Raw genomic sequence first — 144,179 nt, 5'->3', positions numbered from 1 at the left:
GAACAGCTTCTATTACCATCAGACTGATGAACAGCTTCTATTACCATCAGACTGTTGAACAGCTTCTATTACCATCAGACTGTTGACCAGCTTCTATTACCATCAGACTGTTGAACAACTTCTATTACCAGACCATCAGACTGTTGAATAGCTTCTATTACCATCAGACTGTTAAACAGCTTCTATTACCATCAGACTGTTGACCAGCTTCTATTACAATCAGACTGTTGAACAGCTTCTATTACCATCAGACTGTTGAACAGCTTCTATTACCATCAGACTGTTAAACCGCTTCTATTACCATCAGACTGTTGAACAGCTTCTATTACCAGACCATCAGACTGTTGAACAGCTTATATTACCATCAGACTGTTGAATAGCTTCTATTACCATCAGACTGTTGAACAGCTTCTATTACCATCAGACTGTTGAACAGCTTCTATTACCATCAGACTGTTGAACAACTTCTATTACCAGACCATCAGACTGTTGAACAGCTTCTATTACCATCAGACTGTTGAACAGCTTCTATTGCCATCAGACTGTTAAACAGCTTCTATTACCATCAGACTGTTGAACAGCTTTTATTACCATCAGACTTTTGAACAGCTTCTATTACCATCAAAACTGTTGAACAACTTCTATTACCAGACCATCAGACTGTTGAATAGCTTCTATTACCATCAGACTGTTGACCAGCTTCTATTACCATCAGACTGTTGAACAGCTTCTATTACCATCAGACTGTTAAACAGCTTCTATTACCATCAGACTTTTGAACAGCTTCTATTACCATCAGACTGTTGAACAACTTCTATTACCAGACCATCAGACTGTTGAATAGCTTCTATTACCATCAGACTGTTGACCAGCTTCTATTACCATCAGACTGTTGAACAGCTTCTATTACCATCAGACTGTTGAACAACTTCTATTACCAGACCATCAGACTGTTGAATAGCTTCTATTACCATCAGACTGTTGACCAGCTTCTATTACCATCAGACTGTTGAACAGCTTCTATTACCATCAGACTGTTAAACAGCTTCTATTACCATCAGACTGTTAAACAGCTTCTATTACCATCAGACTGTTGAACAGCTTCTATTACCAACAGACTGTTAAACAGCTTCTATTACCATCAGACTGTTGAACAGCTTCTATTACCATCAGACTGTTGAACAGCTTCTATTACCATCAGACTGTTGAACAGCTTCTATTACCATCAGACTGTTGAACAGCTTCTATTACCAGACCATCAGACTGTTGAACAGCTTCTATTACCAGACCATCAGACTGTTGAACAGCTTCTATTACCATCAGACTGTTGAATAGCTTCTATTACCATCAGACTGTTGAACTGCTTCTATTACCATCAGACTGTTGAACTGCTTCTATTACCATCAGACTGTTGACCAGCTTCTATTACCATCAGACTGTTGAACAGCTTCTATTACCATCAGACTGTTGAACAGCTTCTACTACCATCAGACTGTTGAACAGCTTATATTACCATCAGACTGTTAAACAGCTTCTATTACCATCAGACTGTTAAACAACTTCTATTACCATCAGACTGTTGACCAGCTTCTATTACCATCAGACTGTTGAACAGCTTCTATTACCATCAGACTGTTGAACAGCTTCTATGACCTTCAGACTGTTAAACAGCTTCTATTACCATCAGACTGTTGAATAACTTCTATTACCATCAGACTGTTGAACAACTTCTATTACCAGACCATCAGACTGTTGAACAGCTTCTATTACCATCAGACTGTTGAACAGCTTCTATTACCAGACCATCAGACTGTTGAACAGCTTCTATTACCATCAGACTGTTGACCAGCTTCTATTACCATCAGACTGTTAAACAGCTTCTATTACCATCAGACTGTTGACAAGCTTCTATTACCATCAGACTGTTGACCAGCTTCTATTACCATCAGACTGTTGACCAGCTTCTATTACCATCAGACTGTTGAACAGCTTCTATTACCATCAGACTGTTGAACAGCTTCTATTACCATCAGACTGTTGAACAGCTTCTATTACCAGACCATCAGACTGTTGACCAGCTTCTATTACCATCAGACTTTTGAACAGCTTCTATTACCATCAGACTGTTGAACAACTTCTATTACCATCAGACTGTTGAATAGCTTCTATTACAATCAGACTGTTGAACAGCTTCTATTACCATCAGACTGTTGAACAGCTTCTATTACCAGACCATCAGACTGTTGAACAGCTTCTATTACCATCAGACTGTTGAATAGCTTCTATTACCATCAGACTGTTGAACAGCTTCTATTACCATCAGACTGTTGAACAACTTCTATTACCAGACCATCAGACTGTTGAACAGCTTCTATTACCATCAGACTGTTGAACAGCTTCTATTACCATCAGACTGTTGAACAACTTCTATTACCAGACCATCAGACTGTTAAACAGCTTCTATTACCATCAGACTGTTGAACAGCTTCTATTACCAGACCATCAGACTGTTGAATAGCTTCTATTACCATCAGACTGTTGAACAGCTTCTATTACCATCAAACTTTTGAACAGCTTCTATTACCATCAGACTGTTGAACAACTTCTATTACCAGACCATCAGACTGTTGAATAGCTTCTATTACCATCAGACTGTTGACCAGCTTCTATTACCATCAGACTGTTGAACAGCTTCTATTACCATCAGACTGTTGAACAACTTCTATTACCAGACCATCAGACTGTTGAATAGCTTCTATTACCATCAGACTGTTGACCAGCTTCTATTACCATCAGACTGTTGAACAGCTTCTATTACCATCAGACTGTTAAACAGCTTCTATTACCATCAGACTGTTAAACAGCTTCTATTACCATCAGACTGTTGAACAGCTTCTATTACCAACAGACTGTTAAACAGCTTCTATTACCATCAGACTGTTGAACAGCTTCTATTACCATCAGACTGTTGAACAGCTTCTATTACCATCAGACTGTTGAACAGCTTCTATTACCATCAGACTGTTGAACAGCTTCTATTACCAGACCATCAGACTGTTGAACAGCTTCTATTACCAGACCATCAGACTGTTGAACAGCTTCTATTACCATCAGACTGTTGAATAGCTTCTATTACCATCAGACTGTTGAACTGCTTCTATTACCATCAGACTGTTGAACTGCTTCTATTACCATCAGACTGTTGACCAGCTTCTATTACCATCAGACTGTTGAACAGCTTCTATTACCATCAGACTGTTGAACAGCTTCTACTACCATCAGACTGTTGAACAGCTTATATTACCATCAGACTGTTAAACAGCTTCTATTACCATCAGACTGTTAAACAACTTCTATTACCATCAGACTGTTGACCAGCTTCTATTACCATCAGACTGTTGAACAGCTTCTATTACCATCAGACTGTTGAACAGCTTCTATGACCTTCAGACTGTTAAACAGCTTCTATTACCATCAGACTGTTGAATAACTTCTATTACCATCAGACTGTTGAACAACTTCTATTACCAGACCATCAGACTGTTGAACAGCTTCTATTACCATCAGACTGTTGAACAGCTTCTATTACCAGACCATCAGACTGTTGAACAGCTTCTATTACCATCAGACTGTTGACCAGCTTCTATTACCATCAGACTGTTAAACAGCTTCTATTACCATCAGACTGTTGACAAGCTTCTATTACCATCAGACTGTTGACCAGCTTCTATTACCATCAGACTGTTGACCAGCTTCTTTTACCATCAGACTGTTGAACAGCTTCTATTACCATCAGACTGTTGAACAGCTTCTATTACCATCAGACTGTTGAACAGCTTCTATTACCAGACCATCAGACTGTTGACCAGCTTCTATTACCATCAGACTTTTGAACAGCTTCTATTACCATCAGACTGTTGAACAACTTCTATTACCATCAGACTGTTGAATAGCTTCTATTACAATCAGACTGTTGAACAGCTTCTATTACCATCAGACTGTTGAACAGCTTCTATTACCAGACCATCAGACTGTTGAACAGCTTCTATTACCATCAGACTGTTGAATAGCTTCTATTACCATCAGACTGTTGAACAGCTTCTATTACCATCAGACTGTTGAACAACTTCTATTACCAGACCATCAGACTGTTGAACAGCTTCTATTACCATCAGACTGTTGAACAGCTTCTATTACCATCAGACTGTTGAACAACTTCTATTACCAGACCATCAGACTGTTAAACAGCTTCTATTACCATCAGACTGTTGAACAGCTTCTATTACCAGACCATCAGACTGTTGAATAGCTTCTATTACCATCAGACTGTTGAACAGCTTCTATTATCATCAGACTGTTGAACAGCTTCTACTACCAGACCATCAGACTGTTGAACAGCTTATATTACCATCAGACTGTTAAACAGCTTCTATTACCATCAGACTGTTAAACAACTTCTATTACCATCAGACTGTTAAACAGCTTATATTACCATCAGACTGTTGAACAGTTTCTATTACCATCAGACTGTTGAACAGCTTCTATTACCATCAGACTGTTGAACAGCTTCTACTACCATCAGACTGTTGAACAACTTCTATTACCATCAGACTGTTGAATAGCTTCTATTACCATCAGACTGTTGAACAGCTTCTATTACCATCAGACTGTTGAACAGCTTATATTACCATCAGACTGTTGAACAGCTTCTATTACCATCAGACTGTTGACCAGCTTCTATTACCATCAGACTGTTGAACAACTTCTATTACCAGACCATCAGACTGTTGAATAGCTTCTATTACCATCAGACTGTTGAACAGCTTCTATGACCTTCAGACTGTTAAACATCTTCTATTACCATCAGACTGTTGAATAACTTCTATTACCATCAGACTGTTGAACAACTTCTATTACCAGACCATCAGACTGTTAAACAGCTTCTATTACCATCAGACTGTTGAACAGCTTCTATTACCAGACCATCAGACTGTTGAACAGCTTCTATTACCATCAGACTGTTGACCAGCTTCTATTACCATCAGACTGTTAAACAGCTTCTATTACCATCAGACTGTTGACAAGCTTCTATTACCATCAGACTGTTGACCAGCTTCTATTACCATCAAACTGTTGACCAGCTTCTATTACCATCAGACTGTTGAACAACTTCTATTACCATCAGACTGTTGAATAGCTTCTATTACCATCAGACTGTTGAACAGCTTCTATTACCATCAGACTGTTGAACAGCTTCTATTACCATCAGACTGTTGAACAACTTCTATTACCAGACCATCAGACTGTTGAACAGCTTCTATTACCATCAGACTGTTGAACAGCTTCTATTACCATCAGACTGTTGACCAGCTTCTATTACCATCAGACTGTTGAACAGCTTCTATTACCATCAGACTGTTGAACAGCTTCTATGACCTTCAGACTGTTAAACAGCTTCTATTACCATCAGACTGTTGAATAACTTCTATTACCATCAGACTGTTGAACAACTTCTATTACCAGACCATCAGACTGTTGAACAGCTTCTATTACCATCAGACTGTTGAACAGCTTCTATTACCAGACCATCAGACTGTTGAACAGCTTCTATTACCATCAGACTGTTGACCAGCTTCTATTACCATCAGACTGTTAAACAGCTTCTATTACCATCAGACTGTTGACAAGCTTCTATTACCATCAGACTGTTGACCAGCTTCTATTACCATCAGACTGTTGACCAGCTTCTATTACCATCAGACTGTTGAACAGCTTCTATTACCATCAGACTGTTGAACAGCTTCTATTACCATCAGACTGTTGAACAGCTTCTATTACCAGACCATCAGACTGTTGACCAGCTTCTATTACCATCAGACTTTTGAACAGCTTCTATTACCATCAGACTGTTGAACAACTTCTATTACCATCAGACTGTTGAATAGCTTCTATTACAATCAGACTGTTGAACAGCTTCTATTACCATCAGACTGTTGAACAGCTTCTATTACCAGACCATCAGACTGTTGAACAGCTTCTATTACCATCAGACTGTTGAATAGCTTCTATTACCATCAGACTGTTGAACAGCTTCTATTACCATCAGACTGTTGAACAACTTCTATTACCAGACCATCAGACTGTTGAACAGCTTCTATTACCATCAGACTGTTGAACAGCTTCTATTACCATCAGACTGTTGAACAACTTCTATTACCAGACCATCAGACTGTTAAACAGCTTCTATTACCATCAGACTGTTGAACAGCTTCTATTACCACACCATCAGACTGTTGAATAGCTTCTATTACCATCAGACTGTTGAACAGCTTCTATTATCATCAGACTGTTGAACAGCTTCTACTACCAGACCATCAGACTGTTGAACAGCTTATATTACCATCAGACTGTTAAACAGCTTCTATTACCATCAGACTGTTAAACAACTTCTATTACCATCAGACTGTTAAACAGCTTATATTACCATCAGACTGTTGAACAGTTTCTATTACCATCAGACTGTTGAACAGCTTCTATTACCATCAGACTGTTGAACAGCTTCTACTACCATCAGACTGTTGAACAACTTCTATTACCATCAGACTGTTGAATAGCTTCTATTACCATCAGACTGTTGAACAGCTTCTATTACCATCAGACTGTTGAACAGCTTATATTACCATCAGACTGTTGAACAGCTTCTATTACCATCAGACTGTTGACCAGCTTCTATTACCATCAGACTGTTGAACAACTTCTATTACCAGACCATCAGACTGTTGAATAGCTTCTATTACCATCAGACTGTTGAACAGCTTCTATGACCTTCAGACTGTTAAACATCTTCTATTACCATCAGACTGTTGAATAACTTCTATTACCATCAGACTGTTGAACAACTTCTATTACCAGACCATCAGACTGTTAAACAGCTTCTATTACCATCAGACTGTTGAACAGCTTCTATTACCAGACCATCAGACTGTTGAACAGCTTCTATTACCATCAGACTGTTGACCAGCTTCTATTACCATCAGACTGTTAAACAGCTTCTATTACCATCAGACTGTTGACAAGCTTCTATTACCATCAGACTGTTGACCAGCTTCTATTACCATCAAACTGTTGACCAGCTTCTATTACCATCATACTGTTGAACAGCTTCTATTACCATCAGACTGTTGAACAGCTTCTATTACCATCAGACTGTTGAACAGCTTCTATTACCAGACCATCAGACTGTTGACCAGCTTCTATTACCATCAGACTTTTGACCAGCTTCTATTACCATCAGACTGTTGAACAACTTCTATTACCATCAGACTGTTGAATAGCTTCTATTACCATCAGACTGTTGAACAGCTTCTATTACCATCAGACTGTTGAACAGCTTCTATTACCATCAGACTGTTGAACAACTTCTATTACCAGACCATCAGACTGTTGAACAGCTTCTATTACCATCAGACTGTTGAACAGCTTCTATTACCAGACCATCAGACTGTTGAACAGCTTCTATTACCATCAGACTGTTGAACAGCTTCTATTACCAGACCATCAGACTGTTGAACAGCTTCTATTACCATCAGACTGTTGAATAGCTTCTATTACCATCAGACTGTTGAACAGCTTCTATTACCATCAGACTGTTGAACAACTTCTATTACCAGACCATCAGACTGTTGAACAGCTTCTATTACCATCAGACTGTTGAACAGCTTCTATTACCATCAGACTGTTGAACAGCTTCTATTACCATCAGACTGTTAAACAGCTTCTATTACCATCAGACTGTTGAACAGCTTCTATTACCAGACCATCAGACTGTTGAATAGCTTCTATTACCATCAGACTGTTGAACAGCTTCTATTACCATCAGACTGTTGAACAGCTTCTACTACCAGACCATCAGACTGTTGAACAGCTTATATTACCATCAGACTGTTAAACAGCTTCTATTACCATCAGACTGTTAAACAACTTCTATTACCATCAGACTGTTAAACAGCTTATATTACCATCAGACTGTTGAACAGCTTCTATTACCATCAGACTGTTGAACAGCTTCTATTACCATCAGACTGTTGAACAGCTTCTACTACCATCAGACTGTTGAACAACTTCTATTACCATCAGACTGTTGAATAGCTTCTATTACCATCAGACTGTTGAACAGCTTCTATTACCATCAGACTGTTGAACAGCTTCTATTACCATCAGACTGTTGAACAGCTTCTATTACCATCAGACTGTTGACCAGCTTCTATTACCATCAGACTGTTGAACAACTTCTATTACCAGACCATCAGACTGTTGAATAGCTTCTATTACCATCAGACTGTTGAACAGCTTCTATGACCTTCAGACTGTTAAACATCTTCTATTACCATCAGACTGTTGAATAACTTCTATTACCATCAGACTGTTGAACAACTTCTATTACCAGACCATCAGACTGTTAAACAGCTTCTATTACCATCAGACTGTTGAACAGCTTCTATTACCAGACCATCAGACTGTTGAACAGCTTCTATTACCATCAGACTGTTGACCAGCTTCTATTACCATCAGACTGTTAAACAGCTTCTATTACCATCAGACTGTTGACAAGCTTCTATTACCATCAGACTGTTGACCAGCTTCTATTACCATCAAACTGTTGACCAGCTTCTATTACCATCAGACTGTTGAACAACTTCTATTACCATCAGACTGTTGAATAGCTTCTATTACCATCAGACTGTTGAACAGCTTCTATTACCATCAGACTGTTGAACAGCTTCTATTACCATCAGACTGTTGAACAACTTCTATTACCAGACCATCAGACTGTTGAACAGCTTCTATTACCATCAGACTGTTGAACAGCTTCTATTACCATCAGACTGTTGACCAGCTTCTATTACCATCAGACTGTTGAACAGCTTCTATTACCATCAGACTGTTGAACAGCTTCTATGACCTTCAGACTGTTAAACAGCTTCTATTACCATCAGACTGTTGAATAACTTCTATTACCATCAGACTGTTGAACAACTTCTATTACCAGACCATCAGACTGTTGAACAGCTTCTATTACCATCAGACTGTTGAACAGCTTCTATTACCAGACCATCAGACTGTTGAACAGCTTCTATTACCATCAGACTGTTGACCAGCTTCTATTACCATCAGACTGTTAAACAGCTTCTATTACCATCAGACTGTTGACAAGCTTCTATTACCATCAGACTGTTGACCAGCTTCTATTACCATCAGACTGTTGACCAGCTTCTATTACCATCAGACTGTTGAACAGCTTCTATTACCATCAGACTGTTGAACAGCTTCTATTACCATCAGACTGTTGAACAGCTTCTATTACCAGACCATCAGACTGTTGACCAGCTTCTATTACCATCAGACTTTTGAACAGCTTCTATTACCATCAGACTGTTGAACAACTTCTATTACCATCAGACTGTTGAATAGCTTCTATTACAATCAGACTGTTGAACAGCTTCTATTACCATCAGACTGTTGAACAGCTTCTATTACCAGACCATCAGACTGTTGAACAGCTTCTATTACCATCAGACTGTTGAATAGCTTCTATTACCATCAGACTGTTGAACAGCTTCTATTACCATCAGACTGTTGAACAACTTCTATTACCAGACCATCAGACTGTTGAACAGCTTCTATTACCATCAGACTGTTGAACAGCTTCTATTACCATCAGACTGTTGAACAACTTCTATTACCAGACCATCAGACTGTTAAACAGCTTCTATTACCATCAGACTGTTGAACAGCTTCTATTACCACACCATCAGACTGTTGAATAGCTTCTATTACCATCAGACTGTTGAACAGCTTCTATTATCATCAGACTGTTGAACAGCTTCTACTACCAGACCATCAGACTGTTGAACAGCTTATATTACCATCAGACTGTTAAACAGCTTCTATTACCATCAGACTGTTAAACAACTTCTATTACCATCAGACTGTTAAACAGCTTATATTACCATCAGACTGTTGAACAGTTTCTATTACCATCAGACTGTTGAACAGCTTCTATTACCATCAGACTGTTGAACAGCTTCTACTACCATCAGACTGTTGAACAACTTCTATTACCATCAGACTGTTGAATAGCTTCTATTACCATCAGACTGTTGAACAGCTTCTATTACCATCAGACTGTTGAACAGCTTATATTACCATCAGACTGTTGAACAGCTTCTATTACCATCAGACTGTTGACCAGCTTCTATTACCATCAGACTGTTGAACAACTTCTATTACCAGACCATCAGACTGTTGAATAGCTTCTATTACCATCAGACTGTTGAACAGCTTCTATGACCTTCAGACTGTTAAACATCTTCTATTACCATCAGACTGTTGAATAACTTCTATTACCATCAGACTGTTGAACAACTTCTATTACCAGACCATCAGACTGTTAAACAGCTTCTATTACCATCAGACTGTTGAACAGCTTCTATTACCAGACCATCAGACTGTTGAACAGCTTCTATTACCATCAGACTGTTGACCAGCTTCTATTACCATCAGACTGTTAAACAGCTTCTATTACCATCAGACTGTTGACAAGCTTCTATTACCATCAGACTGTTGACCAGCTTCTATTACCATCAAACTGTTGACCAGCTTCTATTACCATCATACTGTTGAACAGCTTCTATTACCATCAGACTGTTGAACAGCTTCTATTACCATCAGACTGTTGAACAGCTTCTATTACCAGACCATCAGACTGTTGACCAGCTTCTATTACCATCAGACTTTTGACCAGCTTCTATTACCATCAGACTGTTGAACAACTTCTATTACCATCAGACTGTTGAATAGCTTCTATTACCATCAGACTGTTGAACAGCTTCTATTACCATCAGACTGTTGAACAGCTTCTATTACCATCAGACTGTTGAACAACTTCTATTACCAGACCATCAGACTGTTGAACAGCTTCTATTACCATCAGACTGTTGAACAGCTTCTATTACCAGACCATCAGACTGTTGAACAGCTTCTATTACCATCAGACTGTTGAACAGCTTCTATTACCAGACCATCAGACTGTTGAACAGCTTCTATTACCATCAGACTGTTGAATAGCTTCTATTACCATCAGACTGTTGAACAGCTTCTATTACCATCAGACTGTTGAACAACTTCTATTACCAGACCATCAGACTGTTGAACAGCTTCTATTACCATCAGACTGTTGAACAGCTTCTATTACCATCAGACTGTTGAACAGCTTCTATTACCATCAGACTGTTAAACAGCTTCTATTACCATCAGACTGTTGAACAGCTTCTATTACCAGACCATCAGACTGTTGAATAGCTTCTATTACCATCAGACTGTTGAACAGCTTCTATTACCATCAGACTGTTGAACAGCTTCTACTACCAGACCATCAGACTGTTGAACAGCTTATATTACCATCAGACTGTTAAACAGCTTCTATTACCATCAGACTGTTAAACAACTTCTATTACCATCAGACTGTTAAACAGCTTATATTACCATCAGACTGTTGAACAGCTTCTATTACCATCAGACTGTTGAACAGCTTCTATTACCATCAGACTGTTGAACAGCTTCTACTACCATCAGACTGTTGAACAACTTCTATTACCATCAGACTGTTGAATAGCTTCTATTACCATCAGACTGTTGAACAGCTTCTATTACCATCAGACTGTTGAACAGCTTCTATTACCATCAGACTGTTGAACAGCTTCTATTACCATCAGACTGTTGACCAGCTTCTATTACCATCAGACTGTTGAACAACTTCTATTACCAGACCATCAGACTGTTGAATAGCTTCTATTACCATCAGACTGTTGAACAGCTTCTATTACCATCAGACTGTTGAACAGCTTCTATGACCTTCAGACTGTTAAACAGTTTCTATTACCATCAGACTGTTGAACAACTTCTATTACCATCAGACTGTTGAACAGCTTCTATTACCATCAGACTGTTGAACAGCTTCTATTACCAGACCATCAGACTGTTGAACAGCTTCTATTACCAGACCATCAGACTGTTGAACAGCTTCTATTACCATCAGACTGTTGAATAGCTTCTATTACCATCAGACTGTTGAACTGCTTCTATTACCATCAGACTGTTGAACTGCTTCTATTACCATCAGACTGTTGACCAGCTTCTATTACCATCAGACTGTTGAACAGCTTCTATTACCATCAGACTGTTGAACAGCTTCTACTACCATCAGACTGTTGAACAGCTTATATTACCATCAGACTGTTAAACAGCTTCTATTACCATCAGACTGTTAAACAACTTCTATTACCATCAGACTGTTGACCAGCTTCTATTACCATCAGACTGTTGAACAGCTCCTATTAACATCAGACTGTTGAACAGCTTCTATTACCATCAAACTGTTAAACAGCTTCTATTACCATCAGACTGTTGAACAGCATAATATTACCCTCAGACTGTTAAACAGCTTCTATTACCATCAGACTGTTGAACAGCTTCTATTACCATCAGACTGTTAAACAGCTTCTATTACCATCAGACTGTTGAACAGCTTCTATTACCATCAGACTGTTAAACAGCTTCTATTACCATCAGATTGTTGAACAAATTCTATTACCAGACCATCAGACTGTTGAACAGCTTCTATTACCATCTGACTGTTGAATAGCTTCTATTACCATCAGACTGTTGAACAGCTTCTATTACCATCAGACTGTTGAACAGCTTCTATTACCAGACCATCAGGCTGTTGAACAGCTTCTATTACCATCAGACTGTTGAACAGCTTCTATTACCATCAGACTGTTGAACAGCTTCTATTACCATCAGACTGTTGAATAGCTTCTATTACCATCAGACTGTTGAACAGCTTCTATTACCATCAGACTGTTGAACAACTTCTATTACCAGACCATCAGACTGTTGAACAGCTTCTATTACCATCAGACTGTTGAACAGCTTCTATTACCATCAGACTGTTGAACAGCTTCTATTACCATCAGACTGTTAAACAGCTTCTATTACCATCAGACTGTTGAACAGCTTCTACTACCAGACCATCAGACTGTTGAATAGCTTCTATTACCATCAGAATGTTAAACAGATTCTATTACCATCAGACTGTTGAACAGCTTCTATTACCAGACCATCAGACTGTTGAATAGCTTCTATTACCATCAGACTGTTGAACAGCTTCTATTACCATCAGACTGTTGAACAGCTTCTACTACCAGACCATCAGACTGTTGAACAGCTTATATTACCATCAGACTGTTAAACAGCTTCTATTACCATCAGACTGTTAAACAACTTCTATTACCATCAGACTATTGAATAGCTTCTATTACCATCAGACTGTTGAACAGCTTCTATTACCATCAGACTGTTGAACAGCTTCTATTACCATCAGACTGTTGAACAGCTTCTACTACCATCAGACTGTTGAACAACTTCTATTACCATCAGACTGTTGAATAGCTTCTATTACCATCAGACTGTTGAACAGCTTCTATTACCATCAGACTGTTGAACAGCTTATATTACCATCAGACTGTTGAACAGCTTATATTACCATCAGACTGTTGACCAGCTTCTATTACCATCACACTGTTGAACAACTTCTATTACCAGACCATCAGACTGTTGAATAGCTTCTATTACCATCAGACTGTTGAACAGCTTCTATTACCATCAGACTGTTGAACAGCTTCTATTACCAGACCATCAGACTGTTAAACAGCTTCTATTACCATCAGACTGTTGACCAGCTTCTATTACCATCAGACTGTTAAACAGCTTCTATTACCAGACCATCAGACTGTTGACCAGCTTCTATTACCATCAGACTGTTGACCAGCTTCTATTACCATCAGACTGTTGAACAGCTTCTATTACCATCAGACTGTTGAACAGCTTCTATTACCATCAGACTGTTGAACAGCTTCTATTACCATCAGACTGTTAAACAGCTTCTATTACCATCAGACTTTTGACCAGCTTCTATTACCATCAGACTGTTGAACAGCTTCTATTACCATCAGACTGTTAAACAGCTTCTATTACCATCAGACTGTTGAACAGCTTCTATTACCAGACCATCAGACTGTTGAACAGCTTCTATTACCATCAGACTGTTGAATAGCTTCTATTACCATCAGACTGTTGAATAGCTTCTATTACCATCAGACTGTTGAACAGCTTCTATTACCATCAGACTGATGAACAGCTTCTATTACCATCAGACTGTTGAACAGCTTCTATTACCATCAGACTGTTGACCAGCTTCTATTACCATCAGACTGTTGAACAACTTCTATTACCAGACCATCAGACTGTTGAATAGCTTCTATTACCATCAGACTGTTAAACAGCTTCTATTACCATCAGACTGTTGACCAGCTTCTATTACAATCAGACTGTTGAACAGCTTCTATTACCATCAGACTGTTGAACAGCTTCTATTACCATCAGACTGTTAAACCGCTTCTATTACCATCAGACTGTTGAACAGCTTCTATTACCAGACCATCAGACTGTTGAACAGCGTATATTACCATCAGACTGTTGAATAGCTTCTATTACCATCAGACTGTTGAACAGCTTCTATTACCATCAGACTGTTGAACAGCTTCTATTACCATCAGACTGTTGAACAACTTCTATTACCAGACCATCAGACTGTTGAACAGCTTCTATTACCATCAGACTGTTGAACAGCTTCTATTGCCATCAGACTGTTAAACAGCTTCTATTACCATCAGACTGTTGAACAGCTTTTATTACCATCAGACTTTTGAACAGCTTCTATTACCATCAGACTGTTGAACAACTTCTATTACCAGACCATCAGACTGTTTAATAGCTTCTATTACCATCAGACTGTTGACCAGCTTCTATTACCATCAGACTGTTGAACAGCTTCTATTACCATCAGACTGTTAAACAGCTTCTATTACCATCAGACTTTTGAACAGCTTCTATTACCATCAGACTGTTGAACAACTTCTATTACCAGACCATCAGACTGTTGAATAGCTTCTATTACCATCAGACTGTTGACCAGCTTCTATTACCATCAGACTGTTGAACAGCTTCTATTACCATCAGACTGTTGAACAACTTCTATTACCAGACCATCAGACTGTTGAATAGCTTCTATTACCATCAGACTGTTGACCAGCTTCTATTACCATCAGACTGTTGAACAGCTTCTATTACCATCAGACTGTTAAACAGCTTCTATTACCATCAGACTGTTAAACAGCTTCTATTACCATCAGACTGTTGAACAGCTTCTATTACCAACAGACTGTTAAACAGCTTCTATTACCATCAGACTGTTGAACAGCTTCTATTACCATCAGACTGTTGAACAGCTTCTATTACCATCAGACTGTTTAACAGCTTCTATTACCATCAGACTGTTGAACAGCTTCTATTACCAGACCATCAGACTGTTGAACAGCTTCTATTACCAGACCATCAGACTGTTGAACAGCTTCTATTACCATCAGACTGTTGAATAGCTTCTATTACCATCAGACTGTTGAACTGCTTCTATTACCATCAGACTGTTGAACTGCTTCTATTACCATCAGACTGTTGACCAGCTTCTATTACCATCAGACTGTTGAACAGCTTCTATTACCATCAGACTGTTGAACAGCTTCTACTACCATCAGACTGTTGAACAGCTTATATTACCATCAGACTGTTAAACAGCTTCTATTACCATCAGACTGTTAAACAACTTCTATTACCATCAGACTGTTGACCAGCTTCTATTACCATCAGACTGTTGAACAGCTTCTATTACCATCAGACTGTTGAACAGCTTCTATGACCTTCAGACTGTTAAACAGCTTCTATTACCATCAGACTGTTGAATAACTTCTATTACCATCAGACTGTTGAACAACTTCTATTACCAGACCATCAGACTGTTGAACAGCTTCTATTACCATCAGACTGTTGAACAGCTTCTATTACCAGACCATCAGACTGTTGAACAGCTTCTATTACCATCAGACTGTTGACCAGCTTCTATTACCATCAGACTGTTAAACAGCTTCTATTACCATCAGACTGTTGACAAGCTTCTATTACCATCAGACTGTTGACCAGCTTCTATTACCATCAGACTGTTGACCAGCTTCTATTACCATCAGACTGTTGAACAGCTTCTATTACCATCAGACTGTTGAACAGCTTCTATTACCATCAGACTGTTGAACAGCTTCTATTACCAGACCATCAGACTGTTGACCAGCTTCTATTACCATCAGACTTTTGAACAGCTTCTATTACCATCAGACTGTTGAACAACTTCTATTACCATCAGACTGTTGAATAGCTTCTATTACAATCAGACTGTTGAACAGCTTCTATTACCATCAGACTGTTGAACAGCTTCTATTACCATCAGACTGTTGAACAACTTCTATTACCAGACCATCAGACTGTTGAACAGCTTCTATTACCATCAGACTGTTGAACAGCTTCTATTACCATCAGACTGTTGAACAACTTCTATTACCAGACCATCAGACTGTTAAACAGCTTCTATTACCATCAGACTGTTGAACAGCTTCTATTACCAGACCATCAGACTGTTGAATAGCTTCTATTACCATCAGACTGTTGAACAGCTTCTATTATCATCAGACTGTTGAACAGCTTCTACTACCAGACCATCAGACTGTTGAACAGCTTATATTACCATCAGACTGTTAAACAGCTTCTATTACCATCAGACTGTTAAACAACTTCTATTACCATCAGACTGTTAAACAGCTTATATTACCATCAGACTGTTGAACAGTTTCTATTACCATCAGACTGTTGAACAGCTTCTATTACCATCAGACTGTTGAACAGCTTCTACTACCATCAGACTGTTGAACAACTTCTATTACCATCAGACTGTTGAATAGCTTCTATTACCATCAGACTGTTGAACAGCTTCTATTACCATCAGACTGTTGAACAGCTTATATTACCATCAGACTGTTGAACAGCTTCTATTACCATCAGACTGTTGACCAGCTTCTATTACCATCAGACTGTTGAACAACTTCTATTACCAGACCATCAGACTGTTGAATAGCTTCTATTACCATCAGACTGTTGAACAGCTTCTATGACCTTCAGACTGTTAAACATCTTCTATTACCATCAGACTGTTGAATAACTTCTATTACCATCAGACTGTTGAACAACTTCTATTACCAGACCATCAGACTGTTAAACAGCTTCTATTACCATCAGACTGTTGAACAGCTTCTATTACCAGACCATCAGACTGTTGAACAGCTTCTATTACCATCAGACTGTTGACCAGCTTCTATTACCATCAGACTGTTAAACAGCTTCTATTACCATCAGACTGTTGACAAGCTTCTATTACCATCAGACTGTTGACCAGCTTCTATTACCATCAAACTGTTGACCAGCTTCTATTACCATCATACTGTTGAACAGCTTCTATTACCATCAGACTGTTGAACAGCTTCTATTACCATCAGACTGTTGAACAGCTTCTATTACCAGACCATCAGACTGTTGACCAGCTTCTATTACCATCAGACTTTTGACCAGCTTCTATTACCATCAGACTGTTGAACAACTTCTATTACCATCAGACTGTTGAATAGCTTCTATTACCATCAGACTGTTGAACAGCTTCTATTACCATCAGACTGTTGAACAGCTTCTATTACCATCAGACTGTTGAACAACTTCTATTACCAGACCATCAGACTGTTGAACAGCTTCTATTACCATCAGACTGTTGAACAGCTTCTATTACCAGACCATCAGACTGTTGAACAGCTTCTATTACCATCAGACTGTTGAACAGCTTCTATTACCAGACCATCAGACTGTTGAACAGCTTCTATTACCATCAGACTGTTGAATAGCTTCTATTACCATCAGACTGTTGAACAGCTTCTATTACCATCAGACTGTTGAACAACTTCTATTACCAGACCATCAGACTGTTGAACAGCTTCTATTACCATCAGACTGTTGAACAGCTTCTATTACCATCAGACTGTTGAACAGCTTCTATTACCATCAGACTGTTAAACAGCTTCTATTACCATCAGACTGTTGAACAGCTTCTATTACCAGACCATCAGACTGTTGAATAGCTTCTATTACCATCAGACTGTTGAACAGCTTCTATTACCATCAGACTGTTGAACAGCTTCTACTACCAGACCATCAGACTGTTGAACAGCTTATATTACCATCAGACTGTTAAACAGCTTCTATTACCATCAGACTGTTAAACAACTTCTATTACCATCAGACTGTTAAACAGCTTATATTACCATCAGACTGTTGAACAGCTTCTATTACCATCAGACTGTTGAACAGCTTCTATTACCATCAGACTGTTGAACAGCTTCTACTACCATCAGACTGTTGAACAACTTCTATTACCATCAGACTGTTGAATAGCTTCTATTACCATCAGACTGTTGAACAGCTTCTATTACCATCAGACTGTTGAACAGCTTCTATTACCATCAGACTGTTGAACAGCTTCTATTACCATCAGACTGTTGACCAGCTTCTATTACCATCAGACTGTTGAACAACTTCTATTACCAGACCATCAGACTGTTGAATAGCTTCTATTACCATCAGACTGTTGAACAGCTTCTATTACCATCAGACTGTTGAACAGCTTCTATGACCTTCAGACTGTTAAACAGTTTCTATTACCATCAGACTGTTGAACAACTTCTATTACCATCAGACTGTTGAACAGCTTCTATTACCATCAGACTGTTGAACAGCTTCTATTACCAGACCATCAGACTGTTGAACAGCTTCTATTACCAGACCATCAGACTGTTGAACAGCTTCTATTACCATCAGACTGTTGAATAGCTTCTATTACCATCAGACTGTTGAACTGCTTCTATTACCATCAGACTGTTGAACTGCTTCTATTACCATCAGACTGTTGACCAGCTTCTATTACCATCAGACTGTTGAACAGCTTCTATTACCATCAGACTGTTGAACAGCTTCTACTACCATCAGACTGTTGAACAGCTTATATTACCATCAGACTGTTAAACAGCTTCTATTACCATCAGACTGTTAAACAACTTCTATTACCATCAGACTGTTGACCAGCTTCTATTACCATCAGACTGTTGAACAGCTCCTATTAACATCAGACTGTTGAACAGCTTCTATTACCATCAAACTGTTAAACAGCTTCTATTACCATCAGACTGTTGAACAGCATAATATTACCCTCAGACTGTTAAACAGCTTCTATTACCATCAGACTGTTGAACAGCTTCTATTACCATCAGACTGTTAAACAGCTTCTATTACCATCAGACTGTTGAACAGCTTCTATTACCATCAGACTGTTAAACAGCTTCTATTACCATCAGATTGTTGAACAAATTCTATTACCAGACCATCAGACTGTTGAACAGCTTCTATTACCATCTGACTGTTGAATAGCTTCTATTACCATCAGACTGTTGAACAGCTTCTATTACCATCAGACTGTTGAACAGCTTCTATTACCAGACCATCAGGCTGTTGAACAGCTTCTATTACCATCAGACTGTTGAACAGCTTCTATTACCATCAGACTGTTGAACAGCTTCTATTACCATCAGACTGTTGAATAGCTTCTATTACCATCAGACTGTTGAACAGCTTCTATTACCATCAGACTGTTGAACAACTTCTATTACCAGACCATCAGACTGTTGAACAGCTTCTATTACCATCAGACTGTTGAACAGCTTCTATTACCATCAGACTGTTGAACAGCTTCTATTACCATCAGACTGTTAAACAGCTTCTATTACCATCAGACTGTTGAACAGCTTCTACTACCAGACCATCAGACTGTTGAATAGCTTCTATTACCATCAGAATGTTAAACAGATTCTATTACCATCAGACTGTTGAACAGCTTCTATTACCAGACCATCAGACTGTTGAATAGCTTCTATTACCATCAGACTGTTGAACAGCTTCTATTACCATCAGACTGTTGAACAGCTTCTACTACCAGACCATCAGACTGTTGAACAGCTTATATTACCATCAGACTGTTAAACAGCTTCTATTACCATCAGACTGTTAAACAACTTCTATTACCATCAGACTATTGAATAGCTTCTATTACCATCAGACTGTTGAACAGCTTCTATTACCATCAGACTGTTGAACAGCTTCTATTACCATCAGACTGTTGAACAGCTTCTACTACCATCAGACTGTTGAACAACTTCTATTACCATCAGACTGTTGAATAGCTTCTATTACCATCAGACTGTTGAACAGCTTCTATTACCATCAGACTGTTGAACAGCTTCTATTACCATCAGACTGTTGAACAGCTTATATTACCATCAGACTGTTGACCAGCTTCTATTACCATCACACTGTTGAACAACTTCTATTACCAGACCATCAGACTGTTGAATAGCTTCTATTACCATCAGACTGTTGAACAGCTTCTATTACCATCAGACTGTTGAACAGCTTCTATTACCAGACCATCAGACTGTTAAACAGCTTCTATTACCATCAGACTGTTGACCAGCTTCTATTACCATCAGACTGTTAAACAGCTTCTATTACCAGACCATCAGACTGTTGACCAGCTTCTATTACCATCAGACTGTTGACCAGCTTCTATTACCATCAGACTGTTGAACAGCTTCTATTACCATCAGACTGTTGAACAGCTTCTATTACCATCAGACTGTTGAACAGCTTCTATTACCATCAGACTGTTAAACAGCTTCTATTACCATCAGACTTTTGACCAGCTTCTATTACCATCAGACTGTTGAACAGCTTCTATTACCATCAGACTGTTAAACAGCTTCTATTACCATCAGACTGTTGAACAGCTTCTATTACCAGACCATCAGACTGTTGAACAGCTTCTATTACCATCAGACTGTTGAATAGCTTCTATTACCATCAGACTGTTGAATAGCTTCTATTACCATCAGACTGTTGAACAGCTTCTATTACCATCAGACTGATGAACAGCTTCTATTACCATCAGACTGTTGAACAGCTTCTATTACCATCAGACTGTTGGCCAGCTTCTATTACCATCAGACTGTTGAACAACTTCTATTACCAGACCATCAGACTGTTGAATAGCTTCTATTACCATCAGACTGTTAAACAGCTTCTATTACCATCAGACTGTTGACCAGCTTCTATTACAATCAGACTGTTGAACAGCTTCTATTACCATCAGACTGTTGAACAGCTTCTATTACCATCAGACTGTTAAACCGCTTCTATTACCATCAGACTGTTGAACAGCTTCTATTACCAGACCATCAGACTGTTGAACAGCTTATATTACCATCAGACTGTTGAATAGCTTCTATTACCATCAGACTGTTGAACAGCTTCTATTACCATCAGACTGTTGAACAGCTTCTATTACCATCAGACTGTTGAACAACTTCTATTACCAGACCATCAGACTGTTGAACAGCTTCTATTACCATCAGACTGTTGAACAGCTTCTATTGCCATCAGACTGTTAAACAGCTTCTATTACCATCAGACTGTTGAACAGCTTTTATTACCATCAGACTTTTGAACAGCTTCTATTACCATCAGACTGTTGAACAACTTCTATTACCAGACCATCAGACTGTTGAATAGCTTCTATTACCATCAGACTGTTGACCAGCTTCTATTACCATCAGACTGTTGAACAGCTTCTATTACCATCAGACTGTTAAACAGCTTCTATTACCATCAGACTTTTGAACAGCTTCTATTACCATCAGACTGTTGAACAACTTCTATTACCAGACCATCAGACTGTTGAATAGCTTCTATTACCATCAGACTGTTGACCAGCTTCTATTACCATCAGACTGTTGAACAGCTTCTATTACCATCAGACTGTTGAACAACTTCTATTACCAGACCATCAGACTGTTGAATAGCTTCTATTACCATCAGACTGTTGACCAGCTTCTATTACCATCAGACTGTTGAACAGCTTCTATTACCATCAGACTGTTAAACAGCTTCTATTACCATCAGACTGTTAAACAGCTTCTATTACCATCAGACTGTTGAACAGCTTCTATTACCAACAGACTGTTAAACAGCTTCTATTACCATCAGACTGTTGAACAGCTTCTATTACCATCAGACTGTTGAACAGCTTCTATTACCATCAGACTGTTGAACAGCTTCTATTACCATCAGACTGTTGAACAGCTTCTATTACCAGACCATCAGACTGTTGAACAGCTTCTATTACCAGACCATCAGACTGTTGAACAGCTTCTATTACCATCAGACTGTTGAATAGCTTCTATTACCATCAGACTGTTGAACTGCTTCTATTACCATCAGACTGTTGAACTGCTTCTATTACCATCAGACTGTTGACCAGCTTCTATTACCATCAGACTGTTGAACAGCTTCTATTACCATCAGACTGTTGAACAGCTTCTACTACCATCAGACTGTTGAACAGCTTATATTACCATCAGACTGTTAAACAGCTTCTATTACCATCAGACTGTTAAACAACTTCTATTACCATCAGACTGTTGACCAGCTTCTATTACCATCAGACTGTTGAACAGCTTCTATTACCATCAGACTGTTGAACAACTTCTATTACCAGACCATCAGACTGTTGAACAGCTTCTATTACCATCAGACTGTTGAACAGCTTCTATTACCAGACCATCAGACTGTTGAACAGCTTCTATTACCATCAGACTGTTGACCAGCTTCTATTACCATCAGACTGTTAAACAGCTTCTATTACCATCAGACTGTTGACAAGCTTCTATTACCATCAGACTGTTGACCAGCTTCTATTACCATCAGACTGTTGACCAGCTTCTATTACCATCAGACTGTTGAACAGCTTCTATTACCATCAGACTGTTGAACAGCTTCTATTACCATCAGACTGTTGAACAGCTTCTATTACCAGACCATCAGACTGTTGACCAGCTTCTATTACCATCAGACTTTTGAACAGCTTCTATTACCATCAGACTGTTGAACAACTTCTATTACCATCAGACTGTTGAATAGCTTCTATTACAATCAGACTGTTGAACAGCTTCTATTACCATCAGACTGTTGAACAGCTTCTATTACCATCAGACTGTTGAACAACTTCTATTACCAAACCATCAGACTGTTGAACAGCTTCTATTACCATCAGACTGTTGAACAGCTTCTATTACCAGACCATCAGACTGTTGAACAGCTTCTATTACCATCAGACTGTTGAATAGCTTCTATTACCATCAGACTGTTGAACAGCTTCTATTACCATCAGACTGTTGAACAACTTCTATTACCAGACCATCAGACTGTTGAACAGCTTCTATTACCATCAGACAGTTGAACAGCTTCTATTACCATCAGACTGTTGAACAGCTTCTATTACCATCAGACTGTTAAACAGCTTCTATTACCATCAGACTGTTGAACAGCTTCTATTACCAGACCATCAGACTGTTGAATAGCTTCTATTACCATCAGACTGTTGAACAGCTTCTATTATCATCAGACTGTTGAACAGCTTCTACTACCAGACCATCAGACTGTTGAACAGCTTATATTACCATCAGACTGTTAAACAGCTTCTATTACCATCAGACTGTTAAACAACTTCTATTACCATCAGACTGTTAAACAGCTTATATTACCATCAGACTGTTGAACAGTTTCTATTACCATCAGACTGTTGACCAGCTTCTATTACCATCAGACTGTTGAACAGCTTCTACTACCATCAGACTGTTGAACAACTTCTATTACCATCAGACTGTTGAATAGCTTCTATTACCATCAGACTGTTGAACAGCTTCTATTACCATCAGACTGTTGAACAGCTTATATTACCATCAGACTGTTGAACAGCTTCTATTACCATCAGACTGTTGACCAGCTTCTATTACCATCAGACTGTTGAACAACTTCTATTACCAGACCATCAGACTGTTGAATAGCTTCTATTACCATCAGACTGTTGAACAGCTTCTATGACCTTCAGACTGTTAAACATCTTCTATTACCATCAGACTGTTGAATAACTTCTATTACCATCAGACTGTTGAACAACTTCTATTACCAGACCATCAGACTGTTGAATAGCTTCTATTACCATCAGACTGTTAAACAGCTTCTATTACCATCAGACTGTTGACCAGCTTCTATTACAATCAGACTGTTGAACAGCTTCTATTACCATCAGACTGTTGAACAGCTTCTATTACCATCAGACTGTTAAACCGCTTCTATTACCATCAGACTGTTGAACAGCTTCTATTACCAGACCATCAGACTGTTGAACAGCTTATATTACCATCAGACTGTTGAATAGCTTCTATTACCATCAGACTGTTGAACAGCTTCTATTACCATCAGACTGTTGAACAGCTTCTATTACCATCAGACTGTTGAACAACTTCTATTACCAGACCATCAGACTGTTGAACAGCTTCTATTACCATCAGACTGTTGAACAGCTTCTATTGCCATCAGACTGTTAAACAGCTTCTATTACCATCAGACTGTTGAACAGCTTTTATTACCATCAGACTTTTGAACAGCTTCTATTACCATCAGACTGTTGAACAACTTCTATTACCAGACCATCAGACTGTTGAATAGCTTCTATTACCATCAGACTGTTGACCAGCTTCTATTACCATCAGACTGTTGAACAGCTTCTATTACCATCAGACTGTTAAACAGCTTCTATTACCATCAGACTTTTGAACAGCTTCTATTACCATCAGACTGTTGAACAACTTCTATTACCAGACCATCAGACTGTTGAATAGCTTCTATTACCATCAGACTGTTGACCAGCTTCTATTACCATCAGACTGTTGAACAGCTTCTATTACCATCAGACTGTTGAACAACTTCTATTACCAGACCATCAGACTGTTGAACAGCTTCTATTACCATCAGACTGTTGAACAGCTTCTATTGCCATCAGACTGTTAAACAGCTTCTATTACCATCAGACTGTTGAACAGCTTTTATTACCATCAGACTTTTGAACAGCTTCTATTACCATCAGACTGTTGAACAGCTTCTATTACCAGACCATCAGACTGTTGACCAGCTTCTATTACCATCAGACTTTTGAACAGCTTCTATTACCATCAGACTGTTGAACAACTTCTATTACCATCAGACTGTTGAATAGCTTCTATTACAATCAGACTGTTGAACAGCTTCTATTACCATCAGACTGTTGAACAGCTTCTATTACCATCAGACTGTTGAACAACTTCTATTACCAAACCATCAGACTGTTGAACAGCTTCTATTACCATCAGACTGTTGAACAGCTTCTATTACCAGACCATCAGACTGTTGAACAGCTTCTATTACCATCAGACTGTTGAATAGCTTCTATTACCATCAGACTGTTGAACAGCTTCTATTACCATCAGACTGTTGAACAACTTCTATTACCAGACCATCAGACTGTTGAACAGCTTCTATTACCATCAGACAGTTGAACAGCTTCTATTACCATCAGACTGTTGAACAGCTTCTATTACCATCAGACTGTTAAACAGCTTCTATTACCATCAGACTGTTGAACAGCTTCTATTACCAGACCATCAGACTGTTGAATAGCTTCTATTACCATCAGACTGTTGAACAGCTTCTATTATCATCAGACTGTTGAACAGCTTCTACTACCAGACCATCAGACTGTTGAACAGCTTATATTACCATCAGACTGTTAAACAGCTTCTATTACCATCAGACTGTTAAACAACTTCTATTACCATCAGACTGTTAAACAGCTTATATTACCATCAGACTGTTGAACAGTTTCTATTACCATCAGACTGTTGACCAGCTTCTATTACCATCAGACTGTTGAACAGCTTCTACTACCATCAGACTGTTGAACAACTTCTATTACCATCAGACTGTTGAATAGCTTCTATTACCATCAGACTGTTGAACAGCTTCTATTACCATCAGACTGTTGAACAGCTTATATTACCATCAGACTGTTGAACAGCTTCTATTACCATCAGACTGTTGACCAGCTTCTATTACCATCAGACTGTTGAACAACTTCTATTACCAGACCATCAGACTGTTGAATAGCTTCTATTACCATCAGACTGTTGAACAGCTTCTATGACCTTCAGACTGTTAAACATCTTCTATTACCATCAGACTGTTGAATAACTTCTATTACCATCAGACTGTTGAACAACTTCTATTACCAGACCATCAGACTGTTGAATAGCTTCTATTACCATCAGACTGTTAAACAGCTTCTATTACCATCAGACTGTTGACCAGCTTCTATTACAATCAGACTGTTGAACAGCTTCTATTACCATCAGACTGTTGAACAGCTTATATTACCATCAGACTGTTGAATAGCTTCTATTACCATCAGACTGTTGAACAGCTTCTATTACCATCAGACTGTTGAACAGCTTCTATTACCATCAGACTGTTGAACAACTTCTATTACCAGACCATCAGACTGTTGAACAGCTTCTATTACCATCAGACTGTTGAACAGCTTCTATTGCCATCAGACTGTTAAACAGCTTCTATTACCATCAGACTGTTGAACAGCTTTTATTACCATCAGACTTTTGAACAGCTTCTATTACCATCAGACTGTTGAACAACTTCTATTACCAGACCATCAGACTGTTGAATAGCTTCTATTACCATCAGACTGTTGACCAGCTTCTATTACCATCAGACTGTTGAACAGCTTCTATTACCATCAGACTGTTAAACAGCTTCTATTACCATCAGACTTTTGAACAGCTTCTATTACCATCAGACTGTTGAACAACTTCTATTACCAGACCATCAGACTGTTGAATAGCTTCTATTACCATCAGACTGTTGACCAGCTTCTATTACCATCAGACTGTTGAACAGCTTCTATTACCATCAGACTGTTGAACAACTTCTATTACCAGACCATCAGACTGTTGAATAGCTTCTATTACCATCAGACTGTTGACCAGCTTCTATTACCATCAGACTGTTGAACAGCTTCTATTACCATCAGACTGTTAAACAGCTTCTATTACCATCAGACTGTTAAACAGCTTCTATTACCATCAGACTGTTGAACAGCTTCTATTACCAACAGACTGTTAAACAGCTTCTATTACCATCAGACTGTTGAACAGCTTCTATTACCATCAGACTGTTGAACAGCTTCTATTACCATCAGACTGTTGAACAGCTTCTATTACCATCAGACTGTTGAACAGCTTCTATTACCAGACCATCAGACTGTTGAACAGCTTCTATTACCAGACCATCAGACTGTTGAACAGCTTCTATTACCATCAGACTGTTGAATAGCTTCTATTACCATCAGACTGTTGAACTGCTTCTATTACCATCAGACTGTTGAACTGCTTCTATTACCATCAGACTGTTGACCAGCTTCTATTACCATCAGACTGTTGAACAGCTTCTATTACCATCAGACTGTTGAACAGCTTCTACTACCATCAGACTGTTGAACAGCTTATATTACCATCAGACTGTTAAACAGCTTCTATTACCATCAGACTGTTAAACAACTTCTATTACCATCAGACTGTTGACCAGCTTCTATTACCATCAGACTGTTGAACAGCTTCTATTACCATCAGACTGTTGAACAGCTTCTATGACCTTCAGACTGTTAAACAGCTTCTATTACCATCAGACTGTTGAATAACTTCTATTACCATCAGACTGTTGAACAACTTCTATTACCAGACCATCAGACTGTTGAACAGCTTCTATTACCATCAGACTGTTGAACAGCTTCTATTACCAGACCATCAGACTGTTGAACAGCTTCTATTACCATCAGACTGTTGACCAGCTTCTATTACCATCAGACTGTTAAACAGCTTCTATTACCATCAGACTGTTGACAAGCTTCTATTACCATCAGACTGTTGACCAGCTTATATTACCATCAGACTGTTGACCAGCTTCTATTACCATCAGACTGTTGAACAGCTTCTATTACCATCAGACTGTTGAACAGCTTCTATTACCATCAGACTGTTGAACAGCTTCTATTACCAGACCATCAGACTGTTGACCAGCTTCTATTACCATCAGACTTTTGAACAGCTTCTATTACCATCAGACTGTTGAACAACTTCTATTACCATCAGACTGTTGAATAGCTTCTATTACAATCAGACTGTTGAACAGCTTCTATTACCATCAGACTGTTGAACAGCTTCTATTACCATCAGACTGTTGAACAACTTCTATTACCAAACCATCAGACTGTTGAACAGCTTCTATTACCATCAGACTGTTGAACAGCTTCTATTACCAGACCATCAGACTGTTGAACAGCTTCTATTACCATCAGACTGTTGAATAGCTTCTATTACCATCAGACTGTTGAACAGCTTCTATTACCATCAGACTGTTGAACAACTTCTATTACCAGACCATCAGACTGTTGAACAGCTTCTATTACCATCAGACAGTTGAACAGCTTCTATTACCATCAGACTGTTGAACAGCTTCTATTACCATCAGACTGTTAAACAGCTTCTATTACCATCAGACTGTTGAACAGCTTCTATTACCAGACCATCAGACTGTTGAATAGCTTCTATTACCATCAGACTGTTGAACAGCTTCTATTATCATCAGACTGTTGAACAGCTTCTACTACCAGACCATCAGACTGTTGAACAGCTTATATTACCATCAGACTGTTAAACAGCTTCTATTACCATCAGACTGTTAAACAACTTCTATTACCATCAGACTGTTAAACAGCTTATATTACCATCAGACTGTTGAACAGTTTCTATTACCATCAGACTGTTGACCAGCTTCTATTACCATCAGACTGTTGAACAGCTTCTACTACCATCAGACTGTTGAACAACTTCTATTACCATCAGACTGTTGAATAGCTTCTATTACCATCAGACTGTTGAACAGCTTCTATTACCATCAGACTGTTGAACAGCTTATATTACCATCAGACTGTTGAACAGCTTCTATTACCATCAGACTGTTGACCAGCTTCTATTACCATCAGACTGTTGAACAACTTCTATTACCAGACCATCAGACTGTTGAATAGCTTCTATTACCATCAGACTGTTGAACAGCTTCTATGACCTTCAGACTGTTAAACATCTTCTATTACCATCAGACTGTTGAATAACTTCTATTACCATCAGACTGTTGAACAACTTCTATTACCAGACCATCAGACTGTTAAACAGCTTCTATTACCATCAGACTGTTGAACAGCTTCTATTACCAGACCATCAGACTGTTGAACAGCTTCTATTACCATCAGACTGTTGACCAGCTTCTATTACCATCAGACTGTTAAACAGCTTCTATTACCATCAGACTGTTGACAAGCTTCTATTACCATCAGACTGTTGACCAGCTTCTATTACCATCAAACTGTTGACCAGCTTCTATTACCATCATACTGTTGAACAGCTTCTATTACCATCAGACTGTTGAACAGCTTCTATTACCATCAGACTGTTGAACAGCTTCTATTACCAGACCATCAGACTGTTGACCAGCTTCTATTACCATCAGACTTTTGACCAGCTTCTATTACCATCAGACTGTTGAACAACTTCTATTACCATCAGACTGTTGAATAGCTTCTATTACCATCAGACTGTTGAACAGCTTCTATTACCATCAGACTGTTGAACAGCTTCTATTACCATCAGACTGTTGAACAACTTCTATTACCAGACCATCAGACTGTTGAACAGCTTCTATTACCATCAGACTGTTGAACAGCTTCTATTACCAGACCATCAGACTGTTGAACAGCTTCTATTACCATCAGACTGTTGAACAGCTTCTATTACCAGACCATCAGACTGTTGAACAGCTTCTATTACCATCAGACTGTTGAATAGCTTCTATTACCATCAGACTGTTGAACAGCTTCTATTACCATCAGACTGTTGAACAACTTCTATTACCAGACCATCAGACTGTTGAACAGCTTCTATTACCATCAGACTGTTGAACAGCTTCTATTACCATCAGACTGTTGAACAGCTTCTATTACCATCAGACTGTTAAACAGCTTCTATTACCATCAGACTGTTGAACAGCTTCTATTACCAGACCATCAGACTGTTGAATAGCTTCTATTACCATCAGACTGTTGAACAGCTTCTATTACCATCAGACTGTTGAACAGCTTCTACTACCAGACCATCAGACTGTTGAACAGCTTATATTACCATCAGACTGTTAAACAGCTTCTATTACCATCAGACTGTTAAACAACTTCTATTACCATCAGACTGTTAAACAGCTTATATTACCATCAGACTGTTGAACAGCTTCTATTACCATCAGACTGTTGAACAGCTTCTATTACCATCAGACTGTTGAACAGCTTCTACTACCATCAGACTGTTGAACAACTTCTATTACCATCAGACTGTTGAATAGCTTCTATTACCATCAGACTGTTGAACAGCTTCTATTACCATCAGACTGTTGAACAGCTTCTATTACCATCAGACTGTTGAACAGCTTCTATTACCATCAGACTGTTGACCAGCTTCTATTACCATCAGACTGTTGAACAACTTCTATTACCAGACCATCAGACTGTTGAATAGCTTCTATTACCATCAGACTGTTGAACAGCTTCTATTACCATCAGACTGTTGAACAGCTTCTATGACCTTCAGACTGTTAAACAGTTTCTATTACCATCAGACTGTTGAACAACTTCTATTACCATCAGACTGTTGAACAGCTTCTATTACCATCAGACTGTTGAACAGCTTCTATTACCAGACCATCAGACTGTTGAACAGCTTCTATTACCATCAGACTGTTGACCAGCTTCTATTACCATCAGACTGTTAAACAGCTTTTGATACCATCAGACTGTTGACAAGCTTCTATTACCATCAGACTGTTGACCAGCTTCTATTACCATCAGACTGTTGAACAGCTTCTATTACCATCAGACTGTTGAACAGCTTCTATTACCATCAGACTGTTGAACAGCTTCTATTACCATCAGACTGTTGACCAGCTTCTATTACCATCAGACTGTTGACCAGCTTCTATTACCATCAGACTGTTGAACAGCTTCTATTACCATCAGACTGTTGAACAGCTTCTATTACCATCAGACTGTTGAACAGCTTCTATTACCAGACCATCAGACTGTTGACCAGCTTCTATTACCATCAGACTTTTGACCAGCTTCTATTACCATCAGACAGTTGAACAACTTCTATTACCATCAGACTGTTGAATAGCTTCTATTACCATCAGACTGTTGAACAGCTTCTATTACCATCAGACTGTTGAACAGCTTCTATTACCATCAGACTGTTGAACAGCTTCTATTACCATCAGACTGTTGACCAGCTTCTATTACCATCAGACTGTTGAACAGCTTCTATTACCATCAGACTGTTGAACAGCTTCTATTACCATCAGACTGTTGAACAGCTTCTATTACCAGACCATCAGACTGTTGAACAGCTTCTATTACCATCAGACTGTTGAATAGCTTCTATTACCATCAGACTGTTGAATAGCTTCTATTACCATCAGACTGTTGAACAGCTTCTATTACCATCAGACTGTTGAACAGCTTCTATTACCATCAGACTGTTGAACAGCTTCTATTACCATCAGACTGTTGACCAGCTTCTATTACCATCAGACTGTTGAACAACTTCTATTACCAGACCATCAGACTGTTGAATAGCTTCTATTACCATCAGACTGTTAAACAGCTTCTATTACCATCTGACTGTTGACCAGCTTCTATTACCATCAGACTGTTGAACAGCTTCTATTACCATCAGACTGTTAAACAGCTTCTATTACCATCAGACTGTTGAACAGCTTCTATTACCATCAGACTGTTAAACAGCTTCTATTACCATCAGACTGTTGACCAGCTTCTATTACCATCAGACTGTTGAACAGCTTCTATTACCATCAGACTGTTAAACAGCTTCTATTACCATCAGACTGTTGAACAGCTTCTATTACCATCAGACTGTTAAACAGCTTCTATTACCATCAGACTGTTGAACAGCTTCTATTACCATCAGACTGTTAAACCGCTTCTATTACCATCAGACTGTTAAACAGCTTCTATTACCATCAGACTGTTGAACAGCTTCTATTACCAGACCATCAGACTGTTGAACAGCTTATATTACCATCAGACTGTTGAATAGCTTCTATTACCATCAGACTGTTGAACAGCTTCTATTACCATCAGACTGTTGAACAGCTTCTATTACCATCAGACTGTTGAACAACTTCTATTACCAGACCATCAGACTGTTGAACAGCTTCTATTACCATCAGACTGTTGAACAGCTTCTATTACCATCAGACTGTTGAACAGCTTTTATTACCATCAGAATTTTGAACAGCTTATATTACCATCAGACTGTTGAACAGCTTCTATTACCATCAGACTGTTGAACAACTTCTATTACCAGACCATCAGACTGTTGAACAACTTCTATTACCAGACCATCAGACTGTTGAATAGCTTCTATTACCATCAGACTGTTGACCAGCTTCTATTACCATCAGACTGTTGAACAGCTTCTATTACCATCAGACTGTTAAACAGCTTCTATTACCATCAGACTGTTAAACAGCTTCTATTGCCATCAGACTGTTAAACAACTTCTATTACCATCAGACTGTTGACCAGCTTCTATTACCATCAGACTGTTGAACAGCTTCTATTACCATCAGACTGTTGAACAGCTTCTATGACCTTCAGACTGTTAAACAGCTTCTATTACCATCAGACTGTTGAATAACTTCTATTACCATCAGACTGTTGAACAGCTTCTATTACCATCAGACTGTTGAACAGCTTTTGATACCATCAGACTGTTGACAAGCTTCTATTACCATCAGACTGTTGACCAGCTTCTATTACCATCAGACTGTTGAACAGCTTCTATTACCATCAGACTGTTGAACAGCTTCTATTACCATCAGACTGTTGAACAGCTTCTATTACCATCAGACTGTTGACCAGCTTCTATTACCATCAGACTGTTGACCAGCTTCTATTACCATCAGACTGTTGAACAGCTTCTATTACCATCAGACTGTTGAACAACTTCTATTACCAGACCATCAGACTGTTGAACAACTTCTATTACCAGACCATCAGACTGTTGAATAGCTTCTATTACCATCAGACTGTTGACCAGCTTCTATTACCATCAGACTGTTGAACAGCTTCTATTACCATCAGACTGTTAAACAGCTTCTATTACCATCAGACTGTTAAACAGCTTCTATTGCCATCAGACTGTTAAACAACTTCTATTACCATCAGACTGTTGACCAGCTTCTATTACCATCAGACTGTTGAACAGCTTCTATTACCATCAGACTGTTGAACAGCTTCTATGACCTTCAGACTGTTAAACAGCTTCTATTACCATCAGACTGTTGAATAACTTCTATTACCATCAGACTGTTGAACAGCTTCTATTACCATCAGACTGTTGAACAGCTTTTGATACCATCAGACTGTTGACAAGCTTCTATTACCATCAGACTGTTGACCAGCTTCTATTACCATCAGACTGTTGAACAGCTTCTATTACCATCAGACTGTTGAACAGCTTTTATTACCATCAGAATTTTGAACAGCTTATATTACCATCAGACTGTTGAACAGCTTCTATTACCATCAGACTGTTGAACAACTTCTATTACCAGACCATCAGACTGTTGAACAACTTCTATTACCAGACCATCAGACTGTTGAATAGCTTCTATTACCATCAGACTGTTGACCAGCTTCTATTACCATCAGACTGTTGAACAGCTTCTATTACCATCAGACTGTTAAACAGCTTCTATTACCATCAGACTGTTAAACAGCTTCTATTGCCATCAGACTGTTAAACAACTTCTATTACCATCAGACTGTTGACCAGCTTCTATTACCATCAGACTGTTGAACAGCTTCTATTACCATCAGACTGTTGAACAGCTTCTATGACCTTCAGACTGTTAAACAGCTTCTATTACCATCAGACTGTTGAATAACTTCTATTACCATCAGACTGTTGAACAGCTTCTATTACCATCAGACTGTTGAACAGCTTTTGATACCATCAGACTGTTGACAAGCTTCTATTACCATCAGACTGTTGACCAGCTTCTATTACCATCAGACTGTTGAACAGCTTCTATTACCATCAGACTGTTGAACAGCTTCTATTACCATCAGACTGTTGAACAGCTTCTATTACCATCAGACTGTTGACCAGCTTCTATTACCATCAGACTGTTGACCAGCTTCTATTACCATCAGACTGTTGAACAGCTTCTATTACCATCAGACTGTTGAACAACTTCTATTACCAGACCATCAGACTGTTGAACAACTTCTATTACCAGACCATCAGACTGTTGAATAGCTTCTATTACCATCAGACTGTTGACCAGCTTCTATTACCATCAGACTGTTGAACAGCTTCTATTACCATCAGACTGTTAAACAGCTTCTATTACCATCAGACTGTTAAACAGCTTCTATTGCCATCAGACTGTTAAACAACTTCTATTACCATCAGACTGTTGACCAGCTTCTATTACCATCAGACTGTTGAACAGCTTCTATTACCATCAGACTGTTGAACAGCTTCTATGACCTTCAGACTGTTAAACAGCTTCTATTACCATCAGACTGTTGAATAACTTCTATTACCATCAGACTGTTGAACAGCTTCTATTACCATCAGACTGTTGAACAGCTTTTGATACCATCAGACTGTTGACAAGCTTCTATTACCATCAGACTGTTGACCAGCTTCTATTACCATCAGACTGTTGAACAGCTTCTATTACCATCAGACTGTTGAACAGCTTCTATTACCATCAGACTGTTGAACAGCTTCTATTACCATCAGACTGTTGACCAGCTTCTATTACCATCAGACTGTTGACCAGCTTCTATTACCATCAGACTGTTGAACAGCTTCTATTACCATCAGACTGTTGAACAGCTTCTATTACCATCAGACTGTTGAACAGCTTCTATTACCAGACCATCAGACTGTTGACCAGCTTCTATTACCATCAGACTTTTGACCAGCTTCTATTACCATCAGACAGTTGAACAACTTCTATTACCATCAGACTGTTGAATAGCTTCTATTACCATCAGACTGTTGAACAGCTTCTATTACCATCAGACTGTTGAACAGCTTCTATTACCATCAGACTGTTGAACAGCTTCTATTACCATCAGACTGTTGACCAGCTTCTATTACCATCAGACTGTTGAACAACTTCTATTACCAGACCATCAGACTGTTGAATAGCTTCTATTACCATCAGACTGTTAAACAGCTTCTATTACCATCAGACTGTTGACCAGCTTCTATTACCATCAGACTGTTGAACAGCTTCTATTACCATCAGACTGTTAAACAGCTTCTATTACCATCAGACTGTTAAACAGCTTCTATTACCATCAGACTGTTGAACAGCTTCTATTACCATCAGACTGTTGAACAGCTTCTATTACCATCAGACTGTTGAACAGCTTCTATTACCATCAGACTGTTGAACAGCTTCAATTACCATCAGACTGTTAAACAGCTTCTATTACCATCAGACTGTTGAACAGCTTCTATTACCATCAGACTGTTGAACAGCTTCTATTACCATCAGACTGTTGAACAGCTTCTATTACCAGACCATCAGACTGTTGAACAGCTTCTATTACCATCAGACTGTTGAATAGCTTCTATTACCATCAGTCTGTTGAATAGCTTCTATTACCATCAGACTGTTGAACAGCTTCTATTACCATCAGACTGTTGAACAGCTTCTATTACCATCAGACTGTTGAACAGCTTCTATTACCATCAGACTGTTGACCAGCTTCTATTACCATCAGACTGTTGAACAACTTCTATTACCAGACCATCAGACTGTTGAATAGCTTCTATTACCATCAGACTGTTAAACAGCTTCTATTACCATCTGACTGTTGACCAGCTTCTATTACCATCAGACTGTTGAACAGCTTCTATTACCATCAGACTGTTAAACAGCTTCTATTACCATCAGACTGTTGAACAGCTTCTATTACCATCAGACTGTTAAACAGCTTCTATTACCATCAGACTGTTGACCAGCTTCTATTACCATCAGACTGTTGAACAGCTTCTATTACCATCAGACTGTTAAACAGCTTCTATTACCATCAGACTGTTGAACAGCTTCTATTACCATCAGACTGTTAAACAGCTTCTATTACCATCAGACTGTTGAACAGCTTCTATTACCAGACCATCAGACTGTTGAACAGCTTATATTACCATCAGACTGTTGAATAGCTTCTATTACCATCAGACTGTTGAACAGCTTCTATTACCATCAGACTGTTGAACAGCTTCTATTACCATCAGACTGTTGAACAACTTCTATTACCAGACCATCAGACTGTTGAACAGCTTCTATTACCATCAGACTGTTGAACAGCTTCTATTACCATCAGACTGTTGAACAGCTTTTTTTACCATCAGAATTTTGAACAGCTTATATTACCATCAGACTGTTGAACAGCTTCTATTACCATCAGACTGTTGAACAACTTCTATTACAGACCATCAGACTGTTGAACAACTTCTATTACCAGACCATCAGACTGTTGAATAGCTTCTATTACCATCAGACTGTTGACCAGCTTCTATTACCATCAGACTGTTGAACAGCTTCTATTACCAGACCATCAGACTGTTGACCAGCTTCTATTACCATCAGACTTTTGACCAGCTTCTATTACCATCAGACTGTTGAACAACTTCTATTACCATCAGACTGTTGAATAGCTTCTATTACCATCAGACTGTTGAACAGCTTCTATTACCATCAGACTGTTGAACAGCTTCTATTACAATCAGACTGTTGAACAGCTTCTATTACCATCAGACTGTTGAACAGCTTCTATGACCTTCAGACTGTTAAACAGCTTCTATTACCATCAGACTGTTGAATAACTTCTATTACCATCAGACTGTTGAACAGCTTCTATTACCATCAGACTGTTGAACAGCTTCTATTACCAGACCATCAGACTGTTGAACAGCTTCTATTACCATCAGACTGTTGACCAGCTTCTATTACCATCAGACTGTTGACCAGCTTCTATTACCATCAGACTGTTGACCAGCTTCTATTACCATCAGACTGTTGAACAGCTTCTATTACCATCAGACTGTTGAACAGCTTCTATTACCATCAGACTGTTGAACAGCTTCTATTACCAGACCATCAGACTGTTGACCAGCTTCTATTACCATCAGACTTTTGACCAGCTTCTATTACCATCAGACTGTTGAACAACTTCTATTACCATCAGACTGTTGAATAGCTTCTATTACCATCAGACTGTTGAACAGCTTCTATTACCATCAGACTGTTGAACAGCTTCTATTACCATCAGACTGTTGAACAGCTTCTATTACCATCAGACTGTTGAACAACTTCTATTACCAGACCATCAGACTGTTGAATAGCTTCTATTACCATCAGACTGTTAAACAGCTTCTATTACCATCAGACTGTTGACCAGCTTCTATTACCATCAGACTGTTGAACAGCTTCTATTACCATCAGACTGTTAAACCGCTTCTATTACCATCAGACTGTTGAACAGCTTCTATTACCATCAGACTGTTGAACAGCTTCTATTACCATCAGACTGTTGAACAGCTTCTATTACCATCAGACTGTTAAACAGCTTCTATTACCATCAGACTGTTAAACAGCTTCTATTACCATCAGACTGTTGAACAACTTCTATTACCATCAGACTGTTAAACAACTTCTATTACCATCAGACTGTTAAACAGCTTCTATTACCATCAGACTGTTAAACAGCTTCTATTACCATCAGACTGTTGAACAGCTTCTATTACCATCAGACTGTTGACCAGCTTCTATTACCATCAGACTGTTGACCAGCTTCTATTACCATCAGACTGTTGAACAGCTTCTATTACCATCAGACTGTTGAACAGCTTCTATTACCATCAGACTGTTGAACAGCTTCTATTACCAGACCATCAGACTGTTGACCAGCTTCTATTACCATCAGACTTTTGACCAGCTTCTATTACCATCAGACTGTTGAACAACTTCTATTACCATCAGACTGTTGAATAGCTTCTATTACCATCAGACTGTTGAACAGCTTCTATTACCATCAGACTGTTGAACAGCTTCTATTACCATCAGACTGTTGAACAGCTTCTATTACCAGACCATCAGACTGTTGACCAGCTTCTATTACCATCAGACTTTTGACCAGCTTCTATTACCATCAGACTGTTGAACAACTTCTATTACCATCAGACTGTTGAATAGCTTCTATTACCATCAGACTGTTGAACAGCTTCTATTACCATCAGACTGTTGAACAGCTTCTATTACCATCAGACTGTTGAACAGCTTCTATTACCATCAGACTGTTGAACAACTTCTATTACCAGACCATCAGACTGTTGAATAGCTTCTATTACCATCAGACTGTTAAACAGCTTCTATTACCATCAGACTGTTGACCAGCTTCTATTACCATCAGACTGTTGAACAGCTTCTATTACCATCAGACTGTTAAACCGCTTCTATTACCATCAGACTGTTGAACAGCTTCTATTACCATCAGACTGTTGAACAGCTTCTATTACCATCAGACTGTTGAACAGCTTCTATTACCATCAGACTGTTAAACAGCTTCTATTACCATCAGACTGTTAAACAGCTTCTATTACCATCAGACTGTTGAACAACTTCTATTACCATCAGACTGTTAAACAACTTCTATTACCATCAGACTGTTAAACAGCTTCTATTACCATCAGACTGTTAAACAGCTTCTATTACCATCAGACTGTTGAACAGCTTCTATTACCATCAGACTGTTGACCAGCTTCTATTACCATCAGACTGTTGACCAGCTTCTATTACCATCAGACTGTTGAACAGCTTCTATTACCATCAGACTGTTGAACAGCTTCTATTACCATCAGACTGTTGAACAGCTTCTATTACCAGACCATCAGACTGTTGACCAGCTTCTATTACCATCAGACTTTTGACCAGCTTCTATTACCATCAGACTGTTGAACAACTTCTATTACCATCAGACTGTTGAATAGCTTCTATTACCATCAGACTGTTGAACAGCTTCTATTACCATCAGACTGTTAAACAGATTCTATTACCATCAGACTGTTGAACAGCTTCTATTACCATCAGACTGTTAAACAGCTTCTATTACCATCAGACTGTTGAACAGCTTCTATTACCATCAGACTGTTGAATAGCTTCTATTACCATCAGACTGTTGAACAGCTTCTATTACCATCAGACTGTTGAACAGCTTCTATTACCATCAGACTGTTGACCAGCTTCTATTACCATCAGACTGTTGAACAACTTCTATTACCAGACCATCAGACTGTTGAATAGCTTCTATTAACATCAGACTGTTAAACAGCTTCTATTACCATCTGACTGTTGACCAGCTTCTATTACCATCAGACTGTTGAACAGCTTCTATTACCATCAGACTGTTAAACAGCTTCTATTACCATCAGACTGTTGAACAGCTTCTATTACCATCAGACTGTTAAACAGCTTCTATTACCATCAGACTGTTGAACAGCTTCTATTACCATCAGACTGTTAAACCGCTTCTATTACCATCAGACTGTTAAACAGCTTCTATTACCATCAGACTGTTGAACAGCTTCTATTACCAGACCATCAGACTGTTGAACAGCTTATATTACCATCAGACTGTTGAATAGCTTCTATTACCATCAGACTGTTGAACAGCTTCTATTACCATCAGACTGTTGAACAGCTTCTATTACCATCAGACTGTTGAACAACTTCTATTACCAGACCATCAGACTGTTGAACAGCTTCTATTACCATCAGACTGTTGAACAGCTTTTATTACCATCAGAATTTTGAACAGCTTATATTACCATCAGACTGTTGAATAGCTTCTATTACCATCAGACTGTTGAACAGCTTCTATTACCATCAGACTGTTGAACAGCTTCTATTACCATCAGACTGTTGAAAAGCTTCTATTACCATCAGACTGTTGACCAGCTTCTATTACCATCAGACTGTTGAACAACTTCTATTACCAGACCATCAGACTGTTGAATAGCTTCTATTACCATCAGACTGTTAAACAGCTTCTATTACCATATGACTGTTGACCAGCTTCTATTACCATCAGACTGTTGAACAGCTTCTATTACCATCAGACTGTTAAACAGCTTCTATTACCATCAGACTGTTGAACAGCTTCTATTACCATCAGACTGTTAAACAGCTTCTATTACCATCAGACTGTTGAACAGCTTCTATAACCATCAGACTGTTAAACCGTTTCTATTACCATCAGACTGTTAAACAGCTTCTATTACCATCAGACTGTTGAACAGCTTCTATTACCAGACCATCAGACTGTTGAACAGCTTATATTACCATCAGACTGTTGAATAGCTTCTATTACCATCAGACTGTTGAACAGCTTCTATTACCATCAGACTGTTGAACAGCTTCTATTACCATCAGACTGTTGAACAACTTCTATTACCAGACCATCAGACTGTTGAACAGCTTCTATTACCATCAGACTGTTGAACAGCTTCTATTACCATCAGACTGTTGAACAGCTTTTATTACCATCAGAATTTTGAACAGCTTATATTACCATCAGACTTTTGAACAGCTTCTATTACCATCAGACTGTTGAACAACTTCTATTACCAGACCATCAGACTGTTGAACAACTTCTATTACCAGACCATCAGACTGTTGAATAGCTTCTATTACCATCAGACTGTTGACCAGCTTCTATTACCATCAGACTGTTGAACAGCTTCTATTACCATCAGACTGTTAAACAGCTTCTATTACCATCAGACTGTTAAACAGCTTCTATTACCATCAGACTGTTAAACAACTTCTATTACCATCAGACTGTTGACCAGCTTCTATTACCATCAGACTGTTGAACAGCTTCTATTACCATCAGACTGTTGAACAGCTTCTATGACCTTCAGACTGTTAAACAGCTTCTATTACCATCAGACTGTTGAATAACTTCTATTACCATCAGACTGTTGAACAGCTTCTATTACCATCAGACTGTTGAACAGCTTCTATTACCAGACCATCAGACTGTTGAACAGCTTCTATTACCATCAGACTGTTGACCAGCTTCTATTACCATCAGACTGTTGACCAGCTTCTATTACCATCAGACTGTTGAACAGCTTCTATTACCATCAGACTGTTGAACAGCTTCTATTACCATCAGACTGTTGAACAGCTTCTATTACCAGACCATCAGACTGTTGACCAGCTTCTATTACCATCAGACTTTTGACCAGCTTCTATTACCATCAGACTGTTGAACAACTTCTATTACCATCAGACTGTTGAATAGCTTCTATTACCATCAGACTGTTGAACAGCTTCTATTACCATCAGACTGTTGAACAGCTTCTATTACCATCAGACTGTTGAACAGCTTCTATTACCATCAGACTGTTGAACAGCTTTTATTACCATCAGAATTTTGAACAGCTTATATTACCATCAGACTGTTGAATAGCTTCTATTACCATCAGACTGTTGAACAGCTTCTATTACCATCAGACTGTTGAACAGCTTCTATTACCATCAGACTGTTGAACAGCTTCTATTACCATCAGACTGTTGACCAGCTTCTATTACCATCAGACTGTTGAACAACTTCTATTACCAGACCATCAGACTGTTGAATAGCTTCTATTACCATCAGACTGTTAAACAGCTTCTATTACCATCTGACTGTTGACCAGCTTCTATTACCATCAGACTGTTGAACAGCTTCTATTACCATCAGACTGTTGAACAGCTTCTATGACCTTCAGACTGTTAAACAGCTTCTATTACCATCAGACTGTTGAATAACTTCTATTACCATCAGACTGTTGAACAGCTTCTATTACCATCAGACTGTTGAACAGCTTCTATTACCAGACCATCAGACTGTTGAACAGCTTCTATTACCATCAGACTGTTGACCAGCTTCTATTACCATCAGACTGTTGACCAGCTTCTATTACCATCAGACTGTTGAACAGCTTCTATTACCATCAGACTGTTGAACAGCTTCTATTACCATCAGACTGTTGAACAGCTTCTATTACCAGACCATCAGACTGTTGACCAGCTTCTATTACCATCAGACTTTTGACCAGCTTCTATTACCATCAGACTGTTGAACAACTTCTATTACCATCAGACTGTTGAATAGCTTCTATTACCATCAGACTGTTGAACAGCTTCTATTACCATCAGACTGTTGAACAGCTTCTATTACCATCAGACTGTTGAACAGCTTCTATTACCATCAGACTGTTGAACAGCTTTTATTACCATCAGAATTTTGAACAGCTTATATTACCATCAGACTGTTGAATAGCTTCTATTACCATCAGACTGTTGAACAGCTTCTATTACCATCAGACTGTTGAACAGCTTCTATTACCATCAGACTGTTGAACAGCTTCTATTACCATCAGACTGTTGACCAGCTTCTATTACCATCAGACTGTTGAACAACTTCTATTAGCAGACCATCAGACTGTTGAATAGCTTCTATTACCATCAGACTGTTAAACAGCTTCTATTACCATCTGACTGTTGACCAGCTTCTATTACCATCAGACTGTTGAACAGCTTCTATTACCATCAGACTGTTAAACAGCTTCTATTACCATCAGACTGTTGAACAGCTTCTATTACCATCAGACTGTTAAACAGCTTCTATTACCATCAGACTGTTGAACAGCTTCTATTACCATCAGACTGTTGAACAGCTTCTATTACCATCAGACTGTTGAACAACTTCTATTACCAGACCATCAGACTGTTGAACAGCTTCTATTACCATCAGACTGTTGAACAGCTTCTATTACCATCAGACTGTTGAACAGCTTTTATTACCATCAGAATTTTGAACAGCTTATATTACCATCAGACTGTTGAACAGCTTCTATTACCATCAGACTGTTGAACAACTTCTATTACCAGACCATCAGACTGTTGAACAACTTCTATTACCAGACCATCAGACTGTTGAATAGCTTCTATTACCATCAGACTGTTGACCAGCTTCTATTACCATCAGACTGTTGAACAGCTTCTATTACCATCAGACTGTTAAACAGCTTCTATTACCATCAGACTGTTAAACAGCTTCTATTACCATCAGACTGTTAAACAACTTCTATTACCATCAGACTGTTGACCAGCTTCTATTACCATCAGACTGTTGAACAGCTTCTATTACCATCAGACTGTTGAACAGCTTCTATGACCTTCAGACTGTTAAACAGCTTCTATTACCATCAGACTGTTGAACAGCTTCTATTACCATCAGACTCTTGAACAGCTTCTATTACCAGACCATCAGACTGTTGAACAGCTTCTATTACCATCAGACTGTTGACCAGCTTCTATTACCATCAGACTGTTGACCAGCTTCTATTACCATCAGACTGTTGAACAGCTTCTATTACCATCAGACTGTTGAACAGCTTCTATTACCATCAGACTGTTGAACAGCTTCTATTACCAGACCATCAGACTGTTGACCAGCTTCTATTACCATCAGACTTTTGACCAGCTTCTATTACCATCAGACTGTTGAACAACTTCTATTACCATCAGACTGTTGAATAGCTTCTATTACCATCAGACTGTTGAACAGCTTCTATTACCATCAGACTGTTGAACAACTTCTATTACCATCAGACTGTTGAATAGCTTCTATTACCATCAGACTGTTGAACAGCTTCTATTACCATCAGACTGTTGAACAGCTTCTATTACCATCAGACTGTTGAACAGCTTCTATTACCATCAGACTGTTGAACAGCTTTTATTACCATCAGAATTTTGAACAGCTTATATTACCATCAGACTGTTGAATAGCTTCTATTACCATCAGACTGTTGAACAGCTTCTATTACCATCAGACTGTTGAACAGCTTCTATTACCATCAGACTGTTGAACAGCTTCTATTACCATCAGACTGTTGACCAGCTTCTATTACCATCAGACTGTTGAACAACTTCTATTACCAGACCATCAGACTGTTGAATAGCTTCTATTACCATCAGACTGTTAAACAGCTTCTATTACCATCTGACTGTTGACCAGCTTCTATTACCATCAGACTGTTGAACAGCTTCTATTACCATCAGACTGTTAAACAGCTTCTATTACCATCAGACTGTTGAACAGCTTCTATTACCATCAGACTGTTAAACAGCTTCTATTACCATCAGACTGTTGAACAGCTTCTATTACCATCAGACTGTTAAACCGCTTCTATTACCATCAGACTGTTAAACAGCTTCTATTACCATCAGACTGTTGAACAGCTTCTATTACCAGACCATCAGACTGTTGAACAGCTTATATTACCATCAGACTGTTGAATAGCTTCTATTACCATCAGACTGTTGAACAGCTTCTATTACCATCAGACTGTTGAACAGCTTCTATTACCATGAGACTGTTGAACAACTTCTATTACCAGACCATCAGACTGTTGAACAGCTTCTATTACCATCAGACTGTTGAACAGCTTCTATTACCATCAGACTGTTGAACAGCTTTTATTACCATCAGAATTTTGAACAGCTTCTATTACCATCAGACTGTTGAACAACTTCTATTACCAGACCATCAGACTGTTGAACAACTTCTATTACCAGACCATCAGACTGTTGAATAGCTTCTATTACCATCAGACTGTTGACCAGCTTCTATTACCATCAGACTGTTGAACAGCTTCTATTACCATCAGACTGTTAAACAGCTTCTATTACCATCAGACTGTTAAACAGCTTCTATTACCATCAGACTGTTAAACAACTTCTATTACCATCAGACTGTTGACCAGCTTCTATTACCATCAGACTGTTGAACAGCTTCTATTACCATCAGACTGTTGAACAGTTTCTATGACCTTCAGACTGTTAAACAGCTTCTATTACCATCAGACTGTTGAATAACTTCTATTACCATCAGACTGTTGAACAGCTTCTATTACCATCAGACTGTTGAACAGCTTCTATTACCAGACCATCAGACTGTTGAACAGCTTCTATTACCATCAGACTGTTGACCAGCTTCTATTACCATCAGACTGTTGACCAGCTTCTATTACCATCAGACTGTTGAACAGCTTCTATTACCATCAGACTGTTGAACAGCTTCTATTACCATCAGACTGTTGAACAGCTTCTATTACCAGACCATCAGACTGTTGACCAGCTTCTATTACCATCAGACTTTTGACCAGCTTCTATTACCATCAGACTGTTGAACAACTTCTATTACCATCAGACTGTTGAATAGCTTCTATTACCATCAGACTGTTGAACAGCTTCTATTACCATCAGACTGTTGAACAGCTTCTATTACCATCAGACTGTTGAACAGCTTCTATTACCATCAGACTGTTGAACAGCTTCTATGACCTTCAGACTGTTAAACAGCTTCTATTACCATCAGACTGTTGAATAACTTCTATTACCATCAGACTGTTGAACAGCTTCTATTACCATCAGACTGTTGAACAGCTTCTATTACCAGACCATCAGACTGTTGAACAGCTTCTATTACCATCAGACTGTTGACCAGCTTCTATTACCATCAGACTGTTGACCAGCTTCTATTACCATCAGACTGTTGAACAGCTTCTATTACCATCAGACTGTTGAACAGCTTCTATTACCATCAGACTGTTGAACAGCTTCTATTACCAGACCATCAGACTGTTGACCAGCTTCTATTACCATCAGACTTTTGACCAGCTTCTATTACCATCAGACTGTTGAACAACTTCTATTACCATCAGACTGTTGAATAGCTTCTATTACCATCAGACTGTTGAACAGCTTCTATTACCATCAGACTGTTGAACAGCTTCTATTACCATCAGACTGTTGAACAGCTTCTATTACCATCAGACTGTTGAACAGCTTTTATTACCATCAGAATTTTGAACAGCTTATATTACCATCAGACTGTTGAATAGCTTCTATTACCATCAGACTGTTGAACAGCTTCTATTACCATCAGACTGTTGAACAGCTTCTATTACCATCAGACTGTTGAACAGCTTCTATTACCATCAGACTGTTGACCAGCTTCTATTACCATCAGACTGTTGAACAACTTCTATTACCAGACCATCAGACTGTTGAAAAGCTTCTATTACCATCAGACTGTTAAACAGCTTCTATTACCATCTGACTGTTGACCAGCTTCTATTACCATCAGACTGTTGAACAGCTTCTATTACCATCAGACTGTTAAACAGCTTCTATTACCATCAGACTGTTGAACAGCTTCTATTACCATCAGACTGTTAAACAGCTTCTATTACCATCAGACTGTTGAACAGCTTCTATTACCATCAGACTGTTAAACCGCTTCTATTACCATCAGACTGTTAAACAGCTTCTATTACCATCAGACTGTTGAACAGCTTCTATTACCAGACCATCAGACTGTTGAACAGCTTATATTACCATCAGACTGTTGAATAGCTTCTATTACCATCAGACTGTTGAACAGCTTCTATTACCATCAGACTGTTGAACAGCTTCTATTACCATCAGACTGTTGAACAACTTCTATTACCAGACCATCAGACTGTTGAACAGCTTCTATTACCATCAGACTGTTGAACAGCTTCTATTACCATCAGACTGTTGAACAGCTTTTATTACCATCAGAATTTTGAACAGCTTATATTACCATCAGACTGTTGAACAGCTTCTATTACCATCAGACTGTTGAACAACTTCTATTACCAGACCATCAGACTGTTGAACAACTTCTATTACCAGACCATCAGACTGTTGAATAGCTTCTATTACCATCAGACTGTTGACCAGCTTCTATTACCATCAGACTGTTGAACAGCTTCTATTACCATCAGACTGTTAAACAGCTTCTATTACCATCAGACTGTTAAACAGCTTCTATTACCATCAGACTGTTGACCAGCTTCTATTACCATCAGACTGTTGACCAGCTTCTATTACCATCAGACTGTTGAACAGCTTCTATTACCATCAGACTGTTGAACAGCTTCTATGACCTTCAGACTGTTAAACAGCTTCTATTACCATCAGACTGTTGAATAACTTCTATTACCATCAGACTGTTGAACAGCTTCTATTACCATCAGACTGTTGAACAGCTTCTATTACCAGACCATCAGACTGTTGAACAGCTTCTATTACCATCAGACTGTTGACCAGCTTCTATTACCATCAGACTGTTGACCAGCTTCTATTACCATCAGACTGTTGAACAGCTTCTATTACCATCAGACTGTTGAACAGCTTCTATTACCATCAGACTGTTGAACAGCTTCTATTACCATCAGACTGTTGAACAACTTCTATTACCATCAGACTGTTGAACAGCTTCTATGACCTTCAGACTGTTAAACAGCTTCTATTACCATCAGACTGTTGAATAACTTCTATTACCATCAGACTGTTGAACAGCTTCTATTACCATCAGACTGTTGAACAGCTTCTATTACCAGACCATCAGACTGTTGAACAGCTTCTATTACCATCAGACTGTTGACCAGCTTCTATTACCATCAGACTGTTGACCAGCTTCTATTACCATCAGACTGTTGAACAGCTTCTATTACCATCAGACTGTTGAACAGCTTCTATTACCATCAGACTGTTGAACAGCTTCTATTACCAGACCATCAGACTGTTGACCAGCTTCTATTACCATCAGACTTTTGACCAGCTTCTATTACCATCAGACTGTTGAACAACTTCTATTACCATCAGACTGTTGAATAGCTTCTATTACCATCAGACTGTTGAACAGCTTCTATTACCATCAGACTGTTGAACAGCTTCTATTACCATCAGACTGTTGAACAGCTTCTATTACCATCAGACTGTTGAACAGCTTTTATTACCATCAGAATTTTGAACAGCTTATATTACCATCAGACTGTTGAATAGCTTCTATTACCATCAGACTGTTGAACAGCTTCTATTACCATCAGACTGTTGAACAGCTTCTATTACCATCAGACTGTTGAACAGCTTCTATTACCATCAGACTGTTGACCAGCTTCTATTACCATCAGACTGTTGAACAACTTCTATTACCAGACCATCAGACTGTTGAATAGCTTCTATTACCATCAGACTGTTAAACAGCTTCTATTACCATCTGACTGTTGACCAGCTTCTATTACCATCAGACTGTTGAACAGCTTCTATTACCATCAGACTGTTAAACAGCTTCTATTACCATCAGACTGTTGAACAGCTTCTATTACCATCAGACTGTTAAACAGCTTCTATTACCATCAGACTGTTGAACAGCTTCTATTACCATCAGACTGTTAAACCGCTTCTATTACCATCAGACTGTTGAACAGCTTCTATTACCAGACCATCAGACTGTTGAACAGCTTATATTACCATCAGACTGTTGAATAGCTTCTATTACCATCAGACTGTTGAACAGCTTCTATTACCATCAGACTGTTGAACAGCTTCTATTACCATCAGACTGTTGAACAACTTCTATTACCAGACCATCAGACTGTTGAACAGCTTCTATTACCATCAGACTGTTGAACAGCTTCTATTACCATCAGACTGTTGAACAGCTTTTATTACCATCAGAATTTTGAACAGCTTATATTACCATCAGACTGTTGAACAGCTTCTATTACCATCAGACTGTTGAACAACTTCTATTACCAGACCATCAGACTGTTGAACAACTTCTATTACCAGACCATCAGACTGTTGAATAGCTTCTATTACCATCAGACTGTTGACCAGCTTCTATTACCATCAGACTGTTGAACAGCTTCTATTACCATCAGACTGTTAAACAGCTTCTATTACCATCAGACTGTTAAACAGCTTCTATTACCATCAGACTGTTAAACAACTTCTATTACCATCAGACTGTTGACCAGCTTCTATTACCATCAGACTGTTGAACAGCTTCTATTACCATCAGACTGTTGAACAGCTTCTATGACCTTCAGACTGTTAAACAGCTTCTATTACCATCAGACTGTTGAATAACTTCTATTACCATCAGACTGTTGAACAGCTTCTATTACCATCAGACTGTTGAACAGCTTCTATTACCAGACCATCAGACTGTTGAACAGCTTCTATTACCATCAGACTGTTGACCAGCTTCTATTACCATCAGACTGTTGACCAGCTTCTATTACCATCAGACTGTTGAACAGCTTCTATTACCATCAGACTGTTGAACAGCTTCTATTACCATCAGACTGTTGAACAGCTTCTATTACCAGACCATCAGACTGTTGACCAGCTTCTATTACCATCAGACTTTTGACCAGCTTCTATTACCATCAGACTGTTGAACAACTTCTATTACCATCAGACTGTTGAATAGCTTCTATTACCATCAGACTGTTGAACAGCTTCTATTACCATCAGACTGTTGAACAGCTTCTATTACCATCAGACTGTTGAACAGCTTCTATTACCATCAGACTGTTGAACAGCTTCTATGACCTTCAGACTGTTAAACAGCTTCTATTACCATCAGACTGTTGAATAACTTCTATTACCATCAGACTGTTGAACAGCTTCTATTACCATCAGACTGTTGAACAGCTTCTATTACCAGACCATCAGACTGTTGAACAGCTTCTATTACCATCAGACTGTTGACCAGCTTCTATTACCATCAGACTGTTGACCAGCTTCTATTACCATCAGACTGTTGAACAGCTTCTATTACCATCAGACTGTTGAACAGCTTCTATTACCATCAGACTGTTGAACAGCTTCTATTACCAGACCATCAGACTTTTGACCAGCTTCTATTACCATCAGACTGTTGAACAACTTCTATTACCATCAGACTGTTGAATAGCTTCTATTACCATCAGACTGTTGAACAGCTTCTATTACCATCAGACTGTTGAACAGCTTCTATTACCATCAGACTGTTGAACAGCTTCTATTACCATCAGACTGTTGAACAACTTCTATTACCAGACCATCAGACTGTTGAATAGCTTCTATTACCATCAGACTGTTAAACAGCTTCTATTACCATCAGACTGTTGACCAGCTTCTATTACCATCAGACTGTTGAACAGCTTCTATTACCATCAGACTGTTAAACCGCTTCTATTACCATCAGACTGTTGAACAGCTTCTATTACCATCAGACTGTTGAACAGCTTCTATTACCATCAGACTGTTGAACAGCTTCTATTACCATCAGACTGTTAAACAGCTTCTATTACCATCAGACTGTTAAACAGCTTCTATTACCATCAGACTGTTGAACAACTTCTATTACCATCAGACTGTTAAACAACTTCTATTACCATCAGACTGTTAAACAGCTTCTATTACCATCAGACTGTTAAACAGCTTCTATTACCATCAGACTGTTGAACAGCTTCTATTACCATCAGACTGTTGACCAGCTTCTATTACCATCAGACTGTTGAACAGCTTCTATTACCATCAGACTGTTGACCAGCTTCTATTACCATCAGACTGTTGACCAGCTTCTATTACCATCAGACTGTTGACCAGCTTCTATTACCATCAGACTGTTGAACAGCTTCTATTACCATCAGACTGTTGAACAGCTTCTATTACCAGACCATCAGACTGTTGACCAGCTTCTATTACCATCAGACTGTTGAATAGCTTATATTACCATCAGACTGTTGAACAGCTTCTATTACCATCAGACTGTTGAACAGCTTCTATTACCATCAGACTGTTAAACAGCTTCTATTACCATCAGACTGTTAAACAGCTTCTATTACCATCAGACTGTTGAACAGCTTCTATTACCATCAGACTGTTAAACAACTTCTATTACCATCAGACTGTTAAACAGCTTCTATTACCATCAGACTGTTAAACAGCTTCTATTACCATCAGACTGTTGAACAGCTTCTATTACCATCAGACTGTTGACCAGCTTCTATTACCATCAGACTGTTGACCAGCTTCTATTACCATCAGACTGTTGAACAGCTTCTATTACCATCAGACTGTTGAACAGCTTCTATTACCATCAGACTGTTGAACAGCTTCTATTACCAGACCATCAGACTGTTGAATAGCTTCTATTACCATCAGACTGTTAAACAGCTTCTATTACCATCAGACTGTTAAACAGCTTCTATTACCATCAGACTGTTGAACAGCTTCTATTACCATCAGACTGTTGAACAGCTTCTATTACCATCAGACTGTTGAATAGCTTCTATTACCATCAGACTGTTGAATAGCTTCTATTACCATCAGACTGTTGAACAGCTTCTATTACCATCAGACTGTTGAACAGCTTCTATTACCATCAGACTGTTGAACAGCTTCTATTACCATCAGACTGTTGAACAGCTTCTATTACCATCAGACTGTTGAACAGCTTCTATTACCATCAGACTGTTGAACAGCTTCTATTACCATCAGACTGTTGAACAGCTTCTATTACCATCAGACTGTTGAACAGCTTCTATTACCATCAGACTGTTGAACAGCTTCTATTACCATCAGACTGTTGAACAGCTTCTATTACCATCAGACTGTTGACCAGTTTCTATTACCAGACCATCAGACTCTTGAATAGCTTCTATTACCATCAGACTGTTAAACAGCTTCTATTACCATCAGACTGTTAAACAGCTTCTATTACCATCAGACTGTTGACCAGCTTCTATTACCATCAGACTGTTAAACAGCTTCTATTACCATCAGACTGTTAAACAGCTTCTATTACCATCAGACTGTTGAACAGCTTCTATTACCATCAGACTGTTGAACAGCTTCTATTACCATCAGACTGTTGAATAGCTTCTATTACCATCAGACTGTTGAATAGCTTCTATTACCATCAGACTGTTGAACAGCTTCTATTACCATCAGACTGTTGAACAGCTTCTATTACCATCAGACTGTTGAACAGCTTCTATTACCATCAGACTGTTGAACAGCTTCTATTACCATCAGACTGTTGAACAGCTTCTATTACCATCAGACTGTTGAACAGCTTCTATTACCATCAGACTGTTGAACAACTTCTATTACCAGACCATCAGACTGTTGAATAGCTTCTATTACCATCAGACTGTTAAACAGCTTCTATTACCATCAGACTGTTGACCAGCTTCTATTACCATCAGACTGTTGAACAGCTTCTATTACCATCAGACTGTTAAACCGCTTCTATTACCATCAGACTGTTGAACAGCTTCTATTACCATCAGACTGTTGAACAGCTTCTATTACCATCAGACTGTTGAACAGCTTCTATTACCATCAGACTGTTAAACAGCTTCTATTACCATCAGACTGTTAAACAGCTTCTATTACCATCAGACTGTTGAACAACTTCTATTACCATCAGACTGTTAAACAACTTCTATTACCATCAGACTGTTAAACAGCTTCTATTACCATCAGACTGTTAAACAGCTTCTATTACCATCAGACTGTTGAACAGCTTCTATTACCATCAGACTGTTGACCAGCTTCTATTACCATCAGACTGTTGAACAGCTTCTATTACCATCAGACTGTTGACCAGCTTCTATTACCATCAGACTGTTGACCAGCTTCTATTACCATCAGACTGTTGACCAGCTTCTATTACCATCAGACTGTTGAACAGCTTCTATTACCATCAGACTGTTGAACAGCTTCTATTACCAGACCATCAGACTGTTGACCAGCTTCTATTACCATCAGACTGTTGAATAGCTTATATTACCATCAGACTGTTGAACAGCTTCTATTACCATCAGACTGTTGAACAGCTTCTATTACCATCAGACTGTTAAACAGCTTCTATTACCATCAGACTGTTAAACAGCTTCTATTACCATCAGACTGTTGAACAGCTTCTATTACCATCAGACTGTTAAACAACTTCTATTACCATCAGACTGTTAAACAGCTTCTATTACCATCAGACTGTTAAACAGCTTCTATTACCATCAGACTGTTGAACAGCTTCTATTACCATCAGACTGTTGACCAGCTTCTATTACCATCAGACTGTTGACCAGCTTCTATTACCATCAGACTGTTGAACAGCTTCTATTACCATCAGACTGTTGAACAGCTTCTATTACCATCAGACTGTTGAACAGCTTCTATTACCAGACCATCAGACTGTTGAATAGCTTCTATTACCATCAGACTGTTAAACAGCTTCTATTACCATCAGACTGTTAAACAGCTTCTATTACCATCAGACTGTTGAACAGCTTCTATTACCATCAGACTGTTGAACAGCTTCTATTACCATCAGACTGTTGAATAGCTTCTATTACCATCAGACTGTTGAATAGCTTCTATTACCATCAGACTGTTGAACAGCTTCTATTACCATCAGACTGTTGAACAGCTTCTATTACCATCAGACTGTTGAACAGCTTCTATTACCATCAGACTGTTGAACAGCTTCTATTACCATCAGACTGTTGAACAGCTTCTATTACCATCAGACTGTTGAACAGCTTCTATTACCATCAGACTGTTGAACAGCTTCTATTACCATCAGACTGTTGAACAGCTTCTATTACCATCAGACTGTTGAACAGCTTCTATTACCATCAGACTGTTGAACAGCTTCTATTACCATCAGACTGTTGACCAGTTTCTATTACCAGACCATCAGACTCTTGAATAGCTTCTATTACCATCAGACTGTTAAACAGCTTCTATTACCATCAGACTGTTAAACAGCTTCTATTACCATCAGACTGTTGACCAGCTTCTATTACCATCAGACTGTTAAACAGCTTCTATTACCATCAGACTGTTAAACAGCTTCTATTACCATCAGACTGTTGAACAGCTTCTATTACCATCAGACTGTTGAACAGCTTCTATTACCATCAGACTGTTGAATAGCTTCTATTACCATCAGACTGTTGAATAGCTTCTATTACCATCAGACTGTTGAACAGCTTCTATTACCATCAGACTGTTGAACAGCTTCTATTACCATCAGACTGTTGAACAGCTTCTATTACCATCAGACTGTTGAACAGCTTCTATTACCATCAGACTGTTGAACAGCTTCTATTACCATCAGACTGTTGAACAGCTTCTATTACCATCAGACTGTTGAACAACTTCTATTACCAGACCATCAGACTGTTGAATAGCTTCTATTACCATCAGACTGTTAAACAGCTTCTATTACCATCAGACTGTTGACCAGCTTCTATTACCATCAGACTGTTGAACAGCTTCTATTACCATCAGACTGTTAAACCGCTTCTATTACCATCAGACTGTTGAACAGCTTCTATTACCATCAGACTGTTGAACAGCTTCTATTACCATCAGACTGTTGAACAGCTTCTATTACCATCAGACTGTTAAACAGCTTCTATTACCATCAGACTGTTAAACAGCTTCTATTACCATCAGACTGTTGAACAACTTCTATTACCATCAGACTGTTAAACAACTTCTATTACCATCAGACTGTTAAACAGCTTCTATTACCATCAGACTGTTAAACAGCTTCTATTACCATCAGACTGTTGAACAGCTTCTATTACCATCAGACTGTTGACCAGCTTCTATTACCATCAGACTGTTGAACAGCTTCTATTACCATCAGACTGTTGACCAGCTTCTATTACCATCAGACTGTTGACCAGCTTCTATTACCATCAGACTGTTGACCAGCTTCTATTACCATCAGACTGTTGAACAGCTTCTATTACCATCAGACTGTTGAACAGCTTCTATTACCAGACCATCAGACTGTTGACCAGCTTCTATTACCATCAGACTGTTGAATAGCTTATATTATCATCAGACTGTTGAACAGCTTCTATTACCATCAGACTGTTGAACAGCTTCTATTACCATCAGACTGTTAAACAGCTTCTATTACCATCAGACTGTTAAACAGCTTCTATTACCATCAGACTGTTGAACAGCTTCTATTACCATCAGACTGTTAAACAACTTCTATTACCATCAGACTGTTAAACAGCTTCTATTACCATCAGACTGTTAAACAGCTTCTATTACCATCAGACTGTTGAACAGCTTCTATTACCATCAGACTGTTGACCAGCTTCTATTACCATCAGACTGTTGACCAGCTTCTATTACCATCAGACTGTTGAACAGCTTCTATTACCATCAGACTGTTGAACAGCTTCTATTACCATCAGACTGTTGAACAGCTTCTATTACCAGACCATCAGACTGTTGAATAGCTTCTATTACCATCAGACTGTTAAACAGCTTCTATTACCATCAGACTGTTAAACAGCTTCTATTACCATCAGACTGTTGAACAGCTTCTATTACCATCAGACTGTTAAACAACTTCTATTACCATCAGACTGTTAAACAGCTTCTATTACCATCAGACTGTTAAACAGCTTCTATTACCATCAGACTGTTGAACAGCTTCTATTACCATCAGACTGTTGACCAGCTTCTATTACCATCAGACTGTTGAACAGCTTCTATTACCATCAGACTGTTGACCAGCTTCTATTACCATCAGACTGTTGACCAGCTTCTATTACCATCAGACTGTTGACCAGCTTCTATTACCATCAGACTGTTGAACAGCTTCTATTACCATCAGACTGTTGAACAGCTTCTATTACCAGACCATCAGACTGTTGACCAGCTTCTATTACCATCAGACTGTTGAATAGCTTATATTATCATCAGACTGTTGAACAGCTTCTATTACCATCAGACTGTTGAACAGCTTCTATTACCATCAGACTGTTAAACAGCTTCTATTACCATCAGACTGTTAAACAGCTTCTATTACCATCAGACTGTTGAACAGCTTCTATTACCATCAGACTGTTAAACAACTTCTATTACCATCAGACTGTTAAACAGCTTCTATTACCATCAGACTGTTAAACAGCTTCTATTACCATCAGACTGTTGAACAGCTTCTATTACCATCAGACTGTTGACCAGCTTCTATTACCATCAGACTGTTGACCAGCTTCTATTACCATCAGACTGTTGAACAGCTTCTATTACCATCAGACTGTTGAACAGCTTCTATTACCATCAGACTGTTGAACAGCTTCTATTACCAGACCATCAGACTGTTGAATAGCTTCTATTACCATCAGACTGTTAAACAGCTTCTATTACCATCAGACTGTTAAACAGCTTCTATTACCATCAGACTGTTGAACAGCTTCTATTACCATCAGACTGTTGAACAGCTTCTATTACCATCAGACTGTTGAATAGCTTCTATTACCATCAGACTGTTGAATAGCTTCTATTACCATCAGACTGTTGAACAGCTTCTATTACCATCAGACTGTTGAACAGCTTCTATTACCATCAGACTGTTGAACAGCTTCTATTACCATCAGACTGTTGAACAGCTTCTATTACCATCAGACTGTTGAACAGCTTCTATTACCATCAGACTGTTGAACAGCTTCTATTACCATCAGACTGTTGAACAGCTTCTATTACCATCAGACTGTTGAACAGCTTCTATTACCATCAGACTGTTGAACAGCTTCTATTACCATCAGACTGTTGAACAGCTTCTATTACCATCAGACTGTTGACCAGTTTCTATTACCAGACCATCAGACTCTTGAATAGCTTCTATTACCATCAGACTGTTAAACAGCTTCTATTACCATCAGACTGTTAAACAGCTTCTATTACCATCAGACTGTTGACCAGCTTCTATTACCATCAGACTGTTAAACAGCTTCTATTACCATCAGACTGTTAAACAGCTTCTATTACCATCAGACTGTTGAACAGCTTCTATTACCATCAGACTGTTGAACAGCTTCTATTACCATCAGACTGTTGAATAGCTTCTATTACCATCAGACTGTTGAATAGCTTCTATTACCATCAGACTGTTGAACAGCTTCTATTACCATCAGACTGTTGAACAGCTTCTATTACCATCAGACTGTTGAACAGCTTCTATTACCATCAGACTGTTGAACAGCTTCTATTACCATCAGACTGTTGAACAGCTTCTATTACCATCAGACTGTTGAACAGCTTCTATTACCATCAGACTGTTGAACAGCTTCTATTACCATCAGACTGTTGACCAGCTTCTATTACCAGACCATCAGACTCTTGAATAGCTTCTATTACCATCAGACTGTTAAACAGCTTCTATTACCATCAGACTGTTAAACAGCTTCTATTACCATCAGACTGTTGACCAGCTTCTATTACCATCAGACTGTTGAACAGCTTCTATTACCATCAGACTGTTAAACAGATTATATTACCATCAGACTGTTGAACAGCTTCTATTACCATCAGACTGTTAAACAGCTTCTATTACCATCAGACTGTTGAACAGCTTCTATTACCATCAGACTGTTAAACAGCTTCTATTACCATCAGACTGTTGAACAGCTTCTATTACCATCAGACTGTTAAACAGCTTCTATTACCATCAGACTGTTGAACAGCTTCTATTACCATCAGACTGTTGAACAGCTTCTATTACCATCAGACTGTTAAACAGCTTCTATTACCATCAGACTGTTGAACAGCTTCTATTACCAGACCATCAGACTGTTGAACAGCTTATATTACCATCAGACTGTTGAATAGCTTATATTACCATCAGACTGTTGAATAGCTTATATTACCATCAGACTGTTGAACAGCTTCTATTACCATCAGACTGTTGAACAGCTTCTATTACCATCAGACTGTTGAACAGCTTCTATTACCATCAGACTGTTAAACAGCTTCTATTACCATCAGACTGTTGACCAGCTTCTATTACCATCAGACTGTTGAACAGCTTCTATTACCATCAGACTGTTAAACCGCTTCTATTACCATCAGACTGTTGAACAGCTTCTATTACCATCAGACTGTTGAACAGCTTCTATTACCATCAGACTGTTGAACAGCTTCTATTACCATCAGACTGTTAAACAGCTTCTATTACCATCAGACTGTTAAACAGCTTCTATTACCATCAGACTGTTGAACAACTTCTATTACCATCAGACTGTTAAACAACTTCTATTACCATCAGACTGTTAAACAGCTTCTATTACCATCAGACTGTTGAACAGCTTCTATTACCATCAGACTGTTAAACAGCTTCTATTACCATCAGACTGTTGACCAGCTTCTATTACCATCAGACTGTTGAACAGCTTCTATTACCATCAGACTGTTAAACCGCTTCTATTACCATCAGACTGTTGAACAGCTTCTATTACCATCAGACTGTTGAACAGCTTCTATTACCATCAGACTGTTGAACAGCTTCTATTACCATCAGACTGTTAAACAGCTTCTATTACCATCAGACTGTTAAACAGCTTCTATTACCATCAGACTGTTGAACAACTTCTATTACCATCAGACTGTTAAACAACTTCTATTACCATCAGACTGTTAAACAGCTTCTATTACCATCAGACTGTTAAACAGCTTCTATTACCATCAGACTGTTGAACAGCTTCTATTACCATCAGAATGTTGACCAGCTTCTATTACCATCAGACTGTTGACCAGCTTCTATTACCATCAGACTGTTGAACAGCTTCTATTACCATCAGACTGTTGAACAGCTTCTATTACCATCAGACTGTTGAACAGCTTCTATTACCAGACCATCAGACTGTTGACCAGCTTCTATTACCATCAGACTTTTGACCAGCTTCTATTACCATCAGACTGTTGAACAACTTCTATTACCATCAGACTGTTGAATAGCTTCTATTACCATCAGACTGTTGAACAGCTTCTATTACCATCAGACTGTTAAACAGCTTCTATTACCATCAGACTGTTAAACAGCTTCTATTACCATCAGACTGTTGAACAGCTTCTATTACCATCAGACTGTTAAACAACTTCTATTACCATCAGACTGTTAAACAGCTTCTATTACCATCAGACTGTTAAACAGCTTCTATTACCATCAGACTGTTGAACAGCTTCTATTACCATCAGACTGTTGACCAGCTTCTATTACCATCAGACTGTTGACCAGCTTCTATTACCATCAGACTGTTGAACAGCTTCTATTACCATCAGACTGTTGAACAGCTTCTATTACCATCAGACTGTTGAACAGCTTCTATTACCAGACCATCAGACTGTTGACCAGCTTCTATTACCATCAGACTTTTGACCAGCTTCTATTACCATCAGACTGTTGAACAACTTCTATTACCATCAGACTGTTGAATAGCTTCTATTACCATCAGACTGTTGAACAGCTTCTATTACCATCAGACTGTTGAACAGCTTCTATTACCATCAGACTGTTGAACAGCTTCTATTACCATCAGACTGTTGACCAGCTTCTATTACCATCAGACTGTTGAACAACTTCTATTACCAGACCATCAGACTGTTGAATAGCTTCTATTACCATCAGACTGTTAAACAGCTTCTATTACCATCAGACTGTTGACCAGCTTCTATTACCATCAGACTGTTGAACAGCTTCTATTACCATCAGACTGTTAAACAGCTTCTATTACCATCAGACTGTTAAACAGCTTCTATTACCATCAGACTGTTGAACAGCTTCTATTACCATCAGACTGTTGAACAGCTTCTATTACCTTCAGATTGTTGAATAGCTTCTATTACCATCAGACTGTTGAATAGCTTCTATTACCATCAGACTGTTGAACAGCTTCTATTACCATCAGACTGTTGAACAGCTTCTATTACCATCAGACTGTTGAACAGCTTCTATTACCATCAGACTGTTGAACAGCTTCTATTACCATCAGACTGTTGAACAGCTTCTATTACCATCAGACTGTTGAACAGCTTCTATTACCATCAGACTGTTGAACAGCTTCTATTACCATCAGACTGTTGAACAGCTTCTATTACCATCAGACTGTTGACCAGCTTCTATTACCAGACCATCAGACTGTTGAATATCTTCTATTACCATCAGACTGTTAAACAGCTTCTATTACCATCAGACTGTTGACCAGCTTCTATTACCATCAGACTGTTGAACAGCTTCTATTACCATCAGACTGTTAAACAGCTTCTATTACCATCAGACTGTTAAACAGCTTCTATTACCATCAGACTGTTGAACAGCTTCTATTACCATCAGACTGTTGAACAGCTTCTATTACCTTCAGATTGTTGAATAGCTTCTATTACCATCAGACTGTTGAATAGCTTCTATTACCATCAGACTGTTGAACAGCTTCTATTACCATCAGACTGTTGAACAGCTTCTATTACCATCAGACTGTTGAACAGCTTCTATTACCATCAGACTGTTGAACAGCTTCTATTACCATCAGACTGTTGAACAGCTTCTATTACCATCAGACTGTTGAACAGCTTCTATTACCATCAGACTGTTGAACAGCTTCTATTACCATCAGACTGTTGACCAGCTTCTATTACCAGACCATCAGACTCTTGAATAGCTTCTATTACCATCAGACTGTTAAACAGCTTCTATTACCATCAGACTGTTAAACAGCTTCTATTACCATCAGACTGTTGACCAGCTTCTATTACCATCAGACTGTTGAACAGCTTCTATTACCATCAGACTGTTGACCAGCTTCTATTACCAGACCATCAGACTCTTGAATAGCTTCTATTACCATCAGACTGTTAAACAGCTTCTATTACCATCAGACTGTTAAACAGCTTCTATTACCATCAGACTGTTGACCAGCTTCTATTACCATCAGACTGTTGAACAGCTTCTATTACCATCAGACTGTTAAACAGATTATATTACCATCAGACTGTTGAACAGCTTCTATTACCATCAGACTGTTAAACAGCTTCTATTACCATCAGACTGTTGAACAGCTTCTATTACCATCAGACTGTTGAACAGCTTCTATTACCATCAGACTGTTAAACAGCTTCTATTACCATCAGACTGTTGAACAGCTTCTATTACCATCAGACTGTTGAACAGCTTCTATTACCATCAGACTGTTAAACAGCTTCTATTACCATCAGACTGTTGAACAGCTTCTATTACCAGACCATCAGACTGTTGAACAGCTTATATTACCATCAGACTGTTGAATAGCTTATATTACCATCAGACTGTTGAATAGCTTATATTACCATCAGACTGTTGAACAGCTTCTATTACCATCAGACTGTTGAACAGCTTCTATTACCATCAGACTGTTGAACAGCTTCTATTACCATCAGACTGTTAAACAGCTTCTATTACCATCAGACTGTTGAACAGCTTCTATTACCATCAGACTGTTAAACAGCTTCTATTACCATCAGACTGTTAAACAACTTCTATTACCATCAGACTGTTAAACAGCTTATATTACCATCAGACTGTTGAACAGCTTCTATTACCATCAGACTGTTGAACAGCTTCTTTTACCATCAGACTGTTGAAAAGCTTCTAATACCATCAGACTGTTGAACAGCTTCTATTACCATCAGACTGTTGAACAGCTTCTATTACCATCAGACTGTTGAACAGCTTCTATTACCATCCGACTGTTAAACAGCTTCTATTACCATCAGACTGTTGAACAGCTTCTATTACCATCAGACTGTTGAACAGCTTCTATTACCATCAGAATGTTGACCAGCTTCTATTATCATCAAACTTTTGAACAGCTTCTATCACCAGACCATCAGACTGTTGAACAGCTTATAATACCATCAGACTGTTGAACAGCTTCTATTACCATCAGACTGTTGAAGAGCTTCTATTACCATCAGACTGTTGACCAGCTTCTATTACCATCAGACTGTTGAACAGCTTCTATTACCATCAGACTGTTAAACAGCTTCTATTACCATCAGACTGTTAAACAGCTTCTATTACCATCAGACTGTTGAACAGCTTCTATTACCATCAGACTGTTAAACAGCTTCTATTACCATCAGACTGTTAAACAGCTTCTATTACCAGACCATCAGACTGTTGAACAGCTTCTATTACCATCAGACTGTTGAATAGCTTCTATTACCATCAGACTGTTAAACAGCTTCTATTACCATCAGACTGTTGACCAGCTTCTATTACCATCAGACTGTTGAACAGCTTCTATTACCATCAGACTGTTGAACAGCTTCTATTACCATCAGACTGTTAAACAGCTTCTATTACCATCAGACTGTTAAACAGCTTCTATTACCATCAGACTGTTAAACAGCTTCTATTACCATCAGACTGTTAAACAGCTTCTATTACCATCAGACTGTTGAACAGCTTCTATTACCATCAGACCGTTGAACAGCTTCTATTACCATCAGACTGTTAAACCGCTTCTATTACCATCAGACTGTTAAACAGCTTCTATTACCATCAGACTGTTAAACAGCTTCTATTACCATCAGACTGTTAAACAGCTTCTATTACCATCAGACTGTTAAACAGCTTCTATTACCATCAGACTGTTGAACAGCTTCTATTACCATCAGACTGTTGAACAGCTTCTATTACCATCAGACTGTTAAATCGCTTCTATTACCATCAGACTGTTAAACAGCTTCTATTACCATCAGACTGTTGAACAGCTTCTATTACCAGACAATCAGACTGTTGAACAGCTTCTATTACCATCAGACTGTTAAACCGCTTCTATTACCATCAGACTGTTAAACCGCTTCTATTACCATCAGACTGTTGAACAGCTTCTATTACCAGACCATCAGACTGTTGAACAGCTTATATTACCATCAGACTGTTGAATAGCTTATATTACCATCAGACTGTTGAACAGCTTCTATTACCATCAGACTGTTGAACAGCTTATATTACCATCAGACTGTTGAATAGCTTATATTACCATCAGACTGTTGAACAGCTTCTATTACCAGACCATTAGACTGTTGAACAGCTTCTATTACCATCAGACTGTTAAACCGCTTCTATTACCATCAGACTGTTAAACCGCTTCTATTACCATCAGACTGTTGAACAGCTTCTATTACCAGACCATCAGACTGTTGAACAGCTTATATTACCATCAGACTGTTGAATAGCTTATATTACCATCAGACTGTTGAACAGCTTCTATTACCATCAGACTGTTAAATCGCTTCTATTACCATCAGACTGTTAAACAGCTTCTATTACCATCAGACTGTTGAACAGCTTCTATTACCAGACCATTAGACTGTTGAACAGCTTCTATTACCATCAGACTGTTAAACAGCTTCTATTACCATCAGACTGTTGAACAGCTTCTATTACCAGACCATCAGACTGTTGAACAGCTTATATTACCATCAGACTGTTGAATAGCTTATATTACCATCAGACTGTTGAACAGCTTCTATTACCATCAGACTGTTGAACAGCTTCTATTACCATCAGACTGTTAAACAGCTTCTATTACCATCGGACTGTTAAACAGCTTCTATTACCATCAGACTGTTGAACAGCTTCTATTACCATCAGACTGTTAAACAACTTCTATTAGCATCAGACTGTTAAACAGCTTCTATTACCATCAGACTGTTAAACAGCTTCTATTACCATCAGACTGTTGAACAGCTTCTATTACCATCAGACTGTTGACCAGCTTCTATTACCATCAGACTGTTGACCAGCTTCTATTACCATCGAGACTGTTGAACAGCTTCTATTACCATCAGACTGTTGAACAGCTTCTATTACCATCAGACTGTTGAACAGCTTCTATTACCAGACCATCAGACTGTTGACCAGCTTCTATTACCATCAGACTTTTGACCAGCTTCTATTACCATCAGACTGTTGAACAACTTCTATTACCATCAGACTGTTGAATAGCTTCTATTACCATCAGACTGTTGAACAGCTTCTATTACCATCAGACTGTTGAACAGCTTCTATTACCATCAGACTGTTGAACAGCTTCTATTACCATCAGACTGTTGACCAGCTTCTATTACCATCAGACTGTTGAACAACTTCTATTACCAGACCATCAGACTGTTGAATAGCTTCTATTACCATCAGACTGTTAAACAGCTTCTATTACCATCAGACTGTTGACCAGCTTCTATTACCATCAGACTGTTGAACAGCTTCTATTACCATCAGACTGTTAAACAGCTTCTATTACCATCAGACTGTTAAACAGCTTCTATTACCATCAGACTGTTGACCAGCTTCTATTACCATCAGACTGTTGAACAGCTTCTATTACCAGACCATCAGACTGTTGAACAGCTTCTATTACCATCAGACTGTTAAACAGCTTCTATTACCATCAGACTGTTGAACAGCTTCTATTACCATCAGACTGTTAAACAGCTTCTATTACCATCAGACTGTTGAACAGCTTCTATTACCATCAGACTGTTAAACAGCTTCTATTACCATCAGACTGTTGAACAGCTTCTATTACCATCAGACTGTTGAACAGCTTCTATTACCAGACCATCAGACTGTTGAACAGCTTATATTACCATCAGACTGTTGAATAGCTTATATTACCATCAGACTGTTGAATAGCTTATATTACCATCAGACTGTTGAATAGCTTCTATTACCATCAGACTGTTGAACAGCTTCTATTACCATCAGACTGTTGAACAGCTTCTATTACCAGACCATCAGACTGTTGAACAGCTTCTATTACCATCAGACTGTTAAACAGCTTCTATTACCATCAGACTGTTAAACAGCTTCTATTACCATCAGACTGTTGAACAGCTTCTATTACCAGACCATCAGACTGTTGAACAGCTTATATTACCATCAGACTGTTGAATAGCTTATATTACCATCAGACTGTTGAACAGCTTCTATTACCATCAGACTGTTGAACAGCTTCTATTACCATCAGACTGTTGAACAGCTTCTATTACCATCAGACTGTTGAACAGCTTCTATTACCATCAGACTGTTGAACAGCTTCTATTACCATCAGACTGTTAAACAGCTTCTATTACCATCAGACTGTTAAACAGCTTCTATTACCATCAGACTGTTAAACAGCTTCTATTACCATCAGACTGTTGAACAGCTTCTATTACCATCAGACTGTTGAACAGCTTCTATTACCATCAGACTGTTGAACCAGCTTCTATTACCATCAGACTGTTGAACAGCTTCTATTACCATCAGACTGTTAAACAGCTTCTATTACCATCAGACTGTTGAACAGCTTCTATTACCAGACCATCAGACTGTTGAACAGCTTCTATTACCATCAGACTGTTGAACAGCTTCTATTACCATCAGACTGTTGAACAGCTTCTATTACCATCAGACTGTTAAATAGCTTCTATTACCATCAGACTGTTAAACAGCTTCTATTACCATCAGACTGTTGAACAGCTTCTATTACCAGACCATCAGACTGTTGAACAGCTTCTATTACCATCAGACTGTTGACCAGCTTCTATTACCATCAGACTGTTGAACAGCTTCTATTACCAGACCATCAGACTGTTAAACAGCTTCTATTACCATCAGACTGTTGAACAGCTTCTATTACCAGACCATCAGACTGTTGAACAGCTTCTATTACCATCAGACTGTTGAATAGCTTCTATTACCATCAGACTGTTGAACAGCTTCTATTACCATCAGACTGTTGAACAGCTTCTATTACCATCAGACTGTTGAACAGCTTCTATTACCATCAGACTGTTGAACAGCTTCTATTACCAGACCATTAGACTGTTGAACAGCTTCTATTACCATCAGACTGTTAAACCGCTTCTATTACCATCAGACTGTTAAACCGCTTCTATTACCATCAGACTGTTGAACAGCTTCTATTACCAGACCATCAGACTGTTGAACAGCTTATATTACCATCAGACTGTTGAATAGCTTATATTACCATCAGACTGTTGAACAGCTTCTATTACCATCAGACTGTTGAACAGCTTCTATTACCATCAGACTGTTAAACCGCTTCTATTACCATCAGACTGTTGAACAGCTTCTATTACCAGACCATCAGACTGTTGAACAGCTTATATTACCATCAGACTGTTGAATAGCTTATATTACCATCAGACTGTTGAACAGCTTCTATTACCATCAGACTGTTAAATCGCTTCTATTACCATCAGACTGTAAACAGCTTCTATTACCATCAGACTGTTGAACAGCTTCTATTACCAGACCATCAGACTGTTGAACAGCTTCTATTACCATCAGACTGTTAAACCGCTTCTATTACCATCAGACTGTTAAACCGCTTCTATTACCATCAGACTGTTGAACAGCTTCTATTACCAGACCATCAGACTGTTGAACAGCTTCTATTACCATCAGACTGTTGAATAGCTTCTATTACCATCAGACTGTTGAACAGCTTCTATTACCATCAGACTGTTGACCAGCTTCTATTACCATCAGACTGTTGAACAGCTTCTATTACCATCAGACTGTTAAACAGCTTCTATTACCATCAGACTGTTGAACAGCTTCTATTACCATCAGACTGTTAAACAACTTCTATTAGCATCAGACTGTTGAACAGCTTCTATTACCATCAGACTGTTAAACAGCTTCTATTACCATCAGACTGTTGAACAGCTTCTATTACCATCAGACTGTTGACCAGCTTCTATTACCATCAGACTGTTGACCAGCTTCTATTACCATCAGACTGTTGAACAGCTTCTATTACCATCAGACTGTTGAACAGCTTCTATTACCATCAGACTGTTGAACAGCTTCTATTACCAGACCATCAGACTGTTGACCAGCTTCTATTACCATCAGACTGTTGAACAGCTTCTATTACCAGTCAGACTGTTGAACAGCTTCTATTACCATCAGACTGTTAAACAGCTTCTATTACCATCAGACTGTTGAACAGCTTCTATTACCATCAGACTGTTGAACAGCTTCTATTACCATCAGACTGTTGAACAGCTTCTATTACCATCAGACTGTTAAACAGCTTCTATTACCATCAGACTGTTGAACAGCTTCTATTACCATCAGACTGTTGAACAGCTTCTATTACCATCAGACTGTTAAACAGCTTCTATTACCATCAGACTGTTGAACAGCTTCTATTACCAGACCATCAGACTGTTGAACAGCTTATATTACCATCAGACTGTTGAATAGCTTATATTACCATCAGACTGTTGAATAGCTTATATTACCATCAGACTGTTGAACAGCTTCTATTACCATCAGACTGTTGAACAGCTTCTATTACCATCAGACTGTTGAACAGCTTCTATTACCATCAGACTGTTAAACAGCTTCTATTACCATCAGACTGTTGAACAGCTTCTATTACCATCAGACTGTTAAACAGCTTCTATTACCAGACCATCAGACTGTTGAACAGCTTCTATTACCATCAGACTGTTGAATAGCTTCTATTACCATCAGACTGTTAAACAGCTTCTATTACCATCAGACTGTTGACCAGCTTCTATTACCATCAGACTGTTGAACAGCTTCTATTACCATCAGACTGTTGAACAGCTTCTATTACCATCAGACTGTTAAACAGCTTCTATTACCATCAGACTGTTAAACAGCTTCTATTACCATCAGACTGTTAAACAGCTTCTATTACCATCAGACTGTTAAACAGCTTCTATTACCATCAGACTGTTGAACAGCTTCTATTACCATCAGACCGTTGAACAGCTTCTATTACCATCAGACTGTTAAACCGCTTCTATTACCATCAGACTGTTAAACAGCTTCTATTACCATCAGACTGTTAAACAGCTTCTATTACCATCAGACTGTTAAACAGCTTCTATTACCATCAGACTGTTAAACAGCTTCTATTACCATCAGACTGTTGAACAGCTTCTATTACCATCAGACTGTTAAATCGCTTCTATTACCATCAGACTGTTAAACAGCTTCTATTACCATCAGACTGTTGAACAGCTTCTATTACCAGACCATCAGACTGTTGAACAGCTTCTATTACCATCAGACTGTTAAACAGCTTCTATTACCATCAGACTGTTAAACAGCTTCTATTACCATCAGACTGTTAAACAGCTTCTATTACCATCAGACTGTTGAACAGCTTCTATTACCAGACCATCAGACTGTTGAACAGCTTATATTACCATCAGACTGTTGAATAGCTTATATTACCATCAGACTGTTGAACAGCTTCTATTACCATCAGACTGTTGAACAGCTTATATTACCATCAGACTGTTGAATAGCTTATATTACCATCAGACTGTTGAACAGCTTCTATTACCAGACCATTAGACTGTTGAACAGCTTCTATTACCATCAGACTGTTAAACCGCTTCTATTACCATCAGACTGTTAAACCGCTTCTATTACCATCAGACTGTTGAACAGCTTCTATTACCAGACCATCAGACTGTTGAACAGCTTATATTACCATCAGACTGTTGAATAGCTTATATTACCATCAGACTGTTGAACAGCTTCTATTACCATCAGACTGTTAAATCGCTTCTATTACCATCAGACTGTTAAACAGCTTCTATTACCATCAGACTGTTGAACAGCTTCTATTACCAGACCATTAGACTGTTGAACAGCTTCTATTACCATCAGACTGTTAAACCGCTTCTATTACCATCAGACTGTTAAACCGCTTCTATTACCATCAGACTGTTGAACAGCTTCTATTACCAGACCATCAGACTGTTGAACAGCTTATATTACCATCAGACTGTTGAATAGCTTATATTACCATCAGACTGTTGAACAGCTTCTATTACCATCAGACTGTTGAACAGCTTCTATTACCATCAGACTGTTAAACAGCTTCTATTACCATCAGACTGTTAAACAGCTTCTATTACCATCAGACTGTTGAACAGCTTCTATTACCATCAGACTGTTAAACAACTTCTATTAGCATCAGACTGTTAAACAGCTTCTATTACCATCAGACTGTTAAACAGCTTCTATTACCATCAGACTGTTGAACAGCTTCTATTACCATCAGACTGTTGACCAGCTTCTATTACCATCAGACTGTTGACCAGCTTCTATTACCATCAGACTGTTGAACAGCTTCTATTACCATCAGACTGTTGAACAGCTTCTATTACCATCAGACTGTTGAACAGCTTCTATTACCAGACCATCAGACTGTTGACCAGCTTCTATTACCATCAGACTTTTGACCAGCTTCTATTACCATCAGACTGTTGAACAACTTCTATTACCATCAGACTGTTGAATAGCTTCTATTACCATCAGACTGTTGAACAGCTTCTATTACCATCAGACTGTTGAACAGCTTCTATTACCATCAGACTGTTGAACAGCTTCTATTACCATCAGACTGTTGACCAGCTTCTATTACCATCAGACTGTTGAACAACTTCTATTACCAGACCATCAGACTGTTGAATAGCTTCTATTACCATCAGACTGTTAAACAGCTTCTATTACCATCAGACTGTTGACCAGCTTCTATTACCATCAGACTGTTGAACAGCTTCTATTACCATCAGACTGTTAAACAGCTTCTATTACCATCAGACTGTTAAACAGCTTCTATTACCATCAGACTGTTGACCAGCTTCTATTACCATCAGACTGTTGAACAGCTTCTATTACCATCAGACTGTTAAACAGATTATATTACCATCAGACTGTTGAACAGCTTCTATTACCATCAGACTGTTAAACAGCTTCTATTACCATCAGACTGTTGAACAGCTTCTATTACCATCAGACTGTTAAACAGCTTCTATTACCATCAGACTGTTGAACAGCTTCTATTACCATCAGACTGTTAAACAGCTTCTATTACCATCAGACTGTTGAACAGCTTCTATTACCATCAGACTGTTGAACAGCTTCTATTACCATCAGACTGTTAAACAGCTTCTATTACCATCAGACTGTTGAACAGCTTCTATTACCAGACCATCAGACTGTTGAACAGCTTATATTACCATCAGACTGTTGAATAGCTTATATTACCATCAGACTGTTGAATAGCTTATATTACCATCAGACTGTTGAACAGCTTCTATTACCATCAGACTGTTGAACAGCTTCTATTACCATCAGACTGTTGAACAGCTTCTATTACCATCAGACTGTTGAACAGCTTCTATTACCATCAGACTGTTAAACAGCTTCTATTACCATCAGACTGTTAAACAACTTCTATTACCATCAGACTGTTAAACAGCTTATATTACCATCAGACTGTTGAACAGCTTCTATTACCATCAGACTGTTGAACAGCTTCTATTACCATCAGACTGTTGAAAAGCTTCTACTACCATCAGACTGTTGAACAGCTTCTATTACCATCAGACTGTTGAACAGCTTCTATTACCATCAGACTGTTGAACAGCTTCTATTACCATCCGACTGTTAAACAGCTTCTATTACCATCAGACTGTTGAACAGCTTCTATTACCATCAGACTGTTGAACAGCTTCTATTACCATCAGACTGTTAAATCGCTTCTATTACCATCAGACTGTTAAACAGCTTCTATTACCATCAGACTGTTGAACAGCTTCTATTACCAGACCATCAGACTGTTGAACAGCTTCTATTACCATCAGACTGTTAAACCGCTTCTATTACCATCAGACTGTTAAACCGCTTCTATTACCATCAGACTGTTGAACAGCTTCTATTACCAGACCATCAGACTGTTGAACAGCTTATATTACCATCAGACTGTTGAATAGCTTATATTACCATCAGACTGTTGAACAGCTTCTATTACCATCAGACTGTTGAACAGCTTCTATTACCATCAGACTGTTAAACAGCTTCTATTACCATCAGACTGTTAAACAGCTTCTATTACCATCAGACTGTTGAACAGCTTCTATTACCATCAGACTGTTAAACAACTTCTATTACCATCAGACTGTTAAACAGCTTCTATTACCATCAGACTGTTAAACAGCTTCTATTACCATCAGACTGTTGAACAGCTTCTATTACCATCAGACTGTTGACCAGCTTCTATTACCATCAGACTGTTGACCAGCTTCTATTACCATCAGACTGTTGAACAGCTTCTATTACCATCAGACTGTTGAACAGCTTCTATTACCATCAGACTGTTGAACAGCTTCTATTACCAGACCATCAGACTGTTGACCAGCTTCTATTACCATTAGACTTTTGACCAGCTTCTATTACCATCAGACTGTTGAACAACTTCTATTACCATCAGACTGTTGAATAGCTTCTATTACCATCAGACTGTTGAACAGCTTCTATTACCATCAGACTGTTGAACAGCTTATATTACCATCAGACTGTTGAATAGCTTCTATTACCATCAGACTGTTGACCAGCTTCTATTACCATCAGACTGTTGAACAACTTCTATTACCAGACCATCAGACTGTTGAATAGCTTCTATTACCATCAGACTGTTAAACAGCTTCTATTACCATCAGACTGTTGACCAGCTTCTATTACCATCAGACTGTTGAACAGCTTCTATTACCATCAGACTGTTAAACAGCTTCTATTACCATCAGACTGTTAAACAGCTTCTATTACCATCAGACTGTTGACCAGCTTCTATTACCATCAGACTGTTGAACAGCTTCTATTACCATCAGACTGTTAAACAGATTATATTACCATCAGACTGTTGAACAGCTTCTATTACCATCAGACTGTTAAACAGCTTCTATTACCATCAGACTGTTGAACAGCTTCTATTACCATCAGACTGTTAAACAGCTTCTATTACCATCAGACTGTTGAACAGCTTCTATTACCATCAGACTGTTAAACAGCTTCTATTACCATCAGACTGTTGAACAGCTTCTATTACCATCAGACTGTTGAACAGCTTCTATTACCATCAGACTGTTAAACAGCTTCTATTACCATCAGACTGTTGAACAGCTTCTATTACCAGACCATCAGACTGTTGAACAGCTTATATTACCATCAGACTGTTGAATAGCTTATATTACCATCAGACTGTTGAATAGCTTATATTACCATCAGACTGTTGAACAGCTTCTATTACCATCAGACTGTTGAACAGCTTCTATTACCATCAGACTGTTGAACAGCTTCTATTACCATCAGACTGTTAAACAGCTTCTATTACCATCAGACTGTTGAACAGCTTCTATTAACATCAGACTGTTAAACAGCTTCTATTACCATCAGACTGTTAAACAACTTCTACTACCATCAGACTGTTAAACAGCTTATATTACCATCAGACTGTTGAACAGCTTCTATTACCATCAGACTGTTGAACAGCTTCTATTACCATCAGACTGTTGAAAAGCTTCTACTACCATCAGACTGTTGAACAGCTTCTATTACCATCAGACTGTTGAACAGCTTCTATTACCATCAGACTGTTGAACAGCTTCTATTACCATCCGACTGTTAAACAGCTTCTATTACCATCAGACTGTTGAACAGCTTCTATTACCATCAGACTGTTGAACAGCTTCTATTACCATCAGACTGTTGACCAGCTTCTATTATCATCAGACAGTTGAACAGCTTCTATCACCAGACCATCAGACTGTTGAACAGCTTATATTACCATCAGACTGTTGAACAGCTTCTATTACCATCAGACTGTTGAAGAGCTTCTATTACCATCAGACTGTTGACCAGCTTCTATTACCATCAGACTGTTGAACAGCTTCTATTACCATCAGACTGTTGAACAGCTTCTATTACCATCAGACTGTTAAACAGCTTCTATTACCATCAGACTGTTGAACAGCTTCTATTACCATCAGACTGTTAAACAGCTTCTATTACCATCAGACTGTTAAACAGCTTCTATTACCAGACCATCAGACTGTTGAACAGCTTCTATTACCATCAGACTGTTGAATAGCTTCTATTACCATCAGACTGTTAAACAGCTTCTATTACCATCAGACTGTTGACCAGCTTCTATTACCATCAGACTGTTGAACAGCTTCTATTACCATCAGACTGTTGAACAGCTTCTATTACCATCAGACTGTTAAACAGCTTCTATTACCATCAGACTGTTAAACAGCTTCTATTACCATCAGACTGTTAAACAGCTTCTATTACCATCAGACTGTTAAACAGCTTCTATTACCATCAGACTGTTAAACAACTTCTACTACCATCAGACTGTTAAACAGCTTATATTACCATCAGACTGTTGAACAGCTTCTATTACCATCAGACTGTTGAACAGCTTCTATTACCATCAGACTGTTGAAAAGCTTCTACTACCATCAGACTGTTGAACAGCTTCTATTACCATCAGACTGTTGAACAGCTTCTATTACCATCAGACTGTTGAACAGCTTCTATTACCATCCGACTGTTAAACAGCTTCTATTACCATCAGACTGTTGAACAGCTTCTATTACCATCAGACTGTTGAACAGCTTCTATTACCATCAGACTGTTGACCAGCTTCTATTATCATCAGACAGTTGAACAGCTTCTATCACCAGACCATCAGACTGTTGAACAGCTTATATTACCATCAGACTGTTGAACAGCTTCTATTACCATCAGACTGTTGAAGAGCTTCTATTACCATCAGACTGTTGACCAGCTTCTATTACCATCAGACTGTTGAACAGCTTCTATTACCATCAGACTGTTGAACAGCTTCTATTACCATCAGACTGTTAAACAGCTTCTATTACCATCAGACTGTTGAACAGCTTCTATTACCATCAGACTGTTAAACAGCTTCTATTACCATCAGACTGTTAAACAGCTTCTATTACCAGACCATCAGACTGTTGAACAGCTTCTATTACCATCAGACTGTTGAATAGCTTCTATTACCATCAGACTGTTAAACAGCTTCTATTACCATCAGACTGTTGACCAGCTTCTATTACCATCAGACTGTTGAACAGCTTCTATTACCATCAGACTGTTGAACAGCTTCTATTACCATCAGACTGTTAAACAGCTTCTATTACCATCAGACTGTTAAACAGCTTCTATTACCATCAGACTGTTAAACAGCTTCTATTACCATCAGACTGTTAAACAGCTTCTATTACCATCAGACTGTTGAACAGCTTCTATTACCATCAGACCGTTGAACAGCTTCTATTACCATCAGACTGTTAAACCGCTTCTATTACCATCAGACTGTTAAACAGTTTCTATTACCATCAGACTGTTAAACAGCTTCTATTACCATCAGACTGTTAAACAGCTTCTATTACCATCAGACTGTTAAACAGCTTCTATTACCATCAGACTGTTGAACAGCTTCTATTACCATCAGACTGTTGAACAGCTTCTATTACCATCAGACTGTTAAACCGCTTCTATTACCATCAGACTGTTAAACAGCTTCTATTACCATCAGACTGTTGAACAGCTTCTATTACCAGACCATCAGACTGTTGAACAGCTTCTATTACCATCAGACTGTTAAACCGCTTCTATTACCATCAGACTGTTAAACCGCTTCTATTACCATCAGACTGTTGAACAGCTTCTATTACCAGACCATCAGACTGTTGAACAGCTTATATTACCATCAGACTGTTGAATAGCTTATATTACCATCAGACTGTTGAACAGCTTCTATTACCATAAGACTGTTGAACAGCTTCTATTACCATCAGACTGTTAAACAGCTTCTATTACCATCAGACTGTTAAACAGCTTCTATTACCATCAGACTGTTGAACAGCTTCTATTACCATCAGACTGTTAAACTTCTATTACCATCAGACTGTTAAACAGCTTCTATTACCATCAGACTATTAAACAGATTCTATTACCATCAGACTGTTGAACAGCTTCTATTACCATCAGACTGTTGACCAGCTTCTATTACCATCAGACTGTTGACCAGCTTCTATTACCATCAGACGGTTGAACAGCTTCTATTACCATCAGACTGTTGAACAGCTTCTATTACCATCAGACTGTTGAACAGCTTCTATTACCAGACCATCAGACTGTTGACCAGCTTCTATTACCATCAGACTTTTGACCAGCTTCTATTACCATCAGACTGTTGAACAACTTCTATTACCATCAGACTGTTGAATAGCTTCTATTACCATCAGACTGTTGAACAGCTTCTATTACCATCAGACTGTTGAACAGCTTCTATTACCATCAGACTGTTGAACAGCTTCTATTACCATCAGACTGTTGACCAGCTTCTATTACCATCAGACTGTTGAACAACTTCTATTACCAGACCATCAGACTGTTGAATAGCTTCTATTACCATCAGACTGTTAAACAGCTTCTATTACCATCAGACTGTTAAACAGCTTCTATTACCATCAGACTGTTAAACAGCTTCTATTACCATCAGACTGTTGAACAGCTTCTATTACCATCAGACTGTTGAACAGCTTCTATTACCATCAGACTGTTGACCAGCTTCTATTACCATCAGACTGTTGACCAGCTTCTATTACCATCAGACTGTTAAACAGCTTCTATTACCATCAGACTGTTGAACAGCTTCTATTACCATCAGACTGTTGAACAGCTTCTATTACCATCCGACTGTTAAACAGCTTCTATTACCATCAGACTGTTGAACAGCTTCTATTACCATCAGACTGTTGAACAGCTTCTATTACCATCAGACTGTTGACCAGCTTCTATTATCATCAGACAGTTGAACAGCTTCTATCACCAGACCATCAGACTGTTGAACAGCTTATATTACCATCAGACTGTTGAACAGCTTCTATTACCATCAGACTGTTGAAGAGCTTCTATTACCATCAGACTGTTGACCAGCTTCTATTACCATCAGACTGTTGAACAGCTTCTATTACCATCAGACTGTTGAACAGCTTCTATTACCATCAGACTGTTAAACAGCTTCTATTACCATCAGACTGTTGAACAGCTTCTATTACCATCAGACTGTTAAACAGCTTCTATTACCATCAGACTGTTAAACAGCTTCTATTACCAGACCATCAGACTGTTGAACAGCTTCTATTACCATCAGACTGTTGAATAGCTTCTATTACCATCAGACTGTTAAACAGCTTCTATTACCATCAGACTGTTGACCAGCTTCTATTACCATCAGACTGTTGAACAGCTTCTATTACCATCAGACTGTTGAACAGCTTCTATTACCATCAGACTGTTAAACAGCTTCTATTACCATCAGACTGTTAAACAGCTTCTATTACCATCAGACTGTTAAACAGCTTCTATTACCATCAGACTGTTAAACAGCTTCTATTACCATCAGACTGTTGAACAGCTTCTATTACCATCAGACCGTTGAACAGCTTCTATTACCATCAGACTGTTAAACCGCTTCTATTACCATCAGACTGTTAAACAGTTTCTATTACCATCAGACTGTTAAACAGCTTCTATTACCATCAGACTGTTAAACAGCTTCTATTACCATCAGACTGTTAAACAGCTTCTATTACCATCAGACTGTTGAACAGCTTCTATTACCATCAGACTGTTGAACAGCTTCTATTACCATCAGACTGTTAAACCGCTTCTATTACCATCAGACTGTTAAACAGCTTCTATTACCATCAGACTGTTGAACAGCTTCTATTACCAGACCATCAGACTGTTGAACAGCTTCTATTACCATCAGACTGTTAAACCGCTTCTATTACCATCAGACTGTTAAACCGCTTCTATTACCATCAGACTGTTGAACAGCTTCTATTACCAGACCATCAGACTGTTGAACAGCTTATATTACCATCAGACTGTTGAATAGCTTATATTACCATCAGACTGTTGAACAGCTTCTATTACCATAAGACTGTTGAACAGCTTCTATTACCATCAGACTGTTAAACAGCTTCTATTACCATCAGACTGTTAAACAGCTTCTATTACCATCAGACTGTTGAACAGCTTCTATTACCATCAGACTGTTAACACTTCTATTACCATCAGACTGTTAAACAGCTTCTATTACCATCAGACTATTAAACAGATTCTATTACCATCAGACTGTTGAACAGCTTCTATTACCATCAGACTGTTGACCAGCTTCTATTACCATCAGACTGTTGACCAGCTTCTATTACCATCAGACTGTTGAACAGCTTCTATTACCATCAGACTGTTGAACAGCTTCTATTACCATCAGACTGTTGAACAGCTTCTATTACCAGACCATCAGACTGTTGACCAGCTTCTATTACCATCAGACTTTTGACCAGCTTCTATTACCATCAGACTGTTGAACAACTTCTATTACCATCAGACTGTTGAATAGCTTCTATTACCATCAGACTGTTGAACAGCTTCTATTACCATCAGACTGTTGAACAGCTTCTATTACCATCAGACTGTTGAACAGCTTCTATTACCATCAGACTGTTGACCAGCTTCTATTACCATCAGACTGTTGAACAACTTCTATTACCAGACCATCAGACTGTTGAATAGCTTCTATTACCATCAGACTGTTAAAGAGCTTCTATTACCATCAGACTGTTAAACAGCTTCTATTACCATCAGACTGTTAAACAGCTTCTATTACCATCAGACTGTTGAACAGCTTCTATTACCATCAGACTGTTGAACAGCTTCTATTACCATCAGACTGTTGACCAGCTTCTATTACCATCAGACTGTTGACCAGCTTCTATTACCATCAGACTGTTAAACAGCTTCTATTACCATCAGACTGTTGAACAGCTTCTATTACCATCAGACCGTTGAACAGCTTCTATTACCATCAGACTGTTAAACCGCTTCTATTACCATCAGACTGTTAAACAGTTTCTATTACCATCAGACTGTTAAACAGCTTCTATTACCATCAGACTGTTAAACAGCTTCTATTACCATCAGACTGTTAAACAGCTTCTATTACCATCAGACTGTTGAACAGCTTCTATTACCATCAGACTGTTGAACAGCTTCTATTACCATCAGACTGTTAAACCGCTTCTATTACCATCAGACTGTTAAACAGCTTCTATTACCATCAGACTGTTGAACAGCTTCTATTACCAGACCATCAGACTGTTGAACAGCTTCTATTACCATCAGACTGTTAAACCGCTTCTATTACCATCAGACTGTTAAACCGCTTCTATTACCATCAGACTGTTGAACAGCTTCTATTACCAGACCATCAGACTGTTGAACAGCTTATATTACCATCAGACTGTTGAATAGCTTATATTACCATCAGACTGTTGAACAGCTTCTATTACCATAAGACTGTTGAACAGCTTCTATTACCATCAGACTGTTAAACAGCTTCTATTACCATCAGACTGTTAAACAGCTTCTATTACCATCAGACTGTTGAACAGCTTCTATTACCATCAGACTGTTAAACAACTTCTATTACCATCAGACTGTTAAACAGCTTCTATTACCATCAGACTATTAAACAGATTCTATTACCATCAGACTGTTGAACAGCTTCTATTACCATCAGACTGTTGACCAGCTTCTATTACCATCAGACTGTTGACCAGCTTCTATTACCATCAGACTGTTGAACAGCTTCTATTACCATCAGACTGTTGAACAGCTTCTATTACCATCAGACTGTTGAACAGCTTCTATTACCAGACCATCAGACTGTTGACCAGCTTCTATTACCATCAGACTTTTGACCAGCTTCTATTACCATCAGACTGTTGAACAACTTCTATTACCATCAGACTGTTGAATAGCTTCTATTACCATCAGACTGTTGAACAGCTTCTATTACCATCAGACTGTTGAACAGCTTCTATTACCATCAGACTGTTGAACAGCTTCTATTACCATCAGACTGTTGACCAGCTTCTATTACCATCAGACTGTTGAACAACTTCTATTACCAGACCATCAGACTGTTGAATAGCTTCTATTACCATCAGACTGTTAAACAGCTTCTATTACCATCAGACTGTTAAACAGCTTCTATTACCATCAGACTGTTAAACAGCTTCTATTACCATCAGACTGTTGAACAGCTTCTATTACCATCAGACTGTTGAACAGCTTCTATTACCATCAGACTGTTGACCAGCTTCTATTACCATCAGACTGTTGACCAGCTTCTATTACCATCAGACTGTTGAACAGCTTCTATTACCATCAGACTGTTGAACAGCTTCTATTACCAGACCATCAGACTGTTGACCAGCTTCTATTACCATCAGACTTTTGACCAGCTTCTATTACCATCAGACTGTTGAACAACTTCTATTACCATCAGACTGTTGAATAGCTTCTATTACCATCAGACTGTTGAACAGCTTCTATTACCATCAGACTGTTGAACAGCTTCTATTACCATCAGACTGTTGAACAGCTTCTATTACCATCAGACTGTTGACCAGCTTCTATTACCATCAGACTGTTGAACAACTTCTATTACCAGACCATCAGACTGTTGAATAGCTTCTATTACCATCAGACTGTTAAACAGCTTCTATTACCATCAGACTGTTGACCAGCTTCTATTACCATCAGACTGTTGAACAGCTTCTATTACCATCAGACTGTTAAACAGCTTCTATTACCATCAGACTGTTAAACAGCTTCTATTACCATCAGACTGTTGACCAGCTTCTATTACCATCAGACTGTTGAACAGCTTCTATTACCATCAGACTGTTAAACAGATTATATTACCATCAGACTGTTGAACAGCTTCTATTACCATCAGACTGTTAAACAGCTTCTATTACCATCAGACTGTTGAACAGCTTCTATTACCATCAGACTGTTAAACAGCTTCTATTACCATCAGACTGTTGAACAGCTTCTATTACCATCAGACTGTTAAACAGCTTCTATTACCATCAGACTGTTGAACAGCTTCTATTACCATCAGACTGTTGAACAGCTTCTATTACCATCAGACTGTTAAACAGCTTCTATTACCATCAGACTGTTGAACAGCTTCTATTACCAGACCATCAGACTGTTGAACAGCTTATATTACCATCAGACTGTTGAATAGCTTATATTACCATCAGACTGTTGAATAGCTTATATTACCATCAGACTGTTGTACAGCTTCTATTACCATCAGACTGTTGAACAGCTTCTATTACCATCAGACTGTTGAACAGCTTCTATTACCATCAGACTGTTAAACAGCTTCTATTACCATCAGACTGTTGAACAGCTTCTATTAACATCAGACTGTTAAACAGCTTCTATTACCATCAGACTGTTAAACAGCTTCTATTACCATCAGACTGTTAAACAGCTTATATTACCATCAGACTGTTGAACAGCTTCTATTACCATCAGACTGTTGAACAGCTTCTATTACCATCAGACTGTTGAACAAGCTTCTATTACCATCAGACTGTTGAACAGCTTCTATTACCATCAGACTGTTGAACAGCTTCTATTACCATCAGACTGTTGAACAGCTTCTATTACCATCAGACTGTTAAACAGCTTCTATTACCATCAGACTGTTGAACAGCTTCTATTACCATCAGACTGTTGAACAGCTTCTATTACCATCAGACTGTTGAACAGCTTCTATTACCATCAGACTGTTGAACAGCTTCTATTACCATCAGACTGTTGAACAGCTTCTACTACCATCAGACTGTTGAACAGCTTCTATTACCATCAGACTGTTGAACAGCTTCTATTACCATCAGACTGTTGAACAGCTTCTATTACCATCCGACTGTTAAACAGCTTCTATTACCATCAGACTGTTGAACAGCTTCTATTACCATCAGACTGTTGACCAGCTTCTATTACCATCAGACTGTTGACCAGCTTCTATTACCATCAGACTGTTGAACAGCTTCTATTACCATCAGACTGTTGAACAGCTTCTATTACCAGACCATCAGACTGTTGACCAGCTTCTATTACCATCAGACTTTTGACCAGCTTCTATTACCATCAGACTGTTGAACAACTTCTATTACCATCAGACTGTTGAATAGCTTCTATTACCATCAGACTGTTGAACAGCTTCTATTACCATCAGACTGTTGAACAGCTTCTATTACCATCAGACTGTTGAACAGCTTCTATTACCATCAGACTGTTGACCAGCTTCTATTACCATCAGACTGTTGAACAACTTCTATTACCAGACCATCAGACTGTTGAATAGCTTCTATTACCATCAGACTGTTAAACAGCTTCTATTACCATCAGACTGTTGACCAGCTTCTATTACCATCAGACTGTTGAACAGCTTCTATTACCATCAGACTGTTAAACAGCTTCTATTACCATCAGACTGTTAAACAGCTTCTATTACCATCAGACTGTTGACCAGCTTCTATTACCATCAGACTGTTGAACAGCTTCTATTACCATCAGACTGTTAAACAGATTATATTACCATCAGACTGTTGAACAGCTTCTATTACCATCAGACTGTTAAACAGCTTCTATTACCATCAGACTGTTGAACAGCTTCTATTACCATCAGACTGTTAAACAGCTTCTATTACCATCAGACTGTTGAACAGCTTCTATTACCATCAGACTGTTAAACAGCTTCTATTACCATCAGACTGTTGAACAGCTTCTATTACCATCAGACTGTTGAACAGCTTCTATTACCATCAGACTGTTAAACAGCTTCTATTACCATCAGACTGTTGAACAGCTTCTATTACCAGACCATCAGACTGTTGAACAGCTTATATTACCATCAGACTGTTGAATAGCTTATATTACCATCAGACTGTTGAATAGCTTATATTACCATCAGACTGTTGTACAGCTTCTATTACCATCAGACTGTTGAACAGCTTCTATTACCATCAGACTGTTGAACAGCTTCTATTACCATCAGACTGTTAAACAGCTTCTATTACCATCAGACTGTTGAACAGCTTCTATTAACATCAGACTGTTAAACAGCTTCTATTACCATCAGACTGTTAAACAACTTCTATTACCATCAGACTGTTAAACAGCTTATATTACCATCAGACTGTTGAACAGCTTCTATTACCATCAGACTGTTGAACAGCTTCTATTACCATCAGACTGTTGAAAAGCTTCTACTACCATCAGACTGTTGAACAGCTTCTATTACCATCAGACTGTTGAACAGCTTCTATTACCATCAGACTGTTGAACAGCTTCTATTACCATCCGACTGTTAAACAGCTTCTATTACCATCAGACTGTTGAACAGCTTCTATTACCATCAGACTGTTGAACAGCTTCTATTACCATCAGACTGTTGACCAGCTTCTATTATCATCAGACAGTTGAACAGCTTCTATCACCAGACCATCAGACTGTTGAACAGCTTATATTACCATCAGACTGTTGAACAGCTTCTATTACCATCAGACTGTTGAAGAGCTTCTATTACCATCAGACTGTTGACCAGCTTCTATTACCATCAGACTGTTGAACAGCTTCTATTACCATCAGACTGTTGAACAGCTTCTATTACCATCAGACTGTTAAACAGCTTCTATTACCATCAGACTGTTGAACAGCTTCTATTACCATCAGACTGTTAAACAGCTTCTATTACCATCAGACTGTTAAACAGCTTCTATTACCAGACCATCAGACTGTTGAACAGCTTCTATTACCATCAGACTGTTGAATAGCTTCTATTACCATCAGACTGTTAAACAGCTTCTATTACCATCAGACTGTTGACCAGCTTCTATTACCATCAGACTGTTGAACAGCTTCTATTACCATCAGACTGTTGAACAGCTTCTATTACCATCAGACTGTTGAACAGCTTCTATTACCATCAGACTGTTAAACAGCTTCTATTACCATCAGACTGTTAAACAGCTTCTATTACCATCAGACTGTTAAACAGCTTCTATTACCATCAGACTGTTGAACAGCTTCTATTACCATCAGACCGTTGAACAGCTTCTATTACCATCAGACTGTTAAACCGCTTCTATTACCATCAGACTGTTAAACAGTTTCTATTACCATCAGACTGTTAAACAGCTTCTATTACCATCAGACTGTTAAACAGCTTCTATTACCATCAGACTGTTAAACAGCTTCTATTACCATCAGACTGTTGAACAGCTTCTATTACCATCAGACTGTTGAACAGCTTCTATTACCATCAGACTGTTAAACCGCTTCTATTACCATCAGACTGTTAAACAGCTTCTATTACCATCAGACTGTTGAACAGCTTCTATTACCAGACCATCAGACTGTTGAACAGCTTCTATTACCATCAGACTGTTAAACCGCTTCTATTACCATCAGACTGTTAAACCGCTTCTATTACCATCAGACTGTTGAACAGCTTCTATTACCAGACCATCAGACTGTTGAACAGCTTATATTACCATCAGACTGTTGAATAGCTTATATTACCATCAGACTGTTGAACAGCTTCTATTACCATCAGACTGTTGAACAGCTTCTATTACCATCAGACTGTTAAACAGCTTCTATTACCATCAGACTGTTAAACAGCTTCTATTACCATCAGACTGTTGAACAGCTTCTATTACCATCAGACTGTTAAACAACTTCTATTACCATCAGACTGTTAAACAGCTTCTATTACCATCAGACTGTTAAACAGATTCTATTACCATCAGACTGTTGAACAGCTTCTATTACCATCAGACTGTTGACCAGCTTCTATTACCATCAGACTGTTGACCAGCTTCTATTACCATCAGACTGTTGAACAGCTTCTATTACCATCAGACTGTTGAACAGCTTCTATTACCATCAGACTGTTGAACAGCTTCTATTACCAGACCATCAGACTGTTGACCAGCTTCTATTACCATCAGACTTTTGACCAGCTTCTATTACCATCAGACTGTTGAACAACTTCTATTACCATCAGACTGTTGAATAGCTTCTATTACCATCAGACTGTTGAACAGCTTCTATTACCATCAGACTGTTGAACAGCTTCTATTACCATCAGACTGTTGAACAGCTTCTATTACCATCAGACTGTTGACCAGCTTCTATTACCATCAGACTGTTGAACAACTTCTATTACCAGACCATCAGACTGTTGAATAGCTTCTATTACCATCAGACTGTTAAACAGCTTCTATTACCATCAGACTGTTGACCAGCTTCTATTACCATCAGACTGTTGAACAGCTTCTATTACCATCAGACTGTTAAACAGCTTCTATTACCATCAGACTGTTAAACAGCTTCTATTACCATCAGACTGTTGAACAGCTTCTATTACCATCAGACTGTTGAACAGCTTCTATTACCATCAGACTGTTGACCAGCTTCTATTACCATCAGACTGTTGACCAGCTTCTATTACCATCAGACTGTTGAACAGCTTCTATTACCATCAGACTGTTGAACAGCTTCTATTACCAGACCATCAGACTGTTGACCAGCTTCTATTACCATCAGACTTTTGACCAGCTTCTATTACCATCAGACTGTTGAACAACTTTTATTACCATCAGACTGTTGAATAGCTTCTATTACCATCAGACTGTTGAACAGCTTCTATTACCATCAGACTGTTGAACAGCTTCTATTACCATCAGACTGTTGAACAGCTTCTATTACCATCAGACTGTTGACCAGCTTCTATTACCATCAGACTGTTGAACAACTTCTATTACCAGACCATCAGACTGTTGAATAGCTTCTATTACCATCAGACTGTTAAACAGCTTCTATTACCATCAGACTGTTGACCAGCTTCTATTACCATCAGACTGTTGAACAGCTTCTATTACCATCAGACTGTTAAACAGCTTCTATTACCATCAGACTGTTAAACAGCTTCTATTACCATCAGACTGTTGACCAGCTTCTATTACCATCAGACTGTTGAACAGCTTCTATTACCATCAGACTGTTAAACAGATTATATTACCATCAGACTGTTGAACAGCTTCTATTACCATCAGACTGTTAAACAGCTTCTATTACCATCAGACTGTTGAACAGCTTCTATTACCATCAGACTGTTAAACAGCTTCTATTACCATCAGACTGTTGAACAGCTTCTATTACCATCAGACTGTTAAACAGCTTCTATTACCATCAGACTGTTGAACAGCTTCTATTACCATCAGACTGTTGAACAGCTTCTATTACCATCAGACTGTTAAACAGCTTCTATTACCATCAGACTGTTGAACAGCTTCTATTACCAGACCATCAGACTGTTGAACAGCTTATATTACCATCAGACTGTTGAATAGCTTATATTACCATCAGACTGTTGAATAGCTTATATTACCATCAGACTGTTGAACAGCTTCTATTACCATCAGACTGTTGAACAGCTTCTATTACCATCAGACTGTTGAACAGCTTCTATTACCATCAGACTGTTAAACAGCTTCTATTACCATCAGACTGTTGAACAGCTTCTATTAACATCAGACTGTTAAACAGCTTCTATTACCATCAGACTGTTAAACAACTTCTATTACCATCAGACTGTTAAACAGCTTATATTACCATCAGACTGTTGAACAGCTTCTATTACCATCAGACTGTTGAACAGCTTCTATTACCATCAGACTGTTGAAAAGCTTCTACTACCATCAGACTGTTGAACAGCTTCTATTACCATCAGACTGTTGAACAGCTTCTATTACCATCAGACTGTTGAACAGCTTCTATTACCATCAGACTGTTGAACAGCTTCTATTACCATCCGACTGTTAAACAGCTTCTATTACCATCAGACTGTTGAACAGCTTCTATTACCATCAGACTGTTGAACAGCTTCTATTACCATCAGACTGTTGACCAGCTTCTATTATCATCAGACAGTTGAACAGCTTCTATCACCAGACCATCAGACTGTTGAACAGCTTATATTACCATCAGACTGTTGAACAGCTTCTATTACCATCAGACTGTTGAAGAGCTTCTATTACCATCAGACTGTTGACCAGCTTCTATTACCATCAGACTGTTGAACAGCTTCTATTACCATCAGACTGTTGAACAGCTTCTATTACCATCAGACTGTTGAACAACTTCTATTACCATCAGACTGTTGAATAGCTTCTATTACCATCAGACTGTTGAACAGCTTCTATTACCATCAGACTGTTGAACAGCTTATATTACCAGACCATCAGACTGTTAAACAGCTTCTATTACCATCAGACTGTTGACCAGCTTCTATTACCATCAGACTGTTAAACAGCTTCTATTACCAGACCATCAGACTGTTGACCAGCTTCTATTACCATCAGACTGTTGACCAGCTTCTATTACCATCAGACTGTTGAACAGCTTCTATTACCATCAGACTGTTGAACAGCTTCTATTACCATCAGACTGTTGAACAGCTTCTATTACCATCAGACTGTTAAACAGCTTCTATTACCATCAGACTTTTGACCAGCTTCTATTACCATCAGACTGTTGAACAGCTTCTATTACCATCAGACTGTTGAACAGCTTCTATTACCAGACCATCAGACTGTTGAACAGCTTCTATTACCATCAGACTGTTGAATAGCTTCTATTACCATCAGACTGTTGAACAGCTTCTATTACCATCAGACTGATGAACAGCTTCTATTACCATCAGACTGTTGAACAGCTTCTATTACCATCAGACTGTTGACCAGCTTCTATTACCATCAGACTGTTGAACAACTTCTATTACCAGACCATCAGACTGTTGAATAGCTTCTATTACCATCAGACTGTTAAACAGCTTCTATTACCATCAGACTGTTGACCAGCTTCTATTACCATCAGACTGTTGAACAGCTTCTATTACCATCAGACTGTTGAACAGCTTCTATTACCATCAGACTGTTAAACCGCTTCTATTACCATCAGACTGTTGAACAGCTTCTATTACCAGACCATCAGACTGTTGAACAGCTTATATTACCATCAGACTGTTGAATAGCTTCTATTACCATCAGACTGTTGAACAGCTTCTATTACCATCAGACTGTTGAACAGCTTCTATTACCATCAGACTGTTGAACAACTTCTATTACCAGACCATCAGACTGTTGAATCAGCTTCTATTACCATCAGACTGTTGACACAGCTTCTATTAGCCATCAGACTGTTGAACAGCTTCTATTACCATCAGACTGTTAGAACAGCTTCTATTACCATCAGACTTTTGAACAGCTTCTATTACCATCAGACTGTTGAACAACTTCTATTACCAGACCATCAGACTGTTGAATAGCTTCTATTACCATCAGACTGTTGACCAGCTTCTATTACCATCAGACTGTTGAACAGCTTCTATTACCATCAGACTGTTGAACAACTTCTATTACCAGACCATCAGACTGTTGAATAGCTTCTATTACCATCAGACTGTTGACCAGCTTCTATTACCATCAGACTGTTGAACAGCTTCTATTACCATCAGACTGTTAAACAGCTTCTATTACCATCAGACTGTTAAACAGCTTCTATTACCATCAGACTGTTGAACAGCTTCTATTACCAACAGACTGTTAAACAGCTTCTATTACCATCAGACTGTTGAACAGCTTCTATTACCATCAGACTGTTGAACAGCTTCTATTACCATCAGACTGTTGAACAGCTTCTATTACCATCAGACTGTTGAACAGCTTCTATTACCAGACCATCAGACTGTTGAACAGCTTCTATTACCAGACCATCAGACTGTTGAACAGCTTCTATTACCATCAGACTGTTGAATAGCTTCTATTACCATCAGACTGTTGAACTGCTTCTATTACCATCAGACTGTTGAACTGCTTCTATTACCATCAGACTGTTGACCAGCTTCTATTACCATCAGACTGTTGAACAGCTTCTATTACCATCAGACTGTTGAACAGCTTCTACTACCATCAGACTGTTGAACAGCTTATATTACCATCAGACTGTTAAACAGCTTCTATTACCATCAGACTGTTAAACAACTTCTATTACCATCAGACTGTTGACCAGCTTCTATTACCATCAGACTGTTGAACAGCTTCTATTACCATCAGACTGTTGAACAGCTTCTATGACCTTCAGACTGTTAAACAGCTTCTATTACCATCAGACTGTTGAATAACTTCTATTACCATCAGACTGTTGAACAACTTCTATTACCAGACCATCAGACTGTTGAACAGCTTCTATTACCATCAGACTGTTGAACAGCTTCTATTACCAGACCATCAGACTGTTGAACAGCTTCTATTACCATCAGACTGTTGACCAGCTTCTATTACCATCAGACTGTTGAACAGCTTCTATTACCATCAGACTGTTGAACAGCTTCTATTACCATCAGACTGTTGAACAGCTTCTATTACCAGACCATCAGACTGTTGACCAGCTTCTATTACCATCAGACTTTTGAACAGCTTCTATTACCATCAGACTGTTGAACAACTTCTATTACCATCAGACTGTTGAATAGCTTCTATTACAATCAGACTGTAGAACAGCTTCTATTACCATCAGACTGTTGAACAGCTTCTATTACCATCAGACTGTTGAACAACTTCTATTACCAAACCATCAGACTGTTGAACAGCTTCTATTACCATCAGACTGTTGAACAGCTTCTATTACCAGACCATCAGACTGTTGAACAGCTTCTATTACCATCAGACTGTTGAATAGCTTCTATTACCATCAGACTGTTGAACAGCTTCTATTACCATCAGACTGTTGAACAACTTCTATTACCAGACCATCAGACTGTTGAACAGCTTCTATTACCATCAGACAGTTGAACAGCTTCTATTACCATCAGACTGTTGAACAGCTTCTATTACCATCAGACTGTTAAACAGCTTCTATTACCATCAGACTGTTGAACAGCTTCTATTACCAGACCATCAGACTGTTGAATAGCTTCTATTACCATCAGACTGTTGAACAGCTTCTATTATCATCAGACTGTTGAACAGCTTCTACTACCAGACCATCAGACTGTTGAACAGCTTATATTACCATCAGACTGTTAAACAGCTTCTATTACCATCAGACTGTTAAACAACTTCTATTACCATCAGACTGTTAAACAGCTTATATTACCATCAGACTGTTGAACAGCTTCTATTACCATCAGACTGTTGAACAGCTTCTATTACCATCAGACTGTTGAACAGCTTCTACTACCATCAGACTGTTGAACAACTTCTATTACCATCAGACTGTTGAATAGCTTCTATTACCATCAGACTGTTGAACAGCTTCTATTACCATCAGACTGTTGAACAGCTTATATTACCATCAGACTGTTGAACAGCTTCTATTACCATCAGACTGTTGACCAGCTTCTATTACCATCAGACTGTTGAACAACTTCTATTACCAGACCATCAGACTGTTGAATAGCTTCTATTACCATCAGACTGTTGAACAGCTTCTATGACCTTCAGACTGTTAAACATCTTCTATTACCATCAGACTGTTGAATAACTTCTATTACCATCAGACTGTTGAACAACTTCTATTACCAGACCATCAGACTGTTAAACAGCTTCTATTACCATCAGACTGTTGAACAGCTTCTATTACCAGACCATCAGACTGTTGAACAGCTTCTATTACCATCAGACTGTTGACCAGCTTCTATTACCATCAGACTGTTAAACAGCTTCTATTACCATCAGACTGTTGACAAGCTTCTATTACCATCAGACTGTTGACCAGCTTCTATTACCATCAAACTGTTGACCAGCTTCTATTACCATCATACTGTTGAACAGCTTCTATTACCATCAGACTGTTGAACAGCTTCTATTACCATCAGACTGTTGAACAGCTTCTATTACCAGACCATCAGACTGTTGACCAGCTTCTATTACCATCAGACTTTTGACCAGCTTCTATTACCATCAGACTGTTGAACAACTTCTATTACCATCAGACTGTTGAATAGCTTCTATTACCATCAGACTGTTGAACAACTTCTATTACCAGACCATCAGACTGTTGAACAGCTTCTATTACCATCAGACTGTTGAACAGCTTCTATTGCCATCAGACTGTTAAACAGCTTCTATTACCATCAGACTGTTGAACAGCTTTTATTACCATCAGACTTTTGAACAGCTTCTATTACCATCAGACTGTTGAACAACTTCTATTACCAGACCATCAGACTGTTGAATAGCTTCTATTACCATCAGACTGTTGACCAGCTTCTATTACCATCAGACTGTTGAACAGCTTCTATTACCATCAGACTGTTAAACAGCTTCTATTACCATCAGACTGTTGAACAACTTCTATTACCAGACCATCAGACTGTTGAATAGCTTCTATTACCATCAGACTGTTGACCAGCTTCTATTACCATCAGACTGTTGAACAGCTTCTATTACCATCAGACTGTTGAACAACTTCTATTACCAGACCATCAGACTGTTGAATAGCTTCTATTACCATCAGACTGTTGACCAGCTTCTATTACCATCAGACTGTTGAACAGCTTCTATTACCATCAGACTGTTAAACAGCTTCTATTACCATCAGACTGTTAAACAGCTTCTATTACCATCAGACTGTTGAACAGCTTCTATTACCAACAGACTGTTAAACAGCTTCTATTACCATCAGACTGTTGAACAGCTTCTATTACCATCAGACTGTTGAACAGCTTCTATTACCATCAGACTGTTGAACAGCTTCTATTACCATCAGACTGTTGAACAGCTTCTATTACCAGACCATCAGACTGTTGAACAGCTTCTATTACCAGACCATCAGACCGTTGAACAGCTTCTATTACCATCAGACTGTTGAATAGCTTCTATTACCATCAGACTGTTGAACTGCTTCTATTACCATCACACTGTTGAACTGCTTCTATTACCATCAGACTGTTGACCAGCTTCTATTACCATCAGACTGTTGAACAGCTTCTATTACCATCAGACTGTTGAACAGCTTCTACTACCATCAGACTGTTGAACAGCTTATATTACCATCAGACTGTTAAACAGCTTCTATTACCATCAGACTGTTAAACAACTTCTATTACCATCAGACTGTTGACCAGCTTCTATTACCATCAGACTGTTGAACAGCTTCTATTACCATCAGACTGTTGAACAGCTTCTATGACCTTCAGACTGTTAAACAGCTTCTATTACCATCAGACTGTTGAATAACTTCTATTACCATCAGACTGTTGAACAACTTCTATTACCAGACCATCAGACTGTTGAACAGCTTCTATTACCATCAGACTGTTGAACAGCTTCTATTACCAGACCATCAGACTGTTGAACAGCTTCTATTACCATCAGACTGTTGACCAGCTTCTATTACCATCAGACTGTTAAACAGCTTCTATTACCATCAGACTGTTGACAAGCTTCTATTACCATCAGACTGTTGACCAGCTTCTATTACCATCAGACTGTTGACCAGCTTCTATTACCATCAGACTGTTGAACAGCTTCTATTACCATCAGACTGTTGAACAACTTCTATTACCATCAGACTGTTGAATAGCTTCTATTACAATCAGACTGTTGAACAGCTTCTATTACCATCAGACTGTTGAACAGCTTCTATTACCATCAGACTGTTGAACAACTTCTATTACCAAACCATCAGACTGTTGAACAGCTTCTATTACCATCAGACTGTTGAACAGCTTCTATTACCAGACCATCAGACTGTTGAACAGCTTCTATTACCATCAGACTGTTGAACAGCTTCTATTACCATCAGACTGTTGAACAGCTTCTATTACCATCAGACTGTTGAACAGCTTCTATTACCATCAGACTGTTGAACAGCTTCTATTACCATCAGACTGTTGAACAGCTTCTATTACCATCAGACTGTTAAACAGCTTCTATTACCATCAGACTGTTGAACAGCTTCTATTACCAGACCATCAGACTGTTGAATAGCTTCTATTACCATCAGACTGTTGAACAGCTTCTATTATCATCAGACTGTTGAACAGCTTCTACTACCAGACCATCAGACTGTTGAACAGCTTATATTACCATCAGACTGTTAAACAGCTTCTATTACCATCAGACTGTTAAACAACTTCTATTACCATCAGACTGTTAAACAGCTTATATTACCATCAGACTGTTGAACAGCTTCTATTACCATCAGACTGTTGAACAGCTTCTATTACCATCAGACTGTTGAACAGCTTCTACTACCATCAGACTGTTGAACAACTTCTATTACCATCAGACTGTTGAATAGCTTCTATTACCATCAGACTGTTGAACAGCTTCTATTACCATCAGACTGTTGAATAGCTTCTATTACCATCAGACTGTTGAACAGCTTCTATTACCATCAGACTGTTGAACAGCTTCTATTACCATCAGACTGTTGAACAGCTTCTATTACCATCAGACTGTTGAACAGCTTCTATTACCATCAGACTGTTAAACAGCTTCTATTACCATCAGACTGTTGAACAGCTTCTATTACCAGACCATCAGACTGTTGAATAGCTTCTATTACCATCAGACTGTTGAACAGCTTCTATTATCATCAGACTGTTGAACAGCTTCTACTACCAGACCATCAGACTGTTGAACAGCTTATATTACCATCAGACTGTTAAACAGCTTCTATTACCATCAGACTGTTAAACAACTTCTATTACCATCAGACTGTTAAACAGCTTATATTACCATCAGACTGTTGAACAGCTTCTATTACCATCAGACTGTTGAACAGCTTCTATTACCATCAGACTGTTGAACAGCTTCTACTACCATCAGACTGTTGAACAACTTCTATTACCATCAGACTGTTGAATAGCTTCTATTACCATCAGACTGTTGAACAGCTTCTATTACCATCAGACTGTTGAACAGCTTATATTACCATCAGACTGTTGAACAGCTTCTATTACCATCAGACTGTTGACCAGCTTCTATTACCATCAGACTGTTGAACAACTTCTATTACCAGACCATCAGACTGTTGAATAGCTTCTATTACCATCAGACTGTTGAACAGCTTCTATGACCTTCAGACTGTTAAACATCTTCTATTACCATCAGACTGTTGAATAACTTCTATTACCATCAGACTGTTGAACAACTCCTATTACCAGACCATCAGACTGTTAAACAGCTTCTATTACCATCAGACTGTTGAACAGCTTCTATTACCAGACCATCAGACTGTTGAACAGCTTCTATTACCATCAGACTGTTGACCAGCTTCTATTACCATCAGACTGTTAAACAGCTTCTATTACCATCAGACTGTTGACAAGCTTCTATTACCATCAGACTGTTGACCAGCTTCTATTACCATCAAACTGTTGACCAGCTTCTATTACCATCATACTGTTGAACAGCTTCTATTACCATCAGACTGTTGAACAGCTTCTATTACCATCAGACTGTTGAACAGCTTCTATTACCAGACCATCAGACTGTTGACCAGCTTCTATTACCATCAGACTTTTGACCAGCTTCTATTACCATCAGACTGTTGAACAACTTCTATTACCATCAGACTGTTGAATAGCTTCTATTACCATCAGACTGTTGAACAGCTTCTATTACCATCAGACTGTTGAACAGCTTCTATTACCATCAGACTGTTGAACAACTTCTATTACCAGACCATCAGACTGTTGAACAGCTTCTATTACCATCAGACTGTTGAACAGCTTCTATTACCAGACCATCAGACTGTTGAACAGCTTCTATTACCATCAGACTGTTGAACAGCTTCTACTACCAGACCATCAGACTGTTGAACAGCTTCTATTACCATCAGACTGTTGAATAGCTTCTATTACCATCAGACTGTTGAACAGCTTCTATTACCATCAGACTGTTGAACAACTTCTATTACCAGACCATCAGACTGTTGAACAGCTTCTATTACCATCAGACTGTTGAACAGCTTCTATTACCATCAGACTGTTGAACAGCTTCTATTACCATCAGACTGTTAAACAGCTTCTATTACCATCAGACTGTTGAACAGCTTCTATTACCAGACCATCAGACTGTTGAATAGCTTCTATTACCATCAGACTGTTGAACAGCTTCTATTACCATCAGACTGTTGAACAGCTTCTACTACCAGACCATCAGACTGTTGAACAGCTTATATTACCATCAGACTGTTAAACAGCTTCTATTACCATCAGACTGTTAAACAACTTCTATTACCATCAGACTGTTAAACAGCTTATATTACCATCAGACTGTTGAACAGCTTCTATTACCATCAGACTGTTGAACAGCTTCTATTACCATCAGACTGTTGAACAGCTTCTACTACCATCAGACTGTTGAACAACTTCTATTACCATCAGACTGTTGAATAGCTTCTATTACCATCAGACTGTTGAACAGCTTCTATTACCATCAGACTGTTGAACAGCTTCTATTACCATCAGACTGTTGAACAGCTTCTATTACCATCAGACTGTTGACCAGCTTCTATTACCATCAGACTGTTGAACAACTTCTATTACCAGACCATCAGACTGTTGAATAGCTTCTATTACCATCAGACTGTTGAACAGCTTCTATTACCATCAGACTGTTGAACAACTTCTATTACCATCAGACTGTTGAACAGCTTCTATTACCATCAGACTGTTGAACAGCTTCTATTACCAGACCATCAGACTGTTGAACAGCGTCTATTACCATCAGACTGTTGACCAGCTTCTATTACCATCAGACTGTTAAACAGCTTTTGATACCATCAGACTGTTGACAAGCTTCTATTACCATCAGACTGTTGACCAGCTTCTATTACCATCAGACTGTTGAACAGCTTCTATTACCATCAGACTGTTGAACAGCTTCTATTACCATCAGACTGTTGAACAGCTTCTATTACCATCAGACTGTTGACCAGCTTCTATTACCATCAGACTGTTGACCAGCTTCTATTACCATCAGACTGTTGAACAGCTTCTATTACCATCAGACTGTTGAACAGCTTCTATTACCATCAGACTGTTGAACAGCTTCTATTACCATCAGACTGTTGACCAGCTTCTATTACCATCAGACTGTTGACCAGCTTCTATTACCATCAGACTGTTGAACAGCTTCTATTACCATCAGACTGTTGAACAGCTTCTATTACCATCAGACTGTTGAACAGCTTCTATTACCAGACCATCAGACTGTTGACCAGCTTCTATTACCATCAGACTTTTGACCAGCTTCTATTACCATCAGACAGTTGAACAATTTCTATTACCATCAGACTGTTGAATAGCTTCTATTAGCATCAGACTGTTGAACAGCTTCATTACCATCAGACTGTTGAACAGCTTCTATTACCATCAGACTGTTGAACAGCTTCTATTACCATCAGACTGTTGACCAGCTTCTATTACCATCAGACTGTTGAACAACTTCTATTACCAGACCATCAGACTGTTGAATAGCTTCTATTACCATCAGACTGTTAAACAGCTTCTATTACCATCAGACTGTTGACCAGCTTCTATTACCATCAGACTGTTGAACAGCTTCTATTACCATCAGACTGTTAAACAGCTTCTATTACCATCAGACTGTTAAACAGCTTCTATTACCATCAGACTGTTGAACAGCTTCTATTACCATCAGACTGTTGAACAGCTTCTATTACCATCAGACTGTTGAACAGCTTCTATTACCATCAGACTGTTGAACAGCTTCAATTACCATCAGACTGTTAAACAGCTTCTATTACCATCAGACTGTTGAACAGCTTCTATTACCATCAGACTGTTGAACAGCTTCTATTACCATCAGACTGTTGAACAGCTTCTATTACCAGACCATCAGACTGTTGAACAGCTTCTATTACCATCAGACTGTTGAATAGCTTCTATTACCATCAGACTGTTGAATAGCTTCTATTACCATCAGACTGTTGAACAGCTTCTATTACCATCAGACTGTTGAACAGCTTCTATTACCATCAGACTGTTGAACAGCTTCTATTACCATCAGACTGTTGACCAGCTTCTATTACCATCAGACTGTTGAACAACCTCTATTACCAGACCATCAGACTGTTGAATAGCTTCTATTACCATCAGACTGTTAAACAGCTTCTATTACCATCTGACTGTTGACCAGCTTCTATTACCATCAGACTGTTGAACAGCTTCTATTACCATCAGACTGTTAAACAGCTTCTATTACCATCAGACTGTTGAACAACTTCTATTACCATCAGACTGTTGAATAGCTTCTATTAGCATCAGACTGTTGAACAGCTTCTATTACCATCAGACTGTTGAACAGCTTCTATTACCATCAGACTGTTGAACAGCTTCTATTACCATCAGACTGTTGACCAGCTTCTATTACCATCAGACTGTTGAACAACTTCTATTACCAGACCATCAGACTGTTGAATAGCTTCTATTACCATCAGACTGTTAAACAGCTTCTATTACCATCAGACTGTTGACCAGCTTCTATTACCATCAGACTGTTGAACAGCTTCTATTACCATCAGACTGTTAAACAGCTTCTATTACCATCAGACTGTTAAACAGCTTCTATTACCATCAGACTGTTGAACAGCTTCTATTACCATCAGACTGTTGAACAGCTTCTATTACCATCAGACTGTTGAACAGCTTCTATTACCATCAGACTGTTGAACAGCTTCAATTACCATCAGACTGTTAAACAGCTTCTATTACCATCAGACTGTTGAACAGCTTCTATTACCATCAGACTGTTGAACAGCTTCTATTACCATCAGACTGTTGAACAGCTTCTATTACCAGACCATCAGACTGTTGAACAGCTTCTATTACCATCAGACTGTTGAATAGCTTCTATTACCATCAGACTGTTGAATAGCTTCTATTACCATCAGACTGTTGAACAGCTTCTATTACCATCAGACTGTTGAACAGCTTCTATTACCATCAGACTGTTGAACAGCTTCTATTACCATCAGACTGTTGACCAGCTTCTATTACCATCAGACTGTTGAACAACTTCTATTACCAGACCATCAGACTGTTGAATAGCTTCTATTACCATCAGACTGTTAAACAGCTTCTATTACCATCTGACTGTTGACCAGCTTCTATTACCATCAGACTGTTGAACAGCTTCTATTACCATCAGACTGTTAAACAGCTTCTATTACCATCAGACTGTTGAACAGCTTCTATTACCATCAGACTGTTAAACAGCTTCTATTACCATCAGACTGTTGAACAGCTTCTATTACCATCAGACTGTTAAACCGCTTCTATTACCATCAGACTGTTAAACAGCTTCTATTACCATCAGACTGTTGAACAGCTTCTATTACCAGACCATCAGACTGTTGAACAGCTTATATTACCATCAGACTGTTGAATAGCTTCTATTACCATCAGACTGTTGAACAGCTTCTATTACCATCAGACTGTTGAACAGCTTCTATTACCATCAGACTGTTGAACAACTTCTATTACCAGACCATCAGACTGTTGAACAGCTTCTATTACCATCAGACTGTTGAACAGCTTCTATTACCATCAGACTGTTGAACAGCTTTTATTACCATCAGAATTTTGAACAGCTTATATTACCATCAGACTGTTGAACAGCTTCTATTACCATCAGACTGTTGAACAACTTCTATTACCAGACCATCAGACTGTTGAACAACTTCTATTACCAGACCATCAGACTGTTGAATAGCTTCTATTACCATCAGACTGTTGACCAGCTTCTATTACCATCAGACTGTTGAACAGCTTCTATTACCATCAGACTGTTAAACAGCTTCTATTACCATCAGACTGTTAAACAGCTTCTTTTGCCATCAGACTGTTAAACAACTTCTATTACCATCAGACTGTTGACCAGCTTCTATTACCATCAGACTGTTGAACAGCTTCTATTACCATCAGACTGTTGAACAGCTTCTATGACCTTCAGACTGTTAAACAGCTTCTATTACCATCAGACTGTTGAATAACTTCTATTACCATCACACTGTTGAACAGCTTCTATTACCATCAGACTGTTGAACAGCTTCTATTACCAGACCATCAGACTGTTGAACAGCTTCTATTACCATCAGACTGTTGACCAGCTTCTATTACCATCAGACTGTTGACCAGCTTCTATTACCATCAGACTGTTGAACAGCTTCTATTACCATCAGACTGTTGAACAGCTTCTATTACCATCAGACTGTTGAACAGCTTCTATTACCAGACCATCAGACTGTTGACCAGCTTCTATTACCATCAGACTTTTGACCAGCTTCTATTCCCATCAGACTGTTGAACAACTTCTATTACCATCAGACTGTTGAATAGCTTCTATTACCATCAGACTGTTGAACAGCTTCTATTACCATCAGACTGTTGAACAGCTTCTATTACAATCAGACTGTTGAACAGCTTCTATTACCATCAGACTGTTGAACAGCGTCTATGACCTTCAGACTGTTAAACAGCTTCTATTACCATCAGACTGTTGAATAACTTCTATTACCATCAGACTGTTGAACAGCTTCTATTACCATCAGACTGTTGAACAGCTTCTATTACCAGACCATCAGACTGTTGAACAGCTTCTATTACCATCAGACTGTTGACCAGCTTCTATTACCATCAGACTGTTGAACAGCTTCTATTACCATCAGACTGTTGAACAGCTTCTATTACCATCAGACTGTTGAACAGCTTCTATTACCAGACCATCAGACTGTTGACCAGCTTCTATTACCATCAGACTTTTGACCAGCTTCTATTACCATCAGACTGTTGAACAACTTCTATTACCATCAGACTGTTGAATAGCTTCTATTACCATCAGACTGTTGAACAGCTTCTATTACCATCAGACTGTTGAACAGCTTCTATTACCATCAGACTGTTGAACAGCTTCTATTACCATCAGACTGTTGAACAACTTCTATTACCAGACCATCAGACTGTTGAATAGCTTCTATTACCATCAGACTGTTAAACAGCTTCTATTACCATCAGACTGTTGACCAGCTTCTATTACCATCAGACTGTTGAACAGCTTCTATTACCATCAGACTGTTAAACCGCTTCTATTACCATCAGACTGTTGAACAGCTTCTATTACCATCAGACTGTTGAACAGCTTCTATTACCATCAGACTGTTGAACAGCTTCTATTACCATCAGACTGTTAAACAGCTTCTATTACCATCAGACTGTTAAACAGCTTCTATTACCATCAGACTGTTGAACAACTTCTATTACCATCAGACTGTTAAACAACTTCTATTACCATCAGACTGTTAAACAGCTTCTATTACCATCAGACTGTTAAACAGCTTCTATTACCATCAGACTGTTGAACAGCTTCTATTACCATCAGACTGTTGACCAGCTTCTATTACCATCAGACTGTTGACCAGCTTCTATTACCATCAGACTGTTGAACAGCTTCTATTACCATCAGACTGTTGAACAGCTTCTATTACCATCAGACTGTTGAACAGCTTCTATTACCAGACCATCAGACTGTTGACCAGCTTCTATTACCATCAGACTTTTGACCAGCTTCTATTACCATCAGACTGTTGAACAACTTCTATTACCATCAGACTGTTGAATAGCTTCTATTACCATCAGACTGTTGAACAGCTTCTATTACCATCAGACTGTTAAACAGATTCTATTACCATCAGACTGTTGAACAGCTTCTATTACCATCAGACTGTTAAACAGCTTCTATTACCATCAGACTGTTGAACAGCTTCTATTACCATCAGACTGTTGAACAGCTTCTATTACCATCAGACTGTTGAATAGCTTCTATTACCATCAGACTGTTGAACAGCTTCTATTACCATCAGACTGTTGAACAGCTTCTATTACCATCAGACTGTTGACCAGCTTCTATTACCATCAGACTGTTGAACAACTTCTATTACCAGACCATCAGACTGTTGAATAGCTTCTATTACCATCAGACTGTTAAACAGCTTCTATTACCATCTGACTGTTGACCAGCTTCTATTACCATCAGACTGTTGAACAGCTTCTATTACCATCAGACTGTTAAACAGCTTCTATTACCATCAGACTGTTGAACAGCTTCTATTACCATCAGACTGTTAAACAGCTTCTATTACCATCAGACTGTTGAACAGCTTCTATTACCATCAGACTGTTAAACCGCTTCTATTACCATCAGACTGTTAAACAGCTTCTATTACCATCAGACTGTTGAACAGCTTCTATTACCAGACCATCAGACTGTTGAACAGCTTATATTACCATCAGACTGTTGAATAGCTTCTATTACCATCAGACTGTTGAACAGCTTCTATTACCATCAGACTGTTGAACAGCTTCTATTACCATCAGACTGTTGAACAACTTCTATTACCAGACCATCAGACTGTTGAACAGCTTCTATTACCATCAGACTGTTGAACAACTTCTATTACCAGACCATCAGACTGTTGAACAGCTTCTATTACCATCAGACTGTTGAACAGCTTCTATTACCATCAGACTGTTGAACAGCTTTTATTACCATCAGAATTTTGAACAGCTTATATTACCATCAGACTGTTGAATAGCTTCTATTACCATCAGACTGTTGAACAGCTTCTATTACCATCAGACTGTTGAACAGCTTCTATTACCATCAGACTGTTGAACAGCTTCTATTACCATCAGACTGTTGACCAGCTTCTATTACCATCAGACTGTTGAACAACTTCTATTACCAGACCATCAGACTGTTGAATAGCTTCTATTACCATCAGACTGTTAAACAGCTTCTATTACCATCTGACTGTTGACCAGCTTCTATTACCATCAGACTGTTGAACAGCTTCTATTACCATCAGACTGTTAAACAGCTTCTATTACCATCAGACTGTTGAACAGCTTCTATTACCATCAGACTGTTAAACAGCTTCTATTACCATCAGACTGTTGAACAGCTTCTATTACCATCAGACTGTTAAACCGCTTCTATTACCATCAGACTGTTAAACAGCTTCTATTACCATCAGACTGTTGAACAGCTTCTATTACCAGACCATCAGACTGTTGAACAGCTTATATTACCATCAGACTGTTGAATAGCTTCTATTACCATCAGACTGTTGAACAGCTTCTATTACCATCAGACTGTTGAACAGCTTCTATTACCATCAGACTGTTGAACAACTTCTATTACCAGACCATCAGACTGTTGAACAGCTTCTATTACCATCAGACTGTTGAACAGCTTCTATTACCATCAGACTGTTGAACAGCTTTTATTACCATCAGAATTTTGAACAGCTTATATTACCATCAGACTGTTGAACAGCTTCTATTACCATCAGACTGTTGAACAACTTCTATTACCAGACCATCAGACTGTTGAACAACTTCTATTACCAGACCATCAGACTGTTGAACAGCTTCTATTACCATCAGACTGTTGAACAGCTTCTATTACCAGACCATCAGACTGTTGACCAGCTTCTATTACCATCAGACTTTTGACCAGCTTCTATTACCATCAGACTGTTGAACAACTTCTATTACCATCAGACTGTTGAATAGCTTCTATTACCATCAGACTGTTGAACAGCTTCTATTACCATCAGACTGTTGAACAGCTTCTATTACCATCAGACTGTTGAACAGCTTCTATTACCATCAGACTGTTGAACAACTTCTATTACCAGACCATCAGACTGTTGAATAGCTTCTATTACCATCAGACTGTTAAACAGCTTCTATTACCATCAGACTGTTGACCAGCTTCTATTACCATCAGACTGTTGAACAGCTTCTATTACCATCAGACTGTTAAACCGCTTCTATTACCATCAGACTGTTGAACAGCTTCTATTACCATCAGACTGTTGAACAGCTTCTATTACCATCAGACTGTTGAACAGCTTCTATTACCATCAGACTGTTAAACAGCTTCTATTACCATCAGACTGTTAAACAGCTTCTATTACCATCAGACTGTTGAACAACTTCTATTACCATCAGACTGTTAAACAACTTCTATTACCATCAGACTGTTAAACAGCTTCTATTACCATCAGACTGTTAAACAGCTTCTATTACCATCAGACTGTTGAACAGCTTCTATTACCATCAGACTGTTGACCAGCTTCTATTACCATCAGACTGTTGACCAGCTTCTATTACCATCAGACTGTTGAACAGCTTCTATTACCATCAGACTGTTGAACAGCTTCTATTACCATCAGACTGTTGAACAGCTTCTATTACCAGACCATCAGACTGTTGACCAGCTTCTATTACCATCAGACTTTTGACCAGCTTCTATTACCATCAGACTGTTGAACAACTTCTATTACCATCAGACTGTTGAATAGCTTCTATTACCATCAGACTGTTGAACAGCTTCTATTACCATCAGACTGTTAAACAGCTTCTATTACCATCAGACTGTTGAACAGCTTCTATTACCATCAGACTGTTAAACAGCTTCTATTACCATCAGACTGTTGAACAGCTTCTATTACCATCAGACTGTTGAACAGCTTCTATTACCATCAGACTGTTGAATAGCTTCTATTACCATCAGACTGTTGAACAGCTTCTATTACCATCAGACTGTTGAACAGCTTCTATTACCATCAGACTGTTGACCAGCTTCTATTACCATCAGACTGTTGAACAACTTCTATTACCAGACCATCAGACTGTTGAATAGCTTCTATTACCATCAGACTGTTAAACAGCTTCTATTACCATCTGACTGTTGACCAGCTTCTATTACCATCAGACTGTTGAACAGCTTCTATTACCATCAGACTGTTAAACAGCTTCTATTACCATCAGACTGTTGAACAGCTTCTATTACCATCAGACTGTTAAACAGCTTCTATTACCATCAGACTGTTGAACAGCTTCTATTACCATCAGACTGTTAAACCGCTTCTATTACCATCAGACTGTTAAACAGCTTCTATTACCATCAGACTGTTGAACAGCTTCTATTACCAGACCATCAGACTGTTGAACAGCTTATATTACCATCAGACTGTTGAATAGCTTCTATTACCATCAGACTGTTGAACAGCTTCTATTACCATCAGACTGTTGAACAGCTTCTATTACCATCAGACTGTTGAACAACTTCTATTACCAGACCATCAGACTGTTGAACAGCTTCTATTACCATCAGACTGTTGAACAGCTTCTATTACCATCAGACTGTTGAACAGCTTTTATTACCATCAGAATTTTGAACAGCTTATATTACCATCAGACTGTTGAATAGCTTCTATTACCATCAGACTGTTGAACAGCTTCTATTACCATCAGACTGTTGAACAGCTTCTATTACCATCAGACTGTTGAACAGCTTCTATTACCATCAGACTGTTGACCAGCTTCTATTACCATCAGACTGTTGAACAACTTCTATTACCAGACCATCAGACTGTTGAATAGCTTCTATTACCATCAGACTGTTAAACAGCTTCTATTACCATCTGACTGTTGACCAGCTTCTATTACCATCAGACTGTTGAACAGCTTCTATTACCATCAGACTGTTAAACAGCTTCTATTACCATCAGACTGTTGAACAGCTTCTATTACCATCAGACTGTTAAACAGCTTCTATTACCATCAGACTGTTGAACAGCTTCTATTACCATCAGACTGTTAAACCGCTTCTATTACCATCAGACTGTTAAACAGCTTCTATTACCATCAGACTGTTGAACAGCTTCTATTACCAGACCATCAGACTGTTGAACAGCTTATATTACCATCAGACTGTTGAATAGCTTCTATTACCATCAGACTGTTGAACAGCTTCTATTACCATCAGACTGTTGAACAGCTTCTATTACCATCAGACTGTTGAACAACTTCTATTACCAGACCATCAGACTGTTGAACAGCTTCTATTACCATCAGACTGTTGAACAGCTTCTATTACCATCAGACTGTTGAACAGCTTTTATTACCATCAGAATTTTGAACAGCTTATATTACCATCAGACTGTTGAACAGCTTCTATTACCATCAGACTGTTGAACAACTTCTATTACCAGACCATCAGACTGTTGAACAACTTCTATTACCAGACCATCAGACTGTTGAACAGCTTCTATTACCATCAGACTGTTGAACAGCTTCTATTACCAGACCATCAGACTGTTGACCAGCTTCTATTACCATCAGACTTTTGACCAGCTTCTATTACCATCAGACTGTTGAACAACTTCTATTACCATCAGACTGTTGAATAGCTTCTATTACCATCAGACTGTTGAACAGCTTCTATTACCATCAGACTGTTGAACAGCTTCTATTACCATCAGACTGTTGAACAGCTTCTATTACCATCAGACTGTTGAACAACTTCTATTACCAGACCATCAGACTGTTGAATAGCTTCTATTACCATCAGACTGTTAAACAGCTTCTATTACCATCAGACTGTTGACCAGCTTCTATTACCATCAGACTGTTGAACAGCTTCTATTACCATCAGACTGTTAAACCGCTTCTATTACCATCAGACTGTTGAACAGCTTCTATTACCATCAGACTGTTGAACAGCTTCTATTACCATCAGACTGTTGAACAGCTTCTATTACCATCAGACTGTTAAACAGCTTCTATTACCATCAGACTGTTAAACAGCTTCTATTACCATCAGACTGTTGAACAACTTCTATTACCATCAGACTGTTAAACAACTTCTATTACCATCAGACTGTTAAACAGCTTCTATTACCATCAGACTGTTAAACAGCTTCTATTACCATCAGACTGTTGAACAGCTTCTATTACCATCAGACTGTTGACCAGCTTCTATTACCATCAGACTTTTGACCAGCTTCTATTACCATCAGACTGTTGAACAACTTCTATTACCATCAGACTGTTGAATAGCTTCTATTACCATCAGACTGTTGAACAGCTTCTATTACCATCAGACTGTTAAACAGATTCTATTACCATCAGACTGTTGAACAGCTTCTATTACCATCAGACTGTTAAACAGCTTCTATTACCATCAGACTGTTGAACAGCTTCTATTACCATCAGACTGTTGAACAGCTTCTATTACCATCAGACTGTTGAATAGCTTCTATTACCATCAGACTGTTGAACAGCTTCTATTACCATCAGACTGTTGAACAGCTTCTATTACCATCAGACTGTTGACCAGCTTCTATTACCATCAGACTGTTGAACAACTTCTATTACCAGACCATCAGACTGTTGAATAGCTTCTATTACCATCAGACTGTTAAACAGCTTCTATTACCATCTGACTGTTGACCAGCTTCTATTACCATCAGACTGTTGAACAGCTTCTATTACCATCAGACTGTTAAACAGCTTCTATTACCATCAGACTGTTGAACAACTTCTATTACCAGACCATCAGACTGTTGAACAGCTTCTATTACCATCAGACTGTTGAACAGCTTCTATTACCATCAGACTGTTGAACAGCTTTTATTACCATCAGAATTTTGAACAGCTTATATTACCATCAGACTGTTGAACAGCTTCTATTACCATCAGACTGTTGAACAACTTCTATTACCAGACCATCAGACTGTTGAACAACTTCTATTACCAGACCATCAGACTGTTGAACAGCTTCTATTACCATCAGACTGTTGAACAGCTTCTATTACCAGACCATCAGACTGTTGACCAGCTTCTATTACCATCAGACTTTTGACCAGCTTCTATTACCATCAGACTGTTGAACAACTTCTATTACCATCAGACTGTTGAATAGCTTCTATTACCATCAGACTGTTGAACAGCTTCTATTACCATCAGACTGTTGAACAGCTTCTATTACCATCAGACTGTTGAACAGCTTCTATTACCATCAGACTGTTGAACAACTTCTATTACCAGACCATCAGACTGTTGAATAGCTTCTATTACCATCAGACTGTTAAACAGCTTCTATTACCATCAGACTGTTGACCAGCTTCTATTACCATCAGACTGTTGAACAGCTTCTATTACCATCAGACTGTTAAACCGCTTCTATTACCATCAGACTGTTGAACAGCTTCTATTACCATCAGACTGTTGAACAGCTTCTATTACCATCAGACTGTTGAACAGCTTCTATTACCATCAGACTGTTAAACAGCTTCTATTACCATCAGACTGTTAAACAGCTTCTATTACCATCAGACTGTTGAACAACTTCTATTACCATCAGACTGTTAAACAACTTCTATTACCATCAGACTGTTAAACAGCTTCTATTACCATCAGACTGTTAAACAGCTTCTATTACCATCAGACTGTTGAACAGCTTCTATTACCATCAGACTGTTGACCAGCTTCTATTACCATCAGACTTTTGACCAGCTTCTATTACCATCAGACTGTTGAACAACTTCTATTACCATCAGACTGTTGAATAGCTTCTATTACCATCAGACTGTTGAACAGCTTCTATTACCATCAGACTGTTAAACAGATTCTATTACCATCAGACTGTTGAACAGCTTCTATTACCATCAGACTGTTAAACAGCTTCTATTACCATCAGACTGTTGAACAGCTTCTATTACCATCAGACTGTTGAACAGCTTCTATTACCATCAGACTGTTGAATAGCTTCTATTACCATCAGACTGTTGAACAGCTTCTATTACCATCAGACTGTTGAACAGCTTCTATTACCATCAGACTGTTGACCAGCTTCTATTACCATCAGACTGTTGAACAACTTCTATTACCAGACCATCAGACTGTTGAATAGCTTCTATTACCATCAGACTGTTAAACAGCTTCTATTACCATCTGACTGTTGACCAGCTTCTATTACCATCAGACTGTTGAACAGCTTCTATTACCATCAGACTGTTAAACAGCTTCTATTACCATCAGACTGTTGAACAGCTTCTATTACCATCAGACTGTTAAACAGCTTCTATTACCATCAGACTGTTGAACAGCTTCTATTACCATCAGACTGTTAAACCGCTTCTATTACCATCAGACTGTTAAACAGCTTCTATTACCATCAGACTGTTGAACAGCTTCTATTACCAGACCATCAGACTGTTGAACAGCTTATATTACCATCAGACTGTTGAATAGCTTCTATTACCATCAGACTGTTGAACAGCTTCTATTACCATCAGACTGTTGAACAGCTTCTATTACCATCAGACTGTTGAACAACTTCTATTACCAGACCATCAGACTGTTGAACAGCTTCTATTACCATCAGACTGTTGAACAGCTTCTATTACCATCAGACTGTTGAACAGCTTTTATTACCATCAGAATTTTGAACAGCTTATATTACCATCAGACTGTTGAATAGCTTCTATTACCATCAGACTGTTGAACAGCTTCTATTACCATCAGACTGTTGAACAGCTTCTATTACCATCAGACTGTTGAACAGCTTCTATTACCATCAGACTGTTGACCAGCTTCTATTACCATCAGACTGTTGAACAACTTCTATTACCAGACCATCAGACTGTTGAATAGCTTCTATTACCATCAGACTGTTAAACAGCTTCTATTACCATCTGACTGTTGACCAGCTTCTATTACCATCAGACTGTTGAACAGCTTCTATTACCATCAGACTGTTAAACAGCTTCTATTACCATCAGACTGTTGAACAGCTTCTATTACCATCAGACTGTTAAACAGCTTCTATTACCATCAGACTGTTGAACAGCTTCTATTACCATCAGACTGTTAAACCGCTTCTATTACCATCAGACTGTTAAACAGCTTCTATTACCATCAGACTGTTGAACAGCTTCTATTACCAGACCATCAGACTGTTGAACAGCTTATATTACCATCAGACTGTTGAATAGCTTCTATTACCATCAGACTGTTGAACAGCTTCTATTACCATCAGACTGTTGAACAGCTTCTATTACCATCAGACTGTTGAACAACTTCTATTACCAGACCATCAGACTGTTGAACAGCTTCTATTACCATCAGACTGTTGAACAGCTTCTATTACCATCAGACTGTTGAACAGCTTTTATTACCATCAGAATTTTGAACAGCTTATATTACCATCAGACTGTTGAACAGCTTCTATTACCATCAGACTGTTGAACAACTTCTATTACCAGACCATCAGACTGTTGAACAACTTCTATTACCAGACCATCAGACTGTTGAATAGCTTCTATTACCATCAGACTGTTGACCAGCTTCTATTACCATCAGACTGTTGAACAGCTTCTATTACCATCAGACTGTTGAACAGCTTCTATTACCATCAGACTGTTGAACAACTTCTATTACCAGACCATCAGACTGTTGAACAGCTTCTATTACCATCAGACTGTTGAACAGCTTCTATTACCATCAGACTGTTGAACAGCTTTTATTACCATCAGAATTTTGAACAGCTTATATTACCATCAGACTGTTGAACAGCTTCTATTACCATCAGACTGTTGAACAACTTCTATTACCAGACCATCAGACTGTTGAACAACTTCTATTACCAGACCATCAGACTGTTGAATAGCTTCTATTACCATCAGACTGTTGACCAGCTTCTATTACCATCAGACTGTTGAACAGCTTCTATTACCATCAGACTGTTAAACAGCTTCTATTACCATCAGACTGTTAAACAGCTTCTATTGCCATCAGACTGTTAAACAACTTCTATTACCATCAGACTGTTGACCAGCTTCTATTACCATCAGACTGTTGAACAGCTTCTATTACCATCAGACTGTTGAACAGCTTCTATGACCTTCAGACTGTTAAACAGCTTCTATTACCATCAGACTGTTGAATAACTTCTATTACCATCACACTGTTGAACAGCTTCTATTACCATCAGACTGTTGAACAGCTTCTATTACCAGACCATCAGACTGTTGAACAGCTTCTATTACCATCAGACTGTTGACCAGCTTCTATTACCATCAGACTGTTGACCAGCTTCTATTACCATCAGACTGTTGAACAGCTTCTATTACCATCAGACTGTTGAACAGCTTCTATTACCATCAGACTGTTGAACAGCTTCTATTACCAGACCATCAGACTGTTGACCAGCTTCTATTACCATCAGACTTTTGACCAGCTTCTATTACCATCAGACTGTTGAACAACTTCTATTACCATCAGACTGTTGAATAGCTTCTATTACCATCAGACTGTTGAACAGCTTCTATTACCATCAGACTGTTGAACAGCTTCTATTACAATCAGACTGTTGAACAGCTTCTATTACCATCAGACTGTTGAACAGCTTCTATGACCTTCAGACTGTTAAACAGCTTCTATTACCATCAGACTGTTGAATAACTTCTATTACCATCAGACTGTTGAACAGCTTCTATTACCATCAGACTGTTGAACAGCTTCTATTACCAGACCATCAGACTGTTGAACAGCTTCTATTACCATCAGACTGTTGACCAGCTTCTATTACCATCAGACTGTTGACCAGCTTCTATTACCATCAGACTGTTGAACAGCTTCTATTACCATCAGACTGTTGAACAGCTTCTATTACCATCAGACTGTTGAACAGCTTCTATTACCAGACCATCAGACTGTTGACCAGCTTCTATTACCATCAGACTTTTGACCAGCTTCTATTACCATCAGACTGTTGAACAACTTCTATTACCATCAGACTGTTGAATAGCTTCTATTACCATCAGACTGTTGAACAGCTTCTATTACCATCAGACTGTTGAACAGCTTCTATTACCATCAGACTGTTGAACAGCTTCTATTACCATCAGACTGTTGAACAGCTTCTATGACCTTCAGACTGTTAAACAGCTTCTATTACCATCAGACTGTTGAATAACTTCTATTACCATCACACTGTTGAACAGCTTCTATTACCATCAGACTGTTGAACAGCTTCTATTACCAGACCATCAGACTGTTGAACAGCTTCTATTACCATCAGACTGTTGACCAGCTTCTATTACCATCAGACTGTTGACCAGCTTCTATTACCATCAGACTGTTGAACAGCTTCTATTACCATCAGACTGTTGAACAGCTTCTATTACCATCAGACTGTTGAACAGCTTCTATTACCAGACCATCAGACTGTTGACCAGCTTCTATTACCATCAGACTTTTGACCAGCTTCTATTACCATCAGACTGTTGAACAACTTCTATTACCATCAGACTGTTGAATAGCTTCTATTACCATCAGACTGTTGAACAGCTTCTATTACCATCAGACTGTTGAACAGCTTCTATTACAATCAGACTGTTGAACAGCTTCTATTACCATCAGACTGTTGAACAGCTTCTATGACCTTCAGACTGTTAAACAGCTTCTATTACCATCAGACTGTTGAATAACTTCTATTACCATCAGACTGTTGAACAGCTTCTATTACCATCAGACTGTTGAACAGCTTCTATTACCAGACCATCAGACTGTTGAACAGCTTCTATTACCATCAGACTGTTGACCAGCTTCTATTACCATCAGACTGTTGACCAGCTTCTATTACCATCAGACTGTTGAACAGCTTCTATTACCATCAGACTGTTGAACAGCTTCTATTACCATCAGACTGTTGAACAGCTTCTATTACCAGACCATCAGACTGTTGACCAGCTTCTATTACCATCAGACTTTTGACCAGCTTCTATTACCATCAGACTGTTGAACAACTTCTATTACCATCAGACTGTTGAATAGCTTCTATTACCATCAGACTGTTGAACAGCTTCTATTACCATCAGACTGTTGAACAGCTTCTATTACCATCAGACTGTTGAACAGCTTCTATTACCATCAGACTGTTGAACAACTTCTATTACCAGACCATCAGACTGTTGAATAGCTTCTATTACCATCAGACTGTTAAACAGCTTCTATTACCATCAGACTGTTGACCAGCTTCTATTACCATCAGACTGTTGAACAGCTTCTATTACCATCAGACTGTTAAACCGCTTCTATTACCATCAGACTGTTGAACAGCTTCTATTACCATCAGACTGTTGAACAGCTTCTATTACCATCAGACTGTTGAACAGCTTCTATTACCATCAGACTGTTAAACAGCTTCTATTACCATCAGACTGTTAAACAGCTTCTATTACCATCAGACTGTTGAACAACTTCTATTACCATCAGACTGTTAAACAACTTCTATTACCATCAGACTGTTAAACAGCTTCTATTACCATCAGACTGTTAAACAGCTTCTATTACCATCAGACTGTTGAACAGCTTCTATTACCATCAGACTGTTGACCAGCTTCTATTACCATCAGACTGTTGACCAGCTTCTATTACCATCAGACTGTTGAACAGCTTCTATTACCATCAGACTGTTGAACAGCTTCTATTACCATCAGACTGTTGAACAGCTTCTATTACCAGACCATCAGACTGTTGACCAGCTTCTATTACCATCAGACTTTTGACCAGCTACTATTACCATCAGACTGTTGAACAACTTCTATTACCATCAGACTGTTGAATAGCTTCTATTACCATCAGACTGTTGAACAGCTTCTATTACCATCAGACTGTTAAACAGATTCTATTACCATCAGACTGTTGAACAGCTTCTATTACCATCAGACTGTTAAACAGCTTCTATTACCATCAGACTGTTGAACAGCTTCTATTACCATCAGACTGTTGAACAGCTTCTATTACCATCAGACTGTTGAATAGCTTCTATTACCATCAGACTGTTGAACAGCTTCTATTACCATCAGACTGTTGAACAGCTTCTATTACCATCAGACTGTTGACCAGCTTCTATTACCATCAGACTGTTGAACAACTTCTATTACCAGACCATCAGACTGTTGAATAGCTTCTATTACCATCAGACTGTTAAACAGCTTCTATTACCATCTGACTGTTGACCAGCTTCTATTACCATCAGACTGTTGAACAGCTTCTATTACCATCAGACTGTTAAACAGCTTCTATTACCATCAGACTGTTGAACAGCTTCTATTACCATCAGACTGTTAAACAGCTTCTATTACCATCAGACTGTTGAACAGCTTCTATTACCATCAGACTGTTAAACCGCTTCTATTACCATCAGACTGTTAAACAGCTTCTATTACCATCAGACTGTTGAACAGCTTCTATTACCAGACCATCAGACTGTTGAACAGCTTATATTACCATCAGACTGTTGAATAGCTTCTATTACCATCAGACTGTTGAACAGCTTCTATTACCATCAGACTGTTGAACAGCTTCTATTACCATCAGACTGTTGAACAACTTCTATTACCAGACCATCAGACTGTTGAACAGCTTCTATTACCATCAGACTGTTGAACAGCTTCTATTACCATCAGACTGTTGAACAGCTTTTATTACCATCAGAATTTTGAACAGCTTATATTACCATCAGACTGTTGAATAGCTTCTATTACCATCAGACTGTTGAACAGCTTCTATTACCATCAGACTGTTGAACAGCTTCTATTACCATCAGACTGTTGAACAGCTTCTATTACCATCAGACTGTTGACCAGCTTCTATTACCATCAGACTGTTGAACAACTTCTTTTACCAGACCATCAGACTGTTGAATAGCTTCTATTACCATCAGACTGTTAAACAGCTTCTATTACCATCTGACTGTTGACCAGCTTCTATTACCATCAGACTGTTGAACAGCTTCTATTACCATCAGACTGTTAAACAGCTTCTATTACCATCAGACTGTTGAACAGCTTCTATTACCATCAGACTGTTAAACAGCTTCTATTACCATCAGACTGTTGAACAGCTTCTATTACCATCAGACTGTTAAACCGCTTCTATTACCATCAGACTGTTAAACAGCTTCTATTACCATCAGACTGTTGAACAGCTTCTATTACCAGACCATCAGACTGTTGAACAGCTTATATTACCATCAGACTGTTGAACAGCTTCTATTACCATCAGACTGTTGAACAGCTTTTATTACCATCAGAATTTTGAACAGCTTATATTACCATCAGACTGTTGAACAGCTTCTATTACCATCAGACTGTTGAACAACTTCTATTACCAGACCATCAGACTGTTGAACAACTTCTATTACCAGACCATCAGACTGTTGAATAGCTTCTATTACCATCAGACTGTTGACCAGCTTCTATTACCATCAGACTGTTGAACAGCTTCTATTACCATCAGACTGTTAAACAGCTTCTATTACCATCAGACTGTTAAACAGCTTCTATTGCCATCAGACTGTTAAACAACTTCTATTACCATCAGACTGTTGACCAGCTTCTATTACCATCAGACTGTTGAACAGCTTCTATTACCATCAGACTGTTGAACAGCTTCTATGACCTTCAGACTGTTAAACAGCTTCTATTACCATCAGACTGTTGAATAACTTCTATTACCATCACACTGTTGAACAGCTTCTATTACCATCAGACTGTTGAACAGCTTCTATTACCAGACCATCAGACTGTTGAACAGCTTCTATTACCATCAGACTGTTGACCAGCTTCTATTACCATCAGACTGTTGACCAGCTTCTATTACCATCAGACTGTTGAACAGCTTCTATTACCATCAGACTGTTGAACAGCTTCTATTACCATCAGACTGTTGAACAGCTTCTATTACCAGACCATCAGACTGTTGACCAGCTTCTATTACCATCAGACTTTTGACCAGCTTCTATTACCATCAGACTGTTGAACAACTTCTATTACCATCAGACTGTTGAATAGCTTCTATTACCATCAGACTGTTGAACAGCTTCTATTACCATCAGACTGTTGAACAGCTTCTATTACAATCAGACTGTTGAACAGCTTCTATTACCATCAGACTGTTGAACAGCTTCTATGACCTTCAGACTGTTAAACAGCTTCTATTACCATCAGACTGTTGAATAACTTCTATTACCATCAGACTGTTGAACAGCTTCTATTACCATCAGACTGTTGAACAGCTTCTATTACCAGACCATCAGACTGTTGAACAGCTTCTATTACCATCAGACTGTTGACCAGCTTCTATTACCATCAGACTGTTGACCAGCTTCTATTACCATCAGACTGTTGAACAGCTTCTATTACCATCAGACTGTTGAACAGCTTCTATTACCATCAGACTGTTGAACAGCTTCTATTACCAGACCATCAGACTGTTGACCAGCTTCTATTACCATCAGACTTTTGACCAGCTTCTATTACCATCAGACTGTTGAACAACTTCTATTACCATCAGACTGTTGAATAGCTTCTATTACCATCAGACTGTTGAACAGCTTCTATTACCATCAGACTGTTGAACAGCTTCTATTACCATCAGACTGTTGAACAGCTTCTATTACCATCAGACTGTTGAACAGCTTCTATGACCTTCAGACTGTTAAACAGCTTCTATTACCATCAGACTGTTGAATAACTTCTATTACCATCACACTGTTGAACAGCTTCTATTACCATCAGACTGTTGAACAGCTTCTATTACCAGACCATCAGACTGTTGAACAGCTTCTATTACCATCAGACTGTTGACCAGCTTCTATTACCATCAGACTGTTGACCAGCTTCTATTACCATCAGACTGTTGAACAGCTTCTATTACCATCAGACTGTTGAACAGCTTCTATTACCATCAGACTGTTGAACAGCTTCTATTACCAGACCATCAGACTGTTGACCAGCTTCTATTACCATCAGACTTTTGACCAGCTTCTATTACCATCAGACTGTTGAACAACTTCTATTACCATCAGACTGTTGAATAGCTTCTATTACCATCAGACTGTTGAACAGCTTCTATTACCATCAGACTGTTGAACAGCTTCTATTACAATCAGACTGTTGAACAGCTTCTATTACCATCAGACTGTTGAACAGCTTCTATGACCTTCAGACTGTTAAACAGCTTCTATTACCATCAGACTGTTGAATAACTTCTATTACCATCAGACTGTTGAACAGCTTCTATTACCATCAGACTGTTGAACAGCTTCTATTACCAGACCATCAGACTGTTGAACAGCTTCTATTACCATCAGACTGTTGACCAGCTTCTATTACCATCAGACTGTTGACCAGCTTCTATTACCATCAGACTGTTGAACAGCTTCTATTACCATCAGACTGTTGAACAGCTTCTATTACCATCAGACTGTTGAACAGCTTCTATTACCAGACCATCAGACTGTTGACCAGCTTCTATTACCATCAGACTTTTGACCAGCTTCTATTACCATCAGACTGTTGAACAACTTCTATTACCATCAGACTGTTGAATAGCTTCTATTACCATCAGACTGTTGAACAGCTTCTATTACCATCAGACTGTTGAACAGCTTCTATTACCATCAGACTGTTGAACAGCTTCTATTACCATCAGACTGTTGAACAACTTCTATTACCAGACCATCAGACTGTTGAATAGCTTCTATTACCATCAGACTGTTAAACAGCTTCTATTACCATCAGACTGTTGACCAGCTTCTATTACCATCAGACTGTTGAACAGCTTCTATTACCATCAGACTGTTAAACCGCTTCTATTACCATCAGACTGTTGAACAGCTTCTATTACCATCAGACTGTTGAACAGCTTCTATTACCATCAGACTGTTGAACAGCTTCTATTACCATCAGACTGTTAAACAGCTTCTATTACCATCAGACTGTTAAACAGCTTCTATTACCATCAGACTGTTGAACAACTTCTATTACCATCAGACTGTTAAACAACTTCTATTACCATCAGACTGTTAAACAGCTTCTATTACCATCAGACTGTTAAACAGCTTCTATTACCATCAGACTGTTGAACAGCTTCTATTACCATCAGACTGTTGACCAGCTTCTATTACCATCAGACTGTTGACCAGCTTCTATTACCATCAGACTGTTGAACAGCTTCTATTACCATCAGACTGTTGAACAGCTTCTATTACCATCAGACTGTTGAACAGCTTCTATTACCAGACCATCAGACTGTTGACCAGCTTCTATTACCATCAGACTTTTGACCAGCTACTATTACCATCAGACTGTTGAACAACTTCTATTACCATCAGACTGTTGAATAGCTTCTATTACCATCAGACTGTTGAACAGCTTCTATTACCATCAGACTGTTAAACAGATTCTATTACCATCAGACTGTTGAACAGCTTCTATTACCATCAGACTGTTAAACAGCTTCTATTACCATCAGACTGTTGAACAGCTTCTATTACCATCAGACTGTTGAACAGCTTCTATTACCATCAGACTGTTGAATAGCTTCTATTACCATCAGACTGTTGAACAGCTTCTATTACCATCAGACTGTTGAACAGCTTCTATTACCATCAGACTGTTGACCAGCTTCTATTACCATCAGACTGTTGAACAACTTCTATTACCAGACCATCAGACTGTTGAATAGCTTCTATTACCATCAGACTGTTAAACAGCTTCTATTACCATCTGACTGTTGACCAGCTTCTATTACCATCAGACTGTTGAACAGCTTCTATTACCATCAGACTGTTAAACAGCTTCTATTACCATCAGACTGTTGAACAGCTTCTATTACCATCAGACTGTTAAACAGCTTCTATTACCATCAGACTGTTGAACAGCTTCTATTACCATCAGACTGTTAAACCGCTTCTATTACCATCAGACTGTTAAACAGCTTCTATTACCATCAGACTGTTGAACAGCTTCTATTACCAGACCATCAGACTGTTGAACAGCTTATATTACCATCAGACTGTTGAATAGCTTCTATTACCATCAGACTGTTGAACAGCTTCTATTACCATCAGACTGTTGAACAGCTTCTATTACCATCAGACTGTTGAACAACTTCTATTACCAGACCATCAGACTGTTGAACAGCTTCTATTACCATCAGACTGTTGAACAGCTTCTATTACCATCAGACTGTTGAACAGCTTTTATTACCATCAGAATTTTGAACAGCTTATATTACCATCAGACTGTTGAATAGCTTCTATTACCATCAGACTGTTGAACAGCTTCTATTACCATCAGACTGTTGAACAGCTTCTATTACCATCAGACTGTTGAACAGCTTCTATTACCATCAGACTGTTGACCAGCTTCTATTACCATCAGACTGTTGAACAACTTCTTTTACCAGACCATCAGACTGTTGAATAGCTTCTATTACCATCAGACTGTTAAACAGCTTCTATTACCATCTGACTGTTGACCAGCTTCTATTACCATCAGACTGTTGAACAGCTTCTATTACCATCAGACTGTTAAACAGCTTCTATTACCATCAGACTGTTGAACAGCTTCTATTACCATCAGACTGTTAAACAGCTTCTATTACCATCAGACTGTTGAACAGCTTCTATTACCATCAGACTGTTAAACCGCTTCTATTACCATCAGACTGTTAAACAGCTTCTATTACCATCAGACTGTTGAACAGCTTCTATTACCAGACCATCAGACTGTTGAACAGCTTATATTACCATCAGACTGTTTAATAGCTTCTATTACCATCAGACTGTTGAACAGCTTCTATTACCATCAGACTGTTGAACAGCTTCTATTACCATCAGACTGTTGAACAACTTCTATTACCAGACCATCAGACTGTTGAACAGCTTCTATTACCATCAGACTGTTGAACAGCTTCTATTACCATCAGACTGTTGAACAGCTTTTATTACCATCAGAATTTTGAACAGCTTATATTACCATCAGACTGTTGAACAGCTTCTATTACCATCAGACTGTTGAACAACTTCTATTACCAGACCATCAGACTGTTGAACAACTTCTATTACCAGACCATCAGACTGTTGAACAGCTTCTATTACCATCAGACTGTTGAACAGCTTCTATTACCATCAGACTGTTGAACAGCTTTTATTACCATCAGAATTTTGAACAGCTTATATTACCATCAGACTGTTGAATAGCTTCTATTACCATCAGACTGTTGAATAGCTTCTATTACCATCAGACTGTTGAACAGCTTCTATTACCATCAGACTGTTGAACAGCTTCTATTACCATCAGACTGTTGAACAGCTTCTATTACCATCAGACTGTTGAACAACTTCTATTACCAGACCATCAGACTGTTGAATAGCTTCTATTACCACCAGACTGTTAAACAGCTTCTATTACCATCTGACTGTTGACCAGCTTCTATTACCATCAGACTGTTGAACAGCTTCTATTACCATCAGACTGTTAAACAGCTTCTATTACCATCAGACTGTTGAACAGCTTCTATTACCATCAGACTGTTAAACAGCTTCTATTACCATCAGACTGTTGAACAGCTTCTATTACCATCAGACTATTAAACCACTTCTATTACCATCAGACTGTTAAACAGCTTCTATTACCATCAGACTGTTGAACAGCTTCTATTACCAGACCATCAGACTGTTGAACAGCTTATATTACCATCAGACTGTTGAATAGCTTCTATTACCATCAGACTGTTGAACAGCTTCTATTACCATCAGACTGTTGAACAGCTTCTATTACCATCAGACTGTTGAACAACTTCTATTACCAGACCATCAGACTGTTGAACAGCTTCTATTACCATCAGACTGTTGAACAGCTTCTATTACCATCAGACTGTTGAACAGCTTTTATTACCATCAGAATTTTGAACAGCTTATATTACCATCAGACTGTTGAACAGCTTCTATTACCATCAGACTGTTGAACAACTTCTATTACCAGACCATCAGACTGTTGAACAACTTCTATTACCAGACCATCAGACTGTTGAATAGCTTCTATTACCATCAGACTGTTGACCAGCTTCTATTACCATCAGACTGTTGAACAGCTTCTATTACCATCAGACTGTTAAACAGCTTCTATTACCATCAGACTGTTAAACAGCTTCTATTACCATCAGACTGTTAAACAACTTCTATTACCATCAGACTGTTGACCAGCTTCTATTACCATCAGACTGTTGAACAGCTTTTATTACCATCAGACTGTTGAACAGCTTCTATGACCTTCAGACTGTTAAACAGCTTCTATTACCATCAGACTGTTGAATAACTTCTATTACCATCAGACTGTTGAACAGCTTCTATTACCATCAGACTGTTGAACAGCTTCTATTACCAGACCATCAGACTGTTGAACAGCTTCTATTACCATCAGACTGTTGAACAGCTTCTATTACCATCAGACTGTTGAACAGCTTCTATTACCAGACCATCAGACTGTTGACCAGCTTCTATTACCATCAGACTTTTGACCAGCTTCTATTACCATCAGACTGTTGAACAACTTCTATTACCATCAGACTGTTGAATAGCTTCTATTACCATCAGACTGTTGAACAGCTTCTATTACCATCAGACTGTTGAACAGCTTCTAATACCATCAGACTGTTGAACAGCTTCTATTACCATCAGACTGTTGAACAGCTTCTATGACCTTCAGACTGTTAAACAGCTTCTATTACCATCAGACTGTTGAATAACTTCTATTACCATCAGACTGTTGAACAGCTTCTATTACCATCAGACTGTTGAACAGCTTCTATTACCAGACCATCAGACTGTTGAACAGCTTCTATTACCATCAGACTGTTGACCAGCTTCTATTACCATCAGACTGTTGACCAGCTTCTATTACCATCAGACTGTTGAACAGCTTCTATTACCATCAGACTGTTGAACAGCTTCTATTACCATCAGACTGTTGAACAGCTTCTATTACCAGACCATCAGACTGTTGACCAGCTTCTATTACCATCAGACTTTTGACCAGCTTCTATTACCATCAGACTGTTGAACAACTTCTATTACCATCAGACTGTTGAATAGCTTCTATTACCATCAGACTGTTGAACAGCTTCTATTACCATCAGACTGTTGAACAGCTTCTATTACCATCAGACTGTTGAACAGCTTCTATTACCAGACCATCAGACTGTTGACCAGCTTCTATTACCATCAGACTTTTGACCAGCTTCTATTACCATCAGACTGTTGAACAACTTCTATTACCATCAGACTGTTGAATAGCTTCTATTACCATCAGACTGTTAAACAGCTTCTATTACCATCAGACTGTTGACCAGCTTCTATTACCATCAGACTGTTGAACAGCTTCTATTACCATCAGACTGTTAAACCGCTTCTATTACCATCAGACTGTTGAACAGCTTCTATTACCATCAGACTGTTGAACAGCTTCTATTACCATCAGACTGTTGAACAGCTTCTATTACCATCAGACTGTTAAACAGCTTCTATTACCATCAGACTGTTAAACAGCTTCTATTACCATCAGACTGTTGAACAACTTCTATTACCATCAGACTGTTAAACAACTTCTATTACCATCAGACTGTTAAACAGCTTCTATTACCATCAGACTGTTAAACAGCTTCTATTACCATCAGACTGTTGAACAGCTTCTATTACCATCAGACTGTTGACCAGCTTCTATTACCATCAGACTGTTGACCAGCTTCTATTACCATCAGACTGTTGAACAGCTTCTATTACCATCAGACTGTTGAACAGCTTCTATTACCATCAGACTGTTGAACAGCTTCTATTACCAGACCATCAGACTGTTGACCAGCTTCTATTACCATCAGACTTTTGACCAGCTTCTATTACCATCAGACTGTTGAACAACTTCTATTACCATCAGACTGTTGAATAGCTTCTATTACCATCAGACTGTTGAACAGCTTCTATTACCATCAGACTGTTAAACAGATTCTATTACCATCAGACTGTTGAACAGCTTCTATTACCATCAGACTGTTAAACAGCTTATATTACCATCAGACTGTTGAACAGCTTCTATTACCATCAGACTGTTGAATAGCTTCTATTACCATCAGACTGTTAAACAGCTTCTATTACCATCAGACTGTTGACCAGCTTCTATTACCATCAGACTGTTGAACAGCTTCTATTACCATCAGACTGTTGAACAGCTTCTATTACCATCAGACTGTTAAACAGCTTCTATTACCATCAGACTGTTAAACAGCTTCTATTACCATCAGACTGTTAAACAGCTTCTATTACCATCAGACTGTTAAACAGCTTCTATTACCATCAGACTGTTGAACAGCTTCTATTACCATCAGACCGTTGAACAGCTTCTATTACCATCAGACTGTTAAACCGCTTCTATTACCATCAGACTGTTAAACAGCTTCTATTACCATCAGACTGTTAAACAGCTTCTATTACCATCAGACTGTTAAACAGCTTCTATTACCATCAGACTGTTAAACAGCTTCTATTACCATCAGACTGTTGAACAGCTTCTATTACCATCAGACTGTTGAACAGCTTCTATTACCATCAGACTGTTAAATCGCTTCTATTACCATCAGACTGTTAAACAGCTTCTATTACCATCAGACTGTTGAACAGCTTCTATTACCAGACCATCAGACTGTTGAACAGCTTCTATTACCATCAGACTGTTAAACCGCTTCTATTACCATCAGACTGTTATACCGCTTCTATTACCATCAGACTGTTGAACAGCTTCTATTACCAGACCATCAGACTGTTGAACAGCTTATATTACCATCAGACTGTTGAATAGCTTATATTACCATCAGACTGTTGAACAGCTTCTATTACCATCAGACTGTTGAACAGCTTATATTACCATCAGACTGTTGAATAGCTTATATTACCATCAGACTGTTAAACAGCTTCTATTACCATCAGACTGTTAAACAGCTTCTATTACCATCAGACTGTTGAACAGCTTCTATTACCATCAGACTGTTGAACAGCTTCTATTACCATCAGACTGTTGAACAGCCTCTATTACCATCAGACTGTTGAACAGCTTCTATTACCAGACCATCAGACTGTTGAACAGCTTCTATTACCATCAGACTGTTAAACCGCTTCTATTACCATCAGACTGTTAAACCGCTTCTATTACCATCAGACTGTTGAACAGCTTCTATTACCAGACCATCAGACTGTTGAACAGCTTATATTACCATCAGACTGTTGAATAGCTTATATTACCATCAGACTGTTGAAGAGCTTCTATTACCATCAGACTGTTAAACAGCTTCTATTACCATCAGACTGTTAAACAGCTTCTATTACCATCAGACTGTTGAACAGCTTCTATTACCATCAGACTGTTAAACAACTTCTATTACCATCAGACTGTTAAACAGCTTCTATTACCATCAGACTGTTAAACAGCTTCTATTACCATCAGACTGTTGAACAGCTTCTATTACCATCAGACTGTTGACCAGCTTCTATTACCATCAGACTGTTGACCAGCTTCTATTACCATCAGACTGTTGAACAGCTTCTATTACCATCAGACTGTTGAACAGCTTCTATTACCATCAGACTGTTGACCAGCTTCTATTACCATCAGACTGTTGACCAGCTTCTATTACCATCAGACTGTTGAACATTTTCTATTACCATCAGACTGTTGAACAGCTTCTATTACCATCAGACTGTTGAACAGCTTCTATTACCAGACCATCAGACTGTTGACCAGCTTCTATTACCATCAGACTTTTGACCAGCTTCTATTACCATCAGACTGTTGAACAACTTCTATTACCATCAGACTGTTGAATAGCTTCTATTACCATCAGACTGTTGAACAGCTTCTATTACCATCAGACTGTTGAACAGCTTCTATTACCATCAGACTGTTGAACAGCTTCTATTACCATCAGACTGTTGACCAGCTTATATTACCATCAGACTGTTGAACAACTTCTATTACCAGACCATCAGACTGTTGAATAGCTTCTATTACCATCAGACTGTTAAACAGCTTCTATTACCATCAGACTGTTGACCAGCTTCTATTACCATCAGACTGTTGAACAGCTTCTATTACCATCAGACTGTTAAACAGCTTCTATTACCATCAGACTGTTCAACAGCTTCTATTACCATCAGACTGTTGAACAGCTTCTATTACCTTCAGATTGTTGAATAGCTTCTATTACCATCAGACTGTTGAATAGCTTCTATTACCATCAGACTGTTGAACAGCTTCTATTACCATCAGACTGTTGAACAGCTTCTATTACCATCAGACTGTTGAACAGCTTCTATTACCATCAGACTGTTGAACAGCTTCTATTACCATCAGACTGTTGAACAGCTTCTATTACCATCAGACTGTTGAACAGCTTCTATTACCATCAGACTGTTGAACAGCTTCTATTACCATCAGACTGTTGAACAGCTTCTATTACCATCAGACTGTTGACCAGCTTCTATTACCAGACCATCAGACTCTTGAATAGCTTCTATTACCATCAGACTGTTAAACAGCTTCTATTACCATCAGACTGTTAAACAGCTTCTATTACCATCAGACTGTTGACCAGCTTCTATTACCATCAGACTGTTGAACAGCTTCTATTACCATCAGACTGTTAAACAGCTTCTATTACCAGACCATCAGACTGTTGAACAGCTTATATTACCATCAGACTGTTGAATAGCTTATATTACCATCAGACTGTTGAAGAGCTTCTATTACCATCAGACTGTTGAACAGCTTCTATTACCATCAGACTGTTAAACAGCTTCTATTACCATCAGACTGTTAAACAGCTTCTATTACCATCAGACTGTTGAACAGCTTCTATTACCATCAGACTGTTAAACAACTTCTATTACCATCAGACTGTTAAACAGCTTCTATTACCATCAGACTGTTAAACAGCTTCTATTACCATCAGACTGTTGAACAGCTTCTATTACCATCAGACTGTTGACCAGCTTCTATTACCATCAGACTGTTGACCAGCTTCTATTACCATCAGACTGTTGAACAGCTTCTATTACCATCAGACTGTTGAACAGCTTCTATTACCATCAGACTGTTGACCAGCTTCTATTACCATCAGACTGTTGACCAGCTTCTATTACCATCAGACTGTTGAACATTTTCTATTACCATCAGACTGTTGAACAGCTTCTATTACCATCAGACTGTTGAACAGCTTCTATTACCAGACCATCAGACTGTTGACCAGCTTCTATTACCATCAGACTTTTGACCAGCTTCTATTACCATCAGACTGTTGAACAACTTCTATTACCATCAGACTGTTGAATAGCTTCTATTACCATCAGACTGTTGAACAGCTTCTATTACCATCAGACTGTTGAACAGCTTCTATTACCATCAGACTGTTGAACAGCTTCTATTACCATCAGACTGTTGACCAGCTTATATTACCATCAGACTGTTGAACAACTTCTATTACCAGACCATCAGACTGTTGAATAGCTTCTATTACCATCAGACTGTTAAACAGCTTCTATTACCATCAGACTGTTGACCAGCTTCTATTACCATCAGACTGTTGAACAGCTTCTATTACCATCAGACTGTTAAACAGCTTCTATTACCATCAGACTGTTCAACAGCTTCTATTACCATCAGACTGTTGAACAGCTTCTATTACCTTCAGATTGTTGAATAGCTTCTATTACCATCAGACTGTTGAATAGCTTCTATTACCATCAGACTGTTGAACAGCTTCTATTACCATCAGACTGTTGAACAGCTTCTATTACCATCAGACTGTTGAACAGCTTCTATTACCATCAGACTGTTGAACAGCTTCTATTACCATCAGACTGTTGAACAGCTTCTATTACCATCAGACTGTTGAACAGCTTCTATTACCATCAGACTGTTGAACAGCTTCTATTACCATCAGACTGTTGACCAGCTTCTATTACCAGACCATCAGACTCTTGAATAGCTTCTATTACCATCAGACTGTTAAACAGCTTCTATTACCATCAGACTGTTAAACAGCTTCTATTACCATCAGACTGTTGACCAGCTTCTATTACCATCAGACTGTTGAACAGCTTCTATTACCATCAGACTGTTAAACAGATTATATTACCATCAGACTGTTGAACAGCTTCTATTACCATCAGACTGTTAAACAGCTTCTATTACCATCAGACTGTTGAATAGCTTCTATTACCATCAGACTGTTGAACAGCTTCTATTACCATCAGACTGTTGAACAGCTTCTATTACCATCAGACTGTTGAACAGCTTCTATTACCATCAGACTGTTGACCAGCTTCTATTACCATCAGACTGTTAAACAGCTTCTATTACCATCAGACTGTTAAACAGCTTCTATTACCATCAGACTGTTGAACAGCTTCTATTACCAGACCATCAGACTGTTGAACAGCTTATATTACCATCAGACTGTTGAATAGCTTATATTACCATCAGACTGTTGAATAGCTTATATTACCATCAGACTGTTGAACAGCTTCTATTACCATCAGACTGTTGAACAGCTTCTATTACCATCAGACTGTTGAACAGCTTCTATTACCATCAGACTGTTAAACAGCTTCTATTACCATCAGACTGTTGAACAGCTTCTATTACCATCAGACTGTTAAACAGCTTCTATTACCATCAGACTGTTAAACAACTTCTATTACCATCAGACTGTTAAACAGCTTATATTACCATCAGACTGTTGAACAGCTTCTATTACCATCAGACTGTTGAACAGCTTCTATTACCATCAGACTGTTGAAAAGCTTCTACTACCATCAGACTGTTGAACAGCTTCTATTACCATCAGACTGTTGAACAGCTTCTATTACCATCAGACTGTTGAACAGCTTCTATTACCATCCGACTGTTAAACAGCTTCTATTACCATCAGACTGTTGAACAGCTTCTATTACCATCAGACTGTTGAACAGCTTCTATTACCATCAGACTGTTGACCAGCTTCTATTATCATCAGACAGTTGAACAGCTTCTATCACCAGACCATCAGACTGTTGAACAGCTTATATTACCATCAGACTGTTGAACAGCTTCTATTACCATCAGACTGTTGAAGAGCTTCTATTACCATCAGACTGTTGACCAGCTTCTATTACCATCAGACTGTTGAACAGCTTCTATTACCATCAGACTGTTGAACAGCTTCTATTACCATCAGACTGTTAAACAGCTTCTATTACCATCAGACTGTTGAACAGCTTCTATTACCATCAGACTGTTAAACAGCTTCTATTACCATCAGACTGTTAAACATCTTCTATTACCAGACCATCAGACTGTTGAACAGCTTCTATTACCATCAGACTGTTGAATAGCTTCTATTACCATCAGACTGTTAAACAGCTTCTATTACCATCAGACTGTTGACCAGCTTCTATTACCATCAGACTGTTGAACAGCTTCTATTACCATCAGACTGTTGAACAGCTTCTATTACCATCAGACTGTTAAACAGCTTCTATTACCATCAGACTGTTAAACAGCTTCTATTACCATCAGACTGTTAAACAGCTTCTATTACCATCAGACTGTTAAACAGCTTCTATTACCATCAGACTGTTGAACAGCTTCTATTACCATCAGACCGTTGAACAGCTTCTATTACCATCAGACTGTTAAACCGCTTCTATTACCATCAGACTGTTAAACAGCTTCTATTACCATCAGACTGTTAAACAGCTTCTATTACCATCAGACTGTTAAACAGCTTCTATTACCATCAGACTGTTAAACAGCTTCTATTACCATCAGACTGTTGAACAGCTTCTATTACCATCAGACTGTTGAACAGCTTCTATTACCATCAGACTGTTAAATCGCTTCTATTACCATCAGACTGTTAAACAGCTTCTATTACCATCAGACTGTTGAACAGCTTCTATTACCAGACCATCAGACTGTTGAACAGCTTCTATTACCATCAGACTGTTAAACCGCTTCTATTACCATCAGACTGTTAAACCGCTTCTATTACCATCAGACTGTTGAACAGCTTCTATTACCAGACCATCAGACTGTTGAACAGCTTATATTACCATCAGACTGTTGAATAGCTTATATTACCATCAGACTGTTGAACAGCTTCTATTACCATCAGACTGTTGAACAGCTTATATTACCATCAGACTGTTGAATAGCTTATATTACCATCAGACTGTTAAACAGCTTCTATTACCATCAGACTGTTAAACAGCTTCTATTACCATCAGACTGTTGAACAGCTTCTATTACCATCAGACTGTTGAACAGCTTCTATTACCATCAGACTGTTGAACAGCTTCTATTACCAGACCATCAGACTGTTGAACAGCTTCTATTACCATCAGACTGTTAAACCGCTTCTATTACCATCAGACTGTTAAACCGCTTCTATTACCATCAGACTGTTGAACAGCTTCTATTACCAGACCATCAGACTGTTGAACAGCTTATATTACCATCAGACTGTTGAATAGCTTATATTACCATCAGACTGTTGAAGAGCTTCTATTACCATCAGACTGTTGAACAGCTTCTATTACCATCAGACTGTTAAACAGCTTCTATTACCATCAGACTGTTAAACAGCTTCTATTACCATCAGACTGTTGAACAGCTTCTATTACCATCAGACTGTTAAACAACTTCTATTACCATCAGACTGTTAAACAGCTTCTATTACCATCAGACTGTTAAACAGCTTATATTACCATCAGACTGTTGAACAGCTTCTATTACCATCAGACTGTTGACCAGCTTCTATTACCATCAGACTGTTGACCAGCTTCTATTACCATCAGACTGTTGAACAGCTTCTATTACCATCAGACTGTTGAATAGCTTATATTACCATCAGACTGTTAAACAGCTTCTATTACCATCAGACTGTTAAACAGCTTCTATTACCATCAGACTGTTGAACAGCTTCTATTACCATCAGACTGTTGAACAGCTTCTATTACCATCAGACTGTTGAACAGCTTATATTACCATCAGACTGTTGAATAGCTTATATTACCATCAGACTGTTAAACAGCTTCTATTACCATCAGACTGTTAAACAGCTTCTATTACCATCAGACTGTTGAACAGCTTCTATTACCATCAGACTGTTGAACAGCTTCTATTACCATCAGACTGTTGAACAGCTTCTATTACCAGACCATCAGACTGTTGAACAGCTTCTATTACCATCAGACTGTTAAACCGCTTCTATTACCATCAGACTGTTAAACCGCTTCTATTACCATCAGACTGTTGAACAGCTTCTATTACCAGACCATCAGACTGTTGAACAGCTTATATTACCATCAGACTGTTGAATAGCTTATATTACCATCAGACTGTTGAAGAGCTTCTATTACCATCAGACTGTTGAACAGCTTCTATTACCATCAGACTGTTAAACAGCTTCTATTACCATCAGACTGTTAAACAGCTTCTATTACCATCAGACTGTTGAACAGCTTCTATTACCATCAGACTGTTAAACAACTTCTATTACCATCAGACTGTTAAACAGCTTCTATTACCATCAGACTGTTAAACAGCTTCTATTACCATCAGACTGTTGAACAGCTTCTATTACCATCAGACTGTTGACCAGCTTCTATTACCATCAGACTGTTGACCAGCTTCTATTACCATCAGACTGTTGAACAGCTTCTATTACCATCAGACTGTTGAACAGCTTCTATTACCATCAGACTGTTGAACAGCTTCTATTACCAGACCATCAGACTGTTGACCAGCTTCTATTACCATCAGACTTTTGACCAGCTTCTATTACCATCAGACTGTTGAACAACTTCTATTACCATCAGACTGTTGAATAGCTTCTATTACCATCAGACTGTTGAACAGCTTCTATTACCATCAGACTGTTGAACAGCTTCTATTACCATCAGACTGTTGAACAGCTTCTATTACCATCAGACTGTTGACCAGCTACTATTACCATCAGACTGTTGAACAACTTCTATTACCAGACCATCAGACTGTTGAATAGCTTCTATTACCATCAGACTGTTAAACAGCTTCTATTACCATCAGACTGTTGACCAGCTTCTATTACCATCAGACTGTTGAACAGCTTCTATTACCATCAGACTGTTAAACAGCTTCTATTACCATCAGACTGTTAAACAGCTTCTATTACCATCAGACTGTTGACCAGCTTCTATTACCATCAGACTGTTGAACAGCTTCTATTACCATCAGACTGTTAAACAGATTATATTACCATCAGACTGTTGAACAGCTTCTATTACCATCAGACTGTTAAACAGCTTCTATTACCATCAGACTGTTGAACAGCTTCCATTACCATCAGACTGTTAAACAGCTTCTATTACCATCAGACTGTTGAACAGCTTCTATTACCATCAGACTGTTAAACAGCTTCTATTACCATCAGACTGTTGAACAGCTTCTATTACCATCAGACTGTTGAACAGCTTCTATTACCATCAGACTGTTAAACAGCTTCTATTACCATCAGACTGTTGAACAGCTTCTATTACCAGACCATCAGACTGTTGAACAGCTTATATTACCATCAGACTGTTGAATAGCTTATATTACCATCAGACTGTTGAATAGCTTATATTACCATCAGACTGTTGAACAGCTTCTATTACCATCAGACTGTTGAACAGCTTCTATTACCATCAGACTGTTGAACAGCTTCTATTACCATCAGACTGTTAAACAGCTTCTATTACCATCAGACTGTTGAACAGCTTCTATTAACATCAGACTGTTAAACAGCTTCTATTACCATCAGACTGTTAAACAACTTCTATTACCATCAGACTGTTAAACAGCTTATATTACCATCAGACTGTTGAACAGCTTCTATTACCATCAGACTGTTGAACAGCTTCTATTACCATCAGACTGTTGAAAAGCTTCTACTACCATCAGACTGTTGAACAGCTTCTATTACCATCAGACTGTTGAACAGCTTCTATTACCATCAGACTGTTGAACAGCTTCTATTACCATCCGACTGTTAAACAGCTTCTATTACCATCAGACTGTTGAACAGCTTCTATTACCATCAGACTGTTGAACAGCTTCTATTACCATCAGACTGTTGACCAGCTTCTATTACCATCAGACTGTTGAACAGCTTCTATTACCATCAGACTGTTGAACAGCTTCTATTACCATCAGACTGTTGAACAGCTTCTATTACCAGACCATCAGACTGTTGACCAGCTTCTATTACCATTAGACTTTTGACCAGCTTCTATTACCATCAGACTGTTGAACAACTTCTATTACCATCAGACTGTTGAATAGCTTCTATTACCATCAGACTGTTGAACAGCTTCTATTACCATCAGACTGTTGAACAGCTTATATTACCATCAGACTGTTGAACAGCTTCTATTACCATCAGACTGTTGACCAGCTTCTATTACCATCAGACTGTTGAACAACTTCTATTACCAGACCATCAGACTGTTGAATAGCTTCTATTACCATCAGACTGTTAAACAGCTTCTATTACCATCAGACTGTTGACCAGCTTCTATTACCATCAGACTGTTGAACAGCTTCTATTACCATCAGACTGTTAAACAGCTTCTATTACCATCAGACTGTTAAACAGCTTCTATTACCATCAGACTGTTGACCAGCTTCTATTACCATCAGACTGTTGAACAGCTTCTATTACCATCAGACTGTTAAACAGATTATATTACCATCAGACTGTTGAACAGCTTCTATTACCATCAGACTGTTAAACAGCTTCTATTACCATCAGACTGTTGAACAGATTCTATTACCATCAGACTGTTAAACAGCTTCTATTACCATCAGACTGTTGAACAGCTTCTATTACCATCAGACTGTTAAACAGCTTCTATTACCATCAGACTGTTGAACAGCTTCTATTACCATCAGACTGTTGAACAGCTTCTATTACCATCAGACTGTTAAACAGCTTCTATTACCATCAGACTGTTGAACAGCTTCTATTACCAGACCATCAGACTGTTGAACAGCTTATATTACCATCAGACTGTTGAATAGCTTATATTACCATCAGACTGTTGAATAGCTTATATTACCATCAGACTGTTGAACAGCTTCTATTACCATCAGACTGTTGAACAGCTTCTATTACCATCAGACTTTTGAACAGCTTCTATTACCATCAGACTGTTGAACAACTTCTATTACCATCAGACTGTTGAACAGCTTCTATTACCATCAGACTGTTGAACAACTTCTATTACCAAACCATCAGACTGTTGAACAGCTTCTATTACCATCAGACTGTTGAACAGCTTCTATTACCAGACCATCAGACTGTTGAACAGCTTCTATTACCATCAGACTGTTGAATAGCTTCTATTACCATCAGACTGTTGAACAGCTTCTATTACCATCAGACTGTTGAACAGCTTCTATTACCATCAGACTGTTGAACAGCTTCTATTACCATCAGACTGTTGAACAGCTTCTATTACCATCAGACTGTTAAACAGCTTCTATTACCATCAGACTGTTGAACAGCTTCTATTACCAGACCATCAGACTGTTGAATAGCTTCTATTACCATCAGACTGTTGAACAGCTTCTATTATCATCAGACTGTTGAACAGCTTCTACTACCAGACCATCAGACTGTTGAACAGCTTATATTACCATCAGACTGTTAAACAGCTTCTATTACCATCAGACTGTTAAACAACTTCTATTACCATCAGACTGTTAAACAGCTTATATTACCATCAGACTGTTGAACAGCTTCTATTACCATCAGACTGTTGAACAGCTTCTATTACCATCAGACTGTTGAACAGCTTCTACTACCATCAGACTGTTGAACAACTTCTATTACCATCAGACTGTTGAATAGCTTCTATTACCATCAGACTGTTGAACAGCTTCTATTACCATCAGACTGTTGAACAGCTTATATTACCATCAGACTGTTGAACAGCTTCTATTACCATCAGACTGTTGACCAGCTTCTATTACCATCAGACTGTTGAACAACTTCTATTACCAGACCATCAGACTGTTGAATAGCTTCTATTACCATCAGACTGTTGAACAGCTTCTATGACCTTCAGACTGTTAAACATCTTCTATTACCATCAGACTGTTGAATAACTTCTATTACCATCAGACTGTTAAACAGCTTATATTACCATCAGACTGTTGAACAGCTTCTATTACCATCAGACTGTTGAACAGCTTCTATTACCATCAGACTGTTGAACAGCTTCTACTACCATCAGACTGTTGAACAACTTCTATTACCATCAGACTGTTGAATAGCTTCTATTACCATCAGACTGTTGAACAGCTTCTATTACCATCAGACTGTTGAACAGCTTATATTACCATCAGACTGTTGAACAGCTTCTATTACCATCAGACTGTTGACCAGCTTCTATTACCATCAGACTGTTGAACAACTTCTATTACCAGACCATCAGACTGTTGAATAGCTTCTATTACCATCAGACTGTTGAACAGCTTCTATGACCTTCAGACTGTTAAACATCTTCTATTACCATCAGACTGTTGAATAACTTCTATTACCATCAGACTGTTGAACAACTCCTATTACCAGACCATCAGACTGTTAAACAGCTTCTATTACCATCAGACTGTTGAACAGCTTCTATTACCAGACCATCAGACTGTTGAACAGCTTCTATTACCATCAGACTGTTGACCAGCTTCTATTACCATCAGACTGTTAAACAGCTTCTATTACCATCAGACTGTTGACAAGCTTCTATTACCATCAGACTGTTGACCAGCTTCTATTACCATCAAACTGTTGACCAGCTTCTATTACCATCATACTGTTGAACAGCTTCTATTACCATCAGACTGTTGAACAGCTTCTATTACCATCAGACTGTTGAACAGCTTCTATTACCAGACCATCAGACTGTTGACCAGCTTCTATTACCATCAGACTTTTGACCAGCTTCTATTACCATCAGACTGTTGAACAACTTCTATTACCATCAGACTGTTGAATAGCTTCTATTACCATCAGACTGTTGAACAGCTTCTATTACCATCAGACTGTTGAACAGCTTCTATTACCATCAGACTGTTGAACAACTTCTATTACCAGACCATCAGACTGTTGAACAGCTTCTATTACCATCAGACTGTTGAACAGCTTCTATTACCAGACCATCAGACTGTTGAACAGCTTCTATTACCATCAGACTGTTGAACAGCTTCTACTACCAGACCATCAGACTGTTGAACAGCTTCTATTACCATCAGACTGTTGAATAGCTTCTATTACCATCAGACTGTTGAACAGCTTCTATTACCATCAGACTGTTGAACAACTTCTATTACCAGACCATCAGACTGTTGAACAGCTTCTATTACCATCAGACTGTTGAACAGCTTCTATTACCATCAGACTGTTGAACAGCTTCTATTACCATCAGACTGTTAAACAGCTTCTATTACCATCAGACTGTTGAACAGCTTCTATTACCAGACCATCAGACTGTTGAATAGCTTCTATTACCATCAGACTGTTGAACAGCTTCTATTACCATCAGACTGTTGAACAGCTTCTACTACCAGACCATCAGACTGTTGAACAGCTTATATTACCATCAGACTGTTAAACAGCTTCTATTACCATCAGACTGTTAAACAACTTCTATTACCATCAGACTGTTAAACAGCTTATATTACCATCAGACTGTTGAACAGCTTCTATTACCATCAGACTGTTGAACAGCTTCTATTACCATCAGACTGTTGAACAGCTTCTACTACCATCAGACTGTTGAACAACTTCTATTACCATCAGACTGTTGAATAGCTTCTATTACCATCAGACTGTTGAACAGCTTCTATTACCATCAGACTGTTGAACAGCTTCTATTACCATCAGACTGTTGAACAGCTTCTATTACCATCAGACTGTTGACCAGCTTCTATTACCATCAGACTGTTGAACAACTTCTATTACCAGACCATCAGACTGTTGAATAGCTTCTATTACCATCAGACTGTTGAACAGCTTCTATTACCATCAGACTGTTGAACAGCTTCTATGACCTTCAGACTGTTAAACAGTTTCTATTACCATCAGACTGTTGAACAACTTCTATTACCATCAGACTGTTGAACAGCTTCTATTACCATCAGACTGTTGAACAGCTTCTATTACCAGACCATCAGACTGTTGAACAGCGTCTATTACCATCAGACTGTTGACCAGCTTCTATTACCATCAGACTGTTAAACAGCTTTTGATACCATCAGACTGTTGACAAGCTTCTATTACCATCAGACTGTTGACCAGCTTCTATTACCATCAGACTGTTGAACAGCTTCTATTACCATCAGACTGTTGAACAGCTTCTATTACCATCAGACTGTTGAACAGCTTCTATTACCATCAGACTGTTGACCAGCTTCTATTACCATCAGACTGTTGACCAGCTTCTATTACCATCAGACTGTTGAACAGCTTCTATTACCATCAGACTGTTGAACAGCTTCTATTACCATCAGACTGTTGAACAGCTTCTATTACCATCAGACTGTTGACCAGCTTCTATTACCATCAGACTGTTGACCAGCTTCTATTACCATCAGACTGTTGAACAGCTTCTATTACCATCAGACTGTTGAACAGCTTCTATTACCATCAGACTGTTGAACAGCTTCTATTACCAGACCATCAGACTGTTGACCAGCTTCTATTACCATCAGACTTTTGACCAGCTTCTATTACCATCAGACAGTTGAACAACTTCTATTACCATCAGACTGTTGAATAGCTTCTATTAGCATCAGACTGTTGAACAGCTTCTATTACCATCAGACTGTTGAACAGCTTCTATTACCATCAGACTGTTGAACAGCTTCTATTACCATCAGACTGTTGACCAGCTTCTATTACCATCAGACTGTTGAACAACTTCTATTACCAGACCATCAGACTGTTGAATAGCTTCTATTACCATCAGACTGTTAAACAGCTTCTATTACCATCAGACTGTTGACCAGCTTCTATTACCATCAGACTGTTGAACAGCTTCTATTACCATCAGACTGTTAAACAGCTTCTATTACCATCAGACTGTTAAACAGCTTCTATTACCATCAGACTGTTGAACAGCTTCTATTACCATCAGACTGTTGAACAGCTTCTATTACCATCAGACTGTTGAACAGCTTCTATTACCATCAGACTGTTGAACAGCTTCAATTACCATCAGACTGTTAAACAGCTTCTATTACCATCAGACTGTTGAACAGCTTCTATTACCATCAGACTGTTGAACAGCTTCTATTACCATCAGACTGTTGAACAGCTTCTATTACCAGACCATCAGACTGTTGAACAGCTTCTATTACCATCAGACTGTTGAATAGCTTCTATTACCATCAGACTGTTGAATAGCTTCTATTACCATCAGACTGTTGAACAGCTTCTATTACCATCAGACTGTTGAACAGCTTCTATTACCATCAGACTGTTGAACAGCTTCTATTACCATCAGACTGTTGACCAGCTTCTATTACCATCAGACTGTTGAACAACTTCTATTACCAGACCATCAGACTGTTGAATAGCTTCTATTACCATCAGACTGTTAAACAGCTTCTATTACCATCTGACTGTTGACCAGCTTCTATTACCATCAGACTGTTGTACAGCTTCTATTACCATCAGACTGTTAAACAGCTTCTATTACCATCAGACTGTTGAACAACTTCTATTACCATCAGACTGTTGAATAGCTTCTATTAGCATCAGACTGTTGAACAGCTTCTATTACCATCAGACTGTTGAACAGCTTCTATTACCATCAGACTGTTGAACAGCTTCTATTACCATCAGACTGTTGAACAGCTTCTATTACCATCAGACTGTTGAACAACTTCTATTACCAGACCATCAGACTGTTGAACAGCTTCTATTACCATCAGACTGTTGAACAGCTTCTATTACCAGACCATCAGACTGTTGAACAGCTTCTATTACCATCAGACTGTTGAACAGCTTCTACTACCAGACCATCAGACTGTTGAACAGCTTCTATTACCATCAGACTGTTGAATAGCTTCTATTACCATCAGACTGTTGAACAGCTTCTATTACCATCAGACTGTTGAACAACTTCTATTACCAGAGCATCAGACTGTTGAACAGCTTCTATTACCATCAGACTGTTGAACAGCTTCTATTACCATCAGACTGTTGAACAGCTTCTATTACCATCAGACTGTTAAACAGCTTCTATTACCATCAGACTGTTGAACAGCTTCTATTACCAGACCATCAGACTGTTGAATAGCTTCTATTACCATCAGACTGTTGAACAGCTTCTATTACCATCAGACTGTTGAACAGCTTCTACTACCAGACCATCAGACTGTTGAACAGCTTATATTACCATCAGACTTTTAAACAGCTTCTATTACCATCAGACTGTTAAACAACTTCTATTACCATCAGACTGTTAAACAGCTTATATTACCATCAGACTGTTGAACAGCTTCTATTACCATCAGACTGTTGAACAGCTTCTATTACCATCAGACTGTTGAACAGCTTCTACTACCATCAGACTGTTGAACAACTTCTATTACCATCAGACTGTTGAATAGCTTCTATTACCATCAGACTGTTGAACAGCTTCTATTACCATCAGACTGTTGAACAGCTTCTATTACCATCAGACTGTTGAACAGCTTCTATTACCATCAGACTGTTGACCAGCTTCTATTACCATCAGACTGTTGAACAACTTCTATTACCAGACCATCAGACTGTTGAATAGCTTCTATTACCATCAGACTGTTGAACAGCTTCTATTACCATCAGACTGTTGAACAGCTTCTATGACCTTCAGACTGTTAAACAGTTTCTATTACCATCAGACTGTTGAACAACTTCTATTACCATCAGACTGTTGAACAGCTTCTATTACCATCAGACTGTTGAACAGCTTCTATTACCAGACCATCAGACTGTTGAACAGCGTCTATTACCATCAGACTGTTGACCAGCTTCTATTACCATCAGACTGTTAAACAGCTTTTGATACCATCAGACTGTTGACAAGCTTCTATTACCATCAGACTGTTGACCAGCTTCTATTACCATCAGACTGTTGAACAGCTTCTATTACCATCAGACTGTTGAACAGCTTCTATTACCATCAGACTGTTGAACAGCTTCTATTACCATCAGACTGTTGACCAGCTTCTATTACCATCAGACTGTTGACCAGCTTCTATTACCATCAGACTGTTGAACAGCTTCTATTACCATCAGACTGTTGAACAGCTTCTATTACCATCAGACTGTTGAACAGCTTCTATTACCATCAGACTGTTGACCAGCTTCTATTACCATCAGACTGTTGACCAGCTTCTATTACCATCAGACTGTTGAACAGCTTCTATTACCATCAGACTGTTGAACAGCTTCTATTACCATCAGACTGTTGAACAGCTTCTATTACCAGACCATCAGACTGTTGACCAGCTTCTATTACCATCAGACTTTTGACCAGCTTCTATTACCATCAGACAGTTGAACAACTTCTATTACCATCAGACTGTTGAATAGCTTCTATTAGCATCAGACTGTTGAACAGCTTCTATTACCATCAGACTGTTGAACAGCTTCTATTACCATCAGACTGTTGAACAGCTTCTATTACCATCAGACTGTTGACCAGCTTCTATTACCATCAGACTGTTGAACAACTTCTATTACCAGACCATCAGACTGTTGAATAGCTTCTATTACCATCAGACTGTTAAACAGCTTCTATTACCATCAGACTGTTGACCAGCTTCTATTACCATCAGACTGTTGAACAGCTTCTATTACCATCAGACTGTTAAACAGCTTCTATTACCATCAGACTGTTAAACAGCTTCTATTACCATCAGACTGTTGAACAGCTTCTATTACCATCAGACTGTTGAACAGCTTCTATTACCATCAGACTGTTGAACAGCTTCTATTACCATCAGACTGTTGAACAGCTTCTATTACCATCAGACTGTTGAACAGCTTCTACTACCAGACCATCAGACTGTTGAACAGCTTATATTACCATCAGACTGTTAAACAGCTTCTATTACCATCAGACTGTTAAACAACTTCTATTACCATCAGACTGTTAAACAGCTTATATTACCATCAGACTGTTGAACAGCTTCTATTACCATCAGACTGTTGAACAGCTTCTATTACCATCAGACTGTTGAACAGCTTCTACTACCATCAGACTGTTGAACAACTTCTATTACCATCAGACTGTTGAATAGCTTCTATTACCATCAGACTGTTGAACAGCTTCTATTACCATCAGACTGTTGAACAGCTTCTATTACCATCAGACTGTTGAACAGCTTCAATTACCATCAGACTGTTAAACAGCTTCTATTACCATCAGACTGTTGAACAGCTTCTATTACCAGACCATCAGACTGTTGAACAGCTTCTATTACCATCAGACTGTTGAATAGCTTCTATTACCATCAGACTGTTGAATAGCTTCTATTACCATCAGACTGTTGAACAGCTTCTATTACCATCAGACTGTTGAACAGCTTCTATTACCATCAGACTGTTGAACAGCTTCTATTACCATCAGACTGTTGACCAGCTTCTATTACCATCAGACTGTTGAACAACTTCTATTACCAGACCATCAGACTGTTGAACAGCTTCTATTACCATCAGACTGTTGAATAGCTTCTATTACCATCAGACTGTTGAATAGCTTCTATTACCATCAGACTGTTGAACAGCTTCTATTACCATCAGACTGTTGAACAGCTTCTATTACCATCAGACTGTTGAACAGCTTCTATTACCATCAGACTGTTGACCAGCTTCTATTACCATCAGACTGTTGAACAACTTCTATTACCAGACCATCAGACTGTTGAATAGCTTCTATTACCATCAGACTGTTAAACAGCTTCTATTACCATCTGACTGTTGACCAGCTTCTATTACCATCAGACTGTTGAACAGCTTCTATTACCATCAGACTGTTAAACAGCTTCTATTACCATCAGACTGTTGAACAACTTCTATTACCATCAGACTGTTGAATAGCTTCTATTAGCATCAGACTGTTGAACAGCTTCTATTACCATCAGACTGTTGAACAGCTTCTATTACCATCAGACTGTTGAACAGCTTCTATTACCATCAGACTGTTGAACAGCTTCTATTACCATCAGACTGTTGAACAACTTCTATTACCAGACCATCAGACTGTTGAACAGCTTCTATTACCATCAGACTGTTGAACAGCTTCTATTACCAGACCATCAGACTGTTGAACAGCTTCTATTACCATCAGACTGTTGAACAGCTTCTACTACCAGACCATCAGACTGTTGAACAGCTTCTATTACCATCAGACTGTTGAATAGCTTCTATTACCATCAGACTGTTGAACAGCTTCTATTACCATCAGACTGTTGAACAACTTCTATTACCAGACCATCAGACTGTTGAACAGCTTCTATTACCATCAGACTGTTGAACAGCTTCTATTACCATCAGACTGTTGAACAGCTTCTATTACCATCAGACTGTTAAACAGCTTCTATTACCATCAGACTGTTGAACAGCTTCTATTACCAGACCATCAGACTGTTGAATAGCTTCTATTACCATCAGACTGTTGAACAGCTTCTATTACCATCAGACTGTTGAACAGCTTCTACTACCAGACCATCAGACTGTTGAACAGCTTATATTACCATCAGACTTTTAAACAGCTTCTATTACCATCAGACTGTTAAACAACTTCTATTACCATCAGACTGTTAAACAGCTTATATTACCATCAGACTGTTGAACAGCTTCTATTACCATCAGACTGTTGAACAGCTTCTATTACCATCAGACTGTTGAACAGCTTCTACTACCATCAGACTGTTGAACAACTTCTATTACCATCAGACTGTTGAATAGCTTCTATTACCATCAGACTGTTGAACAGCTTCTATTACCATCAGACTGTTGAACAGCTTCTATTACCATCAGACTGTTGAACAGCTTCTATTACCATCAGACTGTTGACCAGCTTCTATTACCATCAGACTGTTGAACAACTTCTATTACCAGACCATCAGACTGTTGAATAGCTTCTATTACCATCAGACTGTTGAACAGCTTCTATTACCATCAGACTGTTGAACAGCTTCTATGACCTTCAGACTGTTAAACAGTTTCTATTACCATCAGACAGTTGAACAACTTCTATTACCATCAGACTGTTGAACAGCTTCTATTACCATCAGACTGTTGAACAGCTTCTATTACCAGACCATCAGACTGTTGAACAGCGTCTATTACCATCAGACTGTTGACCAGCTTCTATTACCATCAGACTGTTAAACAGCTTTTGATACCATCAGACTGTTGACAAGCTTCTATTACCATCAGACTGTTGACCAGCTTCTATTACCATCAGACTGTTGAACAGCTTCTATTACCATCAGACTGTTGAACAGCTTCTATTACCATCAGACTGTTGAACAGCTTCTATTACCATCAGACTGTTGACCAGCTTCTATTACCATCAGACTGTTGACCAGCTTCTATTACCATCAGACTGTTGAACAGCTTCTATTACCATCAGACTGTTGAACAGCTTCTATTACCATCAGACTGTTGAACAGCTTCTATTACCATCAGACTGTTGACCAGCTTCTATTACCATCAGACTGTTGACCAGCTTCTATTACCATCAGACTGTTGAACAGCTTCTATTACCATCAGACTGTTGAACAGCTTCTATTACCATCAGACTGTTGAACAGCTTCTATTACCAGACCATCAGACTGTTGACCAGCTTCTATTACCATCAGACTTTTGACCAGCTTCTATTACCATCAGACAGTTGAACAACTTCTATTACCATCAGACTGTTGAATAGCTTCTATTAGCATCAGACTGTTGAACAGCTTCTATTACCATCAGACTGTTGAACAGCTTCTATTACCATCAGACTGTTGAACAGCTTCTATTACCATCAGACTGTTGACCAGCTTCTATTACCATCAGACTGTTGAACAACTTCTATTACCAGACCATCAGACTGTTGAATAGCTTCTATTACCATCAGACTGTTAAACAGCTTCTATTACCATCAGACTGTTGACCAGCTTCTATTACCATCAGACTGTTGAACAGCTTCTATTACCATCAGACTGTTAAACAGCTTCTATTACCATCAGACTGTTAAACAGCTTCTATTACCATCAGACTGTTGAACAGCTTCTATTACCATCAGACTGTTGAACAGCTTCTATTACCATCAGACTGTTGAACAGCTTCTATTACCATCAGACTGTTGAACAGCTTCAATTACCATCAGACTGTTAAACAGCTTCTATTACCATCAGACTGTTGAACAGCTTCTATTACCATCAGACTGTTGAACAGCTTCTATTACCATCAGACTGTTGAACAGCTTCTATTACCAGACCATCAGACTGTTGAACAGCTTCTATTACCATCAGACTGTTGAATAGCTTCTATTACCATCAGACTGTTGAATAGCTTCTATTACCATCAGACTGTTGAACAGCTTCTATTACCATCAGACTGTTGAACAGCTTCTATTACCATCAGACTGTTGAACAGCTTCTATTACCATCAGACTGTTGACCAGCTTCTATTACCATCAGACTGTTGAACAACTTCTATTACCAGACCATCAGACTGTTGAATAGCTTCTATTACCATCAGACTGTTAAACAGCTTCTATTACCATCTGACTGTTGACCAGCTTCTATTACCATCAGACTGTTGAACAGCTTCTATTACCATCAGACTGTTAAACAGCTTCTATTACCATCAGACTGTTGAACAACTTCTATTACCATCAGACTGTTGAATAGCTTCTATTAGCATCAGACTGTTGAACAGCTTCTATTACCATCAGACTGTTGAACAGCTTCTATTACCATCAGACTGTTGAACAGCTTCTATTACCATCAGACTGTTGACCAGCTTCTATTACCATCAGACTGTTGAACAACTTCTATTACCAGACCATCAGACTGTTGAATAGCTTCTATTACCATCAGACTGTTAAACAGCTTCTATTACCATCAGACTGTTGACCAGCTTCTATTACCATCAGACTGTTGAACAGCTTCTATTACCATCAGACTGTTAAACAGCTTCTATTACCATCAGACTGTTAAACAGCTTCTATTACCATCAGACTGTTGAACAGCTTCTATTACCATCAGACTGTTGAACAGCTTCTATTACCATCAGACTGTTGAACAGCTTCTATTACCATCAGACTGTTGAACAGCTTCAATTACCATCAGACTGTTAAACAGCTTCTATTACCATCAGACTGTTGAACAGCTTCTATTACCATCAGACTGTTGAACAGCTTCTATTACCATCAGACTGTTGAACAGCTTCTATTACCAGACCATCAGACTGTTGAACAGCTTCTATTACCATCAGACTGTTGAATAGCTTCTATTACCATCAGACTGTTGAATAGCTTCTATTACCATCAGACTGTTGAACAGCTTCTATTACCATCAGACTGTTGAACAGCTTCTATTACCATCAGACTGTTGAACAGCTTCTATTACCATCAGACTGTTGACCAGCTTCTATTACCATCAGACTGTTGAACAACTTCTATTACCAGACCATCAGACTGTTGAATAGCTTCTATTACCATCAGACTGTTAAACAGCTTCTATTACCATCTGACTGTTGACCAGCTTCTATTACCATCAGACTGTTGAACAGCTTCTATTACCATCAGACTGTTAAACAGCTTCTATTACCATCAGACTGTTGAACAGCTTCTATTACCATCAGACTGTTAAACAGCTTCTATTACCATCAGACTGTTGAACAGCTTCTATTACCATCAGACTGTTAAACCGCTTCTATTACCATCAGACTGTTAAACAGCTTCTATTACCATCAGACTGTTGAACAGCTTCTATTACCAGACCATCAGACTGTTGAACAGCTTATATTACCATCAGACTGTTGAATAGCTTCTATTACCATCAGACTGTTGAACAGCTTCTATTACCATCAGACTGTTGAACAGCTTCTATTACCATCAGACTGTTGAACAACTTCTATTACCAGACCATCAGACTGTTGAACAGCTTCTATTACCATCAGACTGTTGAACAGCTTCTATTACCATCAGACTGTTGAACAGCTTTTATTACCATCAGAATTTTGAACAGCTTATATTACCATCAGACTGTTGAACAGCTTCTATTACCATCAGACTGTTGAACAACTTCTATTACCAGACCATCAGACTGTTGAACAACTTCTATTACCAGACCATCAGACTGTTGAATAGCTTCTATTACCATCAGACTGTTGACCAGCTTCTATTACCATCAGACTGTTGAACAGCTTCTATTACCATCAGACTGTTAAACAGCTTCTATTACCATCAGACTGTTAAACAGCTTCTTTTGCCATCAGACTGTTAAACAACTTCTATTACCATCAGACTGTTGACCAGCTTCTATTACCATCAGACTGTTGAACAGCTTCTATTACCATCAGACTGTTGAACAGCTTCTATGACCTTCAGACTGTTAAACAGCTTCTATTACCATCAGACTGTTGAATAACTTCTATTACCATCACACTGTTGAACAGCTTCTATTACCATCAGACTGTTGAACAGCTTCTATTACCAGACCATCAGACTGTTGAACAGCTTCTATTACCATCAGACTGTTGACCAGCTTCTATTACCATCAGACTGTTGACCAGCTTCTATTACCATCAGACTGTTGAACAGCTTCTATTACCATCAGACTGTTGAACAGCTTCTATTACCATCAGACTGTTGAACAGCTTCTATTACCAGACCATCAGACTGTTGACCAGCTTCTATTACCATCAGACTTTTGACCAGCTTCTATTACCATCAGACTGTTGAACAACTTCTATTACCATCAGACTGTTGAATAGCTTCTATTACCATCAGACTGTTGAACAGCTTCTATTACCATCAGACTGTTGAACAGCTTCTATTACAATCAGACTGTTGAACAGCTTCTATTACCATCAGACTGTTGAACAGCTTCTATGACCTTCAGACTGTTAAACAGCTTCTATTACCATCAGACTGTTGAATAACTTCTATTACCATCAGACTGTTGAACAGCTTCTATTACCATCAGACTGTTGAACAGCTTCTATTACCAGACCATCAGACTGTTGAACAGCTTCTATTACCATCAGACTGTTGACCAGCTTCTATTACCATCAGACTGTTGAACAGCTTCTATTACCATCAGACTGTTGAACAGCTTCTATTACCATCAGACTGTTGAACAGCTTCTATTACCAGACCATCAGACTGTTGACCAGCTTCTATTACCATCAGAC

The sequence above is a fragment of the Salmo salar genome, chromosome 04 (genome assembly GCF_965601325.2).
Source record: "Salmo salar chromosome 04, fSalSal1, whole genome shotgun sequence".
NCBI lineage: Eukaryota > Metazoa > Chordata > Actinopteri > Salmoniformes > Salmonidae > Salmo > Salmo salar.
This window is presented reverse-complemented; position numbering follows the sequence as displayed.